The sequence below is a fragment of the Lonchura striata genome, chromosome 3 (genome assembly GCF_046129695.1).
Source record: "Lonchura striata isolate bLonStr1 chromosome 3, bLonStr1.mat, whole genome shotgun sequence".
NCBI classification, from domain to species: domain Eukaryota; kingdom Metazoa; phylum Chordata; class Aves; order Passeriformes; family Estrildidae; genus Lonchura; species Lonchura striata.
This window is the reverse complement of record NC_134605.1, coordinates 6,213,272-6,357,450: the sequence shown is the minus strand read 5'-3', so window position 1 is coordinate 6,357,450 and position 144,179 is coordinate 6,213,272.

Below are 144,179 nucleotides of genomic sequence, written 5' to 3'. Positions count from 1 at the left end.
TGTTGGCTGAGAGGTTGCTGCAGGGACAAGGGAGAAATCTTTTCCCTGAGGAAAGTTTCAAGAAGGGCAAAGTAGGAGTCCTGAAGGACTCTTTTGCACCTTGTCAGAGGAAGCTGTGGGACATGTTCAGCAGGATGGAGCCCATTGTCAGAGAGACTGGAAGGACCTGGCATGTGAGCAAACAGCCCTGAACTGGCTCACTTTCTCCTATACTTCATTATTTTCATTCTTGCAGAGGACTAGCTGCTGTTCCTTAGGCAATTACTTCTAATTGTTCTTAGATGTGTAAATCTAGATTGGCTTATCACTGTTCTTAGCACATGTAAATGTGGTTGAGCTCCTAGGAAAGGATGCTCCTGTGCCCTCTTTGAATGTAATATAAGAGTAGGATAATGCTGGAGTGGCCAGGGAAGGATTAACATGCTTTTCTCTGGAGATGTCATTTCAAAAGTTGCCTTGGTCACACAGAAAAGGAACATGATCTGCCATAGCAGGAAATCCAGCTCATGAACTGGGGAGGGGGCTGTGTAGTAATGGCCACTGGACACAGCACTGGAACACAGCAATAATGGTCAAAACAAACGGGCTGAAGGACAACAGAAGAACTGAAGAAAGTGTTTGCAGGCTAAATTTGCTGTTCATATGTTGCTGGTGTCCTGCTACCATAAGCAAAAATACTAAAAATGAATTCCAGCAGAATTGCATTTCTCCTTGGTAAGTGAGATGAGGGCTGACTTAGCATGGAAGGTCTGATTGACATAGACCTGGCAGCTGAGTACAAGACCTGCAATCAAAAATGATGTATCAGGAAAAAAAATAAAAGAACATTTTAAAAGAGGCTTTTGGGACTCAGACTTCTTTTAGGGGAGGTGAAGTTTAACCAAAGATTTCTCAAACTGGTTTGGCTTCTAGGTACCTTAAGATTTCAGTAGTCAAAGTAGCAAGGCTTCAGAAGTTGTTTTCTGGACTATGCATTCCCTTGGATCTTGAACTCTCCAAACTTGATCACCTGCAAATATATTTGCATGGATGTTTTGATATATGTAAACTGAATGGGTATTCAGCTTGATGTTGAAGAAAATTCTCTGGGAAACTGAAATTCATTTCCTATGGCTATTACTTGTGCTGCAAGGGCCTCTAAACTGCTGTTTGGAAGCGATGCTTCCCTGTTTGTAACTGCAAATGTACCCAGAGTTTGTAGAACATCTGAGTCAGCTGAGCAGCAGGGAAACAGCAGAGATCTGTGAACCTCGTTGCCTGCAGTCCCCCAGCTCCTTGCTCAGCCACGAGACAGCCCAACAGAAGCAGTGCCCACCAAATGCCACCAAATGCCACCAAATGCCACCCTGTGGGTCACCATATGGAGCCAGCAGGAGCTGTGCCACAGCTGCTGGCAGCCTTCAGGAGAGAGCCACCTCACAGCAAATGATGATGAGGCAGGGTCAGGGCATGCATCATTTTCCTAATGTCTCTTGGTACTTTCCAGCTTTCCAGCAGCCAGGAAAACAAATTGCCTGCAGGCACAGCAAAGGCCAGGGCTGCCATCAGCTCAGCCTGGCAGTAATAGTCCCATCGACATTTCCCTCTGCAGCAGCGGCTGTCAGCACAAGGTGCTTTCATTATCTGTGGGCTGGGCTTTCCTGGGATCAGTTGGTGTTTCATTTCAGTGAGAGTCACTTCTCACCTGTCATGTTCCTGGTGAGCTGCTCCCTGTCAGAATCTGTGGTATCGATGATTCCGAAATTGTAAAAAGTCTCTGTCTTTCAGCCCCATTGCCAAAGAAGCCATATTTGGTCTGTGCTGGTTTCAAGGTTGTTTATTCTGTTTATCTCTCACATGTTCTGCTGCCCTGCCCAGCTCTGTCCTGCAGGGCAGCGTGTGGGGCTCTGCCCTCAGTGGGATGTGACAAACATTAAATACCAGAAACTCCCTGGGCTGGATTTACAATAACGTGCCAATATCTGTCACCTACGTTGGACAGTGTGTCCCCAGCCTGAACCAACAGAAAAATGCCAACACCACAGTGAAACATGGAGGGCATAAAGAAGGAGAAAAAGGACAAGACACACCCAATTTCCTCCATCTTGTCCCCTTTGAACCTCTAATCTAGAATCCTAAAATTTTACTTTTGCACCCGTGCCACACTTAATTATTACTTATATCAAACACTCAGAGCTTGTAATTCATCCTGTAAGGTTGAAAACTCTTTTCCATGGACAGAGATCACAGACAGTGTCTCTGGGGGCTCTGTCCAGGGGGGTTCCTGACCCCGGCCAGGGTCCCAGGCCTTCCAGGGCAGCCAGAGGGAAGCCCTGGATTCCCACAACCCCCAAAGCGTAGCAAGGACAGGAGAAGAGAGGCTCAGAGAGATAGTGTGTATTCCAGTGAAATACTGGGAGTATCCAGAGGTGCCATTGCCAGCAGAGTGGCAGGAGGGAAGCCCAACTGGTCCCAACAATCCTTCAGCTCTACAGTTGTCTCCTGCAGTGGTGTAACCTGGAGAATTAGCATGCCAGAATAGATGTTTACATTTAGCTCCTCTGATGGGAAAGCTGACTTAGCAGGTACCCCTGACCCTTCTTCCTTGGCACTGCTTCTTATTTCTCTTTTACCCGTTGCCATTTATTGCCATTATGGTTTTGGGTTTAAACCTTGTTTTTAAACATTCTCCATGCCTAGGGCTCATTACTGGTGCATGCCAGATTGATTAAAGTGTTAGTAATCAGTTCTACAGAACTGCTGGTTGCTGCTGCCTCCTCTAGTCTTAAGTCAGTGTCAACAAGAAAATTTGGGATCTACTTCATGGGTCATGCCACAGTTTGTCCACAAGGCAACCTCTATTCAGCATTAAGGTGTACAACTCATTGCACTGCCACTTCTCCAGAGAACCAGAATATACAGGCAGGAACCTGGGATAAGGGGCTTGAAAAATGGGATGTGAACCTGATCTTTTCTTCACTTCATGGCAGAAGCAGCAGCAGCAGCAGGGGCTGTGCAGCTAAAAGGACTCTGGAGCTGGCAAAACAGCTGCCAAAGTACAATTTCTCTCTCACCCACTTTGTCATCAACATATTGGCTTAACTTCTGTAAAGATGGACTGTGCTCTCAGAAAAGGAAAGTCAGAATCTTTCTGTGGCTGTGAAAAGCAGAGTCAAGAGACATGAGTCATTCAGATTCTCATTTTCCAGTGGACTTAATAGTATAGCTTTGAGAAATTACTTAGTTGCATGGCTTAGTTGTGCAGTGATTTGCAACAGGACACAGCGTGAGCCAGGTGCTGATGCTCTGAGATGGAAATTTGCTGTCTGACTTAAATGCAGGCCTGGAATTAGGACACCCAGGCCTTAACACTTCAGAAAGTGGCTATCTGTGGGTACAAACTGGATAACAACAAAACCCATGATACTTTGTGTAGAAAGATTTCCTTTTACCTTTTACCTGCTACTTGTGAATGTACTTTCCCTGTTACATCAAAATTTGGGGACATTTTAATGTCAAATGAAAATTCCTTACGTAGTAAGACAGCCCAGTGACTTGCAACTGAGTACTTAGCAACTAACTGAAGCATGTAATCCAAAACTCCTTATTTGCATTTCTTCTTGCATCATCTTCCCTCCTTTCCTGACATACTGCCTTACCTGCCCTCACAGTTGTACACTCTTTCAAGTCATTTCTTCTGATCTCTCCACCACCTAATTAGAGAAGCAACCCTGAGAGGCATCATGGATCTCAGCTATGTGTTACAGACGTGTAAAATTCACTTTGACATTCAGACAGCTTTCATTTCTCCCTGACTGAGATGGGAGTCAGAGAGCTGAGAAGAAGAAATTGTGTGGATTGTGCAGATGGGATGGGGTACCAGCATGAGCCTCATCCTGCAGCAGGAAGTGCTTTGTGATTTAAGTTAGTGTCTGGAGGAATGGTAGTCTGGTTATGCAGCAGCAGGAAGGGAAGCTGAATTTTGCCTTTGGAAAATACAGTCCTGGAGAGTGTGTGAGAAGGTTTTGAAGCCTCAGCCTATAGCTTCCAATCTCATGAGACTGCTGCTTCCCTTTGAAAGGGGCCAAGCAGCATATGAACTGGGTAAATCAGCAGCCATCTGAACTGCCTAGATGAAAACTCAAAGCCCCTCATCAAGGAGGAGGGAATGACCAGACACAGACATAATCATTTAAGTAAAACTCTGTGGTCTGTTTTATTTGACAAATTATCATAATTGTCCCATTTAGAGATAGAAGCTATGAAATTGTTTCTTAGCTATTTTTATTATTCACCTGGCATTAGGAACCTCATGAAGATAGCATTACCACTACATTTGTACATAAAAGCCACACACATACATTTGTCTCTGTGTAGTCATACCCGTGGCTGGAGACTATTAACAGGGTCACAAAAGCAGGCATTCAAAATGGAATCAGTGCCCAAACTAACACTGCCCAGGCAATTTGTGTTTTGTGTACTTGTGCTCTGATAGTCTTTAATTACATTATCTCATATTTTTTATACCTCCTTTTAGGGCTCAGGATACACAGCATCCATTTAATGAGCAGCTGTTCAATATTTTGTTTTACCATCACTGACGAAGACACATGCCCTTTCCTTATTGCTGGGAGCTAATCAAACCCTATTCTGAGGACAGCATGAATCACTTGGGTTTTTTTCTGTGTTGCTTGCTACTGATGTATCTTAACACTTCCCCCATGAAATTGTCTTCAGAAGATGAGGTGAGTTGAATCAGGGTGCTGTTTTCCACTCACTGGAGGAAAGGAGCAGAGGGAACAAGAAAGTGGAAAGAGGCAGTGAGTTTCAGAGGTTTCTGTGGTACTGAGAACACCCTGTAATGTGAGCCAAGCTCTGCTCACAGTGCACCACCACTGTCACCTGCAGCTGCTTTCTGTGTGCTTCTGCCAACCACACCCTGAAATAATGTACCAGAAGCCAGAAAATAGACACAGAAATAATTATTAAGTTGTGTTTGCAATGTTCAATACCCTTTTGTGCTTGCAATCACTGTCTTCATTCTCTGTGAATCTTTCAACTTAAAACATATAAAGATAAGGCTTTGGGATAAAAGGCAAGAGTAAAGGAGCATAAGAGATCCCATACAAATCCTTAGGGACTTGAAAATAATCAAATTAAATTGGCCTGCCAGGGACTGTATTATAATTGCACAAAAAATGTTTCATAGGCATCTTCAATTCTAAAATTTACGTCTTCTGCTTGCTTTTGCTGAATTTGAAGCCACAAGAGCGTTCTTTGCAAGTGGGTGTGCAAGTGTGCCCGAATGAACGTGTGCAATATCCTAAATTTAAAAACAAAACATCTGAAAACAAGATTTCCATCATGCAACTATAGATGACTGGGTATAAACTATCACAAGGTTAGGGACATTTCAGTTGCACAGCTGTAGACCTCTGCCCCTGAGTTAAAGGAGTGTCTGAGAGCAGCAGGAGTTTGTCACCATTAGGTTTAATTTTCTGCAGGGGGAGAAGAGACCCCCACTTTGCCAACACCTATGCACAGATCCTTCTGTTCAGCAGAACACTGGTAACAGCTGGGATCGTGGGCTCCTTTTCCAGATTCTAAGGGCTGTGTGTTCTTCTGGGTGCAAACTCTTTTGCCAGTGAAGGACTGAATTTGTTAGATCTGCTTTTTCTGTCTTGGAAGGAGAAAGGAAAGAAAAGAAAAAATATAGGAAAGACAGAAAACGTGCACAGTCGACAGGAATTTTTTAAGTGCAGCTGGATGTGGCAAGGGATCTGTCATTTCATCTTCTTTATTCTCTGACTGGTAGTTGAATATTTGTCAAGGACATACTATGTTAGTTTTCTATAAAGAAGAGCCTCATTAAGCTGCACTAATGACCAGAAATTCCAGGACAGGATGATATATTCATGAAGTTTACACAGGAAAACATACAGTGACCTCTAAGGAAAACTGTACCTGAAGCTAATGCATTATATTTGGAATTGATTTGGAAAGTTTTTTTGTTTAACTTATTTCAGAGAATACCTGACAGTCAGTTGATGAACTCACTGGAGAACATATAAAAATGCCATGACAGTCTAAAAACTTGGGATCCCCATTCTACTTTTTTATTCCTTACTAGAAAATGGGGAAAGAGTCCTGCATCTTGATGAAAAAATTCAGGCATCTTCAGCAGCTGTTTGTGAGTGAGCTTTTCAACCATCTAATCTGTTCATCTGTTGCCAGACTGTCTGGCCTATGTTATGATCAGTGTACTAAATGGTTTTAATGTGTGTTAGATGTTTCCAAGGGAAGAGTAGGAGTCTCCCAGGGGACAGTTCTGGAATCACTCTATTTCCTTTCACCTGTCCTCTTTGTGTGTCTCAGTTATTACTTGCTATTTTTATTAAAGGCTGGAAGCTCTTCTAAGTTCTGCACAGAAATAACAACAACTGGAGCTGAAATTCTAGTTATGGAGATGGACAGATGGAAGGAAGCACAACAAACTGATAAAGGAGAAGGACACAAGCAATGGGACTTTCTGGTCACTTTGTCTTTCAGAAGACCATCCTGCTGGCTCCTGTAGGAACACTGGCTATCTTCCAGGAGGTATCTGAAGGAGCACAGTTGTCCTAGAAGAGAGCTGCTGTTTAGAGAACACATAGAGGTGGGGAACAATGGCAAGGGACAGGCACAAAAAGTGGGCAGGACCAAGCCTTGGAGAAGTATGAAAGGTAAGGATGGAGAGAGTGCCCAGCAGGAAGCTTGAGTAGAACTCCACTCAGGGGCTTTTTATCTGACTTCATTATGAAAAGCTGTGTTGTCTGCTGGAGCAAGTACAGCATGATGTGATGCCAAGAGGTTTGTTGCATGGTATCAAATAGATTAGCTTCCTGTTGTATGATGGTTTCTCAGATGTTTTTTGCATGAACTCACCCAAGTTCTTCTTGTAAACACCTGACTTCATTGAAACATAGCAGGCTTTGTCTTCCTGTTTACTTCATCTTCACCGTGTCTCATCCGTTTCAGACTTAAATGATTTCCTGTTTTGTGATACTCATTATGTATCTTCTATTTCTTGGAAATGTTCACCACGGAAAGCAAAGTTATAGTGGATTTTTTTCTGAGGGAGCCACCACAAACCCTTTGTGTTGGAATCTGTGCTATTGATGATTCTGAGATTGTAGAAAGTCTCTGTCTGTCAGCCCCGCTGCCAAAGCAGAAGCCATAATTGGTCTGTGCTGGTTTCAGGGTTGTTTATTCTGTTTATCTCTCACATGTTCTGCTGCCCTGCCCAGCTCTGTCCTGCAGGGCAGTGTGTGGGGCTCTGCCCTCAGTGGGATGTTACAAACATTAAATACCAGAAACTCCCTGGGCTGGATTTACAATAACGTGACAATATCTGTCACCTACGTTGGACAGTGTGTCCCCAGCCTGAACCAACAGAAAAATGCCAACACCACAGTGAAACATGGAGGGCATGAAGAAGGAGAAAAAGGACAAGACACACCCAATTTCCTCCATCTTGTCCCCTTTGGACCCCTTATCTAGAATCCTAAAATTTTACTTTTGCACCCATGCCACGCTTAATTATTACTTATATCAAACAGAGTTTGTAGTTCATGCTGTAAGATTGAAAACTCTTTTCCATGGACAGAAATCAGAGACAGTGTCTCTGGGGGTTCTGTCCAGGGGGGTTCCTGACCCCTGCCAGGGTCCCAGACCTGCCAGGGCAGCCAGAGGGATGCCCTGGATTCCCACACCTTTGGAATCATGTAGTGTTTTGCACAGTGATTTTGCATCCTATAAATGTCTCTCCTGGCTGTTCTATGGGCAGCCTGAACAAGCAGGAAGAAGAACTCTGTGGTATCAGTAATGGATAGGAAGCCACAGAACAGAAGACCTTGAACCTCAATGTCAGGTTAGCTCATTTCCATCTAGATGTTTTGTAATTTGGTTGGAAAGAGTATCCAGAGCCTCCTTTGTGATTTATGACCAACCTGAGCACCACAGCTGGCTGCTGAGCTTACCCTGGCTTCAAGCAAGTAGCCAGGCAGGCTGTGACTTTTCCATACATCCAGCTGAGGTTCTCTGAGTTCCACTGTGCTGCTGTGATGTTCCAATTTCTGTGATTGCCACCAGTTTTTGAATCTCTGGCATTAATGAAGCTTCGTCTCTTTGTACTGCATTGAGTGTGTGAATCCACTTGAACAAGTGGGTCTTGCAGAAGCTGCCTGCTGTATCCTAAATCTGACAAAGCTGGTGAGCTGTGCACAAAGAACATTTTGCTCTATAAATTGCATTGAGCTGTTCTGGACACATTTAAAGTAGGAAAATACTGTACTTTCATACACATATTTAAGTCAACTGCCCTTTGAAAAAATATTAACACTTGAAATAAATTCTCAGGGAGAACTTACCTGTAGATAAATTACACCTTTTAAAAATAGGCATGATGAAAACAGTCCAAGGCCAAGAAATCAAGAGTAAAGGGAGGAATCCATGGATGTACTTCGGGGAATATTTCCTAAGAGTTTCCTCCATGTACACATAATCCACAATGATTCTTCTCCTGGGGAGAAGAATTCTCTTTCTATGATTTTAATGTGCTGAATATGCACAGGAAAATGCTGGTGCAAATTTGAAGCAACATTATTCTAATTTCCAATTTTGATTTTTATTTGAATTAAGATTTTTCCCCTTTTTCTTTTAGCTGTTTCTCTGTAGCCTAGCTCTGAAATATACATTTTGAAAGGCTTTGTATAAGATGCCTATCTCAGCTTGAGCAGAACCCATTAATCTTTTGAAATATTGAACTGAAAGGAATAATGAAAACACCTCTTCTGAATTTGCAGTTATTTTGACCCTTCATTTTTATTTCTAATTTCTAGTTTAAATTAATAAACCCCTAGGAACTCACCACCTGCTTTCCAATTAATTAATGATAATTGTCCAGTGTATTGGGTCTGGCTGAGATGGAGTTAATCTTCCTCATGGCAGCCCTCATAGTGCTGTGCTTTGTGTTGGTATCTAGAAAGGTGTTTTCTGGAAAAGCAATGTTTTGGCTGCTGCTGAGCAGTGTTTGCACAGCATCAGCACTCCCCCTCCAAAATTCCTCCAGCTCATCCTCAGTAAGCAGGGGGTGGCCAAGATCCTGGGAGGGCATTCAGCCAGGACAGCTGACCCAAACTGACCAGAGGGATATTCCACACCACACTGATATTTGCTTTCTAAAAAAGGCTAGGAGAAAGGAGTGGGAGTGGGGGCATTTTTTTTACCATAAATTTTATATTTCAGAGAAACTGGGAGGTGGCTATGCATTGCCTACTGATGGGATGTAGAGAATAAATCTTTTATTTGCCTTTGCTTTATTAAAGTTCCTTTATCTTGGCCCAGAAGGGTTTTTTTCATCTTATTTTCTCCCTCTTGATCTGCAGAGGAGGGGACTAATGGAGGAACTTAGTAGGTTTAACCCATCACATCCAGGAATTGCATTGGTCCCTGGAGGTGACTGGTAGCCTTATTTGAAGTCTTGTGAACAGCAAAGTGCCTCTCCAAGCCACAGCTCCAGAGCTGCTGTAGACAAGCCATTACATGAAAGCCTTTGTTCTCTGCAAAAATAAAATAAAACAAAAATTGAGTCTGAAATTCTCAGGTGGTGGCAGTAAGCTGGAAAGTCTGATATAGCTGTGTACTAATTCTCACAGTTCTGAAGGGAGACAAAAGGAGACCATAATCGATTCATAAATCAATCCAGCTCATCAATTCAAGCCATCAATTAATTGTTTTTACAATTGTGATTATTGGGTATTTGATTTACAATTTTTTGTGCTCCCTCAAACTGGCACCCTCTAAATTTATTCAAGCCCTTGGTCAGGGTGCCCTTCCAAGCTAGGCTGCCGAACTCCTGTGCAAAAGCACATTAGGCAAAGCAAAAAGGAATAGGAGGTCTCAGTCTGAGTCTTAAACAACTAGGTCCCCATTTTCACTTTTTAACCCAGGAGTTCCATGAAACTTATTTTTGCTTTGTAAAGGCATCAACTTCCACATACTTATAGGATGGGGAAAGCCACCCCCAAAACCCAAGAGAACTGAAAAAAACTGCCATAAAAAAACCAAACCCAAAAAAATCAAGCCAGAGAAAAGCTATCCCCAAACTCAAGAAGAATGCCTCAGGTACAACTTAGCTCATCTCCAAACCAAACTCAGGGATGATAACTGGATTTGTGCAGCTGAGAAAACCTACTCAGCCCTCACTGCAGTCAGTTTTTTCTCTACTTTGCAATGAGCAAAGAAGTTCTATTACAAGGAGTGGTTATTAAAACTGATATTTCATGAAATCTGGCTTTTCACCTAGTAATAGCAGATACATATTTTCAAAAGTGGCACACTTCAAGGTCAAACACTGGCTATGATTTTGCAAAAGGTTGTGTTAAGACAGCAGCTTTGTGTGCACATATTTGCAGTTAATTGCAGGGAATCTGAGTGTGGCATCAGGGCTGAAGAAAGAGGTACAAGTGATTTGCACTTCAAAGATTTCCCAATAAACATCAATCCAAGCATTTTACACTTGATTCCACTACAGATTATATAGGTGTAAAACAGGAGTAATTTTATTGAGGGCATGAACTGTGCAAGGCTAAAATGGCACAAAGCAAGCTCCATAAAGATGTCATTGTTTTAGCTGAAGCCTTACTGACACTCTTTATGGCTGGGAATAAACTGTTTCACTTAGTGGCAAACACTGGAACCTGTGCCAATGTGTTTGTATTTATTTGATAATGTTGCTTCACACAACCATGGCTTGTGGAGAAATTATGACCAACCATTCTTGTGACTGGGAGAAAGACATTTGAAATAGGTGTGATAATAACTATTTTTAGTAGAGGAAGGCTTGGGAGGGAAGAACATCAAGTGATCACTTACTATTCTTGTTATTAATTTAAGGAAAGATACTTGTCAGCTGAAGTGAAAACAGAATCAAATGGAAAATGTAAAACAAAATGAAAAACAGTTTTTAAAATGAAAACACCTCCAGTCAATGGTTGTCCATGTTTTAGGCATATCATGTCAAAATCCACAAACAGCAAAGCATCAACCTGAACATGTAAATTTTAATTTACTAACTGTTGCAGTGATTTCAATACTAGGGATGAAAGTGGTATAAGGGAAAGGACAAGCAGACCCACACCTTGTTGAAAGGGCGACTCCAGCTGTTCAAGCAGGTCAGAGAGCCCAGCATGGAACACCTCTGCCTTCCCTTCTTTCAAGGACTTTGAAAGGATTACCAGCATGCAGCTCATCTGCAGGCTGGGAGTCTTTATTGTCTACAAAGTTCCTTTTCACTGACTTGAATGTATAGCATGTTTGCAGCAAAAGTGGGGAGCTCTCTGTAATGTCACTGATATTTCAGAGCAGAATGTTATTATTTGACCTTGTCATTCAAGTTTGGAAGACATCTGAGTGTGATGTTTTCTTCTTAAGATCAGAAGTAAAGTCTTGAATGATGTCTTCCTTGTTCTTAACTGACTAAGACAATGTTAGTCTTTCATCATTGGACTGGTAAACACTGCTATTTTTATTTGCATAAAGCAAAAACTGAATGAGTCTGAAATTTCTTTTAGGACATTTATTGAGATAACATTTGCAGGTGGCTCTGAAAAAGATATTGTGTGGGGAGAGATTTGGAATAGATTTTAAATCTTAATATAATAAAAAAATTTAATGCATGCACAGATTTGCTATTTACACAAGTAATACTACCTATGATACTTACTAGATTGCACTGTGTTTGAACAAAGAAGAGAAAGAAATTCTGACTTTTCTTTTCGTAATAGTACCAGTACAAAAAAAATAGGAGTCTGGATGGCAGGGATAAATCCAGTTCTATTGTATATTTTGACCAATTTAATCTGTAAATTCAGTAGATCAGACTTCCAGCAACAATAGGCTATTGATGCTGTGTAAATCCAAAATATTTTAGGAGGATGTGAACCCAGTGTTTTATTCTGAATTACAGAAAAAATGATGCTTGGTCATTTTGTCTGAGTGCTTCACTGATCCAGCACTGTCTCATGTGTCAGGGAAATATCTTCTAAGTACAACCTCATTGCTCACAATTCAGGGTAAGGAGGGGTTCAATTGAGAGGACATTCATGGCTCTGGAGACATCATAATGGCATTGAAACTCATTTTCCCCTGCAAATTACCTGTAACATTTCATTTGAAAACTAAGATTTAACATAAAAACGATGTCCCTAGCTACAGCAGTGGTGGCAAATACACAGGACAAGCCTTGAGAAAAAAGGGGTTTTTAAAGTTAACCTTGGGAACAAGAGAGCTGTAGGCATAAAGATCCCTCAAAAGAGTGAGGAGAAGGGAGGGGAAGCTCTGGAATCTCTGCTACATGTGCACTGCTGTCAGAGTGCCAATCCCACTAGTGCTATGAACCAAAGGAGGCGGAGGGTGAATTGACAAATAAAAGCTCTCCTAGGCTGGCTGTAGAGTTCAGGATGGGTTGCACAGTATGATGGTCTTCTCAGGGAGGAAAAAACTATTGTGGCAATGGTGCTGCCATCTGACAGGTGGGATAGCAAAATGAAACTGTGACTAGGTGAGTACAAATTTCACTTTTTATGAATACTGTATGTAACTCAGGATATTTTTAAGATTCAAGCAGATTAATAAACTTCTCTTCTTACTTAAATTTCTCCCTAAAGTTCAAACAAAAATGTTGTTCTAAGTTCTTCCTCTTAAAACATGCCAGTGGATAGTGGTGTTTGTGTAAAGAGACCAAGGAAGCTGCATTTTAATGCAGATGTAGGATTCTTATATATACACACAGTCGAATTGTCAGTGAGCAAGAGCTGCTGCAATCTGTTTTACCTTCCCAAAGACTCTGGTCTCCAGCCATTAAATAACCTCCAAAGGCTTCAAGCTAACAGGTTTTCTTTTCAAGACCCAAATTCACCTCTTTCCAGGTTCCTGTAAGATCATGCTCCTCCTCAGAGATACTCTCACTGGTAAATTACTGGTCTCTGTTACTGCTAAGTAGAGTATAAACAAAATAGAGACTCATTCAGCCAACCAGGGCACCAAGAGGATTCTTGCTCTCATGGAATCAGAAGGTCAGAAGCCCCAGCCTGTGGTGCTGCTTTCCACATGTGGAAACAGCAAGGTACCACAGGTTATTAGATGCCTTCAGGACATGAGAGGCTCACTCCTCTACTAATCCTGCTCTGTTAACTAAAAGCATGTGTGCTGCTGCACATGCAGGTTGGCTGCTGTTGCTGTGTTTGTAGTGCAAAGTCAGATTTGGATTAGCACAATGCTTTCCGTGCTCTTGAGGCAGCAGTGCAAGCCCTGCCTGTCCCTTTTATTGCAGAACAGGGATTGTAACAGGTGGTTTTGGGGGGGATTTTGAAACAGGAGCAAATGCAGGACTGCAGCAAACAAATGCCCTGTTGCTGCTCCTCAGAAGGTCTTGAGAAAGTCATCTAATCTACATCTGCTCCTCCCCTCGGTGCATACAGACACAGAACCAGTTCTGTCCCCAAAGGGGAAGCCGTGTGGGCTAATTAATGAATATCTGTGAAGTATTTTGTGGAGGAAACCTGCTACATTCTCTAATTACCTGATAGCAGCCAGATCCCAGGGGAGTGCTCCAGATGGTGGTGCTCCATCCTTGGCCCCTGCTGCCGAGGCCAGCGCTCCTCCTGTGCTCTCCCAGTGAAGCAGGTCAGGGGGCCTCTGGGACATCTGCATGGAGTTTTCTGTGACCTGAGATTTCACTTCTTTAAATGAAAGAATAATTTTGTTGTCTATGCAAAAATAGATATTTGAAGTCTGTTTCCCTTTGATTTTCATCGCCTTGATTTTTCTTTTTCATTTGCAGTGAAACCATGGGGCTGAAAGGATCACAGAAGAGGGGGCAGTAGGAAGGAAAGCTGAACAAGTGCCTATCTGTATCCTGCTTTTCCCATTATGCATGTTTTATGGACAGGTGATGTCCTTAGTAGCCTTGTTGCAAAAAACCAGAAGGATTTTAGTTTTTTTTTTTTTTTTCTAATTTTGTTTTGGGTGTTTTTTTTTTTTTTTTTTTTATGGAATAAAAATCTATTGATGCAGAATGTATAATGAAAAGTAAAACAATATTTTGCTCTGAGCACAGGGGACCTGGGCCTGGTTCAGGTTTCTGGCTGGCTTCTGTGTTATTTCTTCATCCATACCAAGACCTCTTATCACAACTGACTTTGCTACAGAAATATTATTTTTTGTTTAAAAGCTGTCTCTTAGGGAACTGTCTATGTTGCTGAGAAGGAAAGGAGCCAGGCTGCATTAAATATTCGAGCATGCATTCTGTGATAAATATGTTTTGTAAGAATGATGTTAATATAACCCAGGGATAAAAGTTGGCAAAGTTTTCTGAGAAGAGCTGATGGGATGATTAGAGAACATTTCCTTTGGGAGCTTAAACTGTTTCATTCTTAAAAAGAAGTTTAAGTTTGGCTTTAGCAGTCTGATCATAGAATTAATTTAATTTACAGTCTCTGCAGTCCAAATGTCCCCACAGGTGTCTATATGAACATATCTAAACCACACTGAAGACAGGCCTATTTCTTATCCTAACCATAAAGATGACTGAAGCAGATGAAGACCAGTGGTGTGATCCATCTTCAGTCAGGTGTTAAGTCCACAATACCAAAAGAGTCAATGACTGTGAATTAAAGCTGGTGTGGTTTATTCTGGAAATATTAAGTAGGTTTATTACAGTGAATGTTGTAAAAGGCATATGATAAACTCTGCTTCATTGTAGGCTGGAAAATCTAGGCAGTCATTTTACCATTTGGTGGCAAATGTGTGCAAAGTGCACTGAATCTGAAGTCCTCTGGCTGATGGTAAAGTCAGGCCAGAGAAGGAGTCTTAGATTACTTTTGGGTGAAGCTTTCAGTCCAAATAAATTCTTGTGCTATGGAAAGACCCCAAATCTCAAAATGAAACTCAGCAACCACCCAAAACTATGTGGATCAGCAGACACAAAGTACTAAGAAATGATGCAGGAGTCTGAACACGTTTCCAGAGAAAAGTGGATGGGGCTGGGGAAATATTTTCTTCAGTGTTTTGGGACCTGACATGAATTAGATTCTCATGAATGCTGGAGATACAGCAGCTCCAGGCTTAAGGGAATGCACTGCTTTTATTGTCTCTTTGTGCTTTCCTTCGGCGTGGCATCATGTACATATGCAGGGTGAGACCCAGAGCCTGACCTGGGAAAATGTGCAATAAAAATTAAAATCATCAGAATTGCAAGAAAACCTGCTTAGAGATCACAGCCTGAAAAATAGCAAGAACAGAGCTCAAACCTGAAAAAACGTGTAACTCTGGGTGTGAAACAAGAGACAAAAGTAGGGTCCAGACACCGAAATCACAGGAGAATGATGGGGCAGCAATGGTACTCCTCTCCCATCAAACATGAGCTTGTCTCCTCTTTCAAGGTGAGAATTTGCATCTTGCCTCTGATCAGCCCTCAAGGATAGTCTGTTCTGTCTCTTATGCTGCCTAAGGTAGTCAGCAAGTTTTTTTTCCTCCATGTTACTCTTCACATTTTGGAGGACTTCATGTAAACATGCACAAATACCTCTTTATCCTGGGCTAGGTCTCTCATTATAGCTTCTCTTTGTGCAGCCTACAGAAAGGTTAGACTGCCTGACCTGCAGAGGTCTGCTTGACCCATTGTTTACTGATTTGGATAGCTTGGAAAAATGTCTTCACTCTACATAAACGGCTTTCAAAAAGTCATATTGAATTATCTGTTATGGACTATGTGTGTACATATATCTAAATGTTTATAAACAGGTATTCATCAAAGCATATCTGTGTAGAGTCCCTTTTGCTCATTTAATTGTGCAAATGGCCTTACCCTGAAGATGTGCCAAAAAGAAGCCTGCTGCAAAATGTGTGCTGCACAAATCCCAGGCAAGCTCCCTGACACAGTGAGTCCCTTTGTGCATGGGCTGTTACAGCTCATCATCTCAGCCTTCTCCTCCCAGACTGAATCTTTCCTCTTCTTTTCAGGGCTAAGTATAGTTCCAAATCAGGATGTTAATTTGCACAATTCTTTCCACACAGAAAGAATGTTTGCCTATCTGCTGAACATTTTAACAAATATTTTAGGTTCTTTGGCTTTTTATTATTCTGTGTGACACCATCTGCTGTAGATAATTAACTTGTCTACCTCAGTGTGCTTTTTGTGGGCCTCTCTCTCTCCTAATTTTATGTTCACAGGCCATAATACTGCAAGCAATATTGGATTGTAGCTCTGCTGATGCAGCCTCTTGTGACTCCTTCTCTGACCTGGCAAGTACTTCTGGCACAACAATATTCACGGATCAGCTGAGATGCTGGGAATTCTGGAGCCCTGTTGAAGGCAGGGACTGTAGCTTTACTGAGTGCTGAACTTGGGCTTGAGGCAGCACATAATGAAAAAGCTCCAGTGGCCTCTTCATGACGGGTCTAAGCCAGTGTTAATTTTGGCACTAATACTATCTTCATTTTTGCTTGCCACCAGTGCTCCATAGCAGGGACACATAAGTCTGGTTCCAGAAACAAAGGGAAACATTTTCTGCAGTTGTCTGCTCTCATTACAGCCTTAAAGTTGTCAGAGGAAGAGATTAAGGCTGTGTCGTTCTTGGTTTTTGTTGCTGTCTTTGCCAAGAAAATGAGTTGTCACAAAATCTCAAGACCTAATCTCTTCTCATTAAAAGCCCCTCTCAGCCTGAGACTTAGGGGAGTTTTAATGAGAACAGACATTGATGCAGAACGAGCATGTTTTCACTGGGGCTAATCCAGTGGCAATCTCAATACTTCCAATTTTTGGCCGTGATGGAATTTAGAGATATGTTTCTACTGAGTGGGGAAAGTGAGGTATCTATTCTAGGTTCAGCAGCCTCCAAAAATTCTTTAGGGCAAGAAACGAGTGATATAAAAGCCACCAAGCAAAACCAAAATCCCACCTTATTTACATATAGATAGTGTCTTTACTTTGAAAATGCAGTGGCCATATAACACAAGGATTTTGGACATCACTGAAGGTGGGAGTAGTGTCTTCAGTGTCAAGAGTTCTTGGTACCAAAAGTAATTCTGAAAACTCTAAAGCCCACCTCTGTTAGGAAAGATCAGTTATCTCCCCAAAAGTAACTGTGTCTGGGAGACACTGTCAAAGTCCAGTGCCTAGAAATGTCCTGTGAGCTCTTGGGACTTGCTATACCACATTTCATGCATAAGATTTTATACCCATTGTTGTAGAACAAGAAATTGATTGTTTATAATATTTTCTCAGACTAAAAGTTGCTCAAACAGTGGTATAGGACTGCCCTGGAAATATACAAGCATGAAAGGAATTGCTGTGTATTTCAGAGATGTGTTCACCTCTCAGCTGCTTTCAGAGTAGCCCAGGGACCTTTGCAGGTGGAGCAATAATACATCTTCAGCCATTCATTTTCAGCAGTCAAGTCACATCAGTTACCTCCCTGTGGTCATAAACCAGCCTTTTTAACTCCAGTTGGATAAACCTTAATCTGAATGCATGCTGTAGGCTCAGAGACCTCAATAATGACAGCCAGCATGACATGAGAACACCTGCTTTTTTGAGATGTAGCACATGGATGGCTGCATTAAGGCGTTAGCTCAAATCTGCATCCCATGGATCAACAGAAAGCTGCACGATTTCCTGCTCTTCCCCTAAATGATCAAAGCAAGTCATCCCTTTCAGAAAAGTTAATACAACATTCTCTATGCAGTTTCCAGCTTCCTGTATCTTGGTGTATTGTAAATGCAGGGGAACCCAATGGGAAGAAATTATGATGTCTGACTCAATTCAGAAGGCTGAATTATTTCTTATTATAGTTATGCTAAAATACATTAATATACTATATAAAAAAGAAGATACTAAAACTACATACTACTTTCTCTAACTCTTACTCTCACACAACTCGTGACCCTCTCTGAGAGTCCAGCCCCAGGTGGGTTGGATTGGCCATCAGGCTCAAACAATCCTCACCAGAATCCAACCAAGAAATCACCCCAGGTAAACAATTCTCCAAACACATTCCACATAGGAAAAACAAGGAGCAGAAATAGAAATTATTTTCTCTTTCATTTCTCTCTGTGCACCTCTATGAAAAATCCTGAGAGGGAGAGAAATGTGCTTGCCACATTGGTGTTTTACCTGCCTCCCAATTTGGGTGTTTAAACTCTGTTTTATTTTATGATCAGGCCATTTAGGCTGGTGTCAACGGTTCAACCATCATTAAAGCTTCTGTAAGGCTTCCAGTGTCCAATGCATTAGCAAAGCCTTTATCAGAGCTATACAGAAACTGCCCAGAAAGACCAGCAGCAAGTGAGCAGGTAGGAAGGGACCTACACTGATCTTCATTTTGCTAATGCTCTTTTGGCTATGTGACTTAGCATTGAGGCTTTGAAAGGAAAAGGTTAAAAATGATAATTTCTTCCTGGATCTTCGAGTCCAACAACCTGAAATGTAGGACATTTAATCCATCAAGGGACTTTTAAAATTTACCCATATTAATCACCTGACCACAGGTATGTTTTAAGTGAAGGTGGAAATTAGATTTAAGTTTTGCTAAAGAATAGAGAACAATGAAAAAACCCTTTTGGTCTTTTAGCCTTTATAAACATCATACCTTATTCTTGGTGCATATTCTAATATTCTAAATATGCAACATGAAATTGAACTCATTTTGGTCCAGCCTAGAAAATGACACTAAAATTGCAGATGGTCACTTAGGTCCTTCAGATACAAGTGTTCATCCTTGTCCAGTGTAATCATGAAGATCCATCAGTAAGCCAGAGTAGTTTTCATTTTCAGACTGTCGACTTTATAGTAACCAAAATCTTGCATATAACACCAGAATCAATACGATCAGCTGAAGTTCACCAGTCCTTAAGTTTTGCTCACAATGGTACTGTGTGCCACAAGCTAACAAAAGAAATCTGGAATGCCCCTAAATTGTATTTTGCTATTCCTTTATGTGAACACTCACCATTATGAGTTGAAAGGGTGATACAGGTGATACTAGCTGCTCTACAGTGTCCCACAACACATAAAATGAGTAATAAATCATGTTTGGAGTTAATTGGGTAAGCAACACAAAAAGCAGGACAATGGACCTATGTTTTTATCTACCCTTCTGCCTTCCTTTCCAAATGTTCATCCTTAATTACACCTAAAAAATTATATCTTCAAAGAATATACTCAAAATATGGACTAAATATACTGATCTTCTTGACATTAATTTTGAACCAAGAGAAGTACTTTAAAATTTATCCCTCAAAACAAATAATCAAAAAACCTAGCTTTGATAGACTTCAAATCAATAAGTTTATCTGTGGAATTCAGCATGTGAATAAAAATTTGCTATAAGAACATTACAGACTATTGCAGATATAGGTATGTTCCAAGATGTTAAGAAGAGAGGTGTCCTGCCTAGCAGGAAGAAACATTCCCTAAATTTCAAAATGGTCTCCAAGCTTAGCAATGCCTGGAAACAAATGACTGGTGCCTTCACTAAGTGTAAATTGCTGGTCCTTGCTGACAGAAATCCCCACTGAAGAGAGTTCTCAAAGTGCAAGGTGAGGCCTCAGCTACTCAAACTTTAATTTTGTGGACTTATCAAAAAGCTCGTTCTCTGCTTATGCTGTAATTACAGGTGAGTTACCTGTGCCAATGTGAGAGGTAAGCATGGTGAAAATCCCTGCTGATGTGAATCTTTCTTCTAGCTCAGCATGACATCTCCAATTAGCCATCATTTCCTCTTCTTTTCCAAAATATTTTTTCAAACTCCAAACTACAGTGTAACCTAAAAAAGTGGAACAGCTATTAGATGCGCCAAAATCAGTTTTTTTTTTTTTTTTCATAATTTGCACACATACATGTCCCCATTTTCAGCCTGACTGAAATTTTGTAATTTATTAGTTTTGCAGGAGTATATTTTTGCATTTTTGCTGACTTACAGCTTCAAGTGTCAAGGAGCTGCCCAGGGAACTTAATATCCTTCCTTGTGTGGAGAAAGACCCCTCAGACTGAAGGACAATAGATCCCTCCTATAATGTGAAACTTGCTCTGGTGTTCTCATTTTGCTGGTGCAACTTTGGCACGAGCAGGAGAGCATCCAGTACAAATGCAAAGAGGAGCAGAAATGTTTCAAGGAGAGAGGAGCACATCAGAGCCTCAGATTTCATTTCCTTTGATGAACATTTTCATTGCACTGTGCCACTCTGAGGGGCAAAGAAGGACTACATTCCCTTCAAAAAAACTTAGGAATTAATGATGATGAGTTCAGATTGATTGATCCAACATAAGAAACTTCCATCTTTCTCTAAATGTTTTGCTTCATTGGGAACAAAATGATATGCATGCACATTATTAATAATGTTAGCAGAATATACTGCCATTCTTAATATTAGAAACAACTTATTTATCAAGGTGACATTTTATTCCTCGTGTTCATTCTAATATAGGCACACAACAGCTATAACTAATTTTATAACACTAACAAACAATTAACAACCAGTGCAGTAATGAAGTAATGTGGTTATAAACATTTATGTGGAATGTTATAAAATCTTATTAAAAGGTAGTGAACCAAGAGCTGGAGCCTAAATTGCACACATAGACACACACAAACACACAGGTGAAACGGAAAAGAAAAGTTTTGGGAGCAATGCTTTTCTAAATGGAATTAATGTTGGTGTGCACATGCTATTATTTCTAAAATATAAATCATTATGTTGACAATGTAAAGCTCCCATTTTAGAACTACATGCTTTTTTTTTTCCTGAATTAATTCACAGAGCAGCCATAGCTCATGTAGAGCCACATGTAAGGACTGCACACTTTCCAGCCTTCCTCATTACTCTGGCATATGGCCACAGAACTAATCCTCCTGAAGAGCCCTCCTCCAGCCTCAGCCAGCTTTTTTGGACAACTCCCACTGGAAAATTGGAGTCCTCTAACAAAACAAGTAGATCCAAGCAAACAACAAAATGACAGATCCAAGCTGAGGATTAACTCAGCTGGGGCTAGAAGCACATCTGAGAGACAGAGATGCTTTCACCAAGTGCCTAAATAACTGCTCAATTTTCCTTGTGGTGAAGTTGCTTAAATTTCATTACTTCTGCTGAAAATTACCCTTATTAGGGTTATCTTGAGAAAAATCTCCCAGGAAACCATGGCCCACACTATTGAGGGATTTAAGAATTAAAGAAGCAGCATCATAATTTCTCCCAGACTCATGCAGGACTTCTGGCCAGTGACAGAATACTCAAAACCCCCAGGAAAAGCATCCTGCTCCCAAGAAGAACATAGTTTCTTCTGAGCAGAGACCATGGAGTGATCCATCATCTAGCACCATATCCAAGAGGTTTCTCTCCAAGCTCTCTGCTCCCTTCCTCTGATCTGCAGGATGTGACCTACTTAAAGGCAGCTCTAGAGACGAGGAGAGGAGCTGATGTCAGCCATGCAAATCAGACTGATTTATATTCTGATGCAATCAGCCCCAATCACAAAATCCATTTAGCTGGGTGAGGACTCCAGCTACTTTGTTCAATTACACAATTATCATATTCCATTTAATCCCCAAATCAATTCCTGTATTTAGAATTATTTAAGATGCTTCAGCAATTATACCTAATTAGGTTCTATCAGTAAAGTAAATAAATGATGTGATGTGCCAATCAGATGGCAGCAATGGCAGCTGAAGGAAAAGGAGCTCCTAAGTCCTCTGCATCATGCAAATGAGTGTTTGAGTGTTATAAAGCCATTTGCTATTGCATTGGTGAGAGTAAAACCAGAGTCCAGATCTGTTATTAACCATTCACTCATTACAGGGTTGGGACACCTGAGACACCTGAAAAGATGACTGCTCTTTTTGTTGAGTAGTTTGGCCACTTCATTTCCTTGCTTAATGTTTATTAAAGGCTTTGAAGAGATAAAGCAAAGGAGGGAAATGTCTGATCTTCCCGTAATCAGCATCTATTCTCCTGCCTATAGAGAGAGGTTTTCAGACCAGTTTCAGAGGAAGAAGGCCAAGCAAGAGTAGATTGTCCTAGTCCTGGAGAAGAAACCTCCAGAGCACTCCCTGTCCTCAAAGAAACCCCATGCATGTTCAGTGGCTGGAGCTGTATGACGACATCCCCTCCAACCTCAAGAAACCTTTTGTCTCCATAGGCAGACTGGGCTCTTTTAGAGTCTTATGATGCACTCCAGACTTCACTGAACCAGCAGTTGTGTACAGTCTGTCACCATTGTGATTATGCTTTCCTATAGGGAAAGCAACAAATTTAAAAAATACCAGCTCTGCTTTTTGTCCATTTTTTCTAATTCTTGCAGTTTTTTCTTCAAGTCAGCTAGGATATCTGGCTTTCAGGCACAGAAAATTATTTCTTGAATGCCATCCCATTCTGTCTTGCAGAGCAAAGGGTTTTAAAGCAGGGGCCTGGAATGCCTAAGCACAACTTTCTACAGCTTGAGCTGAGGAGCTCAAAGCTATGACATTTCCATTAAAAATAAGCTTTTTTAAAAAACAAAGCCTATTTAATAATCTCCCACGCACATGGCATTGAGAAAAAGTAGACCTAAATGACTAGACAACATCTTTTTCAGCTGCTGAACCCAAATACCATGCAACCATACTCCCCTGTGGAACTGCTGTGAGGGAATTACTGGAGAACACCATGTAATTACTAGCTGCAGTGACTGCAGTTACGTGTTGGATTTGACAAAATCATTAGAGCTGGTGGGTTTAAAAGTCAATATGAGACAAATTTTGCTCCCAGGCAGGGACTGTCAAGTGTCAGCCTTGGGGATGGGGCTTGGGCTGTTAAACCCAGAGCACCCACATTGACTGTGGTGGCCAGTGCTTGGCTCTCTCTCTCTCTCTCTCTCTCTCTCTCTCCACCACTTGGCTAGGGATGAGCATTGTGAAAATAAGCTGCCTAGAGTCCTTGCTGATCAAGCCCATGTGTCCAAAAAAAAGCATTTGTTCCTTTTTGGTGTCTGTTTCTTTCCCTAGGAAAAAAAAAAAAAGGCAAAATAAGCCTGAAACTCATTAAACTCTTTTCATTTAGGCTGGTATAGGTCAGGAATTACTCACTGGGCTCAGTGTGGTAAGTGATATCAGCATTTTGTACCCTACCCAGAGCATGTAATTAAATGCTGATGGTTAGCAGGCAATTGCATTTAATCTGTGTTCCTATAATTTGCAGTGCTGTTGTGGGGGTGTTTCTCTTTTGCTCTCAGACTTTCAACTTCTCTTCCTGTTGGACCTTGAGAGAGCACATCAAGTGAATGCTGTTTGCAGCAGAGAGGGCTTCCTGGCTGAGCTGTTTTAGGACTTTCAAGGCTGTGCCCATCCCTTGGGCACTGCTGGGTCCCTGCCAGAAGCTTGGTGCAAAGATGAGCCTGAGGCCAGGGGCTGCAGTAGGTGGCCCCTTACTTTATTTGGATGGGACTTTGAGCAAACTAGTCTAGAGCAAGGTGTCCCTGCCCATGGCAGAAGGGTTGAAATTAGATGATCTTCAAGGTCCTTTCTAACCCAAACCATGTTATGGTTTTATGATGCTATGATTTGCTCCTGAAAGTTCAATTCCAGATGGAGGTTTCTTTAGCTCCTGCATTTTTAGTGGAGGATTTACAAGCAAGTATACTTTCTTCAGGCCTTTGCAGCCATCTCCAAATTTACCCTGACAAATAATGGGATCAGAGCAAAGAAAATAAAGGGTTGGACCACTTCAAGACAGGAAGGTGTCTTGTACTTAGAAGTTGGCCTTCTGCAATCTGATTTGTGGCAGGAGCAAAGTATGTTGTCAGCCCACATTTCTGACTTTTATTGAGCATTAACACAACATGGGGAAACCCCCAGATTCACTAAATGAGGGATATTTGGAAAGAAAATGTGAAGAGACAAACAGAAAAGGGGAGTCAGGGAAAAATTGATGAAACTTTTCAGAGGCCACCAAGAGACTAAGAATGCTGTGATCAAGATACCCTTGGAGAAATGGTGAACATGTTCCCATGCCATAGTGAAAAATCTTGTGTACAGTGGCACTGTGCCCAGCCATTCAGCCATTTCCTGCATGCATCTGACTGGGGTACAAGCCACTGAGCAGGGGTAACCTGTCACTACATTTGGATTTTGGCATCATGGGTTTTGGGAAACAAACAGCCAAGTTTTGGAGTAGGTTTGTCTCCTAAAGTGACGGAGTTGCAAGAATTTTGACCATGGAGGATGCTGCAAATGTGCTGAGGAATATTTTGTGTGCTGATCTACAGCCTACAGATCATGCTGCAGTTGCTCTGGCATAATTATTAAGAACCAGCCCAAATTATATTAATAGAAGTAAAACATTACTGCTTAATGATACTGTGCCATTAACAAAGCATCAATAATGGCAGGATGGCATTACATACACAGATAAGCCATTGAGTGTCAACAAATAAATGAGTTATGTTTATATCCCTGTCCAATAATGTTTATCGATGTGGTCATGGAAAACAAGGGAGACTGTATGTTTTATGGGCAGGTCTAATATTAGAACTAATTGGGATTTGTGAGCCAGAACTTCTCCCTCCATTTAATATGTCTGTCGCAGAAATTACATGCTTTCCATGGCTTTGCTCTGAGGCTGTGTGAGGTTTAAAAAGTGCTATAAAGAAAGAAATGTAGAAATGACTGATAAGTCAAAATGTAACCCATTTCCCCCCGTGAATGTTCTTTTAATGCTTTGCATTCATTTGTCTTTCTGAAACAATGATTGAGTTAGATGCTTCTTATTTTTTTTGTGTCCTCAGCTCAACCACCTCATGTCTCTTTCTTTGCAAACTTTTATGAAGGCCACCACTGAAATGAATATACTACACAGACTTATAAATGCCAGAACTTTATAAAATCAATCAGACAGGAAAACTGGCAGCAAAGCACAATGTGGAGAATATTCTCAGATACCCAGCAGCACCCTGAGATGGGCGTATCTTTTCTCCCATCCAGAAATCCTTCTCCTGATTGTTAGACACTGGTGCCTCAGTGGAAAGAGGGTTACTGGCACCACAAAGGCTTTTGGGTGCCACATGTTTATGAGTCATTTATAAACACCTCAGAGATGTGTGTGGGTGACCAGCGCTAGAGAAAAAGCTAAACAGTTCTTAAATAACCACTGTGGAACTTGTAACATCATCAACTTAGACCTATTCAGTTTTTAATTAAAAACTATTTGAATTAATGCATGAACTGTGCTGGGGGGAATACCCCCATGGCAGAAAGTGTTTCAGAAACAGAATGTGGACTTTGTCTCTCTCTTTTCTCTGCATGTAGAAGAGGACACCTGATGGATTGGGTCCCTTGGGGGATGAAAACAGGTATTTGACACCTGTTAGCCGTGGACGTGGAACTCCAGGGAACCCTTGCAATTAGGCCTTTAGGAAGTCTGGTGATCCAAAATGAGCATGCTGATTGATTTTAAGCGTTGGAAAGAATGTTGCTTGTGTTGCTCACTGAGCCTTGAATGCCAAATATCTACCCAAACTGGGTTGCAGTCCAGATGGTCTTGCCCTGAGGTAATCTGTCATAATCTGAGCTCACTCATTTGCTGTAATTTATATGAAATGATAACTTCACTCCACCCAGAGGTGTGTGTTTCCATTATGAGAAGTGACCTGGTGTCTTATTCTCAATAGACAGGTATAATATAAATAAATAATAATATTATAAATATGTGCTGTTTGCAATGCCTGCTGCCTCTGGATAGAAACCAGGGGAAAGGCTCTGGAACTGAAGCAAACTTGTCTCTCATCATAGTGTATCATTGTGCTATTCCTCTGCAGGAGCTGGTGGGGAATCCATGTGTTGTTTTTCATGCTGTGCCTGTTCTGAGTCATATGGGAATGTTGGTCAGGCTCATTTCCACAGCTGCTGGCTTTACAGCAGCAGATTGTGTGGCTTCAAGGCAAAAAGGAAACCCAGCCCCTCTCACTCCTAATGTCATCAAGCCCATGACCAACTGATTTTTAAATTGTAAAATAAAATGGCACCTGCAGTGTCAGACACATTTCATGAGACAACCTGTCTGTAAAATGTTCCTGATGGTTGTGGGAATCCAGGGCTTCCCTCTGGCTGCCCTGGCAGGTCTGGGACCCTGGCAGGGGGTCAGGAACCCCCCTGGACAGAGCCCCCAGAGACACTGTCTGTGATCTCTGTCCATGGAAAAGAGTTTTCAATCTTACAGGATGAATTACAAGCTCTGAGTGTTTGATATAAGTAATATTTAAGTGTGGCATGGGTGCAAAAGTAAAACTTTAGGATTCTAGATAAGGGGTTCAAAGGGACAAGATGGAGGAAATTGGATGAGTCTTGTCCTTTTTCTCCTTCTTCATGCCCTCCATGTTTCACTGTGGTGTTGGCATTTTTCTGTTGGTTCAGGCTGGGGACACACTGTCCAACGTAGGTGACAGATATTGGCACGTTATTGTAAACCCAGCTCAGGGAGTTTCTGGTATTGAATGTTTGTCACATCCCACTGAGGGCAGAGCCCCACACACTGCCCTGCAGGACAGAGCTGGGCAGGGCAGCAGAACATGTGAGAGATAAACAGAATAAACAACCTGGAAACCAGCACAGATCAATTATGGCTTCTGCTTTGGCAGCGGGGCTGAAAGACAGAGACTTTCTACAATCTCAGAATCATCAATACCTCTGATTCTGACAGATGGTACTTTTTGAACTGCTTTTCCCCCCCCAACTTACTTATCCTGTCATGCTGGACCAGCAGCAGCCTCTGAGGGGAGACAGAAGCCCCTGATGTGTTTTGCACACTGGTCCCCAGCAGCTCATAATGCTCTCCTGTCTCTAGCACAGAAGGCTGTAGCTGGCAGGCATGTGCTACCTGTGAAAGGCTTAAGATATATGAATGCTGTGGGGGTGTCTGACCTTTATCTCTGTGCAATGATGGGGACATTTATTACAGATTCCCTCACTCTCCACACATTTCTATAAAAAATAATGGGGCCCCACACGGGTGCCTCTAGTCCTTCCTTTCATCTGAAAAGTGATAAATGCAACAAAGTAGCTAATTAAACATTTTGCCAGTGTGGCATGCACAAATAATTGAGATTTCTAATGATAGTGCTGTGATAAATGAAGGAGTTAATGTATTCTGATGGCACCCAGGCAACGTGGATCAACCTGCTTCTTGTTTTCTCTCCCTAGCATCCCTTGTTCCTCTCCCTGAATTGCTGCTGCTTTTCTAGGCAGACCAAATCAAGGAACTAAAGAAGGTAAGATCTGTCCCAGCTGAGTATCTCAGTAGAGAAAACATAAAAATATTCGATGTCAGGTTATGGTCCTGCAGAACTTCCAGCAGATCCTGCCCCCAGGAAGAGGATTGGCCCCATGGTACTACAGCCTCCAGAACCTCTCCTCAAAACCATTTGTCTGTAGCAGTGTGTAGGGCAGGGGGAAGCATGGCAGAAGATAGAGGAGAAAAGACACAGCTACAGACAAATGAATTCATGCACAAATGCAACTCAGCATGCAGCCAGCTGGACAGGAGGAAGAGGAGTCCCCATCTGGCCAGAGCAATATCAGACTTGCATTGTTTTGCTCTGTTACTGACAAGCTAAAAATAAAAATTGTGGGAGGCAAAGGCTATCTGGTGAACCTTAGGGGCATAATCTGCTCTGCTTTGTGCCATTTTAAGTACTGGCTTGAGATGAAACCCCTGCAGATGCAGTTGGGTGCAACCTACTGCAGAATTTGGCCCTAGAAGGCTGTAGGAAACCAGATTTTGCTGCAGCTGTGGGGTGATATTACAAAAAGAAGTGTGTTAATTAAGCCCTGAGTGGCATTTTTATTAAGAGTCTGTGAGTAAATATGTTACTTTAACTCCCACCTGGTGTGTGCATGTATTTAGTGCTCAAAGAGTGTGTTGACAGAGTTGGAGGCTGAATTCTCTTTTCAGAATGTTTTAATACCATCATCGACACTGCTATTGTCCCCCTAATGAATCCTAGTAGCATTCCAGGACAAGAACTTCTACCCACAGAATGGACTTGGCCTCATGAAGTCAATAAGATGATAATCATGCCTTCTCTAACCATCCTTCTCTTCCTCTCTGAGACTCTCTAATTCCAAATTTCAAAAATGTTTCCAGCCCCGTATTTTGCTGAATTCAAGCCTATCCCAAGAAGAGTTGTTGTTTTAACAAACCAGTGTTTTCCACTGAAAAGCTGATTGCACTGAGACATTTCCAGACCAGATGTAGTGAGGACAGTAATTAATATATGCCTTTAGGCCTGTTTTATTTCAGATGTCAGAGGAAGATAAATGCTCTAACATTTCTCCTGCTTCAGGTGATGTGGTTGGTTGCTATCTCAGTAGGGCCATGCTGGAGCTGAGACAAAATCGGACTGTAGAGATCCAGGCAGTAGCTCAGTGATAGACACTGCTGCTCTGAGTCAAATGCACGCTGGAACTGCTGCTGATGCTTTCAGGTGTAGGGATGGTGTGTCCTGCTTTGAGCCAGGGTGGTTCTGTCCCTCTGTGCCTTTGATAGTAAAAGGGTTTTAAAATCTTGTAGTAGGCCCTGGAAAAATAAACACCCTAAGCACATGAAGAACTTGTACTTGCTAGAACTGCACCTGTGTAGCTAGTATATGATAAATGATACAATTGTTAGATGTGATGATTGTTTAGTAATTAAATATAATTACTGTTTAATCATAAGAATAATCATGAGAAACTGTGGTCAGGGACCTAAGAAAGATCACGAGAAACTCATGTCAATGTATAAAATAGAACAATATAAGTTTAATAATTAATATGCGAGTTATGTAACGATAGAATATAAAATACGTTCAGCTCGAGAGCCATGTCGGAGTCAGATTTGGGTCTGGACCCCTGATTCCCAGAGCTCTCAATAAAAGCACCTGCATAGAATCATGTCCCATGATTATGTGTGTTCCTGAATGCTAACACCTTTATCTGCCAGAGGTAAATGCAGCTGCCACTGTGAAAGCTGGTGGCTGCTGTGACCAGAATGATGTTGCAGGTTGACACTTATTTCTGCAGGCTTTCCTATTAAAGACTGAGATAACGAGCACTTACTTTGATCTTCAGGAATCCTGAGAGGTGATGCCAACTTGTATGTTGTGGGCTTGGAAAGATAAGAGCAGGCATGAGAATGCACCCTACTCTCCCCTTGCACTTATTTCTAAAGATATAAAAATAATTCCACTGTTATTGCAAATGTGTTAAATTCCAGAGGCACGTGAGAAGAGCCACCACGTGCAGATTCTTGGGGTTTAAGTGTTTCACTGCTGCAGATGCTATAATGATGCCCAGAGACAGTCCTGGCTCCTAGATATTAAAAATATTCAAAGAAGGGATGGGACTACTGGTAAACAAATGTCTCTGCAACTTCACCTTTTGTATACCGTGTTTTCTATTTTTAAAGTAAAAGCTAGCTTTGGAAAAAAATTTTCTGAAATAGAATAAATGAATAACATGTCCAGTGGCAATTCAGAAATTAGGGAGTGGTGAAAGTGGAAAAATTACTCTTCCTCTGATGTTTTGGGTGGTGATTGCTAGAAACTGAGCAAAAGGCAGTTGTGTGATATAGAAATTTTTCAATTTCTTATGATGGAAAGTACAGAATAAGTAAAAATTAGAAAAACAGGGCGGAAAAGGTGGCATTCATCAAATTGTCCAAAGGACAATTAATTAATCAGACATTGTGAAACAAACTTTTTAAGCATAAGGCTGCCTTTAAAAAATCAGGTGGCTTGAAATTATAAATCTTCTTTTCTTTTCAGTTATTTAATCCTTTAGGCTTCAACATGCTCTGGTCTGGATAGAATTTGGTATTGTTCTGCTACATCAGTGCTGCATGAGGAATGGCTGTGTGTCTCAGGAGAGACCCAGCTGCACCAGCACTGAAGAGCACCAAGAGCTGCTCCCTTTCCATCTGCTGCCAAGAGGAACTCATTTTGTGTGGGAACTCAAAATGTCCCTCAGACATTTTTGGATGTTCCGGGTCCAGGTCAGAAGCATTTGAGACCCTGGCAGGCAGCTGGAAACAGCTGTGATTTTGGATTTGAACCATGGAATGATTTACCAACCTTGCAGGAAGAACAAGAAGTCACAAAATTTAGATATTATAGTAGAAGTAGTTACAAAGCAGAGGGAAGATATTTTTAGGACAGGGGAGTTTTGGTTTTGTACATGGGGGTCAGAGGTTTTAAGATGGAGGAATCTGGGCCTGCCCTGTCCTTCCTCTTTCTTTTTCCTTACCTCCATGTTCTTGGTGATGTTGGCACTCACAGATTGGTTTAGAGTAGAAAGGCACCATTTAATATAGGTAATAGGCATTGGGGAAGAACTCTAAACATTTAACACATAATGTACCATATAAAAGAGAGCAGCAGCCCTGGGTGGGGAGAGAAGAAGCAGTCGGGGTCAGAGAGGATGTCAGGGTGTGTGTGTGCCTCTGCCTGAGCTGTGAGCAAACCACAGCAGCCCCAGAAGAAAATCTTTTAGATAACTTGCAATAAACAACCATGAGACCGAACAACAAGAGACTGCTGAGCCTTTCTTTGGAAGCACAGGTTGGAGGAGAGACCTTTCCACCAAACAAAGCCACCCTGTGACCTAGGGTGGTCTCTGACAATTTTGGAGCAGAGGAAGGCAGAGCTGTTCACATGTTCACTTTCAGCCATCAGAGAGAGCCACCACCCACCACGGGGGCACCATTCACATGAGCAGGTCTCACAAGGGCTGTTTGTTCAACATGAGCTGAGAACAGGTGCTTGCATAGGCAGCTCTTCAGGTTGGATTTTGCTGCAAGCAGAGACAAAGCCAGAGTGAGTAGGGAGCGTGACAATCCAAAGCTGAGGAAGGAGCAGAGGGCAGCTGAGGCAGCTCATCTCTTCCTGGAACAGAACCAAGTACCCAGTGTTGACATCTGACTGCTGCCTGCATCCATTCCAGCACCCCAGCAGACAGCTGGATTTTCATCTCAAAGGGAGGTGGTATCAGCAGAAAAGTGCCAGATGCCGAGATAATTTGAAGAAATGGGAAGAAGATGGCTATTTACTGGCCTGGAGATGCTTTTATTTTCAACTGCTATAATTTTCAGCTGTCTCAATGAATTTAGGTCAAAGAGTCTGCTCTGCAGCTTAGTCCAAAAAATACCAGGCTGTAGAAAACACTTGTTGGGGAGGATCAAGGAAAGGGTGATGGCATTTACTGTAGTTCTGCTGCCCCACATCTTGTGTCCCTCTCTAAGGTGGGATGGAATGTGACAGAGCATGGCCAAATGTAACTGGATCCAGCCCAGAATCTGTGCTCTGGCTGCTAGTGAGCTGCTGAAGTGGGCCATCACTGCTTCTTTTGTTCCCAGTGAACTTGGGCAGAAAGATTAATCCTGCATTAATGAGATAAATGGCAGTGGAAATAGCACAAAGAGGAAGAATTTGATGATTTTGTGAATGATGAGATTATGATCAGTTTTTGAGCTTGAATATAGAGGTATTTAGAAGATGGCATTCAGACTGGCAAGAGGTTTGTCACCAGAGATAGAATAACTGGCTGCTGACACACCTGCTAGGTGCTGATCTGTCTTCCTCCTGCCCTGGTAAGCCTCCAGCTAGGAATTCTTACTTCCTTTAGAGGGAGCTCCAATGTCAGGTTCATCTCACCTCCTAAGGAGACAATTCTCATGAATGAGCACACTGAATCCAGCAGTTGTCCTTCCCCCATCCTGGGTCTCTCTGCTGCCACCTTTCCTTTCCTGGAATCCAGATCTGTCTCTGCCTTGAGTCCTTATCCTGTCTCAAGGTACACCAAGGATCTTGCACATGCCTCAGGTGACAATCTCCGCTGGCTTTGGAAGCACCTCCATGAGGACCATGCACAATGGATCTGAACAGGGGCAGCATAGATTTAACATGAACCTTGAAGACACAGGCTAGCTTGGCAAGAAGACCCCTTACACATGGGCACATCTTTGAGCACACACATTCAGTTGCATACATTTTTTCTTCATAACAAATATTTTAATATTTTTTGTATGAATTAAAAAAAAAATTTTTTAGGAGAAAAACAAATCTAACAAAAAAACCCAACAACAACAACAAAAAAAACCCAAAACAAACACACAAACAAAAAATCCCAAAAAAACCCAAACCCCAACGCCCCAAAAAGCCAAGATATTTTCATATAGAAAAGATGCTGCACCAGAAATCTTCCATCAGAAGACTAAACTGGTGGGAATTTCTCAGCTCAGAAAAGTTTCTTGTCTATTTACTGATTATTTGAATGATCACATCTCTACCTGTAATGTTTATCTTTATGCTGTTTTTGGCTGTTACATATTGTCATTAAGGCAAAATAGATATAGAGGTTTAGATCCTTGTATCTGCAGTTTGAATGTCAGGTAGCACCCTTCTCTTTGTCTGTGGTTCAGACTTCAGGTAGAGCCTTTCTCCTTATTTCAGATGTAATTATGAATATTCTCAGTTGTCTGAAATACTGTCCAGGTGTTCACCTATAAATATTCACAAATCATTGTTGTGTGTGAGCATAAATCTGCATTATCTAAGCATGAATGTGAAATTGTCCAGCTAGGTCATGAATATTCATCATTCAGATAGACTCTGAATTGCCCATAAACTGTCTCCCATTTTAGCAGCTTGATCTAGGTTTCTTTCACAATCAGTGACCCCCTGCCAGCTTTACAGAGGCCTGTCAGAGTGGAGACAATAAAAATTATCATCATGAGCAGTGGTTACTCATAGTAAAAGCACAAAATCATTCTGCATTTCTTTCTCAGTGTCTAAAATGAGTAGGGACATGGCCCATCAACCTGCACTCTGTATTCCATACTGTGTGTTTTCACCCTTGATTTTCTCTAGGCTCAACTTGTTTTCTTTATAAGTTAGAGCACAACTCTCTTTCTCTCAGAACCACAGACACAGTCTATATGGGTCTGTCTTACTTTAAATTGCTGTAAAAAAAACAGCTCTGGTGCCAAGCAATGAAGAATTAATCCCAGAATGTCTAGAAAAAGAGTAAAGTCCTGCTTCTTTCTGTGGTTATGCTAGAGCTGTCATGGAAACCAGGAGGGACTGTGTTGTTCCCAGACTGCTTGAAGGCTATTAGGTGCCACTAAAAATTCACCAGGAGCTATGTTTTCCTTCTCCACAGAGGACCCCTGTCTCACCCAGTAAAGTTCTCCACACATCATCTCCACAGTGTCAGATACCCACACCTTAAGGCAGGATTTATAGGAAGAAGATAATACATTGTATCAGACCATTTGTTGGAATTGGAAAAAAAACCAAAGTTTTGAGCTTTTAGCTGTGCTATCAAAGCACTTTAGGGTTGTTTTGTTTAGTTTTGGGTTGTTTTCACCCAGGAAAGAAGATAGGAATGTCTGGATCACATGTACATATCTGCTTTGTTTAACTTGTAGATACCTAACTTTAAAGGAAGTACTTCTACTCTTTGTGTCTTTAATGCTTTTTGGGGAAGTGGATAGTATTAATTGACCTTTCCCATGAACTAATGATGAATATGCTGTAGCATAGGCTGTTCAGAGGTGGAAATAGCAAATATGAGAAGAGGCTATGAACAACATAGCTAAATTGATAGAGTAACCAAAACTACCAGAAACTCTGGGTCAGAGCTTTTCCCAATAAAATTAATGTGAATTTGACTCATTGACCCAAAATTCTCCTCAAGCTTGGATCTACATATCCTCTGCATGGGCTTCTCCCAGAAGGTGCTGTTAGGTGAAAAACTATACAAAACCCACTACAAGAAAAGTAATATTGGAGCAAAATATTCCCCTGTGCTTCATTTGTCTTGCCAGGATGATGTACTGCTTTTGGTCTCTCTCTTAAGAATCCAGAAAGGTGACAGGCACAAAAGTGGAGGTGAAATGACACATATTTGCACTTGTGTTTCCAGTGCCCAGAAGTGAGAACCTGTGGGAGGATGGATTGTAAGAGAATAGAGATAGTGCTGGAGGCAATCTTACCCCTGAGGGGTTGCAGCTGTACTAATTACCAAAGAGTATGAACAGCCTTGCCTTTAATAAGTCACAATAAGGATGGCTGTTATAAAAGAGTGGGTTAGGTGCTTGAGGGGAGAGTTGGAGTCAGTTGGCTGTCTGCTGTGAGGAGGGAGGGTTGGTGTGTGCTGCAAGGGACAGGAAGGAGTCAGGCAGTTGTGTGGAAGAAAGAAAAGGAGTCAGTGATGTGAGGAGCTGCCCCTGAGAACTCACAGAGAAGGTATGAAAGGCTTACAGAAAGATGATAAATTAACGGTGACAGTCAGTTCCTATCCACCATCAATTGGTGCCAAGCACTGATGCTGACAAGTATTTGTGACTTTCATTGAAGAAATAATGTGGGAAATTCTCCTCCATGGCAGTTTAATTGAAACTCAGAACATTATGGTTCTCTCCGTCTGAAATACATCCAGATCACACAGTCCTTGCATTTCCTTCACCACTCCAACTTTATTTCCTCTTTAAAATGCTTTCTTGGTAGTGCAGAGTAGGAATCACATAATCATAGAAGGATTTGGGTTGGAAGGGACACACGGTGGTCAGGTTTTGTTCACTTAGTTCAGATTTTTCTAGTGTCCATTTAAGGTGTGAGTGAAAGAACACTTGTGCCATACCAAAAAGGATCCTGTAAAAGCTAGCACCTGCTGCCTAAAACCACAAGACATCATGAAGTAAGCTGACAGTGTTTGCTTTGGAAGAGCAATTCTTCTAACATGTTTTTTCCTTGACGAAGGATTTCTTGTAGAGGAACTGTGTGCAGTGAAAATTCTCTGAGAGTGACCATCAGCTGCAATGTTGATATCAGTAATACTAAAACCAGTACATTTCAGAAAAGCATTGTCCTGTTGCTGGAGGAGGTACCATTTACAAAGGAAATGAAAGTCCTTGACCTAGAGATCAATTTAACCTAACTGCTGATGCCATTTGTTCTGTTTGTCATTGTGGAAATTCAGGGTGCTCTGTTTTTCTAGCTCACCAATTTTTTTTCCAAGTGCAGCTGAATGCTGACAGCAGGGTGGAAGCCAGTGAAAATCCCTAGATATTTGGTCAGATGCTTATTTTCAATATCTGTATCCCTTGCTGCAACCCAAATAACTTGTTCAAGTTCTTTCCAGCTTTCACTTACGATGATGCCCATGCTTTGTGCTAGTCATTTGTCAAAGACAAAAAACCATAAAAGCTTGGACAGGCAAGAGACATGGGCCTCATCAAACAGAGGGAAGATACTGCCTGACAGTAAATAGCACCACATTGTACGACTCCTTTGGCTCATAAGAGAACAGAGGAGTGGCCTGAAATCTCTTTAGGGGAAGATGAGGGTCAGGGAGAAAAAGAACAAATGGCCTTAAGAGCTTTCCAGGGTTAAAGCAGAGATAAACTGTTTACTTGTAGGATGGTGACATGATAAATCACCTTTTTAAAGAGGAAATGCTACAAAAATTAGAATAAAAACATTAAAAAAAATAAAAAGGAGGCTATGCCTCCTCTTAGTGAGAAAGCCAATAAACTAAACCCCACAGGAAGAAGGGTGATTCTGACAGGATCCTGCCTGTGGCGCTGGAGGGCATTAGCTCTGCAGGCTTGGGTATACAGCAGCAGGACAGAAAAGACTACATTTGTGTGAGGAATCATTATTTATTTTCTAGAGTCATACAAGGCTTGAATTAGATGGGAAGCAGTTCCTGATTACACTTCTCTAAGACTCACAGGATGTATATGCTTAGAAATATATAATTACTTTAAATAATGTTTCACATCCTAAAGCTCCTACCTCACAGGTCACTTCAACCATCCTGGGTACTCGTGGCTATAGCACATGGTAACTCAGGCTGGCAGTTGAAAAATTCTGTGTATGGTCCAAAAAATTAATAGATCCTGCTGACAGCTGGGTTGGAAGCTAGTGGGAATAACAGGATTGGCTGCAAAACCCACTCTGGGGTGTGAATTGAACACAGAAAACACGGCAAAGCCAGGACAACAATGCAAAGCCAGGACTCATTAAAAGGACAATTTTGTCTCCTGAATGCCAACACAGAAGCAACTGTTCTGTGTGGCCTGAAAAAGAGGAATGTATGACTGAGCCAGAACACCAACTGCACAGAAAATGTTCTCCTCAGCTATGCTTAAAGCAGGGGCTCCCAAGCTTTCCTTCTGGGGAACTGTGTTTAATCTGGCACATTGCTTGAGAGTAATCAGAGGCTCAGTAGTCCTATTGCCATGATTTTGTAGTGACAACAGCAATTGTTATCAAGGGGGAAATGCTCCTTCTAAACATACCTGTAGAAGCCTTCATGTGATGAGATGCTGTATTTGGCTTGCATGGTCAGGTTTTGGTAGTGGGGTGGCTTCTGTGAGAAGCTGACAGAAGCTTCCTCCACATCCAGCAGAGCCAATGCTAGCTGGCTCCAAGATGGGTGTGCCACTGGCCAAGGCTGGGTCTATCAGAGATGATGGTAACACCTCTATGATAGTGTAGTTAAAAAGGAAAAAAAAGTTATTGCTCTGATGTAACTGCAGCCAGAGCAGAGAGGAGTGAGAATGTGGGAGGAACAGCCCTGCAGATATCATGGCCGGTGCAGAAGTGGGGCAGGAGATGCTCCAGGCTCTGGAGCTGAGATTCCCCTGCAGCTCCTGGTGCAGAGCATGGCGAGGCAGCAGTGTCCCTGCAGCCCAGGGAGGTTCTGGGGATGCAGGGATGCTGCAGCTGTGGAGGAGCCCCCACCGGAGCAGGTGGGTGCCTGAGAGGAGGCTGTGACCCTGCGGGAGCAGGGTCCTGGCAGGAACACACAGACCCACGGAGAGAGCTCCCTCTGGAGCAGGTTTCCCTGCAGGACCTGTGACCCCATGGGAGACCTATTGCAGCATCTCTGAGAGACAGAGGGCATGATTTATGTTTGGAATGAGATTTTTGCTACTCCAGTCTGGGCCTCAGATCTGGGCCTGGTGAGGCCTTCCAGCCTCTGACGCAGTTAGAAATTAAGAGTTTGTGGCACAGTTAGAAATTGTATTGAGGTGTGATGGGGAGCACTGGGCTGTCTGGGTGTAAATAGTATAAGTTTATAGTGTAAAGTTTAGTCCACCTTAAGACAAAGATAAACAATGTTAGCTTGCCAATCAGAGTGCCTTTGTAAATTGTAAACTATGTAGAAGTGTATATAAACTGCCATCTTCTCACTAATAACTGGAGAAGGTTACAGTAATCATATTAGTTAGATGTGCGTTCTGTCCTGTCCAGCTCTCCCGATTTATGAGGTCCCTGGCTTTGGAGACCCATGCTGGAGCAGCTGTGTCTGAATCCCTGGCTTTGGAGACCCATGCTGGAGCAGCTGTGCCTGAAGGACTGAACCCCACGGAAGAGTGACCCACACTACAGCAGGTCAGAGAGAACTGCTGTCCCTGAGACAGGCTTGTGCTGGGGAAGCTCATGGAGAACTCTCCTGTGGGAGGGACCCCATGGCAGAGCAGGGGAACAGCCCCTCTCCCTGAGCAGTGGCAGGAACAACATGTGATGAACTGAGCATAACCCTGATTCCCATCTCCCTGTGCTGCTGGGTTGGTGGGGAAGGTAGACTGAGAAGGAGGGAGGGGTGAGGGGAAGGCGTATTTAAGGTCTGTTTTTATTTCTCATTATCCTACTCTGATTTTGTTAGTCATAAATTCAATTAATATCTCTGATTTGAGTCTGTTTTGCCTGTAGTATCTGGGGTGTGATCTTTTGTGGCCTTATCTCAACCCATGAACCCTTTGTTATATTTTCTTTCTGTCCAGCTATGGAGTGAGAGAGGGGCTTTGCTGGATGCCTGCCAAGGAGCCAGGGTCAACCTTGACAAATGTTGTTGTTTAAGGAGGATGCACACATGTGTCCTTTGGCCCCTCCCCTTTTTCCCCTTGAGGACATGACATAGCTCATAATGTCATGGCCCTAACATAAGTCCCTTCACCTCAGACAAAATCCAAGCCTTTGAGAGTATTTGTTGCCCCATAAAGACCTGTTTCCAGAGCATTACACTGAATATGGCTTTTGACTCTCTTTTCATGAGTATTTTCCTCTCCATGTATCCAGGTCTATGAAGCTGTGAAAATGGATTTGCATGGCCTTACTGCACAGCACAAGAGGCTACATTAGAGATAACCTATTTAACCATTAGTGTAGAAAATATAAGAAACCTTAAAGAGTATTCAGGGATGAGGATTGCCTGTTTTCCCTACAAATAAATGTTTACTACTTAAAAACATGTCCTATACTATTAGCAAAAACTTCCATTGAAGAAGTTGATAAGAAGTTGAGCACTGATTTAACTGGGAGAAAATGTGGCCTTCTGTTGGCTGAGGATGCTCAAGATGGTAATTTTACAAAGATAAGCTGTCATGAGAAGTCTTTAAATAATTTGTATTTTCTGAAGTTTCCAGACAAAATCATCAGCTAGAGTTTTTCTCATGCTTCTGCATGCAGGGGAAGACCTTGTGTTCTCACCTTGCAAATAATGGGACTGTAATTTCTATGTTCTTGCTGTGTTTAAACTGATGGAGAGCTGAGGAAGAAGGGTAACATTGACAGTGTCCTTTTAACATTGTGATTGGCGTGTCTCTGCCTCCTGTCACTCACAATACCCAGAGAGAAAGCCATCTCATTAATCACAAAGAAAAAAAATGAAAGCCACTGCCTTGTGTTGTCTGTGTGCCAGTTGTAAGATTTTGCTGACACCTGCAAGGTGGAATAAACACCTGCATTTCAATCACTGAGAAGAGAAATCCATGTATACAGAATTCAATTAGTCTGTGCTGGTGGTTTTAATTTAAAAGTTAAGTCAGCCTTCAGTCTGAAAATCCCCTTGTGATCTCCCCCAGCATAAGAGTGATCAGTGACACATATGTTGTGGGCTACCCAAGCACAGGGAGCATCAGGCAGAGCATTCTTTAAGCAGGAAAGGACAGGTTTGCATTGCTGTGGAGTCCATGTAGGTGGCTGTACATGGGCAGCATGTGCAGCTAAAAGGTGCTGTCACCACCCTGTGACTTTCTCAGAGGAGGAGATGCATCCCTGCTCACCCCAGAGACCACGAGCACTGGAGGCACTGCCCCTGTGGGGTGCATTGCTGGTTTTGGGAGCTGTCTGAAAACAGAAGGTGCAGGGTGTGCTGGGGATGTGCCATGGAGAAGGAGAGATCTCACTGCAGGAAGGAAAATAATTCAGATGCACCAGCAGAGTGCTGCCAAGGGTGATGGCAAATCCAGCTGCCCTTTCACAACTTCCAAAGCAGCACACAGCACACAACAATAGAGACAGAAATGAAAGCTCCTCAAAATAAAACAGAGGAGCACGGAAATTAAAACTGAAGGGAAGAATTGCTGAATAACCTTTTGGAGCTGGTACCTTCAGACACGTGTGACAGTTCTGGGTGGTGAGCTGCAGGCATGGATACCTGTAGCAGTCCAAGCTATACTTTAATTAAGTTACCTGTTTTTATTAAAGTGCCCCAGATAATATCCTCCTTGCTCAAGCTGGCAGTGACACTTCTCTGTTCTTCAGACTAAAGCAGATTCAGCCTGTTGGTTGGTTTGGTGGAGTGCTTTTTTTATTTTTTTCTTTTTTTGAATCATTTTGTCACATGTTTCCTTTAGGGAAAAATAAAATGAAAAACCTTACCTATTTTATGATTATAATTCAGGTTAATCTTCCTTGGACTGTACTTTTCCTTGCTCTGTATATATATATATATAGGAATTATTAAGTGAGAAGTTAGAAGGCAGAAGAGGTTTGTTGCTGCTTTTTTCTAGTGCTGCTTTGCTCAGTGGAGCTTAGCAAAATATTTTCAGTCACCATTTCTTTCCCCAGTGTTCCCTTCATCATTAAGAAACCTCATGCTTAAGACAACCTCAGAGAGATTTCCAGGACAGAAAACAGCAGTATGAAAATCGTGGAAAATGAACAACTTAATCTGCAGAATGAGCAATAGCAGCTCAAAATATCTCCTTCCCATCTTATTGGTGGGCCCTCTCCTGATACAGATTAATCACCTCTTAGAAAATATTGGCTACTTTGTCCATTCACTTCTTGTTCTGCACACAGTTTATGAGTGGCTGTCAATATCTTTTTAGTGTTTTTGTCCACATCATGTCCACACTAGAGTGGTCAAAGTGCTTTTTTATCTGTTTCTGGCAGGCATTGTTAAATGGAGGGTCTTAGTGCAAAGCCAGATTGGAGCCTCTATGAAAATTTTGGGTAAGTTTCTGTCCAGTAAGTGATCACCAGAGCTGGACACCTCTGTTGTATTTCCAGCCCTTCAAAACCCTGTATCTGTGCATCTTTGATTTCCAGCTGATTTGGGTGGTGGTGTCCTTTGGGTAGGAATTAATTTTTTGAGGGAGTGTGGTAGGTTGCTCAGTTTGGGACTTCTGGCATGGCTGTGATATCCACCAGTACTAAGTTGGATCTCACAACCTGGTGGTCTGTCACATCAACATGAGCTTGTTTCAACCAGATCAGCTCCTTCCTCTGTGCTGTTCCCAGCCTTTTAATATATTTTCTTTTGTCTTCCTCTTGGATGCAGAGCATAACATAAGCCATGATGAGTTCTCAGGGTCTTCTGCTTTTGCACTACTTTGTCTTCTAACATAAAGTCCCTGTTTCTCTGGCTGGACCACAACAGGAAGCTTCAGGCCACAGATCTGGGGTAAATAATAACTTCTAAGTTAATCTGAAAGCAAGAGGACTTCAGTTACAACAATCTTTTTCTTTCTGCTTTAATGCAAAATGAGAGATCCACACCCCACTGGAAATGCAGGTTACAGTTTAAAGAATGCCATTTTATACTACAATCCTCTTGACAGCTTAAAGGAAAGACCTGAAAAGAAAGCTGTTGTATTACCTGCTGTACCAGTGGGTAGATCTATCTATGGTAACTTGAGGCCATCCTCGTGTTACATGCTGAATGGACTTCATGATCCCCTGGGCTTGAATACATTTGGGTGTTGAACATGAAGCCTGCTGCCTGCAGGTGAGGTCTGTGGCAGGGGGACAGGCAGGGCACACAGCTGTGCTGATATTGGCCCCTACAGATAGTCCTTACTCAGTGGTGATAATGGCTCTTTCTTGGAGTGAAAGCAGCTACTGGGTGAGAGCCGGAAGAATGAGGGTTCCCCACAGGAACACATAGCTGATCTAGATATGGGGTCAAGCCTCTTTTAGCAGATGAGGAACCTGTAGCTGTACCAATGTCTAAAGAACATCAGTCCATGTAGCAGTATTCTGTGTAGGCTGCCTCCTCAACAGAGTATAACAGATGCATTTGCTGGAGGAAAACTGAGAAAATGATGTGGTGGGCTGACAAAGCAGCTCAGTCACTCCCCTCATCAGCTGGACAGGAGAGAAAAAGTAGAACAAAAAACTTCTGGGTCAAGATGAGGGCAGGGAGGGATCACTCACAGATTACTGTCATGGGCAAAACAGACGTAGAGAAATTAGTTTAATTTATTACCAGTCAGATCAGAATAGGGTAATAAGAAATAAAACTAAATCTTAAAACACCTTTCCCCCACCCCTTCCTTTTTCCTGGCCTTATCTTTACTTGTGACTTTTGCTCCTCCTCAACTGCACAAAGGATAGGGAATGAGGGTTGTGGTCAGTTCATCACATGTTGTCTTGCTGCTCCTTCCTCCTCGGGGGGAAGACTCCTCACACTCTTCCTCTGCCTCAGTGGGAGTCCCTAATAATGGGTGCAATTCTTTTCCTTTGTGGTCCTGACAAGATCCTGCTCCAGCATGGATTTCCCACAGGGTCACTGCCTCCTCTGGGCATCCACCTGCCCTGGAGTGGGATCCTCCACAGTCTCCATGTGGATGCACCTGCACCATGGGCTGCAGGGGGATCTCTGCTCTAGTGCCTCCAGAACCTCTTCCTGCTTTTTCACAGGTCTTGGTGTCTGCACCAGTTTCTCCCACATATTCTCACTCTTCTCTCCAGCTGCTGTTGCACAGTAATTCTCTCCTCACCCCAACTTAAATGTATTAAATGGAGGTGCTGCTGCTGTCTCTGATGGGCTCAGCCTTGGCCAGCAGTGGATCTATCTTGGCAGATGGCATTGGGATTGTCAGACATGGCAGACACAGCAGCTCCTCACAGAAATCACATGTATAGTCCCCCTGCCACCAAAACCTTGCCATACAACCCCAAAGTTGACAAAGTTGCATCCCCACCTGGTGTAAACTGGGGAGTTCCAATGCCTTGAAAATCTTCCTGTCAACTCAGCAGCTCAAAGCTGCTGCTGCTCTGTCAGATCTCTGGGTGGTGTGGCTAAACCTACAAGAGGGCAAGCACCCCTTGAACTTGTAGATCACACTTCCCTGGCATTGGAGGTCCCTCAGATGACTGTAATAAAACTTGAAGATAATAAAGATGAAATACAAAAATCACAAGCTCCTTTGAAAATGTTGCCTGTGGAAAAGATGCCTGTGTGGCTGGGTATCTCCTACTTCTCCACTTACCCAGACAGATGGGTATGGAGGGAAGGCTGTGTTTTCTGGTGGTGATGAGAAAAGCCTGGAGTATTTCCAAGATCATCTCTGGCCTCCACAAGGCCAGCTTAGATGGAGAGGCTTCAGCAAATGGAGAATTATGCAGTGTAGTGGGAAAGACATGGGAATTTCTTAAGACTAATTCAGCCAGTGAGTCACCCTGTGGGCTTCCCTGCTTCCACCTTTACCTGCTGAGACACCTCATACCCTCTGTTTTTTCTTCCTAAGGTAAATGGCTCTCAGCATCCTACCCCCTTACCTATGCCTTTTTTACAGCAGAGCTGAGCTGGAATAACTGGGGGAACAGGCTGTTTCCTCCATCCCATCTTCAGAGCCTAAAAGATGTCATGGTGATGTTAATCCATCTGTTCTCCTTACTTTAGGAAAATGACTTTTGATGTACTAAGTAATAAAGACCCAGCCACTTTTTTTTTGTTTTTGTTTTTGTTTTTTGTTTTTTGTTTCCTTTCTAGACTCATAAGCTCTAATTCTTATCTTGTCACTTCCTGGGGTCCCACAGAGAATACTAGAGCTACAGCATCCCATTCTCCCATGAATCCACCTTCCCCCTTGTGACTGCAGCTGTTTCTGTGCTAATTACCCTGCCTAGCTCTGTTGGTTGAGTGCTTTTGTTATTAAATAAACACTGCTGTTCTATCAGCCTCTGGTGAATTTCTGGAAGTGTTATCCAAACACTTGGAACATCTTGCTACCTCTACCTCTTGTGGGATAGATGTATGGTATATGATTTCCTAAGGGTCCGTATTTTCTCTGTTAGTGTTTCTCAAGAGGAGAGTGTATTAGGAACTTTTCCCACCTGTGTAGGAGAGCAAAAATGCAAAATATATATTCTGTGCTTCTGTAGGATAAATAATGTCTTTGAAAAATGATGGTCTTCCATCATCTTTTAGTTGGAAATGTGTGCAAAAAAAAAAGACCTGCAAACCCAACTCCAAATTGTTTCTACACACAGTTTGTGCAGGTTCAACTCAAAAGGGTCTTGATATCTCCATTTCTCTTGGGTATGTGAAATGTGCATGTGTTTTTCAGCAGTGTTGGATTTTGGCTTTGCTGGTAAATTTTCCAAAGTCGGGGAACTGGGCTTAACCTTTGCAAATTGAACCAGCATCTGATAATTTAACCCAGGCTCTTTTACAGATTGTTGCCAGAGATGATTAACCTGCCTCCAGAATATAGTGGGTTGCTCCAGAGTTATTGTGTGCTACAGCTGGTTGAATAATGAGAAAATCTGGATGACTCTCCTCCTGAACAAGATTCATGGCTATTGGCAGAGGCATTGCAACTTATTATTCACCAATATCCCAGTGACTGCTGGGAATTAATGAAAATGTTTGCAAATTTTAAATGGTTGAAGAATACATTCTGGAAATGAGTTATTTGCTATTTGTCATACACTAGTCTCCTTTTTGGAGGCATATCTCACATACAAGTTTCAGTCATTGAGTCCAAGAACAAAAATTATGCCATATGACTATTCACACATCATGAGTGACTGGGAACCAAAGTGAGCCATTTGTGAACAAATTGCATTTTGGAAATTATTTATCTGTACTAACTGGCAGAGATTTATAAACATGACTTGAATTGTGCATGTTTGGAGCAAGTCAGTACATTTCCCTGATGCTTTTCTTCCTCTGTCTAAGAATCTCATTTTCGATTAGGATACATGATAAATAAACACATAAAATTTTAGTCTCTTGCCTGTGCTACTGGAAAAAAAATCTTCAAAATATGAGCAGAATATAACCAATAGAGTAATGTCTTTCTGCTCCCACAAATAACGTGGTACCTGAAGACACTGCCTCATTCATCTTAGATGAATTTGGTATTTGAAATTTAATGAGCTTTGGAATGATGATGGCTGAAATACTAACATTTGTATTTCACTGTTTATTAAAGCCAGCAGAAAATGTGTGTATGAGAGATGGCCACCTTTGAAAAGACTAGGAAATCCTGGAGCAAGAAGCAATTTATAAGTAGGATGAGCCTGAAAGATGAGTGGAGTTTGGGAATATTCCCTTCTCTTGATTTTCACATCTTCAGTCCCTGCTTATGAATATTGAATCCTTTGAGTAGTTGATGAATGATTCATCAACACAAGCACACACACAGAGAAAAATAGGGGAAATGTTTGCGTTCATGACTTTTGTTTAACCACTGTTTTGCTTGAGACAGAGCAGAACTCAGGGTGCATGGGGGGATTGCCAGTGCGGTGTGGCTGCTGCAATTCCCATGGCAAGTTTAATTTTGGATGGTACTTCACCTTCCATGAATGGCTATGGTGACTTTTGTGCCCTGATGGGCAGACCATGTGAGGAGATTGGTTTCATTCAGCAGGGCTCTGTTCCTGTTATCCTCCTTAGAGAGCTTTGCAGTGTAGCACTACCCAGGGTGCTGTTTTGATAATGCATTTTCTTTGCAACACAGTTGTATCATATCCCAGTCTTAATAATCTCACTCCTTATTTGCAGAAAAAGGCAGAGGTGTCCTGTGAACTCTGGGCTGGGCTAGAACAAGCCCTTTAATCCTTTCAGTCTGCTCTTGCAGAAACCACAAGATGGAAAGTCTCTCCATGCAGTCCAGTTCTAGACCACAGCACTTCTCCTAAAAGACTGGAAATGAGGTGGGGATACCTAGGCTCAAGGACATGTCCTTCACTGATGGTTGGGCAGCTGTATAATGACAAATAAGGCAAACTTCTCATTCACCTTCTCTTCTAGCCTGTGAGATGGAGGTCAGCACTGGCAGTGTATCTGCCAGAAGGAGTTGTGCAGAATGCTCCCCTTGCACACAAGGGGTGTGTGGCATCCTGGCATGGGAGAGAGACCACTGCCTTGAGACAGAGGGCAAGACAGGAGCCTCACTGCTGGGGAAAGTGAGGCAGGAGCCTTCTATCAGGGCCTATGGGTCGTGCATGGCACTTGACAGCTGCAATGAAGGAGCTGGTGCTGGGAGGTGGCAGGGCTGTATCTCTATATCTGCAATCCCTTCTCTGGAGCTAAATATCTGTTCCTTCCTCAACTTATCTTATTTTGAGGGTAATGATAGTTACCCATCATTTGGGAAGAGAGACAAGCCAGACTGTGTGAAGAGTAAGGAAAAGAGTAGTCAGTCCAAAGAGCATGGAGCATCTTATGAGGGAATTATGTTAGTGCAGGACTGGAGCAAAAAAGATACTGGAACCAGATGCTTGTAGAATATAAGGTCAGTCAGAGGGAAACTGGGAAATGTTTTAATGGGGAACATACAGAAAAGAGGAGCATACTTTCAGGAGACAAAATGAAGAGTGGATAAAAACTATGAAGGCTTTTCTGTCTTTAAAGTCCTTGGTTGTACAGATGGGGGTCTGCTTACCCTGCTGTTGCTGGCACCATTTCAGTAATGGCCACAACACTCTGTGTGTAGCTGGGGAAAAAAAAAAAAATTAGAACAATCTGGAACTAATGAGTCAAGGATAATGTAAGATGACAGTAATTAATTCTTTAAAATACAATTCCACAGGAAGGGAAAAAGAAAACAAGCAGAAGGAGGGTTGGGAATGATGCCAGATGGGAAGTCCAGGGGACAATTCTAGGAGCATATAAACTTGAAATAATTTGGAAATCCATGCACATTCTTAGTGGGGGGACCAAAGCCAGGCTGAAATTTCCTAGTAGAACATTTGAATTTGTAGGTTAAGTTGCCTGTTTTACCTAGGAAGCATGACTTCAGTATAGATATCTGCTGGGTTTATTACCTTCCAATGAGTGCTCATTTATTTGGTTCATAAAGGAAATTTCTGGGCATATAGAAGCAGAACACCACCTGAAAAATACTACTGGCAAATAGCCTGGCTTTCTGGTCCTGATCTCCTGATTGTTCACACTGATTGTGTGTGTGTTAGAATGTTAGTCCCTAAATCTGTCTGATATCCAGTCTATTTAGACATTTTAAACATACATATATTTTAGCAATTGTGACAAATCTTTTTAATACAAATTTTTGTGACCTTCTTTTTGGTGACAGTATAAAGCTGTTAGAACCTAACAACTGGGTTTAGAGGCAGTGAGCAAATGCAGTGAAGCAAAGTCTCAGACATTTCAAGATTTTGAATTTTTGCAGGATCCATGAGCAGCCACTCATATTATGTTGATTATAAGTTAAAAACCTTCCTCTATGGCTTCAAAATTGACAAAGGATTCAGGAATTTCCATCTCTTTTAGTGATGCCTTAATTTACCATGAATGGGACTCATCTTGGAGGCTCAAGGTTTAGCATCCACAGTCATGGGCTCTGCTGCAGGTGCAGAAATCTGAGTCAGTCCCTGTTTATGGCTTTGGGGTCCTTATTGCTCTGAGCTCATGTCTCATTCCTCCCTGGAAGTGAACAGTGTTTTGTATGAATTCCATGTATACCTATATACACCGAGGTTCAAACACCTTCTGAATCTAGAAGAGCTCAAGGCAGTATTTACAACAACCCTTGCTCTAAATTGTCAGGGAGGTTTGGTACAAGCCCCTATCAACCTCACTATTCAGACCCCTTAATTTAGACTAAAGGAGTCTCTCTAAGGGTTGGCAGGAGCAACAACATGCTCTGATTTGCAATGCAGATCACTTGCCAGAGGCTGAAATAACATGCACTTTACAAGCTATTTATTTTTGGCCCTCTGAAATCAAACCTCAGAGCTCACCTGTTTTTGTATTAGAAGAGTAACAAGAAATTGCATCAAAGAAGGTGGGTGCTAGGAACAAAAGGAAAGCTACCTAGGCTGTGTGCACCCCCAAACCCCACAGACAGTGCAGCTTTTTTTCCCTGAAAAAACTTGATAACACTGAAAACATTCACATAAGGCTGGCAGGTGTCTAATGTGGATGTCCCAGGGTACCAAAGGCATTTAGAAGATTATACTTGGGAAGCTAAATTGCTCCTGGCACATTTGGCTACCCAGTGCTGAGCTGTGTGGAGGTCTAAACAATTTTCATACCCGTGAACAGTGACTGGTCTGCATTGGTATGAAAAAAGTGCTGCTTTCCACCAGAGCAAGGGAACTGGCAGGTGCTGGGTGTGCTGTGGTGCTCTCAGACCAACTCTTCAGGTCAGCCTGGCCCCAGCTCCTTCTCTGACAGCCCTTCTCCTTCCTGCACTCCCTCACTTGTCACAGGTTAGATTTTGGAGTGCAGAAGTGACCAGGGTTGTGCTCTGCTGCTTCCCAAGGATGGGGTGTCCGAGATGGATGGTGCTGTGTGCTGGATGGCTAAAGGATTTTAACTTCAGGGAGTTCTGCAGAGGTTAAAGGAATAAGATTGGATTGGTACAGGGGCTCCACAAGTTGTTTTCAAGGTCATGCTCACTCAACTATCAACTCCAAATGCTGAAGGCAAAAAGAGGACTTCTGTCCTTCTTTGTCCACCACTATTCTCTGGGTATCATCCTTTCAGGCATAGCATGGCTTACTGCTTCCCTCCTCATCCCACCTTCTTGTTTTCCTCTCCCCAACACCAGTCACACACTCTTTTCCCCTTTTCTTCCCAGGCTATTTTAACATCCAGTTTTAATGTCAGCCTAGAGACAGAATATCCCTTATTCCTTCATAAAAATAGTGGGAAATATAGCTTTACCCCATACAATCTCTTCTTTCAAAATCATCAAAGCTGGTAGCAGCAACACTCATCTGTATCCTGCCTGCAGGTTTTGGTTTTTCACAGATGGAGTTTTCATTTAATCAAGCTCAGACTGAATGAAGGCAGCACTATTAATTAAACAATGGTCCATCTGGTGCATTGCAAATATCTATAACACTGGGAGATTAATATCAATTAAATCAGAAGCTGGAGGGATGCAAGAACCTGCAGGGATGCACTCTTTGGGCTGTGTTAGAAACCAGGCAGAGGAAGAGTGTATTATAGAGTGGTGAGATCTCTGGGCAGGGAGCAGCAAGCTTCTGATCCTGGTGCCAGCTGTGATGCCAATATTCTTTGAGCAGCTGGACAAGCAATGTCTGTGAAGGTTTTTTTCCAGGTGAAAGCTGGGGTAAATTTAGTTGTTACTCTCAGTTGTACCTTTAAAAACACATCCTGTGTTCCTGTACCCTAGAACTTCTCCACTATAAAATCCTTTCTTCAAAACATGCTTTAGGATCTGTGGAGAAAAGTGTCTACAAGGAAAACAGATAAAACCTGCAACATGTGGTTTGAAATCCCTAGTTGCATTACTTCAGTGTGGTGCTTCGTGGCCCAAATCCAGAAACTCTCCTCTTAGCAGTTCTAGTTCTCTCTCTAAGCTCATAATTGTGAGCATGCTAATTTGGAAACCAAATTTTTTTTTTTTTTTTCACAAGTCATGCCCCAGCCCATTGACACAGCCCAAGACATCCCAGGTTTCTTATGTGCATCATATTCTAGCAGCAGCTATCCAGAAATGCAGGAAGGTTGATTGCTGTGGTGGCACATAGCTGATTTCTGGCACATGTGTGGCACATGTGGTTCTGGAGCTGTGCAGATGAAAATAAATTATTTTTGAATTATTTTTGGACATGTTGATCCTCCCCTTTTGACTGTGGTGGCAGCAGTGGGTGTGTGTGCAATTTAATCATGGGCAGGGCATGTCACTGGATTTTCTTATGAGACCACAAAGAAATGGGACTAGAATTGGAAAAAAAAAAAAAAAAGAGACACCAGCTCTGTTGTGTTGTTGTTTTTAAAGCAGCTGGCTTTATCAAGGTGAGGAGCTGTGTGCAGTAAACACTGGCTGACTGTGATGAATAGCTATTCAATCAGAGATGAAAAAGTGCCACTTCCTTCAGTAAGGAAGGAAAACCTATGTCTGAGCTAGAAACAGTAACTGTGGATTTGTTATTCGATGTATGAGTTTTGTATTTTCTACATTTGGCTTTCTGTGGCAAGTAAAGGTCACAAATGTGGCTTCTTGAGCAAAAGTTCCCTGCCTAAGACCCCAGCTGATAACTCATGCTGGTTCTTTTTTCCCTGAAAGGTAAAACAGATTTTCAGTTACAAGTCAGTGGACTGTTTGCTTGAATGGGAATTAAAGCAATCAGAAGCAAATAATTTTTTCTTCCCTTACTAGCATTCAGAAATTATTCTGGCATTGAGCTCAGTAAATCCAATGTCAGGCACATTGGCCTGCTCAGATTTAAAGCTGCTTTGGCCAGATGAAATAAAGCAAGGGTGGGAGAACTGAGCTGGAACAAATAGAAACCATCCCAAGTCCTCAGACTTAATAATCAGCTTGGCTTGACTAGGTTTGGAGGCTAGCAAACTGTTTAAATGAATAAATATTTTACATTTCCTCACTCTGGAAGGGCTCCTTGGAAGTTTCCTGTATCCTGGTTATAGGATACATCTATGCTTCTAATGGAGATGATACTCCCCTCACTGGAGAAACAGTTTCAAGAGAAGGTCACACAACTTTGTGCTGCTCAGTGCATACACTTGCAAATGGTAATAAAAGAAAGGGGCTTTGGACTTAGTCTATTTGGACTTTTGGTCTATTATCTTCTCATCTGTAGAATTATTTTATTTTATATTATTTTATTTTATTTTTAAAATTCCATCAGAAAGATGAGAAAGAACAGTTGAATGTCTAGAAAAAAGGGAGGAAAGGAAACTAAAGCTCAAATATTGTTTAGCAAATGCTTTCCCCTTTGTGGGTATAGGGTGTTCTTGAGAGTGAAAACTGAGCAGGAGGTTCTAGATGAGGAAGCTCACAGAGAACTGACATTATCAGAAGCCTTCCAGGACCATAAGAAACAAACAAGTAAAGTTGACCTTGTTGATGCATTAAACCTATACAAGATTCTGTGAGATTTTTGGGTGAAATTTCTTGTAGGACAGACACAAGGCAGGAAGAAGGTGTCATATTTGCTCTAGACTAATAGTATAGATCTGAGTGGGTTAATTATTTTCTGCTGACCTCATCAATCTCAAGTCAAATTGGTGTTCTCAACTAATTGAGGATAAGATCTCCTTGGCAGAGATGGGATTAGATGAGATGGTAGCCCCTCTGAAATAAGACTTGGGTATGGTACAAGCCATCCTGATCTTGTTTACACATCTGTTCCCTCATAAATTCTACATTTTTATTTTTACTTTTATTGATGCTTTTACAGTTTGACAAATATTTTTCTATGAAGAGAAACATAATTAACTTAAGTAATTTATATTAATCAGAAAGGGGAAGACTCATGCAAAACGGGTAATTTTGCACTGAACAGATCGAGTAACCTAATGAATATAGATGATGCTGATTTATGTGTTTACAGAAAAGTAGCACCGGGCTGGGGGGTGGAGAGAGAAAACAGGCCAGGAAAATGGACTGTTAAATGATGTTCTATGATTTCTGTGGAGTCCTGCTCAAGAAGTGTTTCAAATGTAAATGCAGCTTTTCAGTGTGCTTACTGGGACTAAATTACTCAGAACGACAAAGCAAGACATTATATATTCACTGTTTCTAAATGATGGCCTGACCCTCCATCCCATAAATGAGCCACATTGTTAAGTGTTCCCACTCATTTATTTCACTGGGGTTTGCAGGGCAAGGACACATTTCTATCAAGGAGAAGATGAATTTTGCAAAAGCTAATGTCAAGCTCACTACCTTCTTTCTAGGACTTGCATCAAATGTGTATAGGAGAAAACATAGTGTTGAAATGTCAGCCTCATGGAATTAATGACAAAATACCCATGGGATTCAGAGGTGACAGACTCTTCTGTAATGCACTGGATAGCTGTACAACCATAGAGAGAGAGGAACTATCCCTAATCCCACTTGGTGCCCTAAAATGTGCATATTGAAGGCATTGTGTGTGCATAATGAAAAGCATCTCGGTCTTTTATAGAACTGTTAAAATATATACTGCTGGAGCTCACCTCTAGGTCAGGGGTGGCTCAGTTTGGTGGAAAAGTCTCTCCTCCAACCCGAGCTTCCAAAGAAAGGCTCAGTAGTCTCTTGTTGTTCGGTCTCAAGGTTGTTTATTGCAAGTTATCTAAAAGATTTTCTTCTCGGGCTGCTGTGGTTTGCTCACAGCTCAGGCAGAGGCACACACACACCCTGACATCCTCTCTGACCCCGACTGCTTCTTCTCTCCCCACCCAGGGCTGCTGCTCTCTTTTATATGGTACATTACGTGTTACATGTTTACAGTTTTCCCCGAATACCTATTACCTATATTAAATGGTGATTTTCTATCTTTTATATGGTACATTACGTGTTACATGTTTACAGTTTTTCCCCAATGCCTATTACCTATATTAAATGGTACTTTTCTACTCTAAACCAATCTGTGAGTGCCAACATCACCAAGAACATAGAGGTAGGAAGAAGAAAGAGGGAGGACAGGACAGGCCCAAATCCCTCCATCTCAAAACCTCTGACCCCCATGTACAAAACCAAAACCCCCCTGTACAGGACTTAAAACCCACCTGTACAGCACTCAAAAATTCTTCCCTCTACTTTGTGACTACTTCTACTATAATATCTAAACTTTTGTGGCTTCTTGTTCTTCCTGCAAGGTTAGTAAATCGTTCCATGGTTCAAATCCAAAATCACAGCTGTTTCCAGCTGCCTGCCAGGGTCTCAAATGCTTCTGACCTGGACCTGGAACATCCAAAAATGTCTGAGGGACATTTTGAGTTCCAACAATATACAAGAGATTTAACTTCAAAGACATTTCTAGCTTAGCATCTCAGACCTGGCACAGGCACTTGAAATCCCAGGGGAAAACTGAGAAAGTCCTAATGTACCCCCAGTAGTTGCACAATGGACTGTCATGTTTCTTGCTGCTCCTTGAATGAAACAGGTAAATCCAGGTACAAGGGTTTTCTTAGCTTCACATCTCCAAGAGGACTCATTACCTCCAATATTCAATGCCCTTTTATCAGAGCCGGTTACAGCTCTGAACAGAGCAGTCTGATTCACAGCTTTGTTTGCTCAGGTTGTCTGACACGACTAGATTTTGGAGTCATATTTTATTAATCTTTTAAACAATCAATAATGAAGAGGAATAAACTTTGTTGGAAAGCTCCTTTTCTCCCCGAGGCTTTCAGAAAGGTTTGCAGACTGCCTTCAGGGAGCACAAAGTGGCCGTTTAACAGTGTGCAGCTTAATGTGTGCTGGAAAGTAAATGAAAAATATCACTCCCTACTTCATCTTCAGCAGAAAATGGGGGGAGATGAAATATAATGATTCTGTAATGCTTCTGCAGGCATTTGTCCAAGACTGCAAAACACCGATACTGCTATTGTGAAGGATGGGGCTTCAGTGTTACCAAAAGTAAATTCAGCTTTAGCAAAACCAGCCCATTTGTAGCTTTTAAAGTGTGTTGCCTGCCCTTGCTGCTGTGGGGGTACTGCAGGTATGGATGCTTTTCCTTCAGCAGCAGGCATCTGACAGCTCTGAGGTGGGCACCTCCAGGGGCTTGATCTGAAAACAGAGCAGGCATTTCTACCTGGAGTGGTTATTAAACACAAGCATCAGGTGCTTTGTGAGAGGTTTGCACCTCTGTCAACAAAATGCTGCCATCCAGACTAGCTGTTTTCTAAAGATCAAGCCAAAGATCATCCACAGAAATTAATCAGGAAAGCCCTAATGTCTCTGTGATGGAGAAGGATGGCTAGGTGAACAGATTTTTTCTTTCTGGCTCTGCTGTTTGCAAAATGCTTCATAGTTCAGGTTCACAGTCCTGATTTTTGGATTACAAATTGTTTTCTCCCAAAGGAGGGATCCATGCCAGTGCTTAATTTTCAATATCATTTGCTTCAGTGTTGCAGTTCAGGCTTTTCTGCAAATACATACTAAGGACAGCCCGTTTTTGTTTCAGTCTCAAAAAGCTGCTGAACAGTTTATTCAAAGAATTCTAATGAATAATAAAATAAAAATATTACCCACAAGCAGAGAGCAGGTCTGGAAATCTTAATTGAAAAGCTTTTAAAAATTATAAATGATTGAAAGACCCATGGCTTTCTGGGATCTGAGCCACCAGAATATATTTCAGTGTCTAAAGCCTAATATTGTTACTGATTATGCTTTACAGGGAGTTATGAGGCAACCCTCTCTGTCTGCTAAGATCTTTTATATCCCTTGTGTTAAACATGAGAGACACCTTGAAAGAATGAACAAAACTAGCACACAATGGGAAGTAAACACTGGCAACTCGGGCTGTTAAATTACTGTGGGAGCCACAGTCAGTGCAAAACTCTTTCTGCACTCTGCAGGGTGTTTTTATGAAGGTTTTATCCTGGTTGAAATAGATCTCTTCCATTTGCACCCGTGAAAACCTTCTGCATCTAGGCAAAAACTGAACTACTGCTCTGGTACAAGTCGTGCCACATCAGGTATCTTACTGCTGTTATGATTAGTGCTAAATCTGTTCACTACAGATTGAGCAATGCTTTGGAGCTAGCAGTTATCCAAGGGAACCTCAAAATTACCAGAGCTTTGGAAGAGAAATGGAGGAAAGCTGATCAACAGTACATTCAATGCTTTGTGATTTGTACAGACTTGCAGAAATCCCAGAGAATTGCCACTCTTTGTTTCACTGCTCACCATCTTCAACGCAATATAAATGAGCCCATGAAAATAGTGCCTTATTGAGTGTTGTGAGAATAGCAGTCAGTTTTCCCACAAGGTTTAGCTTCTCGTGGTGCCCTGTTTCTGCCTTTCAGGGAGCACATCAGTGGTGCTGAGCTGCAGGTAAGTGGTGTTGTCTGGAGAAGCTCCGACACCGCCAGCTCTGCAGCAGCCTCCCACGCCCGGCTAAGGTGGCACAGTTTGAAGTGTGCTCTGCTTTTCTACACAGAAGTGGGGGTAAGGCTGACTGGTGGGAGTGAAAAAACCTCACCTCCTGGTTTGCTTTTCAGAATAAGTTTTGATTAGATAATTGCTCCTGTAGAGGCCCAGCTGCATTGCCTGAATTCAGATTTATTTCTTTTTAAACACTGCCACCTATTTCTGTTCCTCTTTCCTCCTTACCTTACGATCCTGGCCATGGATTTACTTGTTTTGTTCTTGAGTATCTCTACAGCTGAGATGGTGTCTGCATCTCACTGACTCCTTCTGGTGTTGTCTGTCCTCCACACTATATATATTGGTAGCCAGGAGAGACAATAAAGTGATTTCTCATCTGAAGAGAAGAGCTAAAAGTGATAATCATAGTACAGCAGGGCTTTTGAATTCCAAAGTGCTTTGTCTACACCTACATTGCAGATGACATGACAGTTTTTATTTTCTTACCTGAGGGAGAAGTGCCTGTTGGAATCTGTGGTATTGATGATTCCGAAATTGTAGAAAGTCTCTGTCTTTCAGCCCCCTTGCCAAAGCAGAAGCCATAATTGGTCTGTGCTGGTTCCAAGGTTGTTTATTCTGTTGATCTCTAACATGTTCTGCTGCCCTGCCCGGCTCTGTCCTGCAGGGCAGCGTGTGGGGCTCTGCCCTCAGTGGGATGTTACAAACATTAAATACCAGAAACTCCCTGGGCTGGATTTACAATAACGTGCCAATATCTGTCACCTACGTTGGACAGTGTGTCCCCAGCCTGAACCAACAGAAAAATGCCAACACCACAGTGAAACATGGAGGGCATGGAGAAGGAGAAAAAGGACAAGACACACCCAATTTCCTCCATCTTGTCCCCTTTGAACCCCTAATCTAGAATCCTAAAATTTTACTTTTGCACCCGTGCCACACTTAATTATTACTTCTATCAAACACTCAGAGCTTGTAATTCATCCTGTAAGATTGAAAACTCTTTTCCATGGACAGAGATCACAGACAGTGTCTCTGGGGGCTCTGTCCAGGGGGGTTCCTGACCCCTGCCAGGGTCCCAGGGCACCAGGGCAGCCAGAGGGAATCCCTGGATTCCCACAAGTGCCTGCCTGTGCTGAAAGGAACATTCCAGACCTTGCATGCCAGGGGCCATGCTGTGCACATGGGAAATGGTCTGATTTCTGTAGACATGCTGCTTCATGCTATAGCCCAATAAACAGTCAGATGTGTTCCCAAAAGGCACAAGAAACCCTTGGCTGCTAGGAAAACTTGAGGTATACAGTGTTTTGGTGTTACACTTTTGCATGTGGTATCTAGTTTTTCCTGTTACTGGAGAACTGTGAAATAGGGGCCATATCTGAAGATCTGTGATGATGAGCTCTGCTGGAAATGTGTCTGCCTTTCTAGATGGGCAAATTCAGTCAAATTTCTATATAGAAAAAGGTGGCAAATATTAGCAAAAAGCATTTTCCCTGAGGCAATGGTGCAACTTACACTGTGCTCATATGCCTTTTAAAATTTGGCAGAAAAGTGCAAACAATTCCACTGTCATGGTTTTAGCTGATTTTGATCTTACTAAGACTTTACCACAATTCAGGAGTAGATCTCACATTATTGTGCAAATATGAGCAAACATTTACATAATTTCAATTTCCAGATAAAAAAAATGTGACACTAAATGAGGAAATTAGTAAACTCAAGGTTAACTCCACACTGGAGTTCAGGTATTTAGTTGTATATCTTTGCTCCCCTAAAATGCCTCTCTTCTTTCTCCTTCCCTGAATTTGCTTTTCTTATCTTATATTCTTGTACACTATCCTCATGAACTATTGAACAGCTAACACGTTCCTTACCTGAGGGGTTTCACTCATGTGGTTAAATTGTCCCTATGTTACTAAGTTTATAGAGCATTTTGAAGCTTTTTCTTGAAAGAAAACGTTTTTTCCTGGAGCTATTTCTGGAGATAGGATCATGCCAAAATGACCTTGACTTTGAAGACACTTCTGAGTCCAAAAGTTACTAGAGTTAAAATGCACTAGTATAAAAAAGCAGCTGGATCTTTGGTCAGGAAATCCAAAACTTTGATGTTTGGCTACAGTGTGTGCATTTGGAATCCCTTTCTATCCAGTATCAATGCTGAGAATCCTGCTGTTACACAGTGGTTGTCCACAGAACATGCATCAGTAACTCCTCTTTTTTCTGTTGTTTAATATCCAGAAAAGCTGAGAAACACAATGAATATTTCCAGATAGTTACTTTCCCATAAAAATAATTGCTGTTGCTGGCACAGTGCTCCTTGGCATTGCTGGAAGGCTCTGTGTGATTTGGGCAAGGCAAGCACCATCACTGTCACTCAGTAGATCATGTGCAGGGATCTGCAACAAAACAGGGAAAAGCTGGAGGTGTTTTTTGTCTTTCTAATTTTTTTTTTTTTAATAGAACACTGACTGCTAAATTGCTCTCTTTGTGATCAAATGGAGAACACATTCTTTTAGTTGCTTTCAGTTGTAAGGATCTCATGATTATTATGAAGTGAGAACAATTTCTGTTGTTATCAGATGTCCTTTTATATTTGTTTTTCATGTGCTGTTTTAAAACTATACCTGCACCTAGAACTTCACCTAAAAAACAAGTTTTAGCTCTGCATGATAGTAAAACAGGAGCAATAAATTGTTTAGCAGTCCTGTCAGATGCCATTGAGCAGCTGTAAACTGGAGGTAGAGTTGTGGTGGCTTTTGCCACCAAAGAAGACAGGCTTACCCAGGACTGAACGGGAAATGCATTCATATTCCCATACCATTACTCAGATATTCTCAGACTATTAGGCAGGGGAAATTAATTTAAAATTGAATACTCTTTAGTACAGATTCTTGAAATTACTTTTATTAATCAACACTGATTTTTAAAACATTTTTACATAATAATTTTTGCTGTTAAAGAGAGTAGCAGGGAACCTAACAAGGGCTTGGGAGATAATGAATATAATTTTGTATTCCATGTGTCATGGCCCAGAAGCCAGGCTCTGACAGAATTCTTTAATGAACCTTCAGTCAGGCTCTTTGTGAGAGTCATTCTGTAAATGAGGGTTTGTTTGCCGTGACCATGGAGGGGGTTCTTTGTCTCTAACAGTGGATGATTCAAGGGCCTCATTAATAGTAGTGAACACTTTCACCTTGAAGGTCACCAATTCAGGTTTAACCCAGTCTGAGAGTTACAGCAACTTCTTTACTTCTCAGAGTTGTAAAGTGACAAGAATGATTGACAGAAACTCACGTGGCAATTTACACCTCAAAAATACACAATGGAGACAAGAGAGAGGACTCTCACATCTCTAGGGACGTCTTTGTACGGGTTTAGCCAGTCTGGTAACCTTCCCAGAGATCAGTTGTTTTGTTAGGCTCTGCAATGCCTGTGGAGAAGCACCTCTCACTACGTGGTCTCTTTGGTGAGCCTAAATGGACTCATCAGCTAAACTGGCTCATAGAAGCACTGTCCCAAACACGAGTCCTGGGGACAGGTTTGCTGGGAAGGCTGAGGAGCACTGGGGTGACACTAAGAAGCGTTTCTGCCATGCTGCGTGTGCTGTGGCATGTGAAGTTTTGTGCATGGAGTGCATGAGCTTTTAACACTTCCTTGGCAGGGATATCTCCTATTTCCTGCTGTTGTTGTGTCTGTTCCTGGCTTTGGTATCTGTCTGTAAGATTGCCAGGACAGAAGCTGTTTCCAGCAATCATGGAGTGCTCGGATCATTGAAGGGAGCTGAACCACTTACTGCTTCTGATTGCTATTAAAAATGCAACATGTTGTGGAGTGGATGTGGAGGAGATAATTTCACTGATGTTGCTCATGCTGACTCTATTTTGTTGAAAGATTTCAGGAACTACCTTAAGACTGCCAAGAAGGCCTGACTGCAACAAATGTTCCAACTCTTATTTCTTATGAGCATGTAGAACTTGTGAAGATTTGTTTGTGAAATGAGAGATTGGCCCTGATGATATCAAAGTATTCCATCTTTAAACTGATAAAGTATACTTCCTGGGCTAATTGGTTAGTTAAGAATCCACTGGAGATTAGGAGGAAGAACTACATGCTTGTATCACTGGTATGACTGTATGTCAGTTGAGGTGGGAAAACCAAATAAAGACCATGCCATGAAGTGGATCTGTAGGAAAAGGGTGTGATGAACCAGCTTATTGCTGATTAAGCATCAGCTAATCATGCCATTAATCAGAAATTCAAAACCAGACTACTGGATGATATGGTCAGTGCACTAATTCTTATTAGCAGCAAAGGGAAAGAAGGGTGAGGGTGATAGGTTTGCCTTCCTCATACTGCTTTCCAAGTAGCTTGGCAGACAAAATTGAATTTTACTTTGTTTGCAAAAAATATTCTTCACAATGATATTTCCTTATGCTTCCCCAAATCTCTTTACCATGTAGCTTCAAAAAACATGATAAATTTCATTAATTTACTTTAAAAATCTGCTCTGCTTAGCATCTCCTTGTGTTTGCTCTTGCACCACTTGTTATGTGGTGCAAGATGTTATTATGGAATTTAGGATGTGAATGGCAAAATGTGAATTTAACAGTGCAGCAATCACAACCAGAATGAACTGTCAACTGCTAATTATTCATTAGGAATGTTCATGGATAACTGTGAATAACAGACACATCTGAGAGTTTTCCAATCTGCCTCTGGACATTTCATAAGTACCAAAATGGTGGCATTCATTGTATGATTTATTTGTTGTGAAATGTTTACTTGGCTCTGCCCACATGTCTATACCACCAAGCCAACAGCTGTAGGACCCTAGCAGACTTTCTTGTGAGATATCCAGGGCTTCCTTTTTCAAATCTTTTCAGCAAATACAGGAAAACCAGCTTTTTTTTTTTTTTTTTCTGACAGTTTAGTATTTCCAGCTTCTGTTTGATCCCAGAAGCCCAGAAGCATCAGAAAAACAAAAGCAAATGAACAGAGAAGGGATTCCTTAAAAGAGATTTTTCTCAAACAGAAGTCATTGGTAATCAGTGATTCCTTAATCAAATCCAGTTGATGTCTCTGTGCTGGTCTGCAGGAAATCACACGGAACAGTTCTAACACTACCTTTGGGATCCTGCCAATTTTAAAGCCTCCAAAGAAACCTCAGGTGAACATTTAAGTGTGAAGTAGAATCAGTACTGACATTTTTCCTAAACCATTTCTTCCATATGGCTGGAAGTAAAATGTGTGCTGTTGGGATCCTGCAGCAGCCCTGTGAGAAACCTTTATTTAAGGAGACTTGTGGACACCCAGTACTGTGCTGTCAAAACTGAAGCTGAACTTGTGTAGCCCTGCTGTCAACTTGAGCTACAGACCTTCCCTTGCCTCTTCAGTTGTTGAATACTCTGTGAGGACTGTCAGCTCTGGCTGTCTGGGGTGGCTTTCAGAGTTGCTGGTTCTAAAGTTTTAAAGTAGCTAAAAAAATGTTTTACAGTAGCCTTGGTAACCTAGGGGAAAGCTGGGGAGGGACTGTGGTGTGGAGTGATAGGACAATGGATGATGGCTTTCCACTGAGGTTTAGGTTAGACAGTAGAAGAAATTCTTCTGTGAGGGTGGGGAGTCACTGGAACAGACTGTGGATGCCTCGTCACTGTAAGTGTTCAAGACCAGGTTGGATGGGGCTTTGAGTAATCTGGTCTATAGTGGAAGGCATCCCTGCCCATGGCAGTGAGGTTGGAATTTGATGATCTTTATGGTCTATTCCAACAAAACTTTCTACAAAAGGAAACTGTCACTGTGTGGATATTCTCAGTTCAGAGAGAAAATTTTCCAGGCCTAGCCTGGGAAAGTTAGAAGAAAGAATGAAAACAATTATTATCTCTCTTTCTGTTCATGTTGTTTATAGATATGCTCTTCCAGAGTGTGTTATACATAGTTCACCAACAGTGTGAAAGGTTTTTACTTTGAGACCAAGCATATTTCACCTTAGTGAGTCAGACCATAAGAAGACTTTCTTATGCTACTTTCAATAAACTCTTTTTCACCCTCTGTGACTTGAAGTAATTTTGTCCCATCCCTGACTCAACAGAATTATCACTGAAATACTGAATTAGGTTTACAGTCATATTCTGGGAATATTTGATATTTTTGGCTCTGGTTAATGAGCATTCTGTGTACTATAATGGTCATGTTTTCACATGTCTTGGCAATTACAAAAGCTAGTGACTGCACCAATAACAGCAAAAGATCCTCCCTGAATTCCAGGAGCTGAAGCATTAAGTAAAGCACTGGTTTTACAAAAACTGGCTGTCCTGGTTTTGGTCGGGATGGAGCTAATTTTCCTCATAGTAGGAAGTATGGGACTGTGCTTTGGATTGGTGCTGGAAACGATATAACATAGGGATGTTTCTGTTATTGCTGAGCAGAGCTTACACAGGGTCATGACCTTTTCTGGCTCTCACCCCATTCCATCCATGAGGGAGCTGGGGATGCATGAGGAGCTGGAAGGAAAGCCATCCAGGACAGCTGATCCCAACTGACTAAAGGGACATTCCAAACCATATGGCATCTTGCACAGCATATAGAGCTGGGGAAGAAGAAGGGGACATTCAGAGTGATGGCGTTTGTCTTCCCAAGTCACTGTTTTGTGTGATGGAACTCTGCTTTCCTGGGAATGGCTGATCCTCTGTGACAAGCACATTTCTTTCACTCTCAGGAATTTTCATAGAGGTGCACAAAGAGAAATAAAAGAGAAAACAATTTCTATTTCTGCTCCTTGTTTTTCCTATGTGGAATGTGTTTGGAGAATTTTTTATCCGGGGTGATTGCTTGGTTGGATTCTGGTGAGGATTGTTTGAGTCTGATGGCCAATCCAATCCACCTGTGGCTGGACTCTTGGGAGATGGTCATGAGTTGAGTTAGAGAAAGTAGTATATAGTTTTAGTATCTTCCTTTTTATACAGCATATTAATGCATTTTAGCATAGTTTAATAAAGAAATCATTCAGCCTTCTGAATTGAGCAAGACATCATCATTTCTTCCAATTGGGTTCTTCTGCATTTACAATAATCCTCTACCTGCCAAAGGCAAGTGAGGAATAAATTCCTTGTTTTACTTTGCTTGGGTGTGTGGTTTTTGGTTTACCTATTAAACTGTCCTTTGCTCAACCCACAAGTTTTCTCACTTTTATTCTTCCAGTTCTTTCTGTTGTCCCACTGGGGGGTACTGAGTGATTGGCTGTTTTGTGCCTAGTTGCCAAGGTGTTAAACTCCATGCTCTTCTTTCTCTGGAGACTGGGCTCATATATGTTGGCATCTCTGTTTCCAGTGTGTGCTTGTCAAAACATTTCACTCTTCCTTTCCAGCCTGTGTGGTGGTGACTGTGATGCCAGCTCCTCCCTGCCCCACTGCCTTGTTTTGATTTGAAAAGCTCTTTTAGGTAACAGATGTTTCTCTGCCTAAAGATGGCACCCATAATGGGGAAATAATCTCCTGAAATGGAAAGGGGACGTTAGCCTGGGTTTTGACATGTCAGATCTGAGAAGAGAGTGGAAGTGTTCTGTCAGCAATCTCAGGCAGAGCCAGGCTGGCAGGGTTGCCATGGCAATTAGGTTGTTTATCACATCAAAGTCCCCATAATCAAACAGCAGAGGATGTAATTTAGAGAGCACAGAAAGTAAAATATGCATATCTGTATGTATTAAGTTGCAAGAAAATGGTGAGGCAACCATAAAGTAGTGTTAGTTTGGGCCTTGGTTTGAGTGGGGTGAAATAACTTATAAAAGCTGAGAGGTTTTATTGCATAAGACAGTGTTTGCCTAAGAAATATGTATCACATTGTGGGATGATCCAATTATAAGAATAAACAGATTGGAACTATGGGATATTAACAGATGGATGCTTAAAATTTTAATTCTTTAATTCTTGAACTGTTATTGATATAAGAACAACTCTGTGATATGCAAGCTCCTGTACAAATTTACCTGGTTACAAAGTGTAGCAGTATCAGTTTAATTTTGAAGAGAAGCAGTAGATTAGATTGAAAGAAACAGGCATCAGTTTGTATGAGATGTCTGCAGTAATCACTAACCTGCTTAACTGTACTTTAAAGGTCAGGCCACATGTTATTGGAAAAATCATCCCCTTTGGATTCACAAAAAGTTCTTGCACTTCACCTGGGACTACAGATTCAGGAGGTACAAATGAACAAAACCAGGAATATTACTTAAACAAGCATGGAGCTCTTGATCAGGGAAATTCATAGACCCTCATCCTTCCTACAGGCACTGGGAGCCCAGGTGTCTCTGCAGAATCTGCCTCCCCATCCACATGGCCTTTGTGCTGTTTATGGACTGGGACTTTGCATACATCATTGGAAAGCTTCAGAAACAGAGAAATGACCATACATGAGAGAAACTGGAAGCTTACAGTCAGGGTCTGCTGTAGCAAAAATAAGCCTAAAGTATGCACCAAAGTGTAATGTTATAACTGACTAAATTATATGCTTCAAAAGTTCCCTGCATACATATTTAGCAAGTGCTGGCTATGAATTTACTCACACCATACTGTGTATATTTGAGTGACTGGAACAATTCCTGAGGTTAATTACTAAACTAATCAAAGGCCTTGACTCATTTGATGGAGAGAGCTGCACTTTCTCCTCAAATTTATCAAGTAAACACAATTATGCTGGTCCTGACACTAATAGCACAGGCCACTGGAGTAAAACATCCTGCCTTGGCATGTGTCTCTCAGCCTCACAACCTGTCATGCACTATGAGATGAGAGCTGGTGCAGGAGGGAAAGCAATGGCCACCCACTGGGTATTCCCCCTGATGCCATATTTTTATATTACACTGCATTACTGGAAATTACAGAAAAATATGACATCCTCTACCTTGGAAACTTGGGATATGTCTGTAGATAATTCTCACTAAGTGGTTTTCTGTGTTTAGGATATAAAACAATCCAGTTGGCTACAGCAAGCAGGACAATGAGCAAGATGAGCACAAAGCATTGAGGTCTGAGCTGGCGTCTGAACCAGCTGTCAGTGAACTTCCATCAGAATTTTCAGTGGGAGGAATAGCTGAGGAATGGCTCCCAGCCATCTGAGAAACCCGATGCAAACTGCTGATCTGACCTCTGCTTATCAGCCTTTGCTGAGGCTGGCTCTGTGTGTGTATGCAGAGGGTGTAACTACATGTTAGAGAGCATTGCCACAGGAATCCAAAATCCCCTCTCCAGCTTGCCTCCCTTGCAAGCCATTGTTGGTGCTTCCCTCCCTTGCCTTTCATTGCATGTTTCTGTACCCTGTACAGCTGTCCTTGTTCATGAGGTTTCTCAAGGAGGGACTTTCCCTAAATTGAATGTCTTTTAAAGTAAGCTTTTTGCTAGACACGCACAGAATCCCAAACCTGTCAACAGAGATGAAGGCAGGGCAATGAATCTCTAATTTCCAAGGTTGGTTAATTTGTCATCTGAAAGCCTTTTATACTTCTACGGTAATAATAATCATATCCTTAAAAAATGTGATGATGTTCCTCATTCATGACTAACTTAGGTGTCCAGTTATGGACACCCTCACTTAAGAAAGCCCTCAAATATGATTAAATCATACTAAAGCCCAATCTTAGGCGTTTATCTGAAGTGGCACTTAATTTGTTAGTGCCTTAAGCATCCCTCTAACAAATCCTATCTAAATACAGAATTATGAAGCAGAAAGTAGAAAGTATGAAGCAGACATCCATAGCACCACAATGATGACATTTTGTCCTGGTTTTGCACAGGAACCATTTAATTTTTGCAGTATCTGGGGCACTGGGGAAAGTCCAGACTTCAGGTTAAGAGGGGGAAAGTTAAGACTGGAGATTATTCTATACCATCTCATGTATTACCAGGAGTGGAGTTAAGATACTTTCCATGGGCAAAGGAAGTGCATCCAGGTGAAGGGGGAGGGTCTTTTGGGTCTTTTCCAGTTAGGATAGTGTGGCTGCAGTTTGCTTGGCTTGAGCTCTGCAGTTAGAATTTTGCAAGTGAATCACTCTCTCTTTTGTACACTTTTGTTATTAATATTGTTGCTGTTGTTATTTGTTTTCTTATCTCATTGCTGTTTCCAGTAAATTGTTCCCATCTCACCCCGTGATCTTTACCTTTTGTGTCTCCAGTTCTTCTCTCCAGCCCTCTGCAAAGGGGAAAGGAAGGGGGAGCAAGTGCCAATGTGGTGTGCAGAGTTTCAGTGGGAACACTAAACTGGGGATTACCATTCTTAAACCATGACACGTTTATTAACAGAGGTGGTCCTGAGCACTACAAGCTTTTAGAATAATTTTCAATTTTTGGTTAGTCAAGCCTGCATCCTGCCTGCCCTAGAGAACTGCCTGAAGCACCTTTGACATGAAATTTCCTAGCTTCCTGCACCACTTTGGCTGTGAAGAAGGGGGTAGCAGTGGAGGTACAGTACCAGCCTTTGGGTACCCATCAGGTGCCATGCAGGCAGCACTGGAGAGCCAGGAGGGATATGCATATGGACATATCACCCACAAGTAGGAATATGCCTGGTGCAGAGTGAGATGCCTATCCTGCCCTCCCCCTCCCTCTGCTACCTCTTTGTAACTCCATTTGTGATGTCCTTGTGCTTGGGCTTTGCTTTTGCCCACAAAATTTGCATGGGACAGCCCAAGTGCCAGAAAATTGCCAGGAGTACCTGTTTTCAAGTTGGAAAATGGGAAACATGATTACAGAGCTAGTGTAGGAAGACTTGAGCTAAGAATTGTAGAGTCATAAAATGGTTTGGGTTGGAAGGGGCCTTAAAGGTCATATAGTCCAACCCCACTACTAATGTAGAGTAATATGTTTCTTAAAGAGAGAAAAAGAAAAGAGAGAAAGCCTGGACAGGCTTTTTGATGACCCTTTTAGAGTTTGAATGTAAGTTTTTAATGTAGCAGGACTATAGAATAGCCAGCTCTTCATTATGTATAATGTCTGTATCTTCTGGAAGACTCGGTGCACTTAAGCAATCAAAAAGAAAATGGAATTTTGACAATTCTTTAAAAAAGAAGAAGTAAAGGGGAAGGGGGAGGGGGAAAGTGTTGAAAGCACTATTTTGCTCTATCATGGGTTTATTTTCATGTGGTTTTGTGATCACGGAAGCAGTCTGCCCTTTTTTGTGAAATGATGTGAATCAATGTTCAGTCATTTTCTGGTGTGAAAAGCTTTTTGTTCTCTTTTAGTAGGAACCAAATTGCAGTGTTCACCAAGGAGAAAGTAAGATGAGTGAAGGTCTTGCACCATACTAGTAAGAAGTCAATGTAGTATCTGAGGACAGTTTATCTAGATGTATACAGCTTATGGCATAGGCACCTGTAGTGCTATAAAGCCAAGAAGCTTAAGATCAGGCATTGAGACAGTAATTAAAAGAAGTGTTTCCCTTAGAGGACTACAGAGACACTAGGCTGTAGCAGGTGGCAGAAGCAGAGCTTAACAAGTGTCTCTGCAGCTCCAGGAGTGCATCCTGGTGACAGCCAATCCTGCTCACAGTGCCTTGAGCCACCTGCTTCTCTGCCTGGGCAAGGTCTGGCAGCCAGCCCCCATGCAGGGAGGGACAGCACTGCTGCTGAGCCTCACTTCACTGTCTGCTGGCTCCTGCCTTGGACGGGGAGCTGCATTTTCCTGCTGGTTGTCATTTCTGGGCCTGGTCTGCAGGCAGGATAACTCATGTTCTAAACACCCAGTTGTCCTTGTGTGACACTAGTGACAGCTGGACCACTGGTCCCTTCAAGTCCTGCATGTCTTTGTTGACTACTGATTACCACTGACACAAAGAGCTGTGCTTTCTCCCCAGATTTGGTAGATGTTTCCTGGCTCTTACTGCCATGAATTATCTTCCCCAAGTCTGAGTTATTCCCCCAGATCCTATGAAACTTAGGAATTCCACAGCTGAAACATCCTAATGATTCAGGGTTGTTATGATTTACAATCCTAATTAGATTCCTCTGTGCATTATCACTGGTTCTCTAATTGTGGGATAGCCTGCTATGCTTTTCAACAGGATTTCTGTTTCATTCAGTGAACATGATTAATCCTGCTCTGGGGGTCCCTTTTGCTATATTTCCAGTCCTTAGATGTGCTCTGTGTTTGGTAGCCTGTCTACAAATGTTTTGCACCAGAGTGCAGGTTTGGAAGAAATCTGGATATGCACCAACCCCTTCTAATGCCCTGCTTTCCCTGACACAGGGAACCCTGAAACACAATGAAAGAAAATCACTGTATTTCCAAAAATGTATCTAGTCTGGATAATCAGGGAAAGAGGGGTACTGAGTACCTCTGCAGGTAAAGCAAAGTACAGCTTATATGACCTTCATCTTTTACTGCCATGGAGGAAACATTCACAGCAAACAATTTTTAAAAAAGCAAACACTTTAGGGACTTGGAGGAGATGGTGGACAGGGCTCTCATGGTTGAGTCAATGTGATGCTACTTGGAAAAATGGATTCTGTCTGTACTGCAGCCACAGGGCTTGTGTGATGCTGGGCAGAGATTCTAACCCTGTGTTTTCCATATCCTGCCTGTGTGCAATGCAGGCTATGGAGTCTGTTGGCAAAACAAAAAGAGAGAAATCAGCAACCAGACTCAAAGCAATTAAAGTGCCTCAAAACCTAACATCCCCTACCAAGTCAGGACTTTCAAATGCAGCACCCAGCATAGCTGGACATTTCAGATGTAATATCTCACCATCTCAGTTCCCCATCTCCATGGGAAGTAGTAATACTACATCAATTCTGAAGATTTGCTGTGTATATCAATCAATTATTTTTTTTCAAACCACTCAAACTTTGTAATGATGAATGTTTTAAAGAACTTATGATTAATGTTGCCTTCAGATTAAGACTTCACAGTGTACATAAATAAGGCTTGGGGCTGAACATAGACAAATTAAGATAAAATGAATTACAGAACAGCTGCTTCTGGGGGAAGCAAATCCACTGTACTCTCCAGGTGGTGAGGCCACTCGAAGATGGTGCATGTGGGCATGAAATTAAAGTCCAGGACACATGCTTTGCTCAAAAAACACTAAAACAAGCTTGCACAAACATCTTTTCATTGTTATCTTTGATCTTGCAACTTTTCAACCTTTTTCAATCAAAGTGATAGTTTTTAATGTATTAAATGTACTAAGGCAATGCAAAAACTCAAAGAGATTTTTGTTTTATTTTTGTTGGGTGCATTTAGAAAAAGAAGACATCAACACATATAAATAAAAGTAGTAAATTCTGGAAGTCACATGGCTGGTAGTGACATGCTAGCATGGCCTCATCATGGGCAGTGTGGAGGCCCTTTGAACAGTACCAACACAATATTGTTTCCTGGGTCATATTGTGTAGCATCCCTATCTGGAATTCTGCCTCCAGCCTTGGGTGTCTGTGTATCTTGGTACACTTTATTCCTGGGCAAGGAAGCACTGCTCAGCCATCTGCTGACTTTTTGAGGAAGGACTGAAGGAAAGAGAGCAGAGAGGGGATCTTATCAATGCATACAAGTAACTTAAGGGTGGGTATCAGGATGATGGGACAAGTAGTGTTCTGTGACAGGTCAAGGAGCAAAAAGCCTGGCACACAGGAAGTTTTATCTGAATATTGGGAAAGACTTTTTTACTTTGCTCAGAAAGGTTGTGGATCCTCCTTCACTGGAGATATTAAAAACCTGCCTGGATGTGATCCTGGGCAGTCTGCTCTAGGTGAACCTGCTTTAGCAGAAGGGTTGGACTAGATAATCTCCAGATACCTTCTAATTCAAACCATTCAGTGATTCTGTGGTTGTGTGGCTGACAATCCACATTTCCCCTACATCTTTCTCTTTGAAGCTTGTGGGCTAAAACTGTGTCCTGGCTTTCTCCCCTCTGTTAAGAGTTTGGCTGTAATTGAGTGTGAACATGAGTTGTGGTCACACTGGGCCATGCTTTCTGGCTCAGCTTGAGTGTCTCAAGCTATGGTGAGGGCTTCCTGGGCACAAAAAGCACAGCCACCCTGGACTTGGCAGCAGCTCTGAATCCCAGGGGGACAGCAGATGGGGACTGCTTCTCCTGGGGACAAGGCAGCTGAACTGGTGCTGCTGGCAGAAAGTTGCAGGGAAGGAACTCAGAATAGCTCAGACTTCTCTGAAGTGTGACCAGGGTTGGTGATGATTTAGCACACAGGGGTCAGTGAGCTTCTAGACCTGAGGCTTAGTGTACATCCCCAAGGCTAAATTAGGAGGCTGTGTCACAATCCAGCTAAAGCTTAGGTGTCTTCCTTCACTTTGGTGCATAAAAAATATGGGGTCAAATCATCCAGTGGTTCTAGGCACAGAGATGCTCCACAAGCTGGCAAACACAGCATCTCACTTGATGGGGGCTTCAGGCACTTTTTCTGCATCAATGCTTCTGCTATAGCTCCTCCTGGGAGACCAGACCCAGAACTGGCAGTGGTGGATTTTTGGCTCTCATGCCCTTCCCTGCCATATGCACCATCTTGCTTTACAATACCTGAGCACTCCTTTGCATAACTACTACTTTGTTGTGGAGGGAATCCAACCTATACTAAATTACAGGTTGGCCAATCTGAGTTTGCCAGTTCAGTTGGAAAACAAACAACCTCATCTAATTTCCTGCATGTATGTTTTTCCTGCATATCCTTTAGCTTTGCCTTGGCATTTCAATAGCAGCAGGAGACTATTAGCTTGTCAACAATGGTCTATTGCATTGACATTATCTCTTAATTACACAATTACTTTGTTATGTACTGTAGTATGAGCAATAAAACATTTGAAGTACATCAAGCAAATACAGTTTTAAAGGTTTAAAAGAAAAAAGACACAACCCAACTCTGATTCAAACTACCTGCTAAGTGCAAGTACTTTTTTTTTTTTTTCACTCTCTTAATAGATTAAGGAATTAATTGTACAATTAGTGCTAGAAAAGGTGCAGGTGAAATGATTGGTAAAATGGTGCTCTTTGTCTTTTTACACTGATAGAGATGTCAAGAGAACAGGGCTGCTTTACTCACATCACTCCTTGTCCTGTCACCACGGGACCCCTCAGAAATTAAAGGGATCCAGCCCAGCACATGCCAGTGGCTGGAGGCATCCTGACAATCCCTGCTGGTTGTGCCATCAGGGATGGGCTGGCCTGACCACACTCCTGGCTGCTATGGGGTCATCTCCTAGCACCAGTCCAAATCTGGGGTAGCACCACTGGGTTTTCACTCCAGAGAAGCTAACCTGGCATACTGCCCTGGCACTGCTGCCTGAAGGGCTGCTGGAAATGCAGCTCACAGCCAGGCACTCTGGCAACCCACTGCTACCCCTGCCAGGTTACTGCTTACTGGCAGCTGTGTTGTCATGCCCCAGACTTGCTCCCAAAGAAGCCCAAGGGTACTTTGTCATTGCCCTTGAATGACAGTAAAACTTGGGACTTTGTAGCCTAGATAAAACTGGTGCACTTGGCAAAGATTTTATTTTAGAAGCAAATCTCATTATCCCCTTAAAAGTCCAACACTGCTGACTTCTAGACTTATATTTTTTTTTTCCTACAACCCTTGCTTTGCCTCCTGACAAAATCAATATCCTAAAAATAAATAAATAAACATACAGTGCAAGCATCTAAATTGAAAAGCAGCAACTGGCAGAACCATGCATCCTTAATCTAGATTTAGTCATCCAGATGAAGTGCAACTTTGCAAGACCCTTCAGGCAAAGCATTTGACAAATTTTCTGTACTGCACTTCAGAAGGCTGTGAGTCCTCTCCCCATTACAGGTATAAAAGAAAAACAACATGGGAATGCTCCCAGCCACTTCTCCCACAGCTCCCCTCAGCCTCTCCTGGGATAGATGAGGAACATGATGATGACTTTGGCTCAGGATTTGTGTATCAGCACAAAGGAAAGCTCCAAGGGTTGGTGGGAAGGAGTTGGGATAAGCTGTAGGATCAGGCTACAGATCCAAACACTTGGCACGGTTTCATTGACATCCTTGCATTTTGTCAACCCCTCCATGAGAGGAAAACACATTTACAAAGAAGAGCCCTGTTTTCCTGGAGGATCCTTTGTTTGTTTGTTTGTTTGTTTTTAATTTTTTTTTTATTTTATTTTATGAGAACCCTACAGTGAGGATTCAGGGATGATGACTTGAGCATTGACGACTTGCTTTTCTGCTAATGTTGCCAGTCAAGAACTGCACAAATATATAACAGAAAGATACTTGCAGCAGCTCAGCTCCTCACCTACTCCCATCACCAGAGAATTTTACCTGGTATCCTATTCTGAGACTAGCTCTTTCTGGAAAGAAAAAAAAAAAAAAGGTATCATAATGTTGCATTATTAGGAGAAGAATGAGAGAGGAGAAAATGCAGGTCTGTTATGCATCACTCAGGGACTGAAAATCAGTAGCTCTGAAGAACAATCTGGATGTGGATATTACAGTGATGGTTAATGAATAAGGCAGTGAACAGAGCATGCAGGTTTTTACACCAGTCTGCTTCCTTGGGCTTCTCATTAGGTTTGCAACACACAGTTTAGCTAAAATTCGATGACTGTTCTGCACTGAAATATTTTTCAGAGCTAGAGATAAGTCTAAGCTGCACTGAGATGTCAGTGGAGATCTCAGCCCCCCTGACATACTGGAGATTGATTTGAGCCCATTCAGGCTTTGCAAAAGTGTGAATAATTTTAGGAAGGATTTTGAAGGCAGAAAATATTAGCATTTTTGGGAAAAGGAATCATGTGCATAGAAACAGCAGGGAATGGGTAGCAAAAAAAAGAGTGGAATGCTTTTTTTGCACAGAAATAAATGTTTTCTAGTAGCCCCTGGGTAGTGGGTTAAGAAGCAGATAGAGATTTATTTGTCCTTTTAACATATTCATGTCTCCGTGGCTGTGTGTTGCATGCACTAACTGCTCTGGCAACCCTGCTCTCAGACTCACAAAATGTTTTCAAAACAAGATTTTTGTGTTTGCTACCATTGGCCTGATGAAGCTATAGTGACAGAGAAGTTCAAAGGCAGCAGATGCTGAACCCTGGCTCTTTGGGTTTTTTTCACCACATAGATGCAAATATCAGCTGTCAGCCAGAGATTATGCAAAATAATTCATTTTGAATGATAGGAATAAACATTTTTCAAACACTTTTCAAACATCTGCATGAAGAAGAAAAACAGAAGATGATGACAGTCTGAAAGACAGGGGGGCAAGGACAACATAAACAATTAGCATGTATGGGTAGATGCGAGAAGAAAAGGGCACGCTTTGTGATACTTGTTGCCACAAGTGCTGTACATTATAGAATTATGTGCTTGTTTTTTGCCTTCTTTTTGGCACTGCATCTCAGATAGGTCCTGCCCTCCTGTCCAACCTCTGCATCTCAGTGGAAAGTGATTTGTAAGTGTCTTTTGAGACATCTCATTTTTTGAGCCTCGGATTCAATTTAGTTTCCATATGTTCTTCATAGAATTTGATATTTCATGGTTAAAAATGTTTATTCAACTGCAAAGACCAATATTTTAGTTTTTCAGAAAGCGTCTCTTGAATTTAGATTGTGGCTGTTGAGGGTATTTTCCTATTTAGAGGAAAATATGAAATATTTTGACACATTTTAAATCTGATTTATTTTTTATTCTAGTTAGGAAATGCATGAAAATAGTTTTCTTGAGCAAAATTCCTGACCTATTCTGTTATTGTATTTTGCCTATTCTGTATATGTGCTGTTTTCCAGCAACAAACAGCCCTGTAGGATCATGGGGGAACTTCTGTCTTTTTCTTTTCTCTGCCTTATTCTTCCTGCCTAGAAGCTACTCTGCAGTACAGAATAAGCATTTCTTTTTTATTTTCTTATTTTCTTTCTTCCTTCTTCAGTTTTGCAGCATACCCACCTCACTGTGCTCCCACTCTTTTGAGTCTTTCTGCTTTGTCTGCATTTCTGCAAATGAATCATTTTTTCCATCTGTTTTTGTGAAAAAGAAAAAAATACAAAGCAAAACAAATGAGTTCTGTGAAATGTCAAGGAAGCTGTTAAACAACAGTCTTGAAAACAGCACCTTAATTGCATCACTAATGGGAGTTCTTATCTAATTGAAAAGCAACGAAGCAGATAATTTTTTTGTTGTAGTTTCCATTAACCACTGCCCGAGAAGTGGAGAAATGAAGAGGAACTACAAACCAAACCTTTGCAAGGGGGTCTCTTTGCCAGAGAGAGGAATGTGCCTCCTTGGAGACTTGGCTGCCCACCTTACCCACCACTGGAAGCATTGGTGCTGCCTGTGGAAGCCAGTGGGAGGTTCAGCAGTTCAAGAAGGGGTCTGCATCAAAGCCATCTCCTCACAGGGTGATGTGATACCCACTGAGGAGCTGAGAACCATAAGTCTCAAACTTCTGGGCTTTGCAGAGCCTGATTTTATAAAAATTTTATTGCTTAACACCACCTATCTGCGAGTAGCTGACGCAGTTGGTTGCATAGAAACTTGATTTTTGGAGAAGCTGTAATGAAACCTTGGACCACAGACAGGTGCACAAAAAAGGTGCTCAGTATTAGGATACCTTAGGGATCCCTTATCAGGCTTACTGCCCGTGTGAGGACTGGTTTGCATACACACAGGGGCCTGACCTGTCTGCAGTTACTGCCTCTAGGATGCACTGGGGTGCTGTCCCTCCACCACTCTCTTTTGAGATACCTGCACAAGCAATCAACATTTCTCATTTCTCCTCTGAGAGTGGATAAGCATGTGAAAATTGATCTGTACTTGTCCAGTAAGTCCTGCCCTCCCATCTCAAGAAAACCTTGAAAGATTCAATCAATTCCACAGCAACCAGTTAGCTGACAAAAAAACCCTAGAGCCTAGTTGGAAACCAGCCTGGAGCAATGGCATAATACAGCCTGAATTTAATAATGTGACACTTGGAGAGAAAATGAGGTGGGGTTCCTGACTCACTGCTCTGTGCTCCTTTGGGAAAAAGCATACTGTTCTGGGGACTCTCTAGGGCTGTGGGGATGGGAAGAAAGGGATCCTTCTGGCTGGGTAGGTTAATGTAATGCCATTGTGCTAAAAGAAACAATAGCAATCTGGTCTCAAAAAGGGTATGGGACTTATAGCTCTTCTTGTTCCCCAGTAGGTGTGCAAATCAGCACATTTGGTGCAGGGATGATGGGGATTCAGTGCCAGGACTTAGGACTTAACTATGTTTTCTTCTATCTGATCAATTAAAAGAAAAGCTGTATGGTTTTCTTGCCCCTGTATGTAATTTATGTAAAGTAAATATTGCATGCAATTGGTCTGGAGGCTTAGAGCTTATCCACACCTAATATTTATGAGTGTTTGTGGTGGATAAATGAAACAAATGATAACCTAAGTTGTACTGGGAAAATATGAAGGATCAATTCAGCAAACAAAACAGGCTCTCATCTTGTTAGCTATACAAATACACACAATAAATCCCATTCAGGGAATAATACATCTCTCCCATTTCAGCAGCTTCTTTCACTCTCTGAAGCTCACCTAGGGATGCTGTACCCAGGGATCCCACCAGGCACATCTTTGGCTGTGTGCAGTAGCTGTGAGTCCTGTACACAGAGTCCTTCCTATCAGTCCTGCAGGTGCTGCACAATTAACCCTAATCACAGATCATCACAAACTGAGTAATTGAGTAGCAATTGAGTAGCAAATGCTGCTCAATTGCCCAGGCAAAGGGGAACAGACTACCCAGTAAACTGGCAGGGGAGCAGAGCTCGGCACAGCACAACTGCCTGTGTGGAGAGCTGGTGTAGATAATCTTTTCATGGAAAAGTGCCAAAGGTCCCTTAGTGATGTTACACGGATAAGAAAACCTCAGAATCTGTATTTCATCTGAAATACCTCTGTGCCAACAGTGGACCCCAGTCAGTAATGACACACTGGGGAAGTGGCTTGGTACAGATTCTGTTAGTAATAGACTACTTATTTTTTTTTTGCTTGCATCTCCTCACAGTGTATTATTTTCTGACAAATATTTTCACCTCTGTTGGTAGAACAGTTTAAGCAGAATTTTGTTATAATTACTAAAACCAACCGGCCAATTTAATTTTACATTAAAAAACAATTCTGATCAGGATAAAAGTCTCCTCCTCCTGACAATCTCCTCAGGGAAATTCTGCATGATTACCTTTTGATATCCCTGACATTTTCAAGCAACAGAAATCCTGCAGTGCTTCTGAAACAGAAGCTGCTGGGCCATCTTCCTCCAGCAGCCTGGCTCGAAGGCGGCTGCCAGATGTGCTGCTGGAGGTCTGCACCTCCCAAAGCTTTTAGGCACCACAGCTGCACATTGAATCACACAGGAGTCCCAGTCTTAGACAGTGACCTGGGCCATGGGACTGGGATCCAGGGCTGGTCTGCAAACAGCTTCCTTGAGCTGAGCATTGCTGATAGGGGGCAACCTCTGACATTACTGCTGGTTTTGAGGTTACAGCTCTGGGGATCAGAAAGGGCTGCTCTGGCAATGTGGGTGTGACAGAGTGGTGGACATCAGGAGCTTCTGCTTGAGGACACACTAGCCCTGTGGCAGCAGGCTAGGCTCTTTCCACAGATAGCAACAAAGGCATGGAGGCCTCCAGAGGCTGAAATCTTGGCTCAGACTTCCACAGACTTTGAGGCTCCTGAATTAAGTGCAGAGAACTCATTCAGTCATGGGGAGTCTTGTGATCTAATGAGATATACTATTTGAAGGCTTGTGGCTAGTTTTGTCTCCTCCTTCAGTTTCTTTTTTTCTTTTAATTTCTAGTCAGATAAAACAGCGCAAATGAAAAGAATAGTGGAGGTGTCGAAGCAATTTTTTTTTAAAATTATGATATGAGCAAAATTACACACTTAACTTTAAATGAAAAGTACTATTTGAGTAACAGATAATGTCCTGGAGATGTTTTCTAAAAATGAATTTCTATCCTTTCCTTCAAATGATGTCTCCTGTAATGTGCTCTATTTCTGCCTGGCTTTACTGAGGGGATATACAAGTACTGCTCTGTGCAGAGAGTGAAGAGAACTATAAGTCTTTTAAGGTCACTTTCTGTGATTCTCTCTCCTCTTTGCATCACTTTTGATGTTCGTCCCCTTCTGCTGTGCTGGTTATGCTGCTCTCATCACTCACTCACTACATCTCCTTAGAATTATCTCCACTCTTTTACTCCTCTCCCCATGAATGGGCGTTGCTGCTTTCTCACCTGTGTGGGAGTACTTCTCTCATGTGCAGGACCTGACTGTGCATGGGATAACCTCCCTGAATGGGCCCTCCTGCTATAGTCCATCAGACTCTCGTTTAGCATTTCTTTGCCCTGATTTCAAGGAAAACAAGTGATGGGTGAGGGCAAACCCTGCTTATCAGCTCAAGGTTGTGTCCTTCTGCTTCCTCAGGCACACCCATGTGCCCCTTGCACCTGCCCATCTTGGTCAGTGCTCTTCTGGGGGGCTTCTGTCCTTGGCCTTGTCCCTCTACTGTATGTTCAGATAGCAATGATGTTTTTAATGGGCTTCCTGGGCTGAAAAAAATTTGGATCCCATGTAGAAGTGTCTCCAACAGCCTCTCAAGCTGAAGGGCTCAGCCTACAGAGGCGCTCAGCAGAAACACTGTTAGAAAAGAACTGGCAAGAGACTCTTGGAGCTAATAATAATAATGATAGTGTTGCAGAACTGAAGCAGAAGAGATAGAAGTCATTAAGAATGAAGAGAGCTATTGAAGTAGAGTAGAAAGGTATTTTAGAGAAGTTGGATATATTAGCAAGGGAATGCTGGTTAAAAAAAGTATCGACACAAATAGGTTTATGATTAAAAGTTGAATTAGTGAACATAGTTAAGAGGATTAAAGAGAAAAAATTAAGCTAATAGTTGAGATAGTAATAGTGCACTGGCTTTGAGCAGGTTGGTTAATCAGACTGTAACTTGGGCTCTCTCTGCAGAGAGAAGCACAGAAGAGCTGCTGGAGCAGTGAGCCACGCAGCACAGCGGGGAATGCTGCTGGGCAGCTCCTGGGGACATCTCTCACAGGCTTCTCCTCACAGGTTCCTTGCTGAGGCTGTGACTGAAGTACAGGGCACCCTCCTCATGCTAAGGGTGCCCCTTCAGGTTTTGGGGCTTGTTAATACCTTTCTGCTGGAAATTGCATTTCTGTGAGTGGTGTTTAAGCAGACACCAAGGACAGTATTCTGAAACCTGAGTGTTTGCATTTATTGCCATCTTTTTTTTTCCAGACAATTGTTTGAGCACTAATGGTACTTGAGCAATGCTTGCTACTCCACGTTGTAGCAAGGAAAAGATTATTGGCACCTTTTGAAGGAAAGTACATTGCAGGAAAATTTGCAGGAAAAACTCCTGATGATGTAGTCAGTTCACAAATTCAGTTACTGAGCAGCTTCCTTTCTTCTTGTCATGATCTTAACTTACTAGAATTGTGCTTCTGGCATTACTTCTGAGTCCTTTGGAGCATCTAGCACCAATCCACTAGCAGCACTTCTTTACCATGGCTTAATGCTCTTTTTCATGTGAAAGGAAGATGGTTTCCCAGTAGAGAATTAAAACTGCAATGTTTTGAATTGTCCAGATTTCCTAAGAAAAACAATGGTTCCAGCAAGCAGTGCTTTTAGACCTACTTGCAGTAGGTTTTCCAAGACCTGGTGGCTCTGTCATATTTTTTGGATTTCAGTTTTAATGCTACAAACAGCTGGCACTTGTGAGCAACAGCTGTCTACAAATTCAGGCCCAAATTTCAGTTTCTTACACGTCCATCTTATATTTTCTCTCTTAGTGAGTTTTTATTCTTGGACATAATTATGTGTGGTTCTTATTAATATAATTTACTACAGCTTGGTTATCCCCACAGGCTTTGTAATCACTGAAGGCTGGAACTCTGCTGGTACTGTATGGCCTATCCTAGGAATATGAGGCAGTAGCTTTAAGATGTATATGGACTTGTGTGTAAAGGCAGTTGGAGATGGAAAAGGCTGTTTTGAGGCAACCTACAATACCTCAAAAGTAATGTTCTTTATTTCTGAATGAAAATAAAGCCCTGTGAATACTTTATCCACAACACCAGAACTGTGTAGAAACATTTATTTTCCAACTGGAAAAGCTTATAAAGGTATTTTTAGTTTTCTGCTGGAGTATATTTTCTGATGAGTTGTTCCCACCTGCCTCTCAGAGAACTTCCTTGTGAAAGAGACCCTTAGTTATAGCTAATATTTTCATGTGAATGTTTTAACTTTAGAAAAAGTTACACTGCTCTTCAATAAAAATGCTAAATTAAAAGTATTCTGGCCAGCTCATCTTATATAGATCTTTTCATTAGCATTACAGAAAAAAATATTTTCCACAGGGCTACTTACATTCTTAAGCTGTCACTATGCCAGCAGTGAGTATTCTTCTGCTGGCTGGCACTGCAGCCCAGATACACTGGGGTGTAAATCATGAAACCTGTGCTAGCTTCAGCCTTGAGCTGCAAGAAAGCATTTGTCCCCTGAGTCAGCCTGCCTCAGAGGAGACTGTCCCAGTAATTAAGAGTTCTTATTGCTGTTCACTGTCCTGCATTCCTCCTCTGCCCTATTATTTCTTCCTGCCTCCTGTGCCTTGTCTCCAGGAGCAGCAGGTAGTAGTGAGCAGGACTTTTTTACTCCTTCAGCAAGCATGATTGAGACTTCAATTTCTTGCTCTGCTTGTTGATCCCACAGAGCTAAGCTCATATCCCTCATAATTCAAGGTGACATGACAAGGCTCACTGGGGGCTATCCCTGCACACTACATAAATGAATAGTCCTATAAATGGTCAAGTACTTTTCCAGTACTTTGACTTCTCTGTTATGTTGTTCAGATCTCAGAAATAAAGATTACTCTGTTTCTGTCTATAGCATATTGAATTTGAAGAGCTCTTTTGTCCTCTGTTCTTTTTAATAATTGTTATGTATTTGTAGTAGATAACTTTTCTCACTCCACTGTGAGAGATGCTGCTATTCCTATTTATGCATTGGGATGCTGAGTTGTAAAGAAGTTGTATGTATGGGCTTCGTGGCACTGAGTATTGCCAAAGTTGTGAGATCTGGAGCACTCAGCAATCTCCTCCCAGGCAGAGCCAGTAATAACACTTTGGAGAATGCAGAGTATTTTTCTATGACTGCAGAGTGAGACAGTGCTGCAGCACTGAACTCCTGGACTAAGGATCAAGGTGGGAAAGACTGCCAGGGCTATTGGCTCATTTTCTCTCTAATTATTAATCTATTAATTCCCACATACTGAATAAGTCTGTTTGAAGATGTCTTTTACCTTCCTCACTCCAGTCTACTCTTTCCCTTGATTTTTTTCCCAAGTGTTTTCTGTCTAAGTACTCTGTGGTGCTTCCTCACCCATCCTCACACAATAGCCGGGGCTGTCTTTAAAAGAAGGGATTTTGGCAGGATTAAACATACAGACAATATTATTGGTGTCCTGTTCCCTCCAGAATCCTAAAAAGCACTACCTTCTTGTTTTTTCGTATACTTCTCACTTCCTGCATGGAGTGCCTGACCCACAGAGAGATTTTGGAAAAGAGAATTAACAATTTTGTGTAGCTGTTGGCCAGTCAGTGAGTCAGAACTAAAGCTGGAATGCTGTGAGGGGAGCTGCAGCCACCAGTGGTGCTTTCTGCAGATGGACAAGCCCGCCTAGATAAAAGGGAACAAAGATATTCCTTCTAAAACATCCCTCCTAACACAGAGCCAAAATAAAAAGGAAACTCAAAAATAAATAAAAAATTCAATAAGCCTTTTTGGCATTTGAATTAATTTAATTTTTTCCTTTATTTTACTCTTATCTTGTTAGCTTTGACTGGGACAGAACATGAAAATGATCACAATAGACTATAGCCAACCAGGAGAACAAGTCCAACAAGTTTGTGCAGACAAGAAGTATCCAGGTTTCAGAAAACCATGATTTACAGGACCCCCAGAACTTTGGCTCTGCCCTAATGGGAATTCTCATGGAAGCAGGACATCCAGCTGCTGAGTGCATAACACCTGCACTTTCTAATCTTCTTTTGTTACTGAACCTCCCTCTGCATCAGACACTTAATATTTGGCCATTTCTCAACTTGACTTTGTGATGTTTCTGCCTCTCTTTCTTGTAGTAGCACACCTGCCTTGTGACCCTTTCCAAAACCCACCACAGACAACTATTTGTCTGGGGTCATCCTTTCCTATTATCAACTTCCTGCATTTATAAGTGGAAATTTAGAATAAATTATTTGGAGGCTGCTGGTATCTGAAAGATTCTGAACTGGGGCAAGGACATCTAGAAAGGCTCAGATTGTATTAAAAGCCCCATCAGTCCCCCCGTTGCTTGTTCTGTGGTAGAAATTTGTACCCAAAGAGAAAGAACTTTTTCTCAACTGCTTCACTGGTTTCCTGTAGTGACCTGCGTGTTCTCCCTTATCTTGAGCTTATTGAATTCTGCCTTCACTTTCCTCCAATTTAATCACACTCATTCCTCTTCTCAGCTTAAGCATCTCTCCTGCCACTGTGTCAAAAGATTCCTTCTGCCTCTCTTGGTCTTCAGCATACCTGTCCCCTTGCTCATTAGAGCAGAAGTCACAGCAGTTTTGGCTTCCTGGCTTCCTCCTGGAACTTTGCCTCTGTAGCCTGAGCCTTGCCTGCAGTGAGTGTGTTCTGCAAATGGTTACAGCAAACAAACAAATAAAACATTTGCCTTTTTTTTTTTTTTCCAGAAAAGCTGAGAGAAATGTAAAGATGCTTGGTGCTTGGTGAATTTTTTTTTTTTTTTTTTTTTTGGATTAGTGGAGGGTCAGCTCAGCCTCTCAGTTTTCAATGAACAAAACCTACACAGCGGGGCTGTAGCTGTAAAGGTCATGAAGGGTCAGAGAAACATGCCGTTCTTCTCATCATCCCTCTAAATTCTTCAGAAATCTCTCTATCGGATTTTATTGCTATTTTATTGTGGCAAATTGAGGTCACTCTGCTGGGTGTTGTATAACACGGACAGGCATGAATGTGGGTTGATGCTGCCTGCCAAGCTTTGTGCCCAGTGGTGGTACAAGACCTGCTGCTGGTGTAACCTCCCACATCTGTAAGTTCCTTCTCAGGCTGGTTAACAATTACCCACTTCTTCCAGAAGTGAAGGATTCTGACCTCAGCCTCCACACCCAGCTGCTGCATTGTCACTGTAACAAAAGTGCCAGTGCAGCTAGAATGATGTTTTCCAGGGAATCATGCAGCAAGAAAGTCTCTGAAGTGTGTGAGATCTGAAGGGAGCAGCAAATGACAATTCAGCATAAAGGCACTCTCTTTCTTTTGGGAAAGTGGAAGAGAAGAATAATATGATCTAATAAAATGTATCATGTTTCATTGCTACACACCTTGCCCCTCCAATAAAAAGATGAACTAGAATAACTAGTTTGGCCAAGATAGAGATTTAACAAATATTGAATTATTTTCTACTGGACAATGGGCATTTGGAAACACTGGAGGGAATGAAAGGGAATTGGGAATAGCTGTTTAGCCAGTCTTGATTCTGCTAATATAGATTAGCTTTCTTCTTGTGCCACCATTGCACAGACCTGTGATTGCTGACATCTTTAAATGTGTAGGCATGACTGCTTGAGCCAAGGGTTACTCAGATATCTGGGTGTTCAATTGTGTGCACAGCTGCAGTCTTAAATATTCAGGCAAACAATTCCTGCAGCATTTGCCTTCTTTCAAAGTGTGACCCAGTGACCCCCTGCAGTCTGCCTGAGCTGCAGTGACAGCCTTGCCAGTGGGGCACTGTGTCTGCTTCCAAGGCCAAGCTGTCATGTCCTACACACCCCATCTGCAATTCAATTAGCCCCTGTTTCACGTTCCCCAGTCTGCATCCCAGACATTCCCCCACAGCCTTGCAGTCTTGCTCTGTCCTCATCATGTTGCCTGCTTGAGAGGCTGAGACCTGGTATGGGCAGAGGGTGTCTGGGCAGTTTCTGTGTTTTTCCCATCTTGTGACACCATCCCAGGAAGGCTGTGACCCCACCTGTCACTAACTGTAGGCAGGTCAAAGGGAAAAACACCTGCTTAGCTTGTTGTTAACTTAGGAAGAACCTGGGTCTTGTGATTAAGGAAACGACTGAGGGCTGAGGGCTCCAGTCTTGAGGCTCTGACTCTGACACAAATGTCCAGATGGCCTTGGGCAAGTCCCCTCACTTCCTCAGGAGTCTGAACCTCTGGTCTTTTCCTCCATCCTGTTGCCTGCCTCACCTCTGTGCATCAATGTACCTGTGTACTCCTGAGGACCACTACTAAAATGCCTGAGCAATTAAAACTGGCAAACTTTCTGGCATTAGGATTGTGATGGATCCACCTACCATATTTTCCACTTTCATGGGAAAATAAATCAAGTGTGCCACAAAATAAAACAAAAACCAACAATGACAGTGTCTCCTTGAGTTTGCCAGTTGGTAGAGCAAAGGATTATCCTGTTTTTCACTGTATGTGTTGCCTCATGCAGCATAGTGCTGACACCGTGCATCTGCAATAACAAAACAAAGAGGACCCACTTCTGAGATTAGGTTTTGTCACTAAAGTCTTCTTAGATTCTGGATTTGTAGTTCCAAGATGGAAATGCCTTTCACTTGCCCAGCACTCTACCTCTGCGTAGACCATCAGAATCTATAAGGAAGCTTGAAGATGTTAGTTGTCTTAGGTTACAATGTAAGATGAAACCAAAAGTCTGTCTTCTATCACCATCTTCATAAGCTGTTAAAAACCAAGGGGGGAAGTGTTCTTTACCTCTTCCATGGCTCATCTCTGATAACTCCCTCCAGGGGCTATCTTCTGCTAATGGGCCATCAAGTCTCACTGCATGACTCATAAAATTACATCTACCCATTGCATGGTGAAATGCTCTGGCCAGGGAGAGGAGCCAAGCATTCCTACCTGGATATAATATGAGGTTTGGAACACCACAGGCAGCCTTACCTTCTGGATTCCCAGAGGACATAAATGCTACTACATAACCACTATTGGACCTTCAGAGGAAGACCAGACTCTTCTACAGGATCACTGCTTCAACAGAACCACATTTATCCCTTTAACAGGATTGCAGCCACCATTTAATTGGACTGCTACCACCACTGCTACCACCACCCTGACCAACAGGGTGTCAGGTTGTATCTTGACTCTGTTAGTTTAAGCTAGTGTTTCTGTATTATTGCCTTTATCTTAATTTTCCTATTAAATTTTAGTTCTGACTTGGGATTTCCCACTGGTTTGCTTTCAAACTAGTACAATAGTGGGATTTGCTGACTCTTTTTTAGTCTGAGATTTGAAATCTGCTGCATTTCTTTAGCTGAAGAAAAAGATCTATTCATATATTAGTGCTATGTCTGCTTTCATCCCACACCTCCTTCACATATCCTCTCATTCCTTTTAAAGACAGCTTGACTGAGGTATGAAGTACAGTGTGAGGAGTCCATACTTTACTTCCCTGAAGTAAATCAAGATCTCTGCTGTTTCACAGTCATTTTGCCTGAGCTACTTAGTCTTTCCTAAGTGCAGGACTGGCTGTTTGCTGGGAAATCCAGGACTCAATTGAGCTGTCAGTCCTCACTTTCCTTCTCAGGGCAGCTGCTTCAGTGCAGTCATCATCAACCTAATACCTGTGTGCAAACCAAACCAGGCTTGTGCAGCATGAAAATTGCAGCCATTATGATGCTCCTTTTCCATTCCTCAACCTGATCCCTCAAGAAGAGCTTCAGCTATCAATTTAAGAAATTGGAGCCATCTGTGGGGCATGGGGAACTTTATCTTTGCATGCTGCACATAGCATAGATATGAACTGGGAGTCCCATAGGAAAAAACACTATTATTATTTAAAGAGCTATTGGCTGTCATTGCTCTGCCCTCCACAGAGGTCTCTGCAGCTTTTTGATTCCCTGGCTGTTTGGCTTTACACTGATTTATTGTACTTACATAAATAGGATGAATAATGTGTTTTCCAAATGGTAATTCAGCATCCAGCTGTAACCCCCCCTCTTTGTTCTGTGTCATCCCTTGGGTGTTATTTTCTTTCCCATATCTATCCTGGATTTTCTTGTTGCTTTTGAGTTCCAAGCATGTCTCCATTACCTTCAGGAATCTTTGCTTGTGTAACAATAGCTGCCCATTGCTATGCAAAGTGTTGTGCTTTCAGATTCTGTTTGGATCACTGAGCTCCTCTGCACATGTGGCTGCAGAGCTACAGCCTCACCAGGACCTCTCAGGGACCTGGCAGGGGCTGGAAGACTCCATATAGAATCACCATGATTTTATCTCAGTTTTATCTCCCCAGTTTTATCCCCCCAGTGCAAGACATCAGCAAAATGCAACAAAATGCTCTGGGTGAATGACCACCAAGATGGCCAAGGAGATGGAGTGCAGGACAAAAAAGGCTGAGAGACTGGATTTGTTCAGCCTGGAAAAGAGAAGGCAGAGGGGGATATTACTGCCCCTTTTTCACCTGGCTAGAAAAGGATGTGGGGAAGATGGAACAGGGCCTTTCTCAGAAGTGCACAGGTAACTGAACAGGACAAAAAGGATACAAGTAACATCAAGGAAAATTCTACTTTAGAAAGAAAAACAATTCCCCAGGAAGATGGCACAGCACCAAAACAGGGCCCAAAGCGTCTGTGGATGTCCACCACTGGAGACATTAAAAATTCAAGTGGACGAGGCCCTGAACATCCTGCATTATCTTTGAAGTTATCCTCCTAAGAATAGAACTTTGAGCAGACAGCATCCTACAGTACCTTTACAATCTGAAATTCTGCAATCCTGACCTCTTTCCTGCATCCCCAGAAAATGCTGGGGAGGGGAGGAAAACCTTTCCTAGCTCTTCTTTTTGCAGCTATTTACAGCAAAATACAACTGTGAAAGGAGACCTTGACAGCAGGGAGACTGTAGTCCTCTGTCCCTATTAGCATTACCTGATGTCATTGTCTTTTCCATTTGAGCAGAGATTTTTCAATAGGGAAAAAGGCAAATTGGGCTGTGCCTTGCATTTTCAGATATTCCCTGAAAATGGCCTGACTGCCTGTACAGCCTTCACTGTGTTGGGCTTAGCAAGAGCCAGCTAAGAGGTGGAGAAAAAGCAGCAGGTCAAACAAACTTGCTGTGAGGAAAAATCTCCCATTTGTGAGTTCAGAGGAGAGGAGGGGATTTATCAAGTAAACATCTGTCTTGTGCTGTCTCTCTGTTTGTCTGTGGCTTTATCTATTAAATGGAGCCATTAGGAGAACCAAAATGCTCCCTAGAGTAATTCAGGATGAAAACACTTTCCTTTACGTCCTAGCTACTTCTTACCACCAGAAGCAATTTCCTGTCTCTGGGAGGCTTTTGCTATGCACAGCATGTAAGTGATGGCCTAGGATGGCTGTGTGATGTCACCCTAAACCTCTGCTTTGTCGCGCCTGATGAGTCAGAATAAATGCAATAAACTGCCGTGTGTCACTAATGGGAAAAGCAATGAAGCAAGGTCCAAAACAAAAGCCAGCCACTTTGCAAATAATAAATCCACAGCTGATAGTCAGCAGTGATCAGAAAGACACGGCAGTCTGTGGCCAGCATGTCCCTTCATGTGAGATGTGCTGCAGGCTTTGGTCCAGCCCCTGGCCAGAGGCAAGTGTGGGGTGTAGAAGGGTTAAAACTGGTGTGTCTGAGGCAGATTCAGCAGCCTATCTTTCCTACCTGCTGGTGCTTCATAAAGATCTGGATGAAAATGTGTTGTTGGATGTGACCTGGGGGGGATCTTGGCTCTGGCACAAGTCCAGTCCAAGCGTAGTAAGTAAGGTTGCTCATTCTTCCTTACCACATTGCAAGAAGAGTTAGTGGGAGCATTTAGTTCAGTGTCAATGGGATTGACCTTCATTGCCCCCTCAGACAAAGCTGGCGTGAAAGTCTTTTCCCTTAGAAGACAGCACCTCAAGCCAGGCTGAGAATGGGTGCTGCTCTGTCCATGCCATGTGTTGCAATAAGCTCCTCCAAAAAATCCACTTGTTAGGCTCAAAAAGCCATCTTGTTTTAGTGTGCTGACTGAAGCAATTAAGCTTCTAAGAGATGGATGAAATGGATGAAACTCAGATAAGGAAAAGAGTAAGAGTGAGGAGGGTCTTTCCAGGGCAGGGGAGTGAGTTAAGTAATGATTCAGTTTGCTGGAAGTGTTTCAGATGAAAAAGCAGGTTTTTGATTGGGTGAAGAGTGTGAGAGAGTGACCTGTGGTAATGACAGACCATTTGTCTATTCCTGTGCCTGTCTCCTACATTGACCAGAATCTTTTCAGACATGGGGGCAGAAGTTTAAAAATTAAGGGAGATGAGAGAGGGAGCTATATCTTTCTCTCTTTTCCACCATTCTACAGCTCATATCAACAGCTTGTCTCTCCTTATGATTTGTATAGAACAGACAAACAGCCCCATGGTAAGCCCACATGTCTTGCAAAATCCACCTGGAGAACTGGGATCTGACCTACTGCCTCCCTTGTACTGCCAAAACCTTGCAGGGCTTCTCAGCCCCATTTAAGAAATAGGAAGCTGTGGCCACATGGGATTTATTTTTTCCTTGCCCTACCCTAAGCCTATGTTGAAGCACATGTGCAGTCACATACATTGGCAAGCTGAAAAACAAGCAGGCTACAGTGAGCATTTCATGTAATACCTTTATAGGATTAAATATTTGAACAGTTCCATTAATCTTGCAGTTAGCTGCTCTGAACAGCACTACCTGCACCAGCAACTGCTGGAAAAACAAGTGCCTGACCACACTTCAAACATGTTTACCCTCCTTTCCGATTTTGAAGTTCCTGGTTAGCTAACCTAGGGAATTTTTTACAGAGCCAACATCCATTTGAGACAGTTCTGTCTTCAATATCCTCTGCAAATTACTTCTTGAGAGATCCCTCTTATTATTTCTGTTCTTTTACCTTCCAGTAGACAAGCAACCAGCAAACTGTCTAGACTATGAAAATACGAGAGAAGGAATGAAGACAAATGGTCCAGGTGGAGGGGATCCATCTTTTCACCTCTCTCCTTCCCCATGTGTCACACTACAACACAAAATAAGTCATGTATGTGCATAAGATCAAAAGAGCAAAAGGAAGCAAAAGGAGGGAACTTTATTTCTGACCTCACAATTTACAGAATTCCAAGAGTGACAGTGGATTGGAGGATGAAATTGCCACATCTCCAACCACACTGGTCAAACCAACAGTTCATCAATTCTCTCCTCCCACAAAGAAGAATGCAAAACAATCATTATTTACATGACAGTGTGTGAGAAACTCCAGTAGAAATATGTAAATATCAGAAGGCATAGAAAACTTTTAAAAGAACAGGGCGACACCCATGGTTGTCTCCTTCCAAATGGGATGCAGATCAGTGCAGATGAAGATCTGAGATATCAGCCACAGGCATGTCTATAGTTCCACTTCTGATCCTCTCCTGGGGATGTGGCTGCACGGGCTCAGCTGAGAGGTGCTGGGTGCTGGTGCTGGTGTTGGGGCTCTGGCTCAGATCCATTTAGCACACTTGTCTTCCCCTGACTCTCACATTCAGGATGTGAGTGGTGGTTCCAGTTTCCCTGCCATGCTCTATCCCATTGCAGGACAAGGGCAAGGTTTCTCTACTGAGGTGAATGATGTGTGAGTAGAGGCAAGATGACACAGGTGGGAAAAGGAATATCAGGCTTAAGGTTTGTGTGCAAAGTGTAATAAACTGGCAGTTTCTGCAGACTGCATAATGGACCTGCTCAATGTAAAACTAATTCAGTTTCTGGTGATTCTGGAATGCCTCCTCATTAAAATTGCACCTTCGCCTTTTTAAAGAAGTGACATATAAGAATGTGCATATTGCATCATATTAGAAAACAGAAGAAAATTGCAAGCACCATCTCACTTTGCTAGGTACAGCGAACACTGTTGCCATCCCTAATATGAAAGTTTTTAATTTGATAGTTTACATTCCATTAGTATCCCTCATCTATCAAACCTGAAGTGCATAAATGTAGCATGGCATTCGGTACTGTGCATTTGCATTACTGTGAGGTGCATAAGGAAATATTTCTTGAGGCTCTAAAATGCCATTTTCAACATGATCTTGCAAAACTAGAAGGGAGACTGGAAGTGAATGGGCTGTGCCGACATTACGAGAAACACATTACAGAGTTACATTTCACAACCTCAACACAAACATCTGTCTCTTTCCCTACTGACCAAATGATTGCCTTATCTAATGGTCCATCTAGTCTGATATTGTACACTTTGCAAAAACATCACTGACACTTGACTAAGAGGCAAAGAAAATAATGCCTACAAACACATTTTCCTGGAGGAAGCCACTTCCTGATGTTTCAGACCGTGATCAGCATATGATCAAACATCAATGTCCTTAGTTTGTTGGATCCTCTAATCAAAATTTTTAGATACTTAGAGAACCTTAAAGATCTCTATTCTGGTTTCTAAAATTGACAATCCTGATGTTTCCCACCCTCTCAGCCCCTAAATTACCAGGCTAGCCCAGAGATCCAAGGCTTTGAGGGGAGGAATATCAGATGACAAAGATTTCTAAAAGAGGCTCTTACCCCGATATATGTTGGTGCAGCTCTCTTTATTCTGTGATGTCCATGGGGAGAGGGGGGCTAAGAGGATGAACAGGAAATGTCAGGGGTTTATCCAGGCTTTGGACAGGGAGGGATCCTTGGCTCTCCACCAACCCTGTCAGGGCAGGAGGGAGGGGTCCAGGGTTATCTGATCAGAGTCACAGGGTCCCGGGGAATGGAACAGAATGCCCATGAGCACAATGTAACACAATCCCATTATAGATAATGAATTTTTAGCTGCTAGGTGCTGAGTTCTCTCTGAAAATTACGCTCTTTTTAAAGAAAGGTGCCAAAGTCCTGCTGCCCAAAAACACTTCATGTTTTGGAAAATATTAGCTGCTCCTTTTGGAGAAGATTAGCAGCTTCTTGGGATAAGTGAAAAAGGCTACTTCTCATTTTATCTGTGTGCAGCATTGGTCCAGACTCCCATAGTGGATAATTCAAGGGATTACATGTAAGGTTAGTTTTCTCCGTTGCATATTTGATTTTATACATAATAGGGACATTCTTATGGCCCATTTGACACTAGTCAATAATATAAGCACAAGTAGTGGCTGAATGGAATTAAAGGAAGACACGAGTCCTAACACAACTATTTGTCTCAGCAGTACAGCACTGTCCAGTGGGACTCTTGTGCAGAAAGCCACTCAGGCAGGGTCAGACTTTGATAAAGAACAGATACTCTGTGACAACTTGAGCTGCACAAAATAAAATAGAAGTAATCACCCGTGATTCAAGATAAAAACCATCTTCCCTGAGCTCCTAATGCTTTCTTCCTCTGCTCTCTGAACAGCAAACACGGCATCAAGACTCACTTGTCATTAGAGAGTGCTTGGACTATTCCCTGACTTAGCTACACAATAGCTTCTCTTTGAAGGGAGATTTATCTGTGATGCTGTGGATATCATGATGGTCTGTGAGTCTTATATATCCTCAGTAGTAAATGGAATTAATTTAACATTAAGATGGCAGGTGCATTTTGGGGAGGGATCACTGCTTGACTACTCCAAACCATAGCTCAGTAATCTAACCTGGCATGAAGAGGTGTTGTTTGAAATTCTTCCATTCTGTTCCTGGCTCACAGGGGTGGTACCTCTGCAGGTGCTCACACTGTGCTGGGCTTAGAGGAGCCAGGGCTGCTTGGTGTCACTTCAGATGGTGAGCAACGTGAACAAACTCAGCCTTGCTCCTGTTGTCCCTCCTGACACATCAGGAGATCAGACATCTCCTGGAGACATTAGAAATCTTAAAGCTCCTGGGGTTGACTGGGAAGAAGATGTTTCTCTAAGTACTTGAGAAAGAGCTGAGCTCTAAATCAAGATTTTGGGATGCTCCAGGTGACTGGTCTTTCCATAGTGCACTTCATTGCCTCTCATCACACAAATCTTCAAGGATCCACCTGTATCCAAGTAGAGTTAAAGAAAAAGTTTTATTTCAAGGTATGAATGAGATTTGCAATCATGGGATTTGCATGTGATTTTATGCTCTTCTCTGTTTCTTTAATTTAGTTAAAACAGAACATCTTCCTGTAGCTGAGAATCCTACATGGATTTGAAATAGGCAACTGAGCCAAAAATCTGGATTCAAGCACAGTCTGTGCATCAGAGTGGGGGTTTCTTTTTAGCCTCAGAGCATCTTCTGTGTCTTCATCCCTGCTGAGTGTAAACAAGCAAACAAAATGCACTAAGGAAAAAAAAGGTCCACCAAGAGAAACTTAGTGCTGTCATTAGCAGAAATTTGCAAGAAACAATGGGAAATCACAGCACACAAATCCCAGAAGGTGTTGTTTCAGAAAGCACTGCAGATGGGAGCACAGAGAGCAGATGCTGAGAGACCAGCTGTGAAGGACCAAGTCAAACAAACTCAGTTATATTGGGTTGATTCAGAGCAACTGAGGAGAGCTGAAAACCTTGACCCATGCAACTTACAGCTCATTCCAGCAGCCATCAGCCAACACCTGTGTGGGAATCCAGAGCTTCCCTCTGGCTGCCCTGGCAGGTCTGGGACCCTGGCAGGGGTCAGGAATCCCCCTGGACAGAGCCCCCAGAGACACTGTCTGTGATCTTTGTCCATGGAAAAGAGTTTTCAATCTTACAGGATTAATTACAAGCTCTGAGTGTTTGATAGAAGTAATAATTAAGTGTGGCACGGGTGCAAAAGTAAAATTTTAGGATTCTAGATAAGGGGTTCAAAGGGACAAGATGGAGGAAATTGGGTGTGCCTTGTCCTTTTTCTCCTTCTTCATGCCCTCCATGTTTCACTGTGGTGTTGGCATTTTTCTGTTGGTTCAGGCTGGGGACACACTGTCCAACGTAGGTGACAGATATTGGCACGTTATTGTAAATCCAGCCCAGGGAGTTTCTGGTATTTAATGTTCGTAACATCCCACTGAGGGCAGAGCCCCACACACTGCCCTGCAGGACAGAGCTGGGCAGGGCAGCAGAACATGTGAGAGATCAACAGAATAAACAACCTTGGAACCAGCACAGACCAGTTATGGCTTCTGCTTTGGCAGCGGGGCTGAAAGACAGAGACTTTTACAATCTCAGGAATCATCAAGACCACAGATTCTGACACACCTGCATGTGTAAGAGGTTGAATCCTGCGCAGCTCAAATTGATACTCTCAATCAGATGCACTCACAGGTCCCTACAGGAAGCTCCCCATGAGCTAGGGGTGACAGGACACCTGCCAAGAGCCATGTGTTCAGAGCAAACTCATTCATGGTGGCATCAGAGTAGTATTTCAGCCTGTGTATAGGGGTGGATTTGGAGTTTATTTTAGGGAGTTGTTAAATACTTGGCTCACCCTTTTTCTTCACAAGCTTGTAATCCTGATATTGTTGGTTTACAGAGTAAAGTGCTGCTATGCGCTCACCTCCTGCAGATCTCTCTCTCTGCTCTCCAAGAGGTTCCTCGTGCACCCTCCAGCTGTGGTCAATATCACAGACTGTTTTGATAGCATCTGTTTGCATCTCTGCAGTGTTGGCATTTAGTGAAATCCTTGCCTCACACATCGTACGCCTGCTCCCAATCCTTTCTTCTGGCACTCTGCTTTCATTTCTGCAATGTGTCCCCTTGAACTTGTCTCTTCTCCCACAGCCTTGTGACACAGATGCAGTCAGCTTCAGAGTCCTCTTGAGGAGGAGGCAGGTCCTAGACCCAGGTGGCAGCTTCCACTCCCTTTTTGTGTCTCCTCTGAAAATTATAAGAGTTACATTGCCTCTGTCATTTCTTCCAAGATGCCTTCAAAAGGTCACTGGAGACCTCTGCCTACTTTCATGTGTGGAAATTCAGTTTTGGAAAATACAGGTTGGCTGATACAATGCATTGAGGTGCCTTTGGAGAGTGGCAAGCTGCAAGTGGAGTCAGCACAATGCTTCTATGTGAAGAGAAAATGCATTTCTGAAAGAAGGCAACGAGCACCTTTCAAACCTAAATACCTTGTACAGAACTTAGTGCCTCTGCTCTTGTTGTAGGTAACCTTTTACTCTTCTGAGTGGGTCTTGAGCCCAGAAACAGGCCAGAACCATTTTGTCATATATTTAAAGCAAGACTTGCATCTAAGGCTACAAAGCCCAATCACAGCTATATTGTGTCCCTGGGAAACACACAAATTCACATCATTGTGCATTAGACACCTCTGAACTCACACATATCCATACACATTAATGTGTATGAACTGCATTTTTGTGTATTTCTGTTACATGGCAGTGAAGTAGGTTGGCTTCTTTCATAGAAACCAGCATATGTGAGTTTTTCAAAGCAGAAAAACAAAAGAAGCAAACCCTGCAACCTCACATGGCTCAAAAGTGGTTTCTAATTACAGTCACTGTTACAGATCACCACTGCTGAGGGATGCAAAAGAGAAAAGATGAAAGCTGGGGCAGAATTGCCAGCAGCTTTCAAAGCAACATGTGGACTGGTAATGCAGAGTGTGGAAAGCTTTAATACTGAAATCCTCAGAGCATGAGAGACAAACAGAAGTAGGGAAGGGAGAAGAATGCACTGCCTTGTCACAGCATCACTGGAAGGACCCCAAAATGAAAACTTTTAACCTATGTTTACTCATTAACTAACAAAGAAGAAAAAAGCCCTGAAATTGATCTGCTAGCAGGCCTATGAATGGGATTTTTGTGAAGCAAAGAAAGTAAATAATCAGAATCAGAAAATGATATCTAGTGTTTGTTTAGTGGTTTGCTGAAGCATTCACACTGTGAACCAGAACAGACTTCATCTCATCTATGCCAAAATAAAGCTCAGTTTCTGCACACACAGAGAGCCGTAGGATCAGAATCCAGATCACTGAGTCTTTTTTACCATTCATTTATACTGGTTTTACACTATATTTAGTTTGCAGAGTTATTGCAGCCCAGTGGAATGGAGGATAAGTCTTAGTATATTCAATATTTACAGAAGAAAAACCAAGAAAAGTTAGATAATAGCTAATAGGAACTGTGATACAGAGCAGTAATATAATTCTGGAGACAGACTGCAGCAACTAAGAGTTGTCTCTTTCTATTGTTTATTAACCTTTGACTAGCATTTATTTTCCAAAGTAAAGCTTCAAAGGCTTTTCTTTGAAGTCAAACTTATTACAAAAGTGTGATAGATTTCAATTTTAAACATCTCAACAGGTTTGAATAAAGATGGATATGACCTGTATGGAGGCAGGAGTTCTGAGGAACACTAGCTTCAGGCAGAATCCTGCCCAGGGCAAAACGCAGAAACAATCTCAAGAAGAGAGGTGGGATTAGATTGGCCTCAGACATGGTGGAAGTCAGAGGTTTAAATGAGAGTAAGTCTTTTAAAACAGGCACTATATATGGTTGTATGCAATTAATTGCACTGAAATAATGAGTTGAAAGCGTTGCACAGAAGGTTGAGTCTCTGCCTTGTCTGGAGCAACACAGCTGGGCCAAAAATGGGACCTAGAAGTTGTCTCTGTTTTTCTCCCCACCAGCTTATTACAGAGTCACAGAGTGTTCAGAGTAGGACAGGGACTGGTGACTCTGAACAAAAATCTTCATTTAGCTCAAGCCTATCTATCAGTGCATCTATCAAATGGAGACCCAGCTCTGAAAGAACATGATAAAAGCAGATGCAAAGGGAAATCCTTTGTGCCACTGGAAGCATTGTCACTGAATTCTGCAGCGCTTTACCCCAGTGTAAAAGGAAGATCAGCCACTGCATTTTCTGAGCTGAAAAATTAATGGCTAAAGACATAATGCAGACACTATAGAAACTCTGAAAAGAAATGATAGCAGGCTAGAAAATTAAGAGCCTAAATAAAACCAAGAGCTGAGATTGATACTATTAAAATATATTTAGTCAATCAGATTAATAAATCTTTTCCACCCAAGACAAAACTGTTGTCTTTCACAGAAAATCCTATATTATGATTTTTCCTGAACTTTCTCATTTATTCTGATCTTACCTTTCTCTCTCTAGTAGATGCATTTTCTTCCATAGCTACTTTCCCTTGTGTGTCCTCATTTAAATCATCAACACATTTTCCGTCGTTGTCTTCCCAGTTTCTTGTAAGTCTGCTGCAACAGGTGTGGTCATTCCCACATCTCCTTAGCTCCCTTTCCCAGGCATATATTGGCTTATGGCTGTGCAAGCCACCCCAGTACTGATGTCTCTGGAAAATAAGGTCTGCATGTAGACTTCTATCCGGAAGAGCTAAATAGGTCTGGAGTTTGATTTTATTGTTTTCTAAATTATTCTGTGTCATGAGGTATTATTTTGGCCATATGCACTCTCTTGATATTTCTATTTACTGTTTATTTGGTACCACTATTTTCCTTTTCATTTTTTCCCTGTTTCCTCTCTGCTAGACATGCTGGGCAGATGAAGGCACTTCTTGCCTTACGAGGATGTCCTTGGACAATGTGGGGGACCTATCATTTATGAATGGGGAAACAAAATAAAAAGAAACTCAGAGACTTGATCACAGTAAGAAAGCCACAGAAAAAGGAGGGGATTGAATTTGAGTGCTCTGAACTCATGCTTAAGGCACAGATGTATTTTTCCAGATAAAGAAATTAATGTATCTGTAGGCGTTACCGATAAACTAACAAGTTTATAATGTTTTGACTATGCTATCTATCAGAAAATCCTAATGATTTCACCAAGAATTCATCTGCAGTGGGATCTTCTATGTTTTTTTTTTGTGATGTTTTGTTGCTGTTGGGTCTTTTTGTTTGATTTTTTTTTTCCTTCTCTCTTCCTGGAGGGGCAAAGGAACGGAGTTAAAAAAAATCAGAAAGCAATACAAGTGTTGCTTTCCATCACACCTAGTCCAAGGCTACTTCTCTTTTCAGGGAGACAAGAGGTTTATTTCAGGGAGGAGCAGAACTGGAGCGTGCTGGCTGGGGAAGATGACCCTTTGACATCTACAGGCTGCCTTCTCAAATGCAGAAGATGGAACCTGTGTCTCATTGAAAAGAAAAGCCTACTTGAAAGGAGAAGCACCAGCTTCTACCAGCTTGTTTACCATTACTGTTTTTAAAATTAATATGTTATTGTTCTCTTTTCTACTTCATGTAGCTTGTCAAGGACTTTCCCTGTTACCTAGGAATAGCACATAATGCTACGTTTTAATAAAAATAAACTAAACAGCTTGCTGCTGCTAAACACCATCTACTTAACTCCTTGGTATTCAGATTTTTGCAGAAATGAGGTTGTATTATCAGCCATCGTGACATTGGAAGTCTTGGGCAGAGTTCCTGTAAAGCATATTAGATATTTCAGGTCTTCTGGAGCAATTCTTCCTTTGTGAGATGGTCTTTACTATATGCTGTTGAGGACTTCATGCAGACAAGATGCAGTTACATCTGTCTGCCTGCTCGAGGTGTGCTGGTGATGTGATCATTTAGTTGGCTCCATGGGCTGAAATCTTTGCTGAGTCTTTCACTGGCACTCACCAAATGAGGGTGCATCACTTCAGCTAGCATCAGAACGGTCCCTGTACAGTGCCTTAGGTCTCCCCTGGATGTAGGTTGCCAGGTCCTTCAGTTTTCTTGATGTTCTTTCCACCTATAATACTTCTTTAAGGACAGCTTGTAACATATAGCCTTGAGCTAGATACCTCCCTGAAAACCTGTCAGCCCCCAGACAGCTCCCAGTAGAAGTGTCACTTCTTGTCATGACAGTTTCACTGCTCTAAGCAGCTGCAAGATCCGTTTTTACTGGATCAGTGTTCTTTTCACATAGGAAGCAGCTGTGCTGCTGACACATTGGTGTTTTCTCCATTCTTGTCCTTCTGCAGCTGGATTGAAGAACCTAAAATAACACAGTTAAATTCTTTCAATTTGGGTTCCTTGAATCTCATGCATTAAGAAGTTCTTGCTATTTGTGCTGTTTTCTAAGCTCATTTCAGTTTCATTCTCAAATGACACATATTTGTTCCAATATCAGTAGTACTATATCACAACATGACCATTCTTTGTGGACTAAAGAATTATTTCACTTACTGAGTGGTGAAACGTGAACAAGATTAAATAACTGTTCCCCAGAGTTTATCTGTGTGCATACTAGTTGAGATACATTCACTGTCTCAGGTTTTTCTTCTAGATTGTTTGTAAGTGGAGGTCCTTAGAAGATTATTGACAAAATTTTGTAAGCCTTTTTCTGTCCCATCCCTGATTTCCTTTCAACACAGCAGCCTGCATTTACTAATGGCTGAGCTTCTTCCTAGCTTTCTGTTGATTAACTAGACACGTACACAAAATTTCTGGTAAAAAAAAAACTTTTATTTCCTGACATTGCCGACATGGCATAAGTAGAGTTGTAAAAGCTCAACTTCCAGCACCCTGAGACTCCTCATTATTTATGATTCTGTTTTCTAACCTGAGTGGAATCTGCACTTATTCTTAAGCTGATAAAGACTTTTTGCATGCTGCCTGTGAAGGAGTTAGATATATTTATCTGAGAAACTGCAATAGCTTATCTAAACCTTGCCTTTCTAGAAATCTCCAAGATTTTTTTCCTATTGAGCAATGGTGAGCGTGGTTGTTTCCAAGGCAGTAGAGAAGTGTCCACTGTGGGAAGACTCATATCCTCTTCAAAGAGCAACTCCCTGATTCCTTTCTACATAACAAATGCACAATGACAGTTCCCTGTGTCCCTGCTCCTTTGGAGCATGTCAGGAAGGTAAGGATGTAGTTACAGGCTGAGAAAAGCAAAAAAAAAGCTCTTTCCCTCTGGCAGTCCTCAGCAGAAGCAGGGATGTGACCCATCTGAGGGATGCACTGCAGGGGAAGGGATGGTGGCACGCATCCGAGGGACGGTCAGGGATGCTGTGCAGGTATAAGGGAGGCAGAATGGTAATGGCTTTTGTTAGACTGGCCTATTTATTTAGAAAAAAATAATAAGCCATCAGGTTTTAATCAACCACAAAACAACTCTTCAAACAAATGGCTTCAGAAACCATTATGCCCTGGCAATTTTCCATGCAGCATTTGCATGAGAAATTTGCCTTATAAATGTGGAGAACTAACATCAGTGCAAAGAGAAGAAACTACCTAGGGAAAATCTCCTATTGGGATTCCTTTCAGTGAGGGGACTTGGACTACTGAGGGTAGCTACCAACTGATTCTGCAATTTGCTGCCTCATTTAATTTTCTCAGCCTAGTATTACATAATCAATAATATCCTGCAGTCCCATAGACAAAAAGTATAGACAGTGTACCTTTCTGGGCTTGTGTTGTTTATTTTTAACTATGGATTTCATTATCTTGTAATTTCCTTACTTACTTCTCTCCTGGAGGTAATGCTGGATTAATCTGTGTCCAGTTCTTAAAAATTGGAAAGGAAAGCTTTTAACAGTAAGAAATAACCAGTTTTCTAATGCACAATGCTGGTGTATTCATTTGCCAGAATTTAGAAGTTTTTTTTCCTTATGTACTTTTTTTCTTGTGTGCATTTTTCCTGCTTTTATGTAGTTGGAGCTGAGGTGTGATATTCTACATGATGGTGAATTTTGAGATCCATCTGGAAAACACTAGTTTTATGTTGGTTTGTTTTCATTACTTTTCCCATTCCTAATCCTGTTTTAATACATTTAAGGCATTTTAATACATCTACAATGCTTTTTACAAGATTATTCATTGCTAAAATATGAATCAGACTTAATGGTCTTTGGCTTTTGCAAGAAAAATAACAATAACATCAAGGCAACCCAAATATTAAGTGGTGTGCTCTTATTATAAAGAGGAGCCATGTTCAGTACAAGAGACTGTCTCTTACACAGAAATGTGAGTTGACCTTACCAATTTTGATCAATATCTGAAGGGAGGGTGCCAAGAGGATGAAGCCAGGCTCTACTCAGTGGTGCTGAGCAGTAGGACAAAGGACAACAGGCAGAAATTGAGGCACAGAAAGTTCCATCTGAACACATGGAAGAAATTCTTTACTGTGCAGGTGACTGAGCACAGTGGATTGGTTGTGGAGTCTCCCTCCCTGGAGATATTCAAGAGCTGCCTGGATGCAATCCTGTGCCATGTGTTCCAGGATGACCCTGCTTGAGCAGGAAGGTTGAAACAGAGGATTTACTGTGGTTCCTTCCAACCTGACCCATTCTGGGATTCTGTGATATATTATCTGAACCCAGCTAACCAAGCTGACACACAACTGGGACAGTAGATGTGAAACCGACATATTATCAAAGGAAAGAAAATTAATTCACTGTAGTTTTGAATAAGCAAAACCAGATGAATAATATGATTAATGAATTAAAGATTGTAACTTTCCTGTGGAAAGAGCATTACTGTTACAGAGAATCTAAAAACTGAGATCATGTTCCCAATATAGAGTCATATTGAAAGGGTGTGGTTTTCAGACTAGGCTGGTGCTAGATTCACACTTTAAGAGTTAGTTATTTGAAAACATTGGTGTGAACTGCTCCCAGTGAAAGCAGGGAATAGCTGAATAAAATCATAAAACGTCTTTCCAAGGGTAGCTGGGAGCAGTCTGGTTTCAGAAGCTGTGAGACAAGATCAGATCCAGTGTGAATTGCATTTCTGAAAAATAATCCACTTAATGTGGATGTCTAAGTAGGGATGTAGGTTCTGCATATAGATATCTTCATCAAAGACTTGAGAGTGAAATTCTGTTTTCTTCCTCAGTAATTTTTTTTATTGAAGATCTAGATTTGTATCAAATGTTTACATGGCATGTAAGAAATCCACGTATCCTGTCCAGCCATCGTGTCTGGTGAAAACTATAACTCAGTTATAACTTTTCACTTTGGTGTAAAGACAGAGTAACTCAACAAAATTAATCCCAAAATGTTAGGCAAATTAATATATTATTAGTCATATGGTCATTGAAATCAAAAGAGTTAAGAGGCTGTGGACAACATGTTCTTTACCAGGTGAGAAGTGCTGGCATAGTCTTTATTCTTTTTGCCTGGAACAGGCTTTGGTTTGGCAACACCTGCCAAAAAAGCCTTTATTTTATTCTCATCTCATTATATACTGTGCAAACAAGTTGGATTTCTAGTCTAGATTTATGAATGCAGTGAGGAATAACACAGTGAAGTCTAGCTTGTTTGACTTAGAGAGGAGATATGTAAATTGCCAGTCATCTTCAATAATTTAGTCTGATATGACAATATGATGAAAGCTGAAAAAACTGCCAAAAGAGGTGATCTTGCCTTCTGCACTTACGATCTGGAATTGAGATTTTGCTGGAAATTATTTAGTGGACTTCCCTGTCTGATGGAAGAAGGTAATAACATGATTATTATTAATACTCCATTAACAGGCACGTGGTGTTATTTGAAAAGGAAAAAAGCTATTTCCCAGAGAGAAGCAAACAAGTTAAAAGCTCCTGCCCTGCTTTGCAGTAGAATAAATGTGACAAGGCACAAAAGACTGAGACATTAGCAGGGTGATCACCACCAAGCTATTAATCGTTTTCCATTTCATTGCTGAGGGTTTTATACAATGCAACACAATTCATTACATCTTTCCTGGTACATCTAAAGCTGAATCCTGAAATGCTTTTTGGTGTTAAATAATACAACATAGTAGACACTATAAATTACAGGAAATGGCGGTATGAAGGATGCTGGATGGTGAATAATTTATGAAGATTAGAACAGATCAAGGGGAGGAACCAGTGGTGGAGCAAAAAATCAAAGTGGAAAAGAAGTTTTCACAGAAGATCTGAAGAGTTAATGGAAGAGGCAGACCTAGGAAGTTATTTCATGTGGCTTAAAAAAAAGGTTTCTATGCCAGAAATATTCTCATGCTGAAATGGTTAATTTGGGACTGAGGTAGAAGGGGTCTAATTAGTAGTGCAAAAGAGTCCAGAAAATTCTGAAAAAAAAAGATCTTTGGGAAAAAAAACTCAGCAGGAGTGGGAGGTTCACTGTTCCAGGTGTCTTCAGGGAAGGCCAGAGAGGAAAATACCATTCTTCTCCAGTCCATGAAAAGGTCACATTTTCATCTGGTTCAGAGTAGTTTCCAAGCAGTCCAGTCTGATCACCCCCACTGCCCCCTCCCAGTCCTGGCTGGGGGTTTCACAGCCATATTATGTATCCTGAGGGACAGGGTTATACCATGGATAAGATTATCCTACTCTGAGCTCCAGAGCTGCTGCCACAATAAAGAACTGGTGCACTTTTGGTGAGTAATGCTCCATTAGAGACAGGTGATGTGCTGGCCTCTGGCATGTGGAACAAGGGACTGCCATGACATGTTTATTACCACCAACAGAGGAGCAATTTGGGATGACATTGTAAAGTGTAATCAGTAATAAATTATTAACTAATGGCTTTTAAATGGTCTGAGTTCAGTCTGTGGTGGCGAGGCTGTGAATGGAGCAATTATTAAAAAATAATGTGTTCTTGGTCATAGAACTGATAAATACAGTGAAGTGCTCTTCGATTACCGAGTGGCTGGCAGTTCACTTGCACACCACATTTCTGGTTCTAGTGGCCAATAAATGATGGCTATGCCCACGTTTGTCAGGCTCCCTCTAAGAACTCAGCTGCCGTTTGGCACTTGCAGGCACACTGGCAAGGTATATTTTCCTGAGTGTTTGGAGACTAATTTAAATGCCTGAGACATAGCCTGGGCTCTCCTCACCCCTCCCTCCTTTCTCTAGCCTCCCAGAGCCAGCTTTTAGAGTGTCAGTCAAGATAGCACAGTCTTCAACAGATCAGAGACACATATTTGAGAGTTTCTTCATTGCAAAAATGCAGGGAACGATGTAATAATCACATGTACAGAGTACTTTGATATCTAAGAATGAAATATATGTTGCCATTAATTTCTGTTTTGGGGAGCTTTGCAGAACTGAAGAACCTGATTTGTTCAGTAGAGCATTAAATCCTGTTTTCCTATAAAGTGAAATGGAAGACAGAATAGAGACAGCTGAATTTGCCTTGCTCCCCTCCCTTCTGCTGGCACTGCTATTATGGTTTTGCACCAACAGAGAGTTTTTTCACTGCAGTGATGGTAGAGGCATAGATTAGCTGCTAAGGCCATGATTTCCAGGTACAGATGGATAGTGAAACACCTTTTTATACTAGTACTTGAAATTCACTGTGTACGCTAAGGAGAAAGTGAGATAATTTCTTAGTAAAGAAATTGCTTCTGCAAGAAGGGAGTGCTCCTGCAAGCTGATGCTAGCTGGGTTCATCAGAGGATGTGAATGGAGCCATTGCTTAACTGCAATTCAGGACCTGCACTCCCTCTGGCTTGCTCTAGGCTGATTGTCAGAGCAGTCCTGCTGGAGGAGGACATCAAACACAAACCTCCCCAGGCAGACCAGGGAACTGAATCCCTCTTCCAAGACAATAAAAAAATCACTTGAGCCATCAGATGCTGGGGTCTTCTGGGACAGAGCTCTTGCCCCCGTGGTGCAAGCTGTTTGCTTCTGCATGACTTGGTTAAATAGTCCCTGTTCCAGCATGGCTCCACAGGTCATATGCTCTTAGAGGAAGAAAGGCAGTTTCCAGTCACTACTCAGGAAAGGGATTATGAAATAAAGCTACAAATCTCAGAGAATTCAGGTCAGTTCAGGTTGATGAGCTGCAAGACCAGAGGTGTGCCTCAATGCAGGCTGCAAACAAGTGTGGGCTCTTGAGGAGTGAGAAGGAAGCCCCAGAGCTGCTTGTCCTCAGTTGCTCTTGTGGTACAATCCTGAGCCAACCATCTGTGTTGGTGCTCCCTGCAGGACAGCAGGAATTTTGTTGAGCACCTCTAGCACCAGGGATCATGATCCCTTTGTGTGAGGGCTTACTCCTGAATATGAGCAGTGCTACAAGTGTGGCACTGCTTCATTGCTTTATCAATGTATTTTCTTCTCCTTATTTTGACATTTGGGGTGAGAAAATTTTTCACCAGATCCTTTCTCCATCCCATATATGGTCTGAAAAGCCAGCGGTTTCAAAGATTTCTTTGCAAAGAGAAAAACCTTCACCCCAATAATTTACCCTAGGCAAAGGGCTATAAGCAGCTGCTTGCAGCACTGAGTGAGTGTCTGTGGCCATTTTCTGCTGGAGATACTTGTGTCCAGCTGAGATGTAGCATCATGCTCCAGCAGGATCCCTGAGGTTGAAGACAAATTAAATAAATAATCATATATATATATATTAATATCATATATCTTAATGTCATGAAGGAAACCATCCTTGTAGGATTCCAGCTTAGAGATGGAAGCCATTTCTTACTCCTTCATGGACTAATGGAGGGTATTTTCTTCTCTGGTGAATGTCACTGCACATACTGAAGCACAGGGAGGTTTAAGAAATCTCAAAGAAGACAACTGAACTTGTTTTCTTACCTGTGTACATGTGATGGGGGCGGGGGTGTTTCACAGCCTCTTGTCTGTGCCTCTATACCTGGAGTATGTTTTTGGAGACAAATGTAAACCACCCATTAAAGCTCTGGCCCCCTAACATGGTAAGTAATACACAGGTGGAACTTTTTCCTCCTGGAGTGCAGGTTCAGATAAAACCAGCTGGGTGTGTGCTGGAATCTCAGGAACCTCCTTCATACAGGTACAGATTTGCTTCCCGGGTGGGCTTTTAAGATCTGTTGAGGAGAAAATAAAAGGTGGGTGAGAGAAAAGTCTAATAACTTTATCCCAAACTACCCATTCCCAAGGTACATTAAAAAATCAGAAGACTACTAAAATCAATTAAATCATCATTTAGCTGCAGATCTGTCCCCAGGAGCCTGCGGCAGGCTGATCCTATTCAGCCATGGCTATGATGGGTCTCCATCCCAGCTGAGCAAAAAGCAAAGTGCCAAGAAGAGCATGGAGAGGGTACAGAACTACCTCAAATGAGCTTTCAGAGACTTGTGAAGTGAAAGCCAGAGGAGTTACACAGTCTTTAGTTGGCAGGCAAAGAATGAATTTTATCTCTGACAAGAAAAAGGTGACCTTTTAGGCAGTTTGCCTTGATGTCACCATTTGCATTCTGGAAAATTATATTGAAGCAGTTAGTGGGCTCAACCCAGGTCTTTGGGCTGTTGGTTATTTTTTACAGCTCTTGAAACCATACCTGTGTGACAAAGACAGGGATATGTTGCTTGCACAGGTATTTGCAAGGTATTTCAAGCATGTGGTTCTGGAGCCTGGAGTTCTGCAGGTTTGGGCCCTCTTCACTAATCTTCTATAACTTCATAAGTAAAGCTTGGTTCTCTTATACTAAGAGAAACAAAAATTTTTTTTTTTTTTTGTTTCTGCTACAATAATATTTGAAGATAAGATTTAAATTCATGAAAATGCTGAAGACAATATTAAAACCAGGGCAGTTCAAACCACATCATCATGAAGAGAATTTAAAAATGTTTGCAGAGGGTCTTTGATGTTGGTTTATTTTTAATTCAAAGTAGGCTGCAGCTGCAGGTTGCACACAGAGTGATGTGCTGGAGCAGGCTTAGAGAACTTGGAAATTTGGTATCAAGTTTTGATCTTGCTGCTCTAAAGCTGTATGTCCTTGAAAGAATGGCTTCTATCCTGGATTCTGGCCTTTTCCCATGGTGATATGAGCCTTTCTTTGCAAAGAGCCTTGCAATTCTCATATAAACAGTAATACTACGAAAAGGAGTAGCAAAAGTATTATCTGTGTGTGTGTATTGCTTTCACAGGAGGTGAAAGAAACATTTGAACATATTAGATGGTGGATGAAAGTCAGATCCAAGTTTTGAGAAAATAAATCTTCACAGACTGCTCTTTTGCCCTGCCAAATCCTTCTTCTCTCCTAAGGATTTGGTCTGAAACAGAAAATTACCAGACAACTCCAAAGGAATATAGGAATATGCTGGTTCCCTGCTGGAAAGAGCAGGTGCCCAGGATACCAGTGTTGCTGCTCTGTGCATCTGCTGATTTCCCCAAAGGCATGGCCTGAGCTGCTCTCTCTTTGTCTTTTCCAGAGGGAGAATGACTCAATTATTTTCATGGCAAACACACGTGGCCATGCACCCTTGAGCCCTCACACTGCAAAGCTCTTGTTCCCCTCTATTTGAGCCTCCAGTCTCCTTAGAATTCCTGAAGGCAAGACGTAGTTCCTTAAAGTCCAAAACTGTGCAGAAATGCCATTATTCCTCCAGTCCTCAACAAACAATTTATTCTCATCACCTTGTCCATAACCTTCCATTAATTTTCAGCTTTGTTGCAGCTCTGTCTTTTTCTCTTCCCTTCTCATCTTCTGGGGTAATACCTTTTCTACTCCAAAATCCTCCCTGTAAATCCCAATTTATGGGAGCAGGGCATTTGTCTAGAGGTCACACCTTGGTCACTAAGGTTTTGCCCTTAATCTACCCATGGGTGAAGTGCTGAAAGACTGGGAAACTTTTCAGAAGGCTAGAGCAGGAATTCCAGGAGCACAGGGCAAACACATGTCTGTGATGCTTTGTTGAAACTGTGACCAGAAAGAGCATTGGCTGCAGTTGCTTTGACTGGAATGTTGCATCTTCTCCTTCCTGATGATTCCTTGACTTTCTTACCTCCTAGTTCAAGTCTCCAGCAGCGGAAAACTCCTCTGGCCTGAGCACAAGTATCAGCTTGACTTGTTTTTGTTTCTAAGATCCTTCCCTTCTGCAAGCATAATTCTGTTCCTCCTCTGTAGCTGGCTGCTCTGTGAAAGCACATTTGTGTTGTAGGATGTAATCACACTGAGAGCTAATGGGATAGGTTAGAGAAGCACGCAGAAACAAGGGTATGAGAGTTCCTAGTTTCCTGAAACACTTGCCTTTATTGCTGCTACTGACAGGACTTCCACATTCCCCTGCAGAGCTTGCCCAGGCCTGTTGCCTGCCATGCTATGTGACACCCTGCTTTGGGAAGGCTGCAAACACTTTTTTACTACCAGTGGCCATTGAGTATGCTGGATAACCTCAGGAAATACAAAGGCTAGGAAGCTGGTGAAACATCTCCTCTATTCATTTGCCCTCCTGGTTAGGGATGACATGTGCAATAGGTCACACCTCTCCCTGCCATGGTGGGGATGTGATTTCCCACACACATGGTCAGCAGAGTTGCTAAGCTGAATGCAGGAAGAACAAACTCAGACACTTGCTAACGAAGGAGGAACTGAAGAAGGATTCCCTGCTGGGATGTGGTCCATGCTCACCTAGGCTTCCAAGAGGTCTGGTGGCTCATGTAATCATTACCTTGGTAGTAATTCTTGTAGACCAAATTAATTCAGGCTAACAGTTCCACATCAGCAGCCCCCAAAAAATAAGGCCTTTTGGCAATGTGCTCTTGTTCTTTACTGTTTATCCTGCATTAATGAGCTGGTGAGGTCAGGGCCTCCCTCAGCTGGATGTTACCTCTTTCTATCAGATAGCTAGTTAGAGACAGCCCTGCCTGGATGAAATTATTCTCTTACAAATGAATATGGGGAAAAAGAGAAGACTTAAGATACTCCCTTCCAGATACAGATCAGAACATGCTGAATTGTTTCCCTGAACTCTCAGGAAAAGTTGGGGGTATGCCAGTAGGTGAATAAAGATCTTCTGAGGTCTAATGTAGCACTGTCTCTTCTTTGTCCCTGTCTTTTGTGTCCTGTTAATGAAGCCAGAGGACAGCCAGGATCTGCTGACTTCCTCCTGTCATTGTGAAGAGCCCCACAACTGCATTGATGGAGCTCTCTGTGGTGCCAGCCCTTATACAGCACCACTGGAGCTCAATTCAGTAAGTGGAACATTCAGGACACTTTAAAGTATTTTTCATCTGGAAATACTGATTTATCAAAAACTAAACTCCATGTGGAACTACTTATCCTTTTGAAAAATAGGCTTGTTTCTTACATTTGAAAGATTTTCTGTGTGTTTTTTTTTTTTTTTTTCTTTTAATTGAAAAAGGATGATGTGGGTGTAGGAAGATTTTTTTTGGTTGTTTTTAATCTCATTTCACTATTTTTAAAGATAAAAATTCTTGTGTTGTTTAATGTGATATACATTCAGTACACATCACCAGATGGATGTCATCTGGGAATGATGTCACCATAGTTTTTTTTATCAAAGTTAGATATCACTTAAAATTTCACAGGGTAGGTATTTAGGTACAGGTTGCTGCTGAGAGGAATGCAGATATTAAAGATGAGACTCATTTTCCCTTTCCAGCCATGGTTCCTCAGTCATCCTCATCACCTAATTAGCATTTCCTTCTATAGCAGTCAAGCCAATAACAGAGCTAGAACTTGAGAATTCAGCTGTCACTTCCCCATTTCTGAACAATTTTCTCTGAATTCTGACACTCCAGCCTGGAGTTCCATCAGAGGTAAAGCTTCATTTAATGTTGTCTAGAAGAATAAATAATTAAACAAAGAAACAAATTTATCAACTCCAGAAACTCATGCCTAGTTTCTCACACATGTGCTCGAGGTTTAAAAGTACATTTCCTTCTAAACTTTAGTTAGCAAAATGAAAATTATATAACTGGAACTTGTTCCACTTGACAGGGGAGAGATTCTTACTTTCTTCTCTGTATTCCTTCCAGGATTTATGAATTCTCAGGATATTTTTCATGGATTGCACCTCATTCTTACCTTTCCCCCTTTTTTCCCCTGTAGAGTTTGGCATTATTAGTATTACTATTATTTTGCTGTTTCCTTTATCAGGTTTATATAATGCAATTGCAAATGAAACATTCAATAGGTAGGAAATGAAACCCTGAGTATTCCCACTGTATTTCTTTACAACATATTATATTAGCTGATGTAGGTGACGGGCTCCAAGAAAGGACTTGAGGGCTGGGTACAGCTCCCAGCTCTGCTGCTGGATGGTTTCAGCAATTTTCCCTGTCTTAGTTCACTCACCAGGAAATGCAGACTATAACACCCCTCATCACTGTCAAACACTTTACTACCTAGTGATGGAAAAGTCTGTATGAGACTGTCATGTAATCAAGGAGGAAGTAAGGTGAGAGTGGAAGAGAGAGGAGTCACACTAGATTACAGAGGCGATGGAGCAGTTTAATCCCACACTTTCTCAGGTTCAGTGTGTTTCAAAGGAAATATAAGATCTGACACCATGCAGACTGCTTGGATAAAAATAATACAAAAAAGCTTTCCATTGCAGTACCCTTCTTTGGATTATTTACACTGATATAATGGTTAAAAAATCACTTTTCACTGCTTACAAGGGCAGTTTTCTTGGTTCTTGTACTTGACCTGGTTTAGATATTCATGTCAGAGCATATGTATTTTCAAGGTTTGTTTTGCCTTGATTTGCACTTATCTATTTATTTCCTTCAAATCCACCACCACTGAGGGGAAAAAAGGGGTCTGTGAGTGCAGCTGATGAAGCTGCATAAATCTTCTGAGTCATGGGCTCAGAAGAGAAAGAAACAAGGCACTATGGTTTGGCACCAATAAGAGAAGAGACAGAGATTTCTACTCAAATGTACTTCTGGTCCTTGACTTCCTTCAGGGAAGATGTGAAGCACCATTATTCCTTTCACTGTTTAAAAATACAATAAATTGAGAATAATAATGATAATATATTTATTAAAATCCCTTGTGGAAAATATAGTAATTATCAAGCTTCTCAAATGTTTGAGCACACAGACAGTGTTTTGACCTTTGAATCAATTAATAATGCTGAATGTGAAAGACTTGAAAAGTTAAAAAAAAAAGGTTTTTTGTGCTTCATTAAGATATTTTCTCCTTCATTCATTCATTTCAGTTGCATTTGCAGATGGGAGACTGGAAGTGTAAAAAAGTTGCTTTTGACTCACAGCCTGGGATTTGCACAAAATTTGCTGCAGGAAGTGCTTTTGCCCTCCCTTGCATCTGTTGTGCCCAAAGTGCTTCTCACAGGGACAAGACAGCTGGAGGGATAGTCTGGGATGGAAGGGAAAAGGCCAGTTTGACCCTGCTTTGCACCTTGGCTCAGGCCCTTCTTATGGGAATAGGGCAATCACAGGCTGCTGTGGTGTGTAAAAAATACATATTTTATGATTGGCTTTTCGCAAATGTTACAATGAATATTATATGTGTAATGTTAGAAAGTTACGCTGTATTAATTCTCTTAAGTATTGTAATAAATGTAGTTTTAAGTTACAACATAGTGTTAAAATGAAAACTCTGTAATACAGAATTTGTAACAAGCTCAAGCAAGGAGATGAAATAATCAAGAAATTCTTCATACAAAAATGTCAGCAAAAAGAGCCAATAAAAAGTTACTACTTCTTTATCAAAAAAGACAAACATTCTTCTACCTTCTCTCCATCTTTATAAAGCAACCAAAATTAAATAAAAAAGTTAACAAAACCCAAAAAGTTCTTAATTTACTAAAAATGTATGCATTATATATAAGATATATAAATATAAAATTTATGCATCATATATAAGATATATAAATATACAACAAACTATTACTTTTAAAGTTATTCCTTTATTCACAAAACATACTTTTTTCAAAACTTAGCATCCAAAAACATCCAAACGTCCATAATTCTTTACTTTTTATTGTCTTATAATTATCCTAACTCTAAATTTTATTACTGTAATTATATTACTATTTTTATAACCATTTTATTATTATCATTAACTTTTAAAATGTTTAAAACCCAAGTAATTAATGTTTTTCAGGGGGACTGTACAAAGTACATCTGTCTCACTATGACACAAAATAACTTACACACTCACACTAAGATCAAAAGAGTAAAAGGAAGTAACTTTTATTTCTGACCTCACAATATATAGAATTCCAAAAGTGACAGTGGGTTGGAGGATGAAATTGCTACTTTTCTAACTACACTGGTCAAACCAACAGTCCATCAATTCTCTCCTCCCACAAAGAAGAATGCAAAACAATCATTATTTATATGAATGCTGCATGAGGTCTCCAGTAGAAATATGTAAGTATCAGAAGGCATCAAAAACTTTTAAAAGAACAGGGTGACATACATCCCCCCCTGCCCACTTCTATCCCAGCCTGAGCCAAGCTGGAGGGGTTTTGCAGTGTTTTCTGCCAGGGCTGGGAAGTGCTCATCCCCAGAGACTGTGCTGTCTTTCATGTCAGACCCCATTGTTTGCTGGCAGGGGGACTCCAGCAGCAGTGAGAGAGAGGAGAGGTCATCGAGAACCTGCAGCATGGCCAGACAAACCTAGCCAGGCAGCCAAGGAAACTGAGATTCCCTGCTGTTGTTTTTTTTTTTTTGACTGTGAAGTTGTCACTCCTAGCTTGGATTCCAGGGAATTGTAGTTTTCGGAATCAAGACAAAATGGTCAACTCCCCTGTGCCTGCTTCAACATGCTTTTCCCCTTTTCTCTGCATCAGTCACCAAGCACAGTGCCCTTCACAATCAGCCACTGCAGGGATCAGAGGGACTTGCACTCATCATAGAACCACACAAGCAAGCTGGTGAGTTCTGCTGACAGCTGCCTACATTATCTCATTGCCACGTCCCTCATCTGTTCCCTGCTCATACCCATCTGGAGCTTGTCTACCTGCAGAAGATTTGGTGGGTTTTAGATATTCCTTGGCTGCTTGGCTCACACAGGACCTGTCATCCCTCACCTCTACTATAACCACCAGACTTCTCTCTAGTGGCTTGGATTAATTTCTGTATTTTGCTGTATTCCTCACTCCAGTCCTCATATACAAGCCTCCTGGTAGAGGCATGTTCTTTTATAAATGCATATTTTTGAAGGATAAAAATACTGCCTTCCTTAAATCTCTCTGATGCTATATTTTCTGCTTATTGATAGGTCTGCTTCTGAGGGAACCACTGCACATGCTGAGTACTTGAGCCATTAGCTGACATTAGCAGTTGATGAAATGGTTTTTCTGATGGTTTGAGATGTCCCTGAAAACTTATATTCTTATCTTTTGTCTCTGTGTGTGGAAAATCCAAAGGCAGGTTCACTGGCATGGGAAAGCTTATGAAAGAAAGAAAAAGAAGATATTATTCTTTTGGCTTTGTTTGGCACCTTCTCTTATTTCTGTTTGCAGCAGAAAAGGCCACACAAGCTGGTCGGGAGAGTCACTGCCCTTCACTTCTATTAAGACATTAAACCAATCATTAGGTTGTCTACTGAAAATGCAGAGGGACAAATAAATGATTTATGAAGTATTTGGCATGGCAGCTTGTATTGCCTGGAATGAGCAGTCTTTCCAAATAGTCACTGAGCACTTGTCTCCTCTTCGTACTGCCTCCAGATACACATCTCAAAAGCTCAGACCAGTCTGGGGGCTTTATCAGTGTCTGCTGGCAGGCAGAGTAAGAGCAGGAGGTCTGAGCTGGTCTGTACCAGGTGAGGGAGCATGGCCCAGAGAGCCGTGCCTGCCTGGCAGTGCTCTGCCCATCTTGGACGAGGGCTGCAGAGCCCAAATATTGTACAGCTTCTGTGTTTGGGCACAAACTGCACCATGGCTAGAGCCGAGTGCTGCCTGCAGCCAACCAGGCCTCCTCATGACTTGTTTTTTGCTTCCATGTCATCCAAATATCCCATTAAAGACAACAGCTGTCCCCATTCATCAAGCTCTGACTCAGTTTCCATTCATGACCCACTTCTATAAAGAAACAGGCATAAAACCTCCTAGCCTGATGTAAGTTACAATGTCTCATATTTTATGACATAAGAGGATTCATATCACCCAGACTATTTCGTACTGGGGCCAAAAGCAGTCAAAATACTTTTTGCTTAGCTTCTGGAATAGGTACAGATCCCACAGCTGTTTCCACATAGTTGAAGCTCTATGCCTATAAACAGTATTCATGGTGTTTTTTACCTGACAATAGATGGTGCTCTTTCTATAATTATCTGTCTCCACAGTCCCTGCATATACCAGTTTTTTAATTTAGAACATACATAACAGATTATCCTTGAGTATGGGCATTACAAGATCCCAAGCAGCAAAGGTAATAAATAACCACCTGCAAGCAAACCTGTAGCACAGATAAACTGTTATGATAACTCTGTTATGGCTGATCTGCCACAAGGACTCAGAACAGACCCTCAAATCTTAAGTGCTCAGGTGATGAGGGACATTTAAATGGACAGATAAATAGATGGAACAAGTTACCAAAATAATAAGCAATGATCCAAATCTCTTCCATAGCTTGCACAAAACAAAATTCCCACTAATTCAGAAAAGATTTGTCATGGTATTTTCTTCATTCTGTGTTTGAATGAAAAGGATGGAGATGCTCAACACCATCAAGCAAAATACACTTTGTTTCCCCCTGTATTCATTTGAACTATTTGCAAAGTATAAAGAAGGGTTATGTTTTTAACAGGACTTACAGAAGTCACAATTGTAACTAAAATCCAAGACAACAATATTTCCCTGTCAAGTTAGAGGAGGGAAAATCATAAAATACCTTAAAATTTACTCCTCAAATAAAGCACAGTGATCAGCATTTAGAATAGTTTAGTGACTGCAAAGCTGTAATTTTTTTGGACATGTTTTTCTCCCATTCTTGATGTTATTTGTGCCCAAATGAAAGTCTTCAGCCTGACATCTACCTTCAAATCATTTCCATTCACACAGATTGCATAATGCATCTAATTTTTATTCTAAATTGGTTTTAAATTGAATATGAGCTTGGAGATCCTGTTCCTCAGACTCTTTAGAGACTGAACAAGACTCTTTGGAGACTGACTGAGTAGCATTTCAGCCCTTTTCTCCAGTGCATTTGAGCCCTCCAAACACAGTCCTCAAAACCATCCTTGGGTGCTTGCAGCACTGAAGCTCTCCAGCTGATACTCTGCAGGCAGAGCAGTGTTACCCTGATTCTTAAGATTTTCTAAAACCTTCTAAGTTTGCATTCTTGTAGAGAAATTTCTCACACAGCTTTCTGTAAACAACCTATTGTTTTACATTCCTTCATAGAAGCAGAGAAATTTGTTTTGTCCAATGTCATTGGAGAGGTGGCACGTTCACCCTCCAATCCACTATCACCTTTAGAAAAGTATAAATGCTAGTCAGAAAATAAACTTCCTCTTTTTCACCTTTACTATAACAGCAGCTCATGTCATATTTTGACATGTCCTATAGTGACAGAGCAGGACATGTGGTTTCTGTCTTCCTGAGCTCTCGGGGTCTGGGTGTTGGGATGACCCCAAGATTGTAAAAGTCTTTGTTTCCCAGCCCGTGCTGCCAAAGCAGGAGTCTGAATGTGTAGGGTCGTCTTCTCAAGGTTTATTTTTCCTTAGCTATAACATTCTTTCTCTGACCTGCTGAGCTCTGTCTAGCAAGTTGGCCATGGCAGTCTGCCTCTCGCCTTGGGTGGCATTTACATTTTATACTAAAAACTACGTGTACTATATTTACAATAATGTGCCAATATCTATCACTTATGTTAGACAGTGTGTCTCTACCTTAAACCAATAGAAAAGTGTCACCATCACCCCAAGACATGGAGGGCAAGAAGAAGAAGAAGAAGAAGGCCAGGACAGGCCCAAATCCCTCCATCTTGACCCCCTGAACGCCTTATTTCAAAACCCTAAAACTCTGCTCTTTCACCCTGTGTTAACCAACTACCACACTACTCAAACCCTTGTGGCTTGTAATTTCTCATCCAGAGTTGGCAGTTTTTTATGGGCTAAAATCAAAGCCACAGCTGTTTTTGACTTCATGCCAAGATCTCTGAGACCCCTGCCAGGGTCTCGAGACAGCCAGGGCAGCCAGAGGGATGTTCTGGACTCCGACACTGAGCCATGATTACAGCTGCCCTACATCACAATAAGGTAAATACCAGCACTCACCCACTGCTCTCTCATCCCTTACCCCATGCTCTGAGCCCTCCTGCTCTGTCTGGGGATGCCTTGGTGGTGTCTGATCCAACAACGACTTCAAGTCTACAAGAGCTACACAGCAGCTCCTACCATCGTGGGCTACTCACGTATCCAGTGCTTAAATTAGGAGCAGAAAGAGTTCCACTTGCTAAAGGGGTACTTCTGGTGAGTGAGGAAAGGGAAACTTTTCAGGGGGAAGTCATGCAATGTGAGCCAGGAGCTTTAAGTCCTTTCTTCTTCCTTCTGTTCTTCATCTTTTTGCTGGCAGGTTCTTCTAGTCTGTTAGACTTATGGGCTTTGCTGGTGTTTCAGCTCTCCTACTGTGTTTCCTCTCACTCAGATAAATACACCATCTCCTGTTGCTTCTTTCCCCCATGCACTCCATCAATATGTAAAAAATAAGAGGAAAATATTGTGTTAAAAAGGGCAATTTGTGAAAATACTGATCTAATTATATATTTTAATCAGTAATAGAAATATCATTGACTTCTAAGAAAATCATTAGGTTAACAATATTTAGATAAACATGTTATCTATAAAGTGAAGGGAAAAGGCCAGTTTCTTTCATAGAAAGTATTAATATTTCTGACTGTTGGTGTTAGAACTTGATGAGAAACAAACCAAAATGCTGAAATCAATTCTAGGCCAAGTAACACTTCAGGCTGGAGAAAACAAAAATATCTTAGAGCTTTGAAGCTTTTTACCCTTATATTAATAGTGAATAAATAAATAAATAAATAGAAATTACAATCAGAATTACACAAACATTCTATCTTTATCAAAAGTTTAAATTCAGACAAAGAGGAATTTTTGAGTATTGCGGAAACATTCTGCTGACAAATTCTTAGTTAACCCTTGGCATCCATCATCACTGTGTAATGAAAGGAAGAGAATATCAAGCTGGTGACTTAGAAATGGCTATTCCTTCTTACTGTGGTCACAATAGTTTCATTGCTTCTAACACTTCATTTTTGGAAGATAGACACCTTCATGTATGATCTAGAGTGCAAAGAGCAAATCCTATTTTCATTTATGTGTTTCATTGCTTCTAACACTCTTCATTTTCAGAAGATAGACACCTTAATGTATGATCTAGAGTGCAAAGAGCAAATCCTATTTTCATTTATGTTCATGTAAACCATTAAAGTCTCTGCTGAAGTCAGTGGAATTATTAAATTTATGCCACTATAATTAAGAACAGATGCTGCCCTGTGATCCCTAATGCTCTGTGTACCCTAATGTGCCATAATGGGTAATCACTGAGGAGTATTTCTGAAGAAGGCACACAATAACATTTCAGTGGAGGACACAAAGGTACTCAAATAAAGCAACCATGAAATCAAATGACCTTTCAATCTGTTTATGAGAGACTTTGTCATCTCCACTTTGAGACAGCTGGAACAACAAGTGAGAGATCTTAATCTGTAACCCAGAGAATCTTTGCTTCGCTTCAATGGAATTGAAAAATACACACAGGCTCCTCAGCTCTTGTGGTCCTGTTTGTTTTCCCTCTGCAGGTTTGAGCACTTGAGGAGCTTATGTCTTTTGCATGCTCAGGGTGAGTTCTCCTCAGCCCTTCCCTAGAGAAGGATTAATCTGTAATATGCTGCAAGCAGTCCTTGAGCAAAGATATAAAATGGATAAGGATTAGCATGATAAAAACTGACTTACATTTTTTTCCTGTTGTACTGCAAATAAAGCTCATTGCTGGTTTACATGCTTGGCTGCATGCCTTATCAAAGTGAAATCCCACCAGCATTCATGGAGTGGAAAGTTTGGTCCTTTGGAGCCTCTGAGCACACAGATCCCATATAGAAAGTCCAGTGAGGGTTTGGTGGCACAGAGGCCTCAGTGTCTCATTAATTCCTCATCTTGGGTCAGGCAGGGGGAAAGCCTGAACATTGTTTGGGCTCAGATGGACTCAGAAACTTCATTAAGGTAAGACCTAAGTGCATGACAGCTGGTCCCTGGTCATGATGCCCCTCTGTGTATTCCTAAGGTGTGGGACATGTGACATGATGTGCACTAGTTTGGCTGACACTGGCAGAGAAAAGCATTGGCAGAGATGCCCACTGGACCTCCTCAGACATCCTGCTCCCTCCCAGAAAGAGGGATGCTAAATGTTGGTGTGTGCCTTAGTCTGGCACCTGGTATAACACCACTTCTTGAGGGTGTAAGCTGGCACAAATCAACTGAAACAAGTGGAGCCACCATAAATTCTGGTATCAGCCTATAATTTTTCTACTGTTAGTTTTCCCTGAGTTTGACTCAAATAACTACTCCAGAGAAGAAATTACCATTTTCCAGTTCTTACATCTATCCAATCTTATCTTATGGATTTCAGTTGCTTCTTGCAGGGTGCAGTTCAGCCCTGTATGTCTCTCACAGTAATCATGTGCATCAGAAATTCTGCTTAATCCAAGAAAGGACCAAAAAGCAGAGGGTAGAGAAGAGGATCACATGCTGAAAGGGTGCAATTAAAGCTTTAATGACAAATACACTAAGCTGAAGAGGAATGGGAGGAAGAAAGAAAGTTGCTCATAGGATCCTTAATATAGAGGATTTAAAAAAAAATATCTGTCAGTGTTTTCGTGCCTGTGTGAGTTGTCTCACTATTGGCATGCATGCCAAGCTACACCAGGTATTTAGCACACTAAATACCGTATTTATGCCACAATAGTGGCATATAATGGAAAATGCTCTATAACAAGAAGTGTCACACTAGTGTAGGAATATTAAATGCCTTCTCATGCTTCATCATCAAATCCTCTTGTTTCTGTTGCTACCAACACTGCAGAAAGAGATATGCTAAAGTGAGTATGAAAACTTACAAGCACCACATCTATGGTTTTATTTGTTTCAGTCTTAGAAGGGTCAGGCATTTTCACTAGCTTGAAAAATATTTCATCAGCTGAAGCAGCTTCCTAGTACAATTTTTAACAGAGTCTCAGTCTAGATGTTGGTGTGCTTAGATTCATTAAGCCTAGGTGCTTAAAAATATCAGCAGATTCAGGGAATGTAATTTTTGTCCATAAACAGCTTTGTGCTTGCTTTGCATAGGAAAGAGTTAAAAGGAATGGGTTTTGAAGAGAAAAGTGTTCCATTTAATAATTGATTTTTTCCTTTTTAAAACATCAAAAAACACTGGCTAGGATGGTGAGTCACCACTAACAGCAACAGTGGCTTGCATTTCAAAGAGCTGCCATGGAAAAAAAACCCCGAAGAGTTAACCTAGTAATAAAAGTTTCACAGCTCATGCAGCTTTAATTATTCACTGGGACACAAAATCGTAACCATAAATTATAATGCTATGAATGATTGAGGGTTTCTAACAGGCACAGAGCAAAAAGAAACGCTTTGCAAAGCCCAACCATTGTTGAACTAATTAAATGTCTTTGAAAAGGTCCTAATATCCAACTCTGAATTCCCTTATCTCTGCAGGTGTCATTGCAAGTTAACATTAGCTGCCAAAACTGGTCATGCTTGAGCTGATGTTCATCTCTGGTGCTTGTTGCTCAAAGCAAGCCCAAGGAAGCTCTTTTGGGCAGAAGATGCTTTGCCTGGGCAGGAACAGGAGAGGGAACTCAGGTCAACACAAACCTCAAGTACCCTCAGTGGTACAAAGGTCTTCCTCAAACTGGTATGAAACTTCACAAAGACATCTGCTTATTCTGTCTACTAAAGTAGAAAAAGGGCTTATCTCAAGAAAAGAGTGAAATCTGTTGAATGAGCAACAAGACTCTGAAGGGAGTCTGATAAGACCTAGTCTTCTGCCACTCTGGGTTTGATACTTCATACGGAGGTGGAAGTTGGTCTTGGAGAAGAAAGGAAAATTTCTTTCCACCATTAAACTGGGAATAACACTCACATGGCTGCCTGAGAACAGAATTCCCACCTTCACATCACCCAGGAAAAAATCCCCTTAAACTTAAGAATGTAGGAGCTGTCAGGAAACAGAAATTGGGCTGTTTGTTAAGAAGATAAAAAAAATACAAACAAATAATGAACAAGGCATAGGTTATATATAATAGTTTCTTGTGTTTAAGAATCAGAAACATTAGGAATGGTATAGGAAAATAGACCATAAGGAACTTTCTGCTTAGGACTCTTAGCTCTGAGATTGTCCCTGAAAATGGAAAATATGGAAAACAGTCCTTAAAGACACTGAGGTGAAATTCACTCCTATTGAGTATGTTTTTTAGCATTTTTAGTGTTGAATAATGCTTATTCTTTTGATGCTTCCTGTATTGTATTGCTGTATTTTAAAACTTTACTGCTAGCACTCATGATTTTGAATGATCTCCCATTTTATCTGAAATAAAGGAGATCTGTTGCTAGCTTCTGTGTTTGTGACTGATTGTGACTTCAAAATCTACATAAAACCTTGAGAAAATAATTTAAAGTTTGTTTTACCATAAGGTTTTGGATCCTGACTGAGAGCTTAGTTATGATGATGCAGAGACAGCTTTTCCAATGAGAACTGGTGCTTAGCAGAACCTTCAGCCGAAATCTTAAGCTTTACCTGGGCCATGACTGTTTAAATCTCAAGTATTTACCCCTTGATGGCATTGAGACCCTGAAGTGAGATGTCTGTGCTCACTGTGCAGTCCCTGGGGAGAGACAGGTCCTGTCAGTCCCTGGAGATGAGGCACACTGGGAGATCCTTGAGATGGAGATGTGCATTTTACAAATTCCACAAAGCAGAGCAAAAAGCTTAAAATTCAAAATACATAATTTAGAAACCAAATACAAAACCCTAAATAACCTCACATTAAAATAAAGTCTACAATCTGTTGCTCTGTAAACAGAGAAAAGTGTCAAAATTAAAATAAATATAAATAGAAGGAAGGGGCTTATAAACTGTCTCTGCCAAGCTCACTACTTCCCTCCATCCTCCTTTGCGTTTCAATCATTCTGTGACTTTATCAGCTGGAGCAACCTGTGCCTAACTCTGTTTTGGTCCCTGTCAGCCTGATGGTAGAATCTGCCAAAGAGATTTTGATGTCCAGACATTTACAGTTTAAGTGAGAAAAAGGCATCCACCAAGTGATGAAAGAAAAATTAAAAATGTTAAGCAACCTCAAGTTTTGAGCTATTGTGACTTTTGCATATGTCCCTTTGGAGAGACATGAGATCCTTTGCTGTTTCAGAGGCTGTTGAATGTGCTTGTAGGTAAGATAGGTCTCTCTCCTCCCAGCCACCTGAAGCTAACACACAAAATTGAAATGTTGTTGTTTTAAAAACAATACCATAAATAAATAATCAAACAAAACCTGAAATGGGCTCTGAATCTGAACGTGCAGCGTTTTTTGGGTATCTAAGCACATTTATACTATTCTGGGAAAGTTTGCTCTTCAAAAACTGTTTCCATTAAAATTTTAGTAGCTAATAAAGAGCCTGACACACAGCTCTGTTTTTTTCAAAGAGATGGAGGATGTTTTGAGTGTCAGCACTTGGACATTTGTGCTTGTAATGTCAGGAATGATGTGTCCCTCTTGTTTGCAAGCCCAGTGGGGTGGGGGTTCAGCAGCTAAGCCCCAGGGCTTGGGGACCTCTGACCTGGACTACTGCTGAGAACTCTATGTGTGTATATGGGCAACCAGAAATTATGTTTTTGCCTTTTTTAACCATGTTATAGTCATGGTGATCTCAGATAAAGAACACTTAATAATTTGAGTAGATAATAAAATAACCCTGGTGGTGGGGAAAGAGGCTTTTTGGGGGACAAGAAGTTGTTTCCTGTGGTGGATGTGTGGAAGGGCTGCAGACTGATGAGCAGCTGTCCCAGAGCATCATAGTGGGGTGGCAGTGGTTCTGCTGAGGAGCTGAGGGAGAATGGAGAGTCTGGCACAGGATATTGAGGCTGTGCAGGTGAAGACCTCAACATGACCTAAACCACACTTTGGCAGGAGCAGAGGGGCACAGAATAAGATTAAAAATTCCTCATCACCCTATTGAGTAAAAACTGGATAAATAAAATAATAATTTGATTCTCATCTTTCTCAGCATCTGCAGCGCTCTATTGAAGTCAGGAGACTTTAAGTGATCTACAGTGATATAGCTGTGGATTTATTCCAAATTCCCTTATACAAAGGGAATACATAAAGGGAATATATATGGGGAAGAACTGTGGTCCAGGGGTCTTGCAGAGAGCAGAAAGATGCAGGATCATGGGAGCTACTGAAGTGGATTGGTGTGAGCCATATATGAGGCCTAGGATATTTGCCTGGGAAGTGAGGGCTGATCTGGATCTGCATGATAAAACCTTGTGTTTTCATTTATATCATTATTTTATTCAGGAAGGGAGGAAGCAGCATACCAAACTTCATTCCCATTCATCCTGTGTCTGTTAAAGAATCTGCCATTCTTGCTCCATAAATTCCAGGATGGTCTTTAACACCTTGCTGACAGTTGAAAAGTTACCTGCTGAATCAAGGCTTCTGCACTGGAACTTTCTCCCATGAAAGCAAGGGACCAACACGACATCTCTCACTGAAATGGACTGCCAGTTCTGAGCAGCTGAATGGAAAGAAAACATCAAGACAGAGAGCTGCTGAGACCAGAACTGGATAGGGGAGCCTGAGAAAGTAATTCTCCACCAAAGACTCTCTTCCCCAGAGTTCTTCTTGCACTGGCTTTGTTCCAGTATCTCCCTGTAATATTAATACAGACAATGAAAGCAGGCAGACTAAAAGGACTCCTTTAATATACTACTCCAGGAACTCCCAGGGTGCAGTACAGACAGTAGTGGTGGGGTGCATTACTTCCAGCTGCTGTTGGAGATTTTGACTTCTTTATACAATAAAAAGTTTGTGTCAGGTCTACTGAACTGAATGGTAATATGGCATGGACTAATGCTGGACTCTGCTGGTCCTTTCACCTCCCAAATCCTGTACTTAGAGGGGCAGGTTCTCGGAAGCTGTGAATCAGGGCAAAACAAGGGGCAGAGAAGTAGGAAAATCAGAACAGCTTTAGGAGATGGGAACATTGGTCTCTGGATGTGCTGGTACCTAGAGTGTTGGGTGAAAGAAGCATTGGGATGGTAAGAATGCAGAAAAGTCCTCCACTGCTGGTAAGAACATGAGAAAACCCACTTCAATACTTAAATTAGTCAATCCCTTTCCCACTCTCTCTTTTTCACAGTGATCCCATTCCCTTCTTGTAGCCTTTCTGTCACAGCCTTTCCTCTCAGGTGAAACAAAAAGAAATATTTTCTTCTTAAAATCTGGTAGAGGTGTCAAGGCTTAGCTCCTGGCAGAATTAAAAGTGCCAGACAGTACCAGGGCAAATATGTTAAATAAATCTTATTGTTTCTGGGACTTTAAAAATTCTATAGAGAGCCGTGTATAGAAAGAGCTAAATTGTATGGCCAGAAAAGACACAAAAATGCTGTACCAGAGCAGTGCATGCACATCACTGCCTGATGCTGGCTGGAGACAGCCCACCTATGTGCTTTAGTCCTGCTGTTCCTATTTTCCTGAGCTCATGAGGCTGAAGGCAGAGCTTTGAGGGATTCTTCTGGCCCTGCTGCTTCTCTGTCGCTCCCCTCCAAGGCTTCAGGGAACCATAAAGATGAGTATCATGCAGTTCTCAGGCAGCAATTGCTGCCGTGATCCTGTGTGCTAATGCCCTCTTCATTGCCTCTTGGACACCCTACAGTGCTTGTTACCAGCTCCTTCTCTTCTGTAGAGTGTGAGAGGACAGCACTTACCTGGCACTCTAACAGATGACTTTTTATCTCCTTTCTGCAGAACAAATCTGGGCTTGAGATTTCCTGAAGGAAGAGAGCTTTGTGTTGCAGGAAGCAAAGGGGCACAGAACCAGACTAAAAAGTCCTCATCACCCTATTGAGTAAAAACAGGAAAAAAAAAAAAAAAGATTCTCATCTTTCTCAGCATCTGCAGGGCTCTAAAGAAGTCAGGAGACTTTAAGTGATCTACAATGATATAGTTGTGGATCTATTCCACATTTCCTTATACAAAGGTAATACATAAAGGGAATATATGAAGGGAATAATGTGCTACTCGTAAAGATGAGAATATTCTGATAAAGAAACTATATATAATGCTCCTGATGTCTCTTTTGCATCCTCTTACTTGTTTCATAGGACCTCATCCCTCTGTGCTAGGGAGATGGTATGGGATGTCAAGAAATGAGTGGACCCAACTTCCATTTTTCTTTTGCGTGTCAAGGATGTCCTTGATTCTGCAAGGACTCCCAGGATTTATCACTAGAAAACTTAGACTCTTTCACAATGTTTTAAATGTTTTAAACCTTCTGCATTTTGGATGATGTTTTCAATAAAACTCCTGTCTCCAGGAACAGTTCTGCAGGGCCCTGCCCACCTCCTTGCTCTGAGTGTGAGAGCTCAGGCTGGAGTCACTTCTGGTGGCTGGCAGGGATCACACTGGCTGGGACCTGGGACAATGTGGCGGAAGCTCAGGCTTGAGCTACAGATCATGCAACTTATGGAATATATCTAGACATATGTGAGGTTAACGAGGAGCAAAGCTTAATGTTTCTTCAACAGATCTGCCCTTCTGTTACTGAAACCTGAATTCAGCCTCCCAGATTCAGAGGCTTAAAAGTGGAGTAAATTTATGTAGTGTGAAAGTGAACTGATGCTGGAACATGCACCCTGTTAAACCCTCCCCTTCCCAGGATTTTAGGTGGAATGAGGGAGAAGACTATGAACATTTTATATTCTTAATTTGAAGGATCAGTTATTGCTATTGTTCTTTCTTAAACAAAACAAAACAAAGTCAGTTACAGTTTTTACAGTGGTTTTTTTCATGAGGAAAAGGTTTGTGAGACTGGAATGCGTGCACTCAGATTGTGTGCAGCTGATACCCAGTCTGGGGAGAGTGCACTTCCCTCTTGTGCCCTTTTTACCTATTGGGAAAGGTTCTGCCAAATGGTTCAGTACTAAACACTCCCCAAATTAGTGATCCCAGTGTCTCCAGTTTGAGTCCATCACCTTAAAGGTAATTATTCATCAGCAATGAACCATGCAGGAGACAGCATGGCTAATTGAAGATGAGGCAAGAGGTTCTTTTAATATTATTTTTCCTCCATTTGCTTTCAATACCTCTTTGCTCCTCAGTGAGATCTGATGGAAGTTTTTAATTACCTCTGAGAACAATAACTGTATAAAGGCCCTACCTCTTTGTCTGAAGCAGTTTGCCTGGAGATGAGCGATGTTGTATGCTCAGGTCTCAGAAGGAAGCTGAGGTTGACAGGGATGGTAAATCCTTGTTACCTGCTGAAGCCTTGCAGTAGTAAATTTTTAAAACTATTTCCATTCTGGCCAATCTGTCTTACCTTTCTGTCTCTTGTAAAGTATTTCTCCCCCTGTTATCTGTCTGCCACACACAGAACAGTGTAAGTGGAAATATTAATATCCCTATGAAATATTTTTTGCCCGAACTCTCTCATCACATTTTGGGTACGGATATTTCTTCCTTCCTTCGTTAGCTTGCCTTTCATGTTTCTCTCCCTGGCACAGATTGTAAGTCTTTTAGAGGCTGTAAGTCTTTAGGCAGATGATGTCAAGCACAGGCCACAGAGAAGAGCTGAGCCCAGACCTTTCTGTTCAGTGCAGTCTCTCCCACAGCCCAGATGTCACAGTAGTGGGTGCATTAGGAATATAAGAATGACTGAACTGAACAAATGGCACTCAGGTTTTGCTATAATGACACTACAATTTATTTCATATTATTATGAAAAACTATTCCCAAGCATACAGAACGCTGTTCTTGGGGAATGCTGGTGACAGAAATTTATAATTGAGAAATAAATGTTCTGTGAAGACAAGCAAATTGTTTCCATTTTAGAGAGTTTTGGATTTGTTTTTAGGTTTACAGTGCACTGCAATTTTTTAGAACATATTGTAGAGATTATATTTGCAGCATTTACCAAAAAATTAAATAATAGTTTAGCAAGAATTATGAAAGAACCAAGAAATAAAAATCCTTGATGATAATTTCAGTAACAATTCTGACAGTGCACTAAGAATGTCATCCAACACTTCATAGGAAATAGACACTCTAATATCATATTTGCTTTTCAGGGTGCTTAAATAAAAAAAAAGCCATTTACCAGTGAAAAGCTTTGCCTTTGCAAAAATTCTAATTAGTTCTGCTATATGTTGGAGAACTGTCTTGGATTAAAAAGCAGAACGACCTGTCCTCCTACCCTAAGCTTGACAGAGCTTACGTAAGTTCAGAAAAGAGTTTTAAAAAGCCTTTTTTTCCCCATAATTTTTTTTGTACTTTTTTAGCCTTTGCATTCCTGTCTAGAAGGACGCTTGGCTCTGTATCTTACAATTTCCAGCTTCACCCAAGATGCCACAAATCTCAGGATGGATGTTATCCTCAGAAGACCTGTAGCTCATGCCTCGGCTTTTCAGTTGCTATAACTCCTCAGCTGCCTAGAGGACTTAGGTGGTCCCTTTCCATTGAAAATTAATGGGAGTTGAGCCTTCAAGTCCCTTAAGTGGATTTGAAACTTGCAGCCAAGAGATGTAGGGAAGCATCCCAGCTTAAATATCAGGCTAAAGTTGCTTTTGCCTCACCAGCACTGTCATGACCCCACTGTTGCTACTGTGTGAAAGTTCTGCTAATCTCCTCGCTCTTTTTCTGTACCTGTTATGCTAAGGGATAGCTACAGAGAAATAAAGCTCTTTGCTGGCCTCTTGCAGACAGAAGGGAAGTTTCTATGGAGACACAGGACAAAGGAGGATGCAGCTGATTTTTGCTGTTGGCAGCTGGGGAGGGCCAGCCTCACTGAAGAGTCTCAGCTCTTACCTGCTGTTGCACTTATGGATGGTGAGCAGCAATGCTGCATGGCCAAATGCATGGCTCTAGGACGTGCCTTCTCAATGCACTCACCCCCATGCTGCCCCCTCCACTTTAATTTCAGACACAAAAACTCCAGGAGCTGGAAGTTGTTATTAACACACGGGGATCACTGCAACTCCAAAACCCATCATCAAAAGGGGCAAAGTCTCAAGTTCAGAGGTCAGAGACAGCACACCAAAGAGTTCCTACTGATCTCTGGGGACACAGAGAGATATCATAAACATATATTTGGGCAATTCAAAATGTTTTGGATGGGGCTTTTTTTCTCTTTGTCAAGGATTGTTGCTCTGATGGGGCCATGGAAGACAGACAGCCATGCCTGTTCAGGTGCCCTTGAGGTGAGAGCTGGTCTCCAGGTACAGAGGGAGCTGGTGAAGGATATTTTTGCAACAGCTCTTGGTTTATCTCCAAATAAACTTGTTCACAAAAATACATCTCTCATGAAGCATGCTGCACTGTTGAATTTTCACGTGATTTTGCTGCAGTGCTTTCAGGGGGAAACCGGGAAACAAACAGCCTGTTGAGCAGAAGGAAACAGAGGTTATTTGGTTTTCCTCTGGGTAGATGGTAAGTGCAATCTTAAAATTCCTTCCCAGAACCACATCAAAGTTTCTCGATCGCTCTGTGCTGATGCCAGCCCCTAATGGGTCTGTGGAGAACCAGCACAAGAACCATACACAGACAAAAGAGTTGTTTCCTGGACACCCTCCTGGCTAAGAACTGTTCTGGGCCTTGTGAGCCAGAAACATCTTGTTTTGACCCTTCCCACTTCTCCACTATTGGTTATGATTGGCTCTAGCACTAATGTGGCAAGTGGCTGCAAATGACTGCTGAGTTTTACAGCAGGGTTCAAATCTGGGTGGGAGTTAGCAGAGTGTCAAAAAGTGTTCAAGCCAGAATTCTGGATAAGGTCAAAAGGAAGGTTCAATGAAACCTGCACTGTAGAAACATCATGAACAATTTGTGATGGGAAGTGCCATTTGACCCCTCAGCCACTGAAGAGTTTTTCCCAGCAGCTAAAGGGCAGCAATTTTGTCCAGAGGACCTCAGATTAGCAAGGAATATGAGTTTTTCACTGCCACTTGATGCTTTCAGAAGAACCACTAAAATAGTTGAAAAATCATTTGTCAGGTCTCTGCACTCCACTTCTCTGAAGCAGCAGAGCATGACCAAAGACTAAAGCAATCTGTATGTCCTCCTGTGCTTGAGCTACCATTGCAAAGAATGAGGAAAGTTTTCATTTAAAGTGTTCTGCCGTGTTGGACAAATAACAGTCACTTGGTTAATTCAGTTTGACATGTGTCTGCTCCCTTCCCAATTATCATGTCATACTGTGGCAAGTATATGAGCCAAAGGAGTCTGTTAGTATGCAGGGTCTTGTGAGCCCAGCAGGCGTGAGAGATGACCCATTATCTCTGAGCCTCATTGCTTGAAGGTGCTGAACTTTGGCATTACTTTGACTTAATGTAGGAACACCCCTATAGCTGTCACTGTCTCTTTTCATTGCAGCCCTGCTCCATGTGGGGCATGTATGATTTTGTTACCTGAAATGTCATGCAATAAAACAATGAGGTTTTTCTGAGGACCAGCAGTTCGTTCTTCAGAGGCATGTTTGCTTCCTTCTAGGCTGATCAAAAGAGGGGAGGGGAGAAAGAAGGAGTCAGGGGTGGAAGTGGTGGTAGCACTTTATAGACATACAGAGGAGCATGGTGGAGAGCAGGGAATGATTGCCAGGGAAAAGGGTGCAGTGGTAATCACAGGGGCAGGGAGGGGACTTTAGAACAGCAAAACAGTTGTAAACTGTGTCTGAGTCAGTGTGGGAGATGATGGGTGTAGGTAGTTGGCTGGCATTGACAAAAGCAGGGACAAGTGAATTGTGTCAACCCGTTCTAGAAGGGCAGCTGCAAGCTCCCTAGGAGTTACATGCTGTAGAGAAAGGAGGATCCCATGGCTAGGTGCTTTCAATGATCTGCTGATCTTTTGACACAGAGCAGGAGTTGAAGGTAAGTCACTTCATTGTCAAGATGTGAGTTAGCCCAAGAAGGTTCTGGTGGTAGAAGATATTCATCTACCATGGTTCTCAGAGCAAGAGTAGTGCTGGATGTCAGCTGCTGCCCTTCAGAGCTGTACCCAAAGCTGCCTACCTGATATGACACAGCCTGCTGTGCTGGCTTCCTTTTGCTAGTGCACAGAAGGGCAAGGGGAGATGTTGCAGTGTGAGTGAGACAGGATTGCACATGCCAGAGCCAGCCTTGCCTGTGGGCTGGCTCTTAAACTTGCCCTTGCCCATTGCCCAAAGGAAGGCAGCACTTCATCCAAGCCCCTCTTTGTGCTTGTCTATGTTCATAATTCTGGTCAGTTTTTTAATTTTGCAGCAAAAAGACAATTCATTCCCTTCATTTAGCTGTTATGACTATCAAAAACCCAAAATCCAACCAGTCATATATGTCTCTTCTGCTTTTAACAGTCCATGCAGAGATGCCTCCTCTGAGACAAGCTTGATGTGATTCTCCACTTGGTAAGAGCTGATGGGTTCAGTCTGCAGACCTCATGGAAATGCACAGGAAATACAGCAGGTTTTGATACCTAGGGTGGATCCAGCTTTGTTCTTATAAGTACTACCTGGCAAAATGCTTAGCTGAATCTTCACTGGTGAAATATCCCTGGTTTAACTACTAGTCCACATCCAGTATGTCCATCTCCATCTTGTGATCATCTGTCTTCCTCAGAGGTCAAGCGGCTGGGCTCATGCTAATGCTTGAATTCCTCACCTTTTGAGAAAATTTGCTAACTATGCAGTGCTGGTAAGACCTTAGAATGTAAAAATCTGAGACACAAATGCCAAGACTAATACAAAGAACACTCTAATGCAGGGTTTTCATGCTGTCTTCTTTCTGATTATGATTTAGCCTACACTCATGACTTGTAGTTAAATATATGTCTTTACTCAGAGATGCATGCCTATAGTGTTAACCTTGAAGCTGGAAGCTTGTAATTAATTAATTTTGCTCAGGTCTGTACTGAAAGCTGGTTTTGGTCCTCTTATTATTGTGAGGAGCTGCATGACTGTTTAGGGAAGCCAGAGAAACAGTCTCTGAAATTTAGCTGAGACTGCAGACAATGTGCTGAAGTCTCCTGAAATTTGGCTGGGAAATCCTGTCTAAGACAGGTCTCACAGTTTCTGTGTAGCCATCTGCCACCTATCACTGTCTTACGCAGTAAATCTCCCATCCAAAATAAGTGACTGCAGTGATGTTCCTAACGAGAAGCCAAGTCTGGCACTTTTTGCCCTTGTGGAGTCAAGATTCTGCTTGAGGCCAGACCCTGGTGTCTGATGCATTCACAAAGGGATGGGAAACATGTTCAGAGCAAGTGTTACTTTTTTAATGTGATTACCAGTTGGAATATTTCCCCATGTGCTCAAACATGGGAGCCAGGTTGTTTAAAGGTAGGAAGGGTACGAAAGAAGCAGTCAGGATTTGGTTTTGCACTGCCACAAAAGTTGCCATCCCTAGAAAGGCAGAAGGTGTGCCTAATGCCAGGTCAGTGCCTCTGCTCTGTGGCTATGCTGGTTTTCAGGGAGGCATTGCTCATGTGAAATTCCGTGAGACTCTCAAGCATATTTCAGGCCAGAGCGAGGACAGCAGATTATGCATCTTCTCCCTTGTTTGGCTTCCTTTTATTTTTTATTTGTCTTATAGTTTTGCAGATGCTATGTGTTCTCTAATTCAGTAGCTAATTACTAATCTTATGCTTGACTTTCAAACTTCTGAAAGTTCCTTGAGAGGTCCTAGTAGCCATCAAAATCCAATGAGGGTAAATTAATATTTGCTTTTACATTGCCTTGTGTGAGAAAAGGTGTTTTGAAACAACATACTAGCTATGTCTTCTTATTGATTTGTTAGCCATTGTCTCTCAAACTGCCAAGCATTTAAAGCATTCTTTTATTTTAAAGGTAGTTATTTCTAAATTCAATAAAACCAGAATATTTTCCATGCAAGACCTACTATTAAAAGCTACACATTTGGTACCACTGGCCTGTGGTTTTCTTATCAAGCTAATTTGATTCTAAGGAGAAGAAGAGAGAAAATATATGATCTTAATTGCTCAAGATGTTACAAAAAAGTCAAGAGACTTGAATTACTAGAGCAAAAATAAACAGTTTTGTTCACAAAATGATAGGAACAAGAAATGGAAAAGGTCAGAAAGGGTATCTTCTCCCTTTACCCTCACAATCAAGACTCAGCAACTACCGAGCAAAATTTCTGGCAGATTTTCAACAGATTAATGGTACCTGTGTAGCAATGGCTGAAACTCACCCTTAGGCAGGGCTCCAGCAGAAAGCCTATGACCCAGCCTATGACCCACAGCTAACACCACTCAAGCTCAGGGACATGAAATCTTCATTCTGTAAACCTCGTGCTTTCTCCAGTTTTTCATAGTGTGTTCAGGAGCATTAATTTTAATGACATGGGAAATATTCCGATGTGGAAATATCTGCTTAGGAAAGCCCTGTCTCAGGCAAACCACAGAGCCTGAAAAACAAATAATCATCTTGTCCCTGCCTCATTAGTCTGTAAGGTGAAGGCTGTGGTGGGTCGCCCAGGCTCAAGCAGTAAATCCAGAGCTCCCCTAGGCAATGTTGGTGACTAAATTCCATTGCCTGGAAGGCCAAGCACTCCCAAGTGTCTGTTCATGAACTTAACCTTGAATGGGTTAAATTATCCACAAAACTGATATATATATAAACCTGAGTTCCCTTTTCATTAATATACAGCTGAATTTCAATTCATCCTGTTCAAATTAAAGAGTGGGAAAAAATAATTCCTGACTATCTTATAGGATCCATATTGGTTTTGAGCAGCAATGCTAAAAGCATTCAGAAAATATACCAAAATCCTTCAAACTTCCTCTTTTTAATGAATTTTGCATTTGAGCAATTCACAATAGAGCCAAACACTTTGATTAATCTTATCTCAGTTCTCTGAAAATTCAATGCATGTTTTCTATGTATGAAGAACCACATGTACCTGTCATTTGAAAACCCCTCTTTGCTTCTAAGAGTTAAAAAACTAGCTAGAGCCATTATTTTTCATTTGATTTGTTTACACTTATAATTTGCAGCTACTCTCATAAGTCTCACAATGATGCTTGTTACTGGAAACTGCATGTAAAACTAACTCATTGTTCTTGTCAGTACAGCATCAAGAAAAAAGGCTTTTTTCCAGTGAATAAAGTGTAATCTTTAAGTGTTTGACCATGTTACATCTGCTTCTATAACTATTTTTGTGTAGCCCTATCACCTCCTTAAGTAACATTAATTGAGCTGACAGGAGTATTGCTCTGCTGGCATAGGCAAATTAAAAGAATATCTGTCCAAGCACAGAACAAAGGACCATTGAAACCCACATCTTGTCTCTGGCAGAAAACAATAATGTGGATGTTAAGGAAAAAAAAAAAAGAAAAGACAAAAAAAGGTCAAGCACAAATTCTTTAGCCTTGAGGACAGACCTTCATCTCCTCTTCATCTGCTGTGCTGCAGGTGCAGAGCATGTGGAACATTAAGTTTAATAGCTGTTTGGGGTATCAACCTTCTGTGCATTTGACTGTCCTTTTTCCAGTCCTTTTACACCTTTAATCCCAAGTGTCGGAGACATAGCAACGAGTTCCAAAGCTGTACCACACACTTTCAGAAAAAAACATTATTTCCTCTGTTTTAAACCTGTTTTAAGGCATCTCCTGGGCATAACTCTATTAGTAAAGAACACCAGGTTTTCTCAGTCTCAGACAATGTAGAAATATCTCCAAAATTGTTTTGGTCAACCAATATAATTTTGATTTCTACTATATAAATTCTATCTTTCCTCATAAATTAATCAAAAAAGCCCCAACCAAACAAACAGATTTGCTGTAGTAATGTGGCAGAGGATTAAAGGAAAGATTTATTTTCCCTAGGAATCTGAGTAGTATTCAGCTGACAGGACTAAATCTTCTGTATAACATATGGAAGTTCAAAGATGCATAGATAAAACCTAGTTCTGTGTAAGCCTAGAAGACTTTTGCCCTTTCTAAATTAGCATTTCCTTTCTGGATGAAAAAAGAGCAAAAGTTATTGTAGGTAGCAGCTTGCATGTGTTAAGGTCCTGCTCTGTCCCAGATGCTCTAAGGAGATAACAGTAACAACTACTACTATTATGATTTTTTCCCAAGAAATGCAACAGAAGCTTGTGCTGTTTTATGAGCATAATTTAAACCTGTGGCATCAGCCACAGCAGTATCTTCTTTATTAGGACTGCACAAACAGTTTAAAAAATGCAAAAATATTTTGAATATCCCCAAAGGCAGAGTTCAAGTTCACCTTGTGCAACAAGAAAAGTTTTGTTATTTCTGATTTCACTTATAATTTATTGCAAATCTCTGCTTCTCCCACCCATCAGGAGAGATGTAAATGTAGTGCCTTGCTAATGAAGAATCATTGGAGGAACAGAAGCCTGGGATTGCTCACTTCAAATTTAACCAGCAGCCCAGGGCTATTCATGTTCTGGGACACATTTGAAGAACACCCCCTTGTCTTTCTGAAGGCCTTCCTTTCTCCTGGCCTTGTTTCACCAGTTAGAAGTCTTTTCCCCAAAATACAGGAGCTGATACTTCCTCCAGAATATGAAATATCCCACAAGTACTGTTGTGCTGCATCCTCCCCTTAATCACTTATCTTAATAATGTATCTTCTTTTCCTATTTTAACTTTTCCCCCTTCCTCACCTTTCTCTCATCCTCCTTGTCTTACTCAGGTCTGCCTTCTGCTTCAATTTCTCTTAATTAAAATTCCAGAGCAATAACTACACCTGATGACAAGTGGCATGTTGCAGGGAAGCAGAGCCATGGCACAGCCATTGTCCTGTCCACTGGGGTGCTGGTGGAGGCAAAACAGGAATGACAGGACTAATGTTTAGCAAGAACCTCTGCTTTTTCTACAAAGCTTTGATTAACATCTCCTTCTATCAAAGAAAGTATGCAATTCAGGAAATAAAAAATACACCGAGGAACAAATATTTTCCACCTTCTTTGTGGGAACTACTGGTTCTGAGCTAGAGTTTCATCTTTTGTAACTTCAGTGAGGGGCTTGGTCTATGCTGTGGGTCCCCCAAGAATCAATGGAGAGAAATGGGCACCTTCAGAGAATATCTCATCCCATTTGCCCCAGCCTGGGTAAGCTCCTCTTTGAAAATGCCATTATCTCCCTGCCAACTTGGCTGCATATAGATAACCACAGACCTTCTCATACATCACACTCTGGTGCTTAAGGCAATCTGAAGCCCATCCTGGAATCTCCATCAGCTAAAATGGAGCAAAATCCTCGGATAAGAGTGGTGGCTTTGCAGAGAAAAAATGCTTTCTGCATATTTCTGCAGCCATGACCACAGTGCTAGGAACAGGACAGCAGAGGCAGCTCCTGGATCCTTCCTCTGTCAGGTCAGGAAATCAACTTGCAAGTTGAATGGCATCTATTCTATAGCTGAATTGTTTCTGGGTCCTTGCTAGCTCATCCTAACCTGCACCTGTCCCACTCACCTCAGCCCTGCAGGGGCACAAGGAAACTCATGTCCAGGAGGGGAACGTGGATCAGTTAGCAGCCAGGGCTGTCAGGGCAATCTGGTGATTAGGAAGGGGCCTGGTGGGAACTGGTTTCATTTGAATTGTCAGCCTAAGCTGCTGGGGTCAGAACAGCCTGTTTGTGTCTTCAAAGCCGCCCCTTTCATCCCAGAAAAACCAAGCTGCAGTGAAGAGTTTGAGCAGCCTTCAGAGGAGCTACCCCACCACAAATGCACACACTCTCCCAAGCCTGCCCTGGTTTATCACTGAATGCAAGAGGTCCAGGCTGACCTGGCATCATTCTGGTAACTTTTTGGATTGATTTTGCTTCAGGTGTTTTGCTTTGTTTGGGGATACCCTAACAGATAGGTGTGCCTGTAATTTGGCAGCCACTGCCCAACCACCTCCTGCCTGCTGGTCTGCACTAGTTCCCCAATCACAGTGTGCCTGTACACACAAACCCAGCGTATCTTTCCTAAGTAACATTCTGGATTTAATATTTAATTGTCTCCAAATGATCACAGCTTAATTCCCTAAGAAAAACGAGGTAATTTTGGCCTTAGAGTGATAGAACTCAGTCCATGTAGCCTTGTATCCTGTCCCTGTGGATAGCCAGCAGTTCCCACATAAGATGCTACACAAGAAAACTCAAAGTAATTCTTTCACCCAGTACGTGCTCAGCTTCTGGCACTTTTGATAACAGTAGGGTTGGGTAATTGTTGGCAAGCTTTGCCTTGTTTGCAAGATCATCTGTGCAAGGGATAAATAAACTGTAACTCTTTCCTAGTTTCTCAGACTCAGGGGCACAGTGCTCAATGTAGCCTGCCACTGGAAGTGAGTGTGGACCTCCTCAATTCTCTGTCACTAGGTTAGTTCATAATCTGCATCTCACTGAGAGGCCCCTCTGGAAGTTAATTAAAAGACAAACTGCAACACAGATCATTAATTTGCACATGGACCAGGAATGAAGGATCACTGTGGCCCTGCAAAATTAGCAACAGATGCCCAAAGAAATCTCTAAGCAGAGCTAACTAGCCTGCTCTGGCAGCAGATCTTGCCTGTTAGAGAGCGCTGCTGCACCACGACTCAGGCAGCAGCAACTCTCTCTGTGGTGTCTCACTCTGCAATCTTAGAGGTTCAAACAAAGTAAACACGATAGCTAAGAACATACAGCAGGAAGAAAAATGTCATTCCAGGCCTTTAATCTGGAGTGACATTTCCACCTGCCTCCCAGATCAAAGCAAAAGGCATACAACTGGCAGAAGTGCTGGGGAAAAGTGACCATCAGCCTCCTGCTAGCGGAAGATGCCATGTGCAGAAGAAGTGCAACAAAAAAATTCCCATAAATCCAGCTGGCACAAAGTGTCAGCGCTCAGTGCCTGTCTTTTAACTAGTCTACTGAATGCCTTCAGGGTTTTGCCCTCTGCCCCCAACAAGTGTGAGAAATGATAACTCTCCACAGCTATGCCTTTTTTTTTTTTTGCCTCTCCACTATAGTGCTCCTGCATGCCTCCCTTGGCTCTGAAACCTAGAATAGATTTCAAATCCAGAGATGTTTTCCAGGCCTTGCTGCTCCCTGTAGCAATTTTGGCTCTGGTCCACTTCTCTTCTCTGTTATTTCTCTTACTTGTCTTGCACTGATTTTGGAAACTTTTTAGCTCAGGGAATGTATTTTTGGTCTCTGTGTCTAGTGGTTACATATCTCAGGACTGGAATATGGTCTGGGAAGATGAATGTGGTTTAGAGTGGTCTAAAAAATATAGGGGTCAGCCCTAGGAAATTCATAGCAGAAGTTATCTCTCAGTGTCTTTTCATTCAGAGAGATGACAATAAAGTCCATCAGGCAAGGAGTGATCAGGCAAGAAGGTGATGTTTTAATGAAAAACAGATTATGTTCTAATGAAAACAGATATCCTTGGAGAGTCAGAGACATTGCCTTGCAATAAACCCAGCTAAAATTCGGACTGGAGAGAGGGGTGGGTGAAGAAAAGAAACCTCTGAACAGCTTGGAGGAGTAAGTCAAAAAATGACTTCTTTCTGTCTCCTAAGAATGAAACAACTCAAGGAAACAGCCTAGCTGAGCGTCTACTAAATAGCAAAGAAGAAATAGAGAACTATTTTAGTTGCTATTTCTCACAAGGAAAAATTCCAGTACATGTGGAAAGATATAATACAGAAAGATTAGGCCAAAGTGGGATGGGGAAAGAGAACTGTAGCATTTTCTGCAAGTAATGTCAGAAAAGCAGGTGAAAAAGGAATCAGATTGGAATTACACTGTCAAAAAGCAATAGTATCACAGGCGTGAGTCAGAACAGCAGGATTTTCTCTGTATGTGGAGGGCAAAGACAGGCCAACTCTACTGCCAAGAAGAGAATTATATTAAAGACCACTCCTTTCCCATCCAAGACTTTCCTGCTGTTAGTCTTGAATTAAAATTTCACTTTTTACACACCATATGCTCATCCTGAAGAGAACCATGCTTATGCCCCAGTACAGAGATGGGACTTGGCCAAAGTGTGCCTGGAGCAAGGAGCTAGAAGGACATCTCATGCTTTGAAGGCAGTATGAACTACTGTCTGCAGCCCTAAATCTCTGTGATTCACCAGTGCACTCAAGGCTGAGATCACACAGTCTCAGCCTTCATGTAACAGGGAGAAGGATCTTTTCTTCTGGCAGCCAAATTCCCTGGTATTTGCACCAGAGGGAGATGGCAAGGAGGATGAATCTAGGAGACTCTGGCCTTGGACACCTTATTTTCCATAACTTTGCAACATGTGAGTTATACAATTGCTAAGTTGACATAAAAAGCCGTCAGACTGAAGTGTGAGATTATTTGACAGTGATACTTTATACTGAACTAAACCATGACCCTAGGAAGAAAGCAGAGAAAAAAGATGAAATTCTGTTGTTGGAGCAGTAGTAGGTTCAAATATTCTACCATTAAGAAAGGCACAACTACAATGAGTTACAGCAAAAGAGCATTTGATGGAGAAGCTACTAGACTTGGTGCATGTGCCCAATTCCCAGTGAACATAAATCAGTACAGCCCTGCTAACTTCAATGATGTTGATTTACAACAGCTGATAAATGAACCAGAAATGTTTCCATTTAATTGGCAGAGAGGAAAAAAAAAATATATATATCTCAGGGATACACTTTGGTAGCTGACCCAGAAGATTTGTGTCTGGATCCTATTCATATATAATCTACAAAAGAAACAGCTTGCAGAAGTAGACTTTGGACTGAGAAAGGCTACAAACAGAGCTATCAAGCACAGGATGTCTTGAAACAAGCAATGAGTTGAAAATGTGCACCCAGTTCGAAGGAGAAATTTAAAACATTGATGCTTTCATTGCAGTAAACAAAAGGGCTCTCTTGGCATCTGGCACTACAAACATACAAAATGCCATAAATCCTAAAAGACTGAGCCCATGTAATTGGGCAGATAGCAAAGAAAGCAGCTTGGGAGCTGCCTTAGCACAAGCTGCTTAAAGAAGAAGCTTAGAAAAGAAAAATATGACTGCAAGCTAATGGAGTCAGTAAATAAGAATGAAGGAGGCTTCTGAAGGGGTGCCTAGAAGAGACCAAAAAGATGCAATGAAGCCACAGAATTTCAAAGGACAGGCAGAAATCACATCTGGATTTGCAGCAGCATTCACAGGACCAGTGTCTTTGGTGTGTGTGAACAAGTCTTCTTCTGCCAGTGCTGAGGCAAACCATGGCAAACCAGCTGAGATCTGACTCAGTGCCTGGACATAAATCCCCAGGAAGCTTTAAATACTCCTGCCAAAGTGCCTTCTGTCAGGTCTTCTATCAAGGGCATGGCAGAGCAAAATGGATAAAAGCAAGATGCTGGGTCATGAGATGCTAACCAGGACTGCAATTTTCGGAGCTTCCTGGGAGGCTCACTCTGGGATGACAATTAAATTACCATTCCCTAGCTAAACTTTATCTGTTTGCAGAATGCAAAGCTGATTCTTCCTCTCAGGATATAACCCTCAGAGGCTTCAGGTGGTGCTCAGAACCCAGTCAGAATGACTAGAAGTTAGATATTCATCATAGGTTAATAACAGTGATCCCATGAAGACTTTTTACTTCATTTTTCCTTTATGTAAAGAATTAATGTCGGGTAACGTGCTACTGCATCTCTAGAATTCAGTAATATTTCAGCAGGTTAATGAAGTGTTTCCTGTTTTTTCTTGTTCCAGTCCTCTGAGGTCTTATAGGGAAGCCAAATGTTTTGTTAGAACTTTTAAAAATGCCATGACAACTAGCAAGGGAGATAAGCACCTCCACATCAGAAAAAAGCATCTTTCTTGCAATCATATCAAATACAGCTATATATAGCATGGTGCACAATGTCTGTGTGGGCTGAAAAACTAATGGGGAAACATTTATCTGTGAAAAAAGGGTAACTGGGAGGCCAGATTTGTATAAAAGTACAAGATAATCAAAACTAAAATACGCTCTGTCCTCCATCAAAGGTGCTCCCTGTACAGGCACAAAATACATTGTGCAGAAGTTTGAAAATTTGGTAATAGTTTCTGGCTAGGGAGTAGGAAAAATAAAACTGGGTATCATTCTAAAAACCCCTCTTTTTTTTTTTTTTTTTTTTTTTTGTGGAAATGTTTCCTGCCTTTACAGCAGCTCCTTTTACAAGTTCTTGATGGGGTAAGAAGGATGTGTCAGAGAAACTTTTCCTTCAGAATGTCACTTTTTGAGTGGTTTTTGCTGAACATAAAAGCAATTATGTAGCTTCTGGATGCTATGCAGACATCTTGCTCTAATATATACTGCTTGGAAGCTAGATTTAAAGCAGATTAAAAAGAAGAGAAACCTGGTTTACTCAGACAAAGGAGTACCAACACTATGAAAAAGATGTTGAGATCCCATCTGTGTTTTCTCCCAAAGAGTATAATTACAAATTTTCTGCATATGGAAGGAATCATAGATAGCTTTGATGGCATAAAGCAAAATGTGATAAGCACAAATTACAGACTCAGTGTCAAAGCTAAACTTCTGGGTTCATACAGGTTCCTGCCACAGTCTTTTAAACCCTATCTATGCTCCCTTTCTCATATCATCCAAAGGGTCCAATGCCATTTAACCAGTCAAATAAAAACACTAATCTTCCCCACCTCCAATCTGTTTAAGGTGTAAAGTGTGGTGAGGGAGGGAGCTGTGCATCTCAGTGCTCCCTGGCTGCTGCCCTGGCAGCACCTGACACCCTTTGGCACTTGAGCCTCCTCTGGTGCTGCAGGCCAGGGGCAAGGCAGAGGGAGTCAAGCCTATTCCTCCCCAGTCTGGAAACCCTGTTGCCAGGCTCAGAACCTCCTAGTCATGGATCCTTGTGTTAAAACAGCTTCCCCAGCAATACATTATGTATGTCAGACTTTATGACCCATAGCAGGTATGCATACTCTAGAATATCAGATCTCAAAATAATCTACAACATTTCAAAGTAATTGTTCATGTGCTTGGATGGAAGAGTTTGAGAATAAGCACACCAAAATTGCATTCTGCAGCAACACTTGCTTCTAACATTGTGCTACTGCAGATGAACCTGCTTTGTACATTTAGCATGAAGAAAGCTGCAACTGCTCATCTCTCTGCACCTGGGCAATCAGCTGAACAGCATTAAATACACTGCAGTTGCCACCTGGATGAGACAGCACAGGAAAGAAAGCAAAGAGGTAACTGGGGTGATAGATGGGACGTACTTTAGCTCTGAATTAAATTGGACAAAATATTTCGTATAAACTCTGAAGTATCTCCTGGTTTGGGGAAATATATTTTAGTCATAAACCTGTCATATATGACAATAAAAATAATGATGGCCTGGAAAATCAGTTTGGTGGAAACCATACTTTCTGTTGAAAAACTATTCCCAGGGAAAATTCCTGGCTAATCCTTTGCTCAACACTCTTGGAAGCAAGCAGTAAAAAATGCATCGGATCTCCTGGGACTTGTAATATGAGGTTCAGAACAGGCAAGATAAAACTCATGCAGGGGAAGGAGGGGTTGTGCTATTCCACTGAGATCAAAGCCTGTAAGTGAAGAGCAGGGTCTCCAACTCATGTTGAAGTAAGTTACACAAGAAGACCAGGTGTTTGTACAGCACTTAGAAGGGAAGTGACATGAAGAGCATCTTCTTATCTGATTTACACCACTGTCTCCATCTTGCACTCAAAGATGTTTACTTTGTTTACTATATTAAACAAAGGTTTTCTCCAGTGGACCATGTGGTGAGAGAGTAGGCAGTGATTTAAGCCCATTCTAACCATTCTTTATTAATTTTAAAGTAGCTTACTTTTTGAGCTAGTGATTGCCTTTGAATATACAGGTGCAGATACAGCCAGCTATTAAGAACAAAGCTGGCTAAGACCTCAGCAGCTACTTCTACTATAATATTAATTATTACTATAATACTGCAACATCGTATATAGTATTACTCTAATACTATTATATTAACTATAATGGTAACTACCATTATAACAGTATTAATAATGTCTATGGCAACAGATATAATAATAACAACCATTACTGCCACAGAAAGTGGTGACTTAGTGAGTCTAAGCTCCCTCTGCTCTGCTCTGCTCTCCCCAGCTAAGTCCTTCAAAAATAGTGACCCATTGAAGTCAGGTCCCTGATTATTCCAACTTGAGTATGAATGTCTTAGTATTGCAGAAAGGAAGAGAGAAAGAGGGAAAGAAAGAAAAGAGAGGGAAAGAAAAAAGGAGAGGGAGGGATGAAGGAAGGTAGGCTTTTTCAGCCCTTGATGAGAGACAGAAGTGTGGTTCCACAGGGAATATGGTTCCTTACTCACTGGGGGCTGGGAACTGATGCTTTGTACTGTGGTGTGAACTCTCTGGCCAGGGCTGATGTGAGGTTGTCTTGGTACCAAGAACCATTTCCCAGTTCTTGCTGAATTCCCCTGCTGAAAGAAAATGGGAAAATGGTCTCTCATTTCCACACCAGTTCAAGACTGAGCAGGGCTAGAGGAAGGTAAGGCAAAGGGAAAATCTCTGTTCCCACAAAGGGAAAAATCTCACCTTTGCTTCCAATCAGCTCCTCCCTAGTGGGTCCTGCCCTATTCAGAGTCAAGAAGTCACCCACCATCTGCTTGGCAATATGTTACCCCTGGGCAAAGCAGGGACCTGGTTTTCCCTCTAAAATGCTCATAGTCTGATCATAAGAATCCAGCTCACTTTGAGGTGTTGGCTTATACAGTGCTTATCCTTTTGGCACTGTGCTTGTGAAATAGAGGCCACCACGTCCTGCAGGTTGATGGAAGATTTCTATGATTGTATTATAAAATTAAAATAATGTCCTCCATGCATTCCTTACAGGGTACAATCTGAGCTGGCTAGCAGCTAGCTCCACACAGGGATGAAGAACTGAGCATGTGTTGAGAGCTCCCTTCCCTTCATTTCATATCCTGCTGGCCAGAAGACACATTGCCAGAGCAGAGAGAGCTTGAGAGATGCTTTATTGCTCTTGTCTACACTACAGATAATGAGGAAGGTCTTTAGTCTCCAGGGCTGTCAATCTGGCAACTCCTCATCTGCATTAAAATTGGTCAAAAGATGTTTTTAAAAGAAAATATAATGAGGGGATGCACTTAGGATAATGAAATGCTTGGCTGCTTTTTTATCACTTCCCAGGCACTTTGAATCTTTCTCTGATGAGAGTTATTGTCATTCAGGGCAGCTCATCGGCTCCTTGTGCTGGGAGCAGATATGGGCTTGGCACCTTCTTCCTCTCCTGGTGACAGCCAGATATTCACTGTGCTCATTTCCTCTCGGATAAAGCTTGCCATCCTGCTTCCAAGCTTCTCATATTTCACTTGGCTTGTCGGATAGAAGCCCCCGGTACGATGCGCTCGCTGAGGTTATTTTTTGTTTCAGTGTTATATTAGCAAAGGAAATTTCTGAATTGCCTTCCTCTCTTCCTCACTCTCCTTGTTCCTGGATGAGGGTATGGCTGCCCTTTTCATCTAGACTTCTTCTAAGTGTTGATGAGGTCTTGCTGCTGCCTTGTGTGACCCCTAGGTGTTATTACTGGGAAGTGAAATTCATGTCTAAAGAAATGAGTCGCCTTGTTTTCAGAAGCACTGGCTTTCTGCTACTGCCATAGGGTGTTGTCCTTGACATTATAGCCAGGAATGATGTGATTGCAAATAGTAAAGTGAGCCAGGAGTTCAGAGCCAGATAAAATCTGACTTTTCTGGTTGTCTTAGGTGCTGCCAACTTGCACGTGAAGAGAAAGAAATGGGGAATAGGTTCTCTTGTGAAATAAGCCAGAAAGAGTGACTGTGGTCCTTCAGAGGGATGCTCAATGCACATCTCCATGGCCATGACTAAGGTTTGACTAAAACCCCAGTTACTGTGGGAGGAAAGGACTACTTGGAGAATACCATGGAGATATCTTGACATAACAAGTAAAAGCTGTGCCATGTGGCAGGAGAAGAGAAAACAAAGTCTAGAGAAGTTAGCATTATTACCTCTGTGCAGAGAAAGGGAAGTCCATTGGCTGGACATCTTGGATTTCCTGATTAAGTTATTTAATGAGAAAAACTGCTGTTACCAAAGATCATTGGAATATTTCTACTCACAGTAAAACCTTGCCTGGAAATGCATATACACACTAATGTAGGGAAGACAAGGAACAAACTTCCTTTAAATGTTTTTCTGTACCATGTACAGTGTGGGTTCCCATGTGATACATCCAGAGAAATTACTTATTCTGCCTTGTACCTCAGGTTCCTATGGACATATTTTGTCTTGAGTTTGACCCTTGATCTACTAGAATGGCTGTTGTCTTTCACCATGTCTTGGAGACTGTGATGCAAGATGGCCCATTTGCATGCAAAAGGAGACTTTAGTCCCTTCTCCCAAAGGAAAAACCTATTTTATCAAGCCACAATATTGTGGAGGCCTAGCAGGTGCCACCATTGAACAAAGAAGGATAAAACAGGGTCTACAGGAGAGGCTGGAACCTGCTTCCACCCCAGCTTTAGCCCTTGTGTAGAATAAGATATCTGTGTTTCACAACAGTGTTGCTACAAAGGTAGATTAAATTTGTGGTTTTTTTTTTGTTAAAGGATATGTCAATAATGAGACTATAAGAAGAAATATGTAAGCCCTGTAATAAGAACAAGCCCCTTCACTTGTTAACAAGTTCTGGTTCCCAATTAGTCGATATGCTGTCAGATTATAAAAAGAAACTTTTCCAGTTATAGTTATGGTGCCCTTACTATCACAGAAATATATTTAAGTTACTGCTTTGAGTTAATTTAAGCTCCTAACATGATCTATGAAAATGCTACGTGCTCAAGGTGTTGGAGATGCACAGCACCTACATTTACCAATAAAACTAGAGTAGTGAAGGCTGAGATCAGCCTGGCTCATTATATTCAGCTTCTGTAGCATCCGTCTGTTTTTCCCAACATTTATCTTGCAAGCACACTCAAAGTGCTCACCATTGGTTTTAATGCAAAGGGCACAGTGTATAGATCTAAAGACATGGGCATTATTTTCCTGTCTGGCTTGTCTGGACTCAGTATGACAGAAACCTTCATCATTACTGGTACACCAATTAACAGATAGATCACACCAAGAGTAACAGAACTAGACAATTAAAAGGAAGTCACCAAACGAGATAATAGTTCCTTTTCACTGTTTGTCAAGCTGGAACTTTTTAAAAGGTCTCAGAAGCCCCTTGAGGAGAACCATCTCTTCTCTCATTAAAGTGTATTTCAAGCCACTGTGAAGACAAAGAACAGGCTGTCTGAGCTCACAAAAAGATATGTCTTAATCAAAATGGGGAAGAGTTGCAAATCAAAGTGGCAGGGACCATGCTGAATGACTTGGGAGTTCTAGCTAGGAGCAATGCCTGTACTGGGTCTGTCAGCCCCAGGCAGGCTGAGTTTCCTTCTTCCTGGGGAGGTGATGGGAGATGCCATGTATCATTATGGCCAGATAAGGAATCCTTCAAGAAAGCAATCTGATAAAAATTCACTTTTCATCTGCTCCTTCTAGTTGCTATTTCCTCCCTATTTTCCCTGAAAACTCTGTTGCTAAGTGTAGAGAGCAAATATAATTAAAAAACCTTTGCCAACTTTGTAGAAGAGTGCAGGGTTTTAAAAGGAAATGCCTTTGAGTGATGTAGTTGTTCCTACAATATCTGAATGTAGAAGCTGGATTGTCTTTAGAAGTAGGTGCCACTTTACATTTATCCACAGCTACAGCACAAACACACTCTTGTACACACTACTCTTCCTGTAGAATTCTTTTTTCCCTTCTTGTTTTCCAGATTTCCTCTTGAGATGATACTGGGGGGCTGTTCAGTCTGTGTCCTTCCACATCCATATACTGTAGGGCTGGAGCTACAGGGGTGCAAATACCTTACCACTCTCCACAGGGACTTGCCAATGTCCTTTGGGTTTGTTTTTTCCTTCAGTCCTTCTTACCTCCCTTGCTGTGAGCACAAGGCAGCGCTGAAGGACAGAAGGCAGCAGAGCCCCCAGCTCTTGCAGGAGCAGGATACAGACACAGAAACTGCCTCTGGCCTCCAGGCAGGCTGCCAGTCTCGCTCCCAGATTTCCCAGCTGCTGCAGTTCAGTGTTCAGCAGTTGTCAGGGATGAGTGAATTTGGAGCCTGGGTCCTGGCCAAACCACCCTAGGCAGCTCAGTGCACTAATCCAACACTGTAACTGGGAGGCAGGAGGGGGCAATGGGAGAGAGTCTTTTCCCCAACACAGCGCTGAGTTGTTGTTAATTTAGGATTATAAGAATAATGAACAGACCCAGAAGTCTGTCTCCTTTATTTAGTTAGTTTGGGGGTTGTAACTAGTAATCCATTATTGTTTCTGCAATGTGTTCCCAGCCTGAGGTCAGAGCTGCTTAGACATGCAGTGCACATAAGGATGCCCATTGGTATTGATCTATAGATTCCCAGCACATCTATTGTGTTTAACATGCCTTGCAATTAGTTTTTGCTTTATCTATTGTGTGCCTATCTTGCCCAATGTGTGCCAGGAAGAAGAAAAAAGTCACACTGTCGAGAGGGGGAGAAAGTCTGAAGAATTAGTGAGTGAAAGGGAAAGCAATTTGTACTTTGATGAAAGCAGTGCAGGGGCAGATCATGCCAAACACTGTTCCTGTGGGGAGATGTGGGGATCCAGGGCTTCCCTCTGGCTGCCCTGGAAGGTCTGGGACCCTGGCAGGGGTCAGGACCCCCCCTGGACAGAGCCCCCAGAGACATTGTCTGTGATCTTTGTCCATGGAAAAGAGTTTTCAATCTTATAGGATGAATTACTAGCTCTGAGTGTTTGATATAATAATAATTAAGTGTGGCATGGGTGCAAAAGTAAAATTTTAGGATTCTAGATTAGGGGTCCAAAGGGGACAAGATGGAGGAAATTGGGTGTGTCTTGTCCTTTTTCTCCTTCTTCATGCCCTCCATGTTTCACTGTGGTGTTGGCATTTTTCTGTTGGTTCAGGCTGGGGACACACTGTCCAACGTAGGTGACAGATATTGGCACGTTATTGTAAATCCAGCCCAGGGAGTTTCTGGTATTTAATGTTTGTAACATCCCACTGAGGGCAGAGCCCCACACGCTGCCCTGCAGGACAGAGCTGGGCAGGGCAGCAGAACATGTGAGAGATCAACAGAATAAACAACCTTGGAACCAGCACAGACCAATTATGGCTTCTGCTTTGGCAGCGGGGCTGAAAGACAGAGACTTTCTACAATTTTGGAATCATCAATACCACAGATTCCGACAGGGAGCAGCAGCAGGTCTGCACTGGCCAGGGTGATGCTTGCTGTAATGAAGCAACACTGGGAGCTCAGTAAGACCTGGGGAGAAGTTGGGGTGTGCAGGAAAAACAAGACATAGCCCTTTAACAACAGGGCTTGTGTGCTGCAGTGATGGAATTGTTATGAGGAGAAGAAAGATATTAATTGAGAAGACAAGGTGTTTTTCCTGATGGCTCTGCAATATGCCAGATTGAGGCAGGTTGCACCCATGGAGGCAAATAGCCTAGGAATAGGAGTGACCTAAGGGATCACCATCAGCTTCTTCTTCACAGTTCCTGCAGATTTTCCCTGTGGACACTGCTGCCTCCTCTAACTGCTTGAGCAGCCTGGTTTCCCTCACATGGACCAATTTCTGCAGCTGTGGGTTCTCAGGACCTCTGCTAGCTGGCTTTTGAGATGAGTCCAGACCCTCTTGCTGAGGGCAGCTTCCCATTTGTTCATAAAGAAGGACCTGTCCGAGGTGTGGTGTCTCTTCACACTGGTGGGATCTTTCCAGCAGCAGTGTGTTTCTTGGATACACTGCACTTCCTCAGTGGTAATTCATAGGTTGCATCAGGCACATGCCCCTTTCTCCATGTACACTCTTTCTTCAGTTAAAGCTCATTCTACATGCTCTGTGAGAAAAACTAGACATCACTGGAAAACCCAAGCCATGTTTATACCTGCAAGCGTCAGATTTGGGTTTCAATTTTAAAAGTGTGGTCCAATACATCATAGTTATTTGAAAGTCTATATCAGGGCTTCACTGAAATATAAAACTCACCGGTCTCCAAGGAGTTTGATATTGGTAAAATACCTGTCTGCCTGCCTGGGCTCTGCTGAGAACCCCTCCCTGAGTGCTGTGCCATGGTGCAAAGACTGCTCCTGTGGGCACTGCCTGATCATTCAAAGCAGGCTTAAGACTCTGTGTTGAAATCCTAAAGGAGAAGGAATGGGATGCATTTTGAAGCTGATTAGGGCTTGCTCAAAAACCTCCAGCAATATCTTAGTAGCAAACACAAAGTTGAGGACAATTCTAAATCGTTTGGACATTTTTGCTCTCCTTTGTGCTGCCAAATGGATGGAAGAAAGTCCCAGGGATAGAGGAAACACTCAGAGTAAGGTTGTGGGAGAACTCCCTTACAGAGAAGTTGCTCACAGAATTGGGACCCCTCTGCTTTATGCCCTTTGTGGTCATTCAGAGGTAGCAAAACAAGAATATACCACCAGAACACTGTAAAGAGAGCCTCTCCCCTATACCCTTCCTCTTCCTTTATCAGGCAGGGGAAAACCAAAGGGCTGACTGTACTGCTATTTCCACTTGAGTTCTGGAGGACTGCATTCATCCTGTACAGTAACTCATTCCCTCTTTTTGCCCTTCTAGCCCGTACCAGACTTGCTCCTCACTCTCAGCTGTGCTGCTGGCCCTGCTGTTAACACTGCTGATAATTGGTCACGATTGGTGTTGAGGTGACAAGGTGGTGGACCTTCAAGGCCTCCTAAAGGAGGTGTAAGCAGAGCAAGGTGACCTTCCACTGAGTGGCCATAACCCTTTTACCTTTTTCCATCATCCTGCCAGCTGCCAGCTGGCAGACACAGCTGTGCTGCTTGCAGCTCCAGCTGCCACATGCCCTCAGAAAGGAGGAGGGGAGAGGGGCCAGAGGGAGTAGGGGAAGGAGTAAGTCCAGCTAAAAGAAGTGTTGCTGCTT